Below are 144,179 nucleotides of genomic sequence, written 5' to 3'. Positions count from 1 at the left end.
ATTCTTCCTTTGCTGGGACTTTTGCTTCTTTCCACTTTTGGGCGAGTAGCATTCCTGCTGCTGTAGTCGCATACATGAATAAATTTCTATACAGTTTGGGTAGTTCTTTCCCTACAATTCCCAAAAGAAAAACTTCTGGTGTTGTTTTTTTAACAAAAGTTATTTTGAACATTCTTTTCAATTCATTATAAATCATTTCCCAGTAAGCTTTAACCTTACTGCAAGACCACCCTCTCAAGTACCTGTTGTAGCTAGTAGTCACTGAAAAGCCTTATCAGGGGTCAGCAAACTTTTTCAGCAGGGGGCCGGTCCACTGTCCCTCAGGCCTTGTGGGGGGCCGGACTATATTTTTTTTTGGGGGGGGGATGAACGAATTCCTATGCCCCACAAATAACCCAGAGATGCATTTTAAATAAAAGCACACATTCTGCTCACATAAAAACACCAGGCAGGCCCCACAAATAACCCAGAGATGCATTTTAACTAAAAGCACACATTCAACTCATGTAAAAACATGCTGATTCCTGAACCATCCACGGGCCGGATTTAGAAGGCAATTGGGCCGGATCCGGCCCCCGGGCCTTAGTTTGCCTACCCAAGGTAGGCGCTCTTCTTGCTTAGTGGACGGAGCTGGTCTGGTCCTCCGTCGCTGTCAACGGGCGCTTCCTCCTCCGTGCTGAAGGTACCGGAATAGTTTCCTGGATTTGACTTAAGAACAATGGGGATCCAAGGTTTGCTCCAATTTATCAAAGAGGCTGCCAAATCTGCTCATGTAAAGAAAAGCTAGCCAAAGGAGAACCCACAGATCAATATGTAGCTTATTGCATGAAGCTTGGCGATATGTTTCTGTCATTTGGGGTCAAACCCATTCTAGTATTTGAATTCCCAGGTCAGATCCTCCCTCTATTGTGTGGGCAGGTAGTCCCTCCCCTACCTGGCTTGGTCTCCTTGGCAACCCAATCTCCAGGCGGGATTGGACAACTGACTGAGGTAGGCGGAGACCTCCAGGTATCCCACGCAGAGGGTGCCCCTCGTTTAATGTGGGGAGCGGTCATTCTAGTATTTGATGGCTGTACCTTGTCTTCCAAGAAGAAAGTTGAAAAGTCGCGACGAGAAAAATGGCAAGCAAACCTCCTAAAAGGGAAACAGCGGCTTCATGAAGGGAAATTATCAGAAGCCAGAGAATGTTTTGCATGTAGCATTGATGTTACGCATGCTATGGCCTGTGAAGTGATTAAAGCTGTCCGAGTCCGGGGAATAGATTGCATTGTTGCTCCATAAGAAGCGGGTGCTCAGCTCGCCTACCTTAACAAGACAGGCTTAGTCGAAGCTAGAATTACAGAGGATTCTGATTGTCTTGCTTTTGAATGTAAAAAGGTATTTCTGAAAATTGACAAGTGTGGAAATGGCTTAGAAATGGACCGGACTCGGCTTGGAATGTGCAAACAACTTGGTGATGTGTTTACAGAAGAGAATTTCCGTTACATGCGTATTCTGTCTGGTTGTGACTACCTTCCATCTCTTCATGGTACAGTGGTACCTCAGGTTACATACGCTTCAGGTTATAGACTCCGCTAACCCAGAAATAGTACCTCGGGTTAAGAACTTTGCTTCAGGATAAGAACAGAAATCATGCTCTGGCAGCACGGCGGCAGCAGGAGGCCCCATTAGCTAAAGTGATGCTTCAGGTTAAGAACAGTTTCAGGTTAAGTACGGACCTCTGGAATGAATTAAGTACTTAACCCGAGGTACCACTGTATTGGATTAGGCAAGGCTTGCAGGCTGATAAAAATAGCCAAAAACCCTGATATTATAAAGGTCATTGGGTAAATGGGGCAGTATTTGAAGATGAATATTTTGGTACCAGAAGAATACATGCAAGGATTTACTTGTGCTACCCATGGTATAAGGCATCTTTTTATGCTCCTGGAAGGAGGGCAAAGTCGGAGGGAAGTAAGTGCACATCATTCACAGTGAAACCAGGATTCCCACTTACTTCACTGTAGATTAAAATTAAGTCACAACACTGGCTGCTTTCACATCCACACATCCATATTTTGACACAGATACACATTTTATTGTCAGAAAACAAACATGCAGCTTTTGTGCCACATTATAGCGGGCCGGATTTAGAAGGCGATTGGACCAGATCCGGCCCTCGGGCCTTAGTTTGCCTACCCATGAGCCTTATTATTCATGAGTTTGTCCTGAGTCAGAGTACTGGTCCATTTAACACAGTACCGTATTTTTCGCTCTGTAGGATGCACCCAACCATAGGACGCACCTAGTTTTAGAGGGGGAGAGAACAAGGAAAAAAAATCTCTCCCTCTCTGTGCAGCGCCCCTTCAGCGAAGCAGCAGGAGAAACAGAGCCCCTTCCATTTCTCCTTCCGCTTCACTGAAGGGGCGCTGCGCAAAGAGGGAAAGCTGCACAGCGCCTCTCCAGCAAAGCGAAGCCAGGAGAGCAAGAGGGATCGGTGCGCACCGACCCCTCTCGCTCTCCAGGCTTCAGTGAAAGCAACGTGAAGCCTCCGGAGAGCGGCGGGAGCGCTCCCGCTGCGCTTCAGAGGCTTCGCGTTGCGTTCGCTGAAGCCATGGAGCCTGCATTCGCTTCATAAGACACACACACACATTTCCCCTTAATTTTTGGAGGGGGAAAAGTGTGTCTTATAGAGCGAAAAATATGGTATTTTGTTTGCTCTCTCAGACATTATAGTTCTCTAGATGGGGGGGGGGGATTTCCTGACCTGCTACTTGGAGATACTGTATGCACGTGGAACAGATTCTGTGTCTCTGAGCTACACCCTTCCCCACTGGCACAACTGGAAGGTGTGTTTTTTTAAAACAACAACAACAACATTGCAGCTGCTCATCGTTTTGCCTGCAGAACATCAGCTTCCATGCTTTACAATGTAGCTTGAGCTTAGTAGCTTTTCCCACCCACCAAGGGGAACCAGCTGGGAGCAGCAGCTGTTGCTAGTATGCATCACTGCGCCGGCCTGTTGCTCAGCCCTGTTCCCCATTGCCACTTCTAGCCTGTGTTTGTTTGCAGAGCTTAGATGTTGAAGAGACGATGGATGTGTTTTCCTATTTCATTATTGTGCAATTACGGCTTCCACCAGAAAGTCATTCATCTCATGTTAACCTTCTGTTTTAGGGCCTGCAAGTGCTCTGCAAACATTTGCTTTTGACGGTCTTCAGTAACTCCTGAGCTGTAGCATTGCTGCCCAAACCCAAAGTGAATGGTGTGCAGAAGTAGCGGAAACTAGAGTAATTCGCAGGGCAAGGGAGTCAATGAAGAAGTGCAAGGATTCTTCCTTGTTCTTGCACCGCTGTGGTTGACAGACAACAGACAACAACGTGAGTTGGGACAATGCACGCTGCTGTGATGTCACAGAATGTTCGCCCACAATGATTCTGTGTGGAAGTGAGGGCAGAGAGAGGGAGAGGGAGAAGTGGTTAAGGTTGCCATATTTCAAAAAGTAAAATTCCTGACACATGCAAAATTGTTGAGCTTTTGGGGGGAAACACTGTTAGAATTCCTGCTCCATGATTGCAGTCATGGGATTGTTGTCTATCGCATGACGGTGCATGTTTTGACTCCACAGAGTAGGAAGTGACCCCCAAAATAGTGATTTTTAGCTTTTGGAGCTACTTCTACTGATTTTTCCACTGCATTGCCATACACCTGGGTTTTCCCTGACATTTTGCCAGTTCGGCAAAATTCCCACCGACGCCATTTTTACACCCGAAAACCAGGACATGTCAGGAATTTTCCTGTTGTATGGCAAGCCTAACAGTGGCAACTCTTGTCGCATCTACTGAAGCGCTCAGATAAACAACTGGTCTTCCAATTCATCATGTGTTAGAGAAGAAATTGGTTGTTGTTGGGTTTTTCTATCTTTATTATTATTATTACTTCCATTGTTTCGCAGCGCACTGAATTTTCCGTGCAATCAGTTTCCTCCTTATGCAAGCCTAATCAAGCGGCCGCAGGGAAAGAAGTGCAAAAGAACAGCAAAAGGCCCCAAACAAATCCCGGGTGAATCATCTCAAGCCGTCTTTTGTGTGGAAGAAAACCTGGCAGAACAATGAGTGTGTTCGAGGTTTATAAAGGGCAAAAAAAAACCCTTGACGCATTATTAGGCTTATTATCTCTCACCTATCCTGGCTCTGAGATCTTTCTGGACCTCACACAAACCTTATGCCACTCTGCACATAACTCTTACAATCTGTCCATGCATTTTTTGATTCAATGGCAGCCAAATGGAGCATCGTCTGCCACCGGCGTCATTCCGAAGACCACTTCAAACGTCACACAACAGGCGCGACTGGCAATTGCGTGCTGCACGTCCGTCAATGAAAATCACGCAAGTGCGAAGTCGAGACATGAATTGCTAAACTAGAGCTGCACCTGGATACAATTTGTGACCATTTCAATTGTGTGTTTGGCATTTCAGGAGATGCTCCCCTTTAGAACGAGAAATTTCAAGTTTATTTTCCAATATGTTGCATGACACAAACCCCGCTTTTAAGAATTATATCTGAACTAGAGTCCTACATGACTCCAAAACTTAACTTTTGGCATTCCTTCATATTGTTGCAAGTTTCAGCTGAGATTTGATCCCAAAGCAGCAAATTCAGGTTGCAGAGTTGTAGCTATATACTCATTGTTGCTCCAAAGTTCAAAGAAACAAAACAAAACAAATCGGTGCAGTTTGGTTCAGTTCTCCGTCTTAATTCAAAGTGGCACCCAGCTGTATCTGAACATAGACAAAAACTGCTTCTTGGTATGCAGAACCACCATGCAAAATTTGGTTGCAATAGCTTAAGAGATGCCCCAATGTTTAGCGAACAAACAAACAACTTTCCAAAATATATAGTGGAACAGGAGGTCTTGTGCAACAAACCTGTTTCCCGTGTGTGTGTTAAGGAAACTGATGGGATGCACTGGAAAGTGCGGGATAACACATGACACAACTTCATCTAACCTCCCTGCAAACAAAATCAGAACAAATATTCATTCAATAGCCAACGTCATCTAATCTCCTTGCAAACAAATTAGGATGAAAACTCAACGAGCAGACTGTCTAGAAGCATCGTAAATTGCTCAGACGAAGGGATTGCTACGTAATGGATTAGTAGCACCAATATCAATAAAGAGACTTTATTTGGTAGGGATATCCTGACCTCTGGTGGTGATCATGAGTACTGACGTTATAAAGTTAGCATGCTTTGTTCTGCAAAATAAATTCCTTGCATATTCAGATATACTCTCTCTCTTGTGTGTGTGTGTGTGTATGATGATACTGTCATGTGGTTCTGATATATTAGCAGTGTCTCATCATCGCTTCTGCTGCTACCTATACAGTCATTCCTCGGATTTCAGAGGCTTCAGGTTACGTGCCGAACCTGGAAGTACTGAACGGGTTTCTTCCAAGTTTTGGCATTCGCGCATGCGCATAAGCACTAAATCACGCTTTGCACATGTGCAGAAGCACCAAATCGCAACTTGCGCGTGCGCAGACGCCTCGCTGCGGGTTGCAAACATGCCTCCCGCACGGATCACGTTCACAACCTGAGCATCCACTGTATAGTGGAAAGTCAAAAATAAACAGAGAGAAGAATGGGAGAGTTCTCATTAGACACCATTCCATAAATGATTATCTGAGGCAATCTGTTTTATTGTAACAATATGAACAAGTACAAAAACAAAAAGTGAGGGGTGTATAGAAGAGGGGACATAATAAGAAGAAAAAAGAGAAAAGGTGTCTGGGAGTACGGCCACTAAGTTTATGGTAGACACTCTCCTGAACTCTTTCATTCCATAAACTTATGAAAAGAACCCAGTGTTCTAAGAACTGGTTTTCTTGTTGGTTTCTCTCCTTGAGTATGTCGCTGTGATACACATTAACACTTGCTATGCCTGTGTTGTTGATATTGTTATTGTTATCTACTATATATTTTGGAAAGTTGTTTGTCTGTTCACTATGCATTTTGGACACCTCTTAAGATATTATAACCAAATTTTGCATGATGGTTCCCGATATCAAGAAGCAGTTTTCACCTAGGTTTGGATACCATTGGTTGACATTTTGAATCAAGATGACATAATAATAATAATAATAATAATAATAATAATAATAATAATAATAATTTATTTGTACCCCACCCATCTGACTGGGTTCCCCACTCTGGGTGGCTTCCAACATACAGTGGTACCTCAGGTTACATACGCTTCAGGTTGCAGACTCCGCTAACCCAGAAATAGTGCTTCAAGTTAAGAACTTTGCTTCAAGATAAGAACAGAAATCGTTCTCCGGAGGCGCAGCGGCAGCAGGAGGCCCCATTAGCTAAAGTGGTGCTTCAGGTTAAAAACAGTTTCAGGTTAAGAACGGACCTCTGGAACGAATTAAGTACTTAACCCGAGGTACTACTGTATATAAAAACATAATAAAACCTTAAACCTTAAAATGCTTCCCTATACAGGGCCGCACTGTTTTTATCTGCTGATGTCAAAACTGATTTTGGTTCATTCAGATTCCTGAACAATAGTGGGTACAAGGCTGGTAGTAATTATTCTTTGAGGTCTTTTTAAAGAAAAGGGGGAGGGATGGGCTCTCTCACACGAAGGGGGCCACATCACCCATGACAAAGAACAGCAGAGGAAAAAGTGACATTGTCAGGGGATGGTATGAGAAGGAAATGCCACTTTAAAAGATCATTCAACCTCCTAGCATCTTTCTTGATGATGTTGCTGATGATAAATTACTTTTGCCCCACCCATCTGACTGGGTTGCCCCAGCCACTCTGGGCAGCTTGCATGCAGCATAATGAAAACACAGCAAAACATCAAACATCAAAAACTTCTCAATAGAGAGCTGCCTTTAGATGTCTATGGAAAATTGTGTATTTGTTTATCTGTGCGTTTTTCAGGCTTTGAAATAAACACCTTACTTTTCTGTGTATAAGACGAGGTCTTTATACTGTAAAATAAGGTCAGAAAACTGGGGGTGTCTTATATATGGGTAGTGGGTGGGGGGGTGACAGATGATTGGTTGCAGCCGTGAGCTGCAGGTTGTCATTGGTGCGTGATTGGTGGCTGCAGCAAAGGCTGTCTCGTATTGGCTGATGCTGTGTTAAATAGGTGTGTGCCTGGTTGCTGTGTCAAATGCTGTTTTGTATTTGCTGCCGCTGCCGCAATTTGGGTTGTGATTTCCTTCTGCTGTGGGCAACTGGGCAGACGCGTTTTGCTGACACGAGTGATTGTTAGCAACCGGCGCACACACTTTTAAGCATCAGGTTGGTGATTTACTGCATTTCCCCCCATAAAAACCTCAACAACCTTTGTCATCCCCCCCCAAAAAAGTTGTACAACTCTGTGCAATCCTCTGTAAAAAAGCTCAACATTGTCTTTATTTGGAGCCCCCCAAAATAGGGGGCGTCTTATACAAGGGTGTGTGTTATCCACAGAAAAGTAAAAAGGTAAAGGGACCCCTGACCGTTAGGTCCAGTCGTGGCCGACTCTGGGGTTGTGGCGCTCATCTCGCTTTATTGGCCGAGAGAGCCGGCGTACAGCTTCTGGGTCATGTGGCCAGCATGACTAAGCCGCTTCTGGCGAACCAGAGCAGCGCACGGAAACGCCGTTTACCTTCCCGCCAGAGTGGTACCTGTTTATCTACTTGCACTTTGACGTGCTTTTGAACTGCTAGGTTGGCAGGAGCAGGGACCGAGCAATGGGAACTCACCCCGTTGTGGGGATTCGAACCACCGACCTTCTGATCGGCAAGCCCTAGGCTCTGTGGTTTAACCCACAGCGCCACCCGTGTCCCACACGGAAAAGTACTTATGCTTAAAATGGCCACTTTTTATTCTGAAGAAGGATCTACCTAGCTCTTATCCTTGACATGTTCGCCATCCAGATCGGGGGCCTGTAGCAATTTCCTGTGAACCTCAACAACCACCGTTTTGGATGCAAATAGCACCTGGGTGACAAGTTTTCGCAGAGAGTATCATGATCCCCAGTAGAGAATGTGCTATGCGTAGCTCCTAGGCTCGCCACACGGAGGAGCTGCGCTCAGATCCAGCAGTTCCTAATAACTTGGGGGCAAGGCAGCTCCCTACATATTCCTGCTTGAGCAATCCTCTTTTCGTGATCTATTTTTGTAGAAACCTTGGCACCGCAAGCGGCCTGCCTCGGCGGTATCGCTCCCCTGAGATTAATGGTGCTTTGGATTGGCTCGGCCGGCTTTTCAACCTCATGGAAATGTAATCACACTGTTCAGCCATTCCTGCAAATTGATAAGGTGTCGGGTCAGAAGGCCTCGTCTGCCTGTTATCGGGCTGGGGAGAAACACCAAGTCACACAGAAGACGTCATGGGCACAAAGCCCACTCTCAAATCTCCGCCTGGGAGCATCTTTTAAGAGCGTCAAAGCAGATTTACAGTAAAGAGTTTGTAACTGCCTATGGCTGGAGTGCGGGACGCGGGTGGCGCTGTGGGTAAAAGCCTCAGTGCCTAGGGCTTGCCGATCGAAAGGTCAGTGGTTCGAATCCCCGCGGCGGGGTGCGCTCCCGCTGCTCGGTCCCAGCGCCTGCCAACCTAGCAGTTCGAAAGCACCTCCAGGTGCAAGTAGATAAATAGGGACCACTTACTGGCGGGAAGGTAAACGGCGTTTCCGTGTGCTGCGCTGGCTCGCCAGATGCAGCTTTGTCACGCTGGCCACGTGACCCGGAAGTGTCTCCGGACAGCGCTGGCCCCCGGCCTCTTGAGTGAGATGGGCGCACAACCCTAGAGTCTGTCAAGACTGACCCGTAGGGGCAGGGGTACCTTTACCTTTACCTTTATGGCTGGAGTGCAGGGGGAAGTGGAGGGGAGCATGAACACACACACAAAATTATGTTAGCTGGTGACTGTACAATTTTTCTTTTCTTTTCCGCGTGTGCCCTGAACACTTTGGCAACACGTCTAGCAAAGAACAATGGGGAATCTGCCAGACTTCCATGATACAAAATGAATTGTGTTTTGCGTTTTCATCAGGTGGCTAATGACACGCGAAGAGCTGTTTCAAAAACTCTTGCCAAGGTTGCAAATTTGAGAACTTGGGCTTGATGTAATAGCACATTGGCATTTGTTATCCTGCGTAATTCTGGCATTAAGGAAGGTGAGGTCTGGTCTTCCGGAGAGACGTACCTAGGCTCCTTTGTGTCCTTGGCAAGGGGCTGTATTGGTGACCCCCCCCAAATCACAGATATAACTGGAATACTGCAGTTGGAAGTACAGTCATACCTCGGGTTACAGATGCTTCAGGTTGCGTTTTTTTGGGTTGCGGACCGCCAAAACCCAGAAGTACCGGAATGGGTTACTTCCAGGTTTTGGCGGTCGTGCATGCACAGAAGTGCTAAATCGCGCTTTGCACATGCGCAGAAGTGCCGAATCGCAACCCGCACATGCGCAGACGCGCCACTGTGTGTTGCGGACGCTGCGGGTTGCGAATGTGCATCCCGCACGGATCACATTCACAACCCAAGCGTCCACTGTAATATCCTGGCAGAAAGCACTAAAAATGTCAGGGGAAATCCAGAATGTATACCAACCAATTCATTTTGGGGTACGATTTTGCCCCAAAAAATCTCAACATTTTTGTCTGGATTTTTACTTTTTGAAATATGGCAACCCTACTTTTTTGAAATATGGCAACCCTACGACAAATACCCCTTCCTCTTGGTTCATGTGGGAACCAATGACACTGCAAGCAATAGCCTCCAGAAGATCAAAAGAGATTACGAGGCTCTGGGCAGGAAATTGAAGCAATTAAATGCACAAATTGTCATCTCATCTGTCCTCCCAGTTGAACGACGTGGCCCAGGGAGAGAGGGGAAAATAGTGGAAGTGAACAACTGGCTTCGCAAATGGTGTAAACAGGAACGGTTTGGATTCTTAGATCACGGAATGCAGTTTCTTGAAGATGGACTTCTGGCAAGCGATGGGCTGCACCTCACAACGGTTGGGAGGAATGTTTTTGCAAAAAATCTCAGAAACCTCATCAGGAGGGCTTTAAACTGACTAATGTGGGGGAGGGAGACAGTGCTCCTGAAGGTAGGAGTCTATCAATTGATGAAGATGATCATCCAAATGTCATAGACCAAATGGAGCAAACAGCACGCAGACCTAGTGGTGGGAGGAAAAAATCCTTAAATAAGAGACACGGGGGAATGATTAATGGACTTCAATGTCTGTACACTAATGCGCAAAGCATGGGAAATAAACAAGATGAGCTTGAGCTCTTGGTACAGCAAACTAAATATGACATAATAGGAATCACTGAAACCTGGTGGGATAAGTCCCACGATTGGAATGTAATAATGGAGGGATACAATCTATTTCAGAGAAACAGACCAGACAAGAAAGGAGGAGGAGTGGCGTTATATGTCAGGGATGTGTATACCTGTGAAGAGATCCAAGATTTAGAACCTCAAAGCCAAAGTGAGAGCATTTGGGTCAAAATTAAGGGAGAGAAGAATAACAGTGACCTCATTGTGGGAGTTTACTATAGATCCCCAAGCCAAACGGAGGACATAGATGATGCCTTCCTGGAACAGATGGCCAAGCATGCAAAAGGAAGGGAGATAGTAGTAATGGGGGACTTCAATTACCCAGATATTTGTTGGATGTCAAACTCAGCCAAGAGCATAAGGTCAAACAGATTCCTCATTGGCCTTGCAGACAACTTCATTGTCCAGAAAGTGGGAGAAGCAACAAGAGGAACAGCCATTTTAGATCTGGTCCTAACCAATGTTGATGACCTGGTTAGTGGGGTAGAAGTGGAAGGATCATTAGGCGCGAGTGATCATGCTCTTCTGAAGTTTACTATACAGCGGAAAGGAGCAGCCAAGCATACTAGGACTCAATTTCTCGACTTTAAGAAAGCCGACTTCATAAAACTTAGGGAAGTGCTGGGTGAGATCCCATGGACAGTAATACTAAAAGGAAAGGGAGTTCATGATGGCTGGGAGTTTGTTAAGAGGGAGATAGTAAAAGCACAACTTCAGGCAATACCAATGAGACGGAAACATGGAAGGTGCCTAAAGAAGCCAGGGTGGCTATCTAAAGAACTTATAACTGAGTTAAGATTAAAAAAGGATGTGTACAAAAAATGGAAAGGGGGGGAAACCACCAAAGAGGAATTCAAACAAATAGCCAGCACGTGTAGACACAAAGTCAGAAAAGCTAAAGCACAGAATGAACTCAGGCTTGCTAGAGAGGTTCAAAGCAACAAAAAAGGCTTTTATGGGTATGTTCGTAGCAAAAGGAAGAACAAAGAAACAGTGGGGTCACTCAGAGGAGAAGATGGTGAAATGCAAACAGGGGACACAGAAAGGGCTGAACTCCTCAATGCCTTCTTTGCCTCAGTCTTCTCCGATAAAGAAAACAATGCCCGACCTGAAGAATTTGGAGCAAAGGATTCAGCAGAGGAAACACAGCCCAGAATAACTAAGGAGATAGTACAAGAATACTTGGCTAGTCTAGATGTATTCAAGTCTCCAGGGCCAGATGAACTGCATCCAAGAGTATTAACTGGCAGATGTGATTTCAGAACCACTGGCAGTCATCTTTGAGAATTCCTGGAGAACAGGCGAAGTCCCGGCAGACTGGAGGAGGGCAAATGTTGTCCCTATTTTCAAAAAGGGGGAAAGAGAGGACCCAAATAATTACCGCCCAGTCAGTCTGACATCAATACCAGGGAAGATTCTGGAGCAGATCATTAAGCAAACAGTCTGTGAGCACCTAGAAAGGAATGCTGTGATCACCAATAGTCAGCATGGATTTCTGAAAAATAAGTCATGTCAGACTAACCTGATCTCGTTTTTTGACAGAATTACAAGCCTGGTAGATGAAGGGAACGCAGTGGATGTAGCCTACCTTGATTTCAGCAAGGCATTTGACAAGGTGCCCCATGATATTCTTGTAAAGAAGCTGGTAAAATGCGGTCTTGACTATGCTACCACTCAGTGGATTTGTAACTGGCTGACTGACCGAACCCAAAGGGTGCTCATCAATGGTTCCTCTTCATCCTGGAGAAGAGTGACTAGTGGGGTGCCACAGGGTTCTGTCTTGGGCCCGGTCTTATTCAACATCTTTATCGACTTGGATGATGGACTCAAGGGCATCCTGATCAAATTTGCAGATGACACCAAACTGGGAGGGGTGGCTAACACCCCAGAGGACAGGATCACACTTCAAAATGACCTTGACAGATTAGAGAACTGGGCCAAAACAAACAAGATGAATTTTAACATGGAGAAATGTAAAGTATTGCACTTCGGCAAAAAAAATGAGAGGCGCAAATACAAGATGGGTGACACCTGGCTTGAGAGCACTACATGTGAAAAGGATCTAGGAGGTTTGGTTGACCACAAACTAGACATGAGCCAACAGTGTGACGCGGCAGCTAAAAAAGCCAATGCAATTCTGGGCTGCATCAATAGGAGTATAGCATCTAGATCAAGGGAAGTAATAATGCCACTGTATTCTGCTCTGGTCAGACCTCACCTGGAGTACTGTGTCCAGTTCTGGGCACCACAGTTCAAGAAGGACACTGACAAACTGGAACGTGTCCAGAGGAGGGCAACCAAAATGGTCAAAGGCCTGGAAACGATGCCTTATGAGGAACGGCTAAGGGAGCTGGGCATGTTTAGCCTGGAGAAGAGGAGGTTAAGGGGTGATATGATAGCCATGTTCAAATATATAAAAGGATGTCACATAGAGGAGGGAGAAAGGTTGTTTTCTGCTGCTCCAGAGAAGCGGACACGGAGCAATGGATCCAAACTACAAGAAAGAAGATTCCACCTAAACATTAGGAAGAACTTCCTGACAGTAAGAGCTGTTCGACAGTGGAATTTGCTGCCAAGGAGTGTGGTGGAGTCTCCTTCTTTGGAGGTCTTTAAGCAAAGGCTTGACAACCATATGTCAGGAGTGCTCTGATGGTGTTTCCTGCTTGGCAGGGGGTTGGACTCGATGGCCCTTGTGGTCTCTTCCAACTCTATGATTCTATGATTCTATGATTCTACTTTCACCCTTGGCTAGAACGACCGAGCCAGAATGGAGGGGTGCCCTTGGTGAGGGGCAATGTAACCAACCCCTTGGTACTCCATTTCTGAAACCCCAAAGGAAAACTTTTCATTTCCCTCAACATCTAGTCAGTAGTCTAGCCAGGAGATTACCAATGCATGGACCATGTAGCAAGTCTATCCTTGTCCAGGAACGTCCTAGCAGAAGTGGCGGTGGGAAAGCCCATTTTAAAAACACCCAGAACTATAAATGTCCGATAAACAAAGTCCTTTGGCCTGAGCAATAACTCTGCCACATTCAATCATTTATTCTAGTTCTGCAACATTCCCATATTCCCATCAGGTTTATTATAATGGAAGCATTGTTTGTGTTGTGATGTCACAGCTTATGGGAGCACATCTATAAATGGTCACCGTGATTTGATGCCTCGAGTCCAGTGGTTCTCCTGAGATAAGTGGGAGGTTTTGAAAAGCCCAAGGCAGAACAGTTTATGGAGGCATGGGGTGTGTCAGTCCTTAATGCATTTAAGTCCGCCGTTAGGAGCAAAGGAACACAAACAGCAGAAAATAGATGGCTAACTATTCAAAAATAAGGTGGCCGAGTCAGAACCCGAACCCATCTCCTGCCCTGCTCCTCTGTGGGTTGGTTTGCCCCCCTTTCCCTCCCGCAGAGCTGGCTCTGGGTTTGGGGGAGCCCTATAGCAAAATCCCTCCTGGTACTCCCCTATCCACCCTCCTGAGCAGGGGTGCCAACTTGAATAAAATATTTGGGGGGCAGGAAAGTCCCACCCCACATAATCAATCACAAGACATGGCACACACCATTTGAATTGCAATTCCCATTAACTTTTTTGGGGGGGCCTTCAAATATTTTATTGGGGAGAGATGAACCGGTTCCTAGCAGTTGGCTCCTATGCTCCCCATTGTGGGTGAGCCTAGGAGATCTTACATGGTGTCAGAAGTGGGCTGCTAACCCTATGAACCAATCAGGTCTCCGTCCTGATAAGCACAAGGACACACCTTCACAATGACCAATGAAATACAAGGAACAATAAAAACATTTACTTGGAAGTATTTCTCATAGTTTTTAGAATTTCCTTCCAAGTGAGGCTCATGCATACTGCTGAATAGCTGCCTCTTAGAGCATAACTCAAGGAGATGCTGTTCTCAGATAGCAGACATTCAGAATAATAATTATTATTATTTTTTTATACCCTACCCATCTGGCTGGGTTACCCTAGTCACTCTGGGTGGTTTCCAACACACACAAAAATAATAATAAAACATCAAACATTAATAGTAACCATCTGATCCAATATAAAAAGTCATAGTAACTTTAAAATAAACAACTTCTATCAAATACAGTGGTACATCGGTTTACGAACTTAATCAGTTCCGGAAGTCCGTTCTTAAACCAAAGCTGTTTGGCCCCCTTAATTCTGAGGGATAACTTTAAATCTCCATGGGAAGGGGAGATAGTAGAGGAAGTGCAGAAGTGCGGCTTTTCCTCCCTTTATATAGAGTCCATGACGTATAGCCACGCAAAGGCGGTGATCGCTCAAAGATTAAGGGATATTGCCAGGCAGGAGGACATAGCCCGTGTGAAACCTGGGTTGTTTCTGGGGGAGCAGTTGTATCGGGCTGCTCCAGCTCGCTACCTGGCGGATATCCACTACGTGGAATACCGCAGACTATTTACTGCGGCTAGGCTGAATGTTCTAGACTCGGTAGTTCTGAAGGGAAGATATGGAGGAGTCCCATATGACCAGAGATTATGCCACTGTGCATTGGGTGAGGTAGAATCCACAGAGCACATTTTACTGAGCTGTCCCATTTACAACGATTTAAGACAGTACCTTATAACTCCACACTTACCCCAGCTCAGTTCCCGACAAAGAGGAAAGCAGACAGCATATCTGCTAAATAAGTCTTCTGGGAAAACAACTTTGTCAGTGGCTAAATTCCTTTTCCTGGCACTCAAGTGTCGGAAACGTATAACTGATTGCTTTGATGTGGGTTATCTGTGAGAGGTCTAGTACTGTGGCCCTACCTTATTTATGTACCCCTATGATGTTATAGTTTATAATTATTGTGTAATGTTATTTCTGACTATCGGTCGAATAAAGGAAATTGATTGATTGATTGAAACCAAAACTGTTCTGAAACTAAATGAGGCCTAATGAGGCCTCCCGCCACCGGTGCCCTTCCACTGTTAGGCTTCCGTTCGTAGACCAGGGTAAAGTTCGCGAACCAGGACACTGCTTCCGGTTTTGCAAAGTTCATATACCGAATAGTTCGTAAACAAGGCTGTTCTTAAACCGAGGTACCACTGTAAAGCAATATTCAATAATCCATTGCAATCCAATTGTAAACAGTAAAATTTAACATCAGCACATAATAATTAAACAGTTTACACTTATCAGGGACGCGGGTGGCGCTGTGGGTTAAACCACAGAGCCTAGGGCTTGCCGATCAGAAAGTCGGCAGTTCGAATCCCCGCGACGGGTTGAGCTCCCGTTGCTCGGTCCCTGCTCCTGCCCACCTAGCAGTTCAAAAGCACGTCAAAGTGCAAGTAGATAAATAGGTACCGCTCCGGCGGGAAGGTAAACGGCGTTTCCGTGCGCTGCTCTGGTTCACCAGAAGCGGCTTAGTCATGCTGGCCACATGACCCGGAAGCTGTACACCAGATCCCTTGGTCAATAAAGCGAGATGAGTGCCACAACCCCAGAGTCATCCACGACTGGACCTAATGGTCAGGGGTCCCTTTACCTTTACACTTATCAACTACAATAAAGAATTATTAATCTGCAATCAATAAAAATAACAGCAAATTACAATGCATAAAATACCACAAAACATACAAAGCCATGTAAAAGGATCAAATTGAGATCCTTCACAGCTGCTGCTGCTGCTTCTGTTCTCAAAGTCATGGTCTGGGAAATGGTCCTGGGGCTGGAGGCTGGGGCAAAGCAGGTGGGAAAGCCATTGCCTGCAGAAAGTCTCTCTCCCATGAACCTTTGCCTGGTGAATTTCTGGCTGTTGTGCTATTATTATTATTATTATTATTATTATTATTATTATTATTATTATTATTGCTATTTTCATGAGGACATGAATAAAAATGTATATTGAAATGGAGTGAGCTGATTTTAAGACTGGGGAAATTAGAAACCGAGAGACACCAAAAATGGCAGTTTCATCTGTTCCCTCCTCTCAGGAGGCAAATTTCAGAGGAGGAAAGTTAGTTTCCAGGTTAGGATGGGTGTCTTCCTCACCTTCTTCACAGGATCTGGAGAGAAATAGGCCCTAGTTGAAAGGGAAAGAGACACGGCCAGATTTGGGGGAGGTGGAGGGGAAACCCACCAAGATTAAAATCATTGTCATCATCAGATGGGAATTGGATTCTTTCCCAATATCTCCTGATCCCTTTCCATAGTTTTTCATTTCCCCATTCATCACATGCACGTCCTTTTAATGAACTGCGTGATATTATGACAGATGTCCCAAAGCCCTGAGTAGCATATTAACAATGTGTCTTGGATTCCCAGAAGTCCTTCGTAACTTCATGAAGAATCTGTTTTGTGCTAGCATTGTCCTTCCTGGGAAGCAAGGACCCTGGGAAACTAGAGGAAATGGAATTTGTTCCCAGGCGGAAGATAATAAAAAAGGACACAGTCCTTCTTGGCTCTGTGATAATGAGGCCTGCGGTCATGGTGGAGGTTGAGGCTGTCTCCACAGGGGCTGAAGGATGCTCTTTAGATTACCAGTGTTGGTCTGAGGGGGATAGTGGTTCCTCAGATTGCTTCCGCCTCTGCTTATGAACCGAGTGGATCCCACTTTACAGAGGATACACAGCTGTTTCAAGGAGTCCTCAATTTACAGGGCTGCCAATTCTAAGTCCTGTGTAAAGAAAAAGACCCCTTCGAAAGAAGATTAGAATTACTGCTAGGGATGGAGGAATCTATCAATTTCAGCTTAGTTTCTCATTTTTTCTTAAGTTCATTTCACATTTCCAGGCTGGAAAATGTGCATTTCAAAATTTGGAGATGTGCACATTTCATCAGCTGCTTTCTGGTTCACATATCATTTTTAACACTGTGAGTCTGGTTAGGTTCACCTTTAAATGTGAATGGAATTGAATTCGTGCCCCCATCCATATGACTGGAATATCTTTTGCTCCTGACATGAAATCTGAAATGACACGGCTGAAAAAAGGAAACCATTATTGCATACCCCCCTAACACATAGTATTTATTTTCTGCCTTGAAACCAGAATATAACATCTCCCCCACCCTCTCTTGTTTAATTATTTTTTGTTTTGTAAAAAAACAACCCTATTTGGAATCCTTCAACACAAATGCCCCCAGAGATGTTCACTTATCCCAATCTAATTAATCTCATGATTTTTCATAGCATGTAACCTCTCTCTCCCACACACAGCAGCATGTAGCATCCTACTTTATTTATTTTGAAGCAGAGATTTTGTGGCTGTTGACATCAGTTGTCCAGCTTTTATAATATGAAACATCTGCCACTCCATCTCACATTGTTGCCTATAGGTCATGGGAAAGCTTTCTTTATCTTCCTAAATGAAGGATGTCCCACTGTACAGTCTAGCCCAGATGACCAGGGCCAACCCTTGGTCTTGTCCGGCTGTGAGTGCTTCCCACCACGTCTCTGAGGGGATAAGATTTAGCCTTCAATCCTCAAGACATTTGCTCCACAGCAATCCCGCCAAGCTGTCGTCAAAGGGAGTTGGCGACCTGCCCTCTTCTGTGGTGGGTGAGAACCTTTCTACCGCAGCCGTACGTCGTTTGATTTATACGCAGACAAAATCCCCCAGAGTACTAACTCAGTGACTCTGAGAAGTGAAATGCTTCAGAGCACTTAGGAATAATAATAATAAAGACTAATTGCCTCTCCCCAATTTGCTTCCTTATTTTCTCTTCAACAATACTTCCTACCAGTTTTCCTGAGACAGACATTAAGCTAACCAGCCTGTGCTTAACAGAATCTGCCCCAGATCCTTTTTTGAAAATTGGTGCTATATTGACTATTTTCCAGTGCTCAGGTATGGAGGCTGTGAGACAAGTGACAGATTTTGCCCAGTTATAAAACCACAGTAAAACATCGAACATTAAAAACTTCCCTATACAAGGCTGCCTTCAGACGTCTTCTAAAAGTCAGATAGTTGCTTATCTCCTTAACATCTGACAGAAGGGCGTTCCACAGGACGGGTACCACTACCAAGAAGACCCTCTGCCTGGTTCCCTGTAACCTCACTTCTTGCAGTGAGGGAACCACCAGAAGGTCCTCGGAGCTGGATCTCAACATTATACAATAATCTTATAATTATACAATAAATAATAATTGGGAGTGAATTGCAGAACTCCATGTCTTGCCTTTCTACTGTTTTCTATGCACCTACATGGGCAAATGAGTTGGAGAGCTCCAATATCTCATTTGGGAGGGACTTCAAGTTGTGTTTTCCATGAAGTCACATTGCATGTAACAGAACTTTCGCACCATTCTTATGGAACACCTTGTGTTCTCAGTGTTCTCAAATTCTTAGCTTCATAGCACACTAGGACAGATCCTGAAGCTGAGGCTCCAATACTTTGGCCACCTCATGAGAAGAGAAGACTCCCTGGAAAAGACCCTGATGTTGGGAAAGATGGAGGGCACAAGGAGAAGGGGGCGACAGAGGAGAAGATGGCTGGATAGTGTTCTCGAAGCTACCAGCATGACTTTTACCAAACTGCGGGAGGCAATGGAAGACAGGAGTGCCTGGCCTGCTCTGATCCAGGGGTCATGAAGAGTCGGACACGACTAAACGACTAAACAACAAGGCAGGTCTGGGACAATGGAGGCAGTAACCCTGCAGAGATCCTGCTGCAAATATAGTGCAGTCTTTGACCTGCCTCAACCCCAGACCATTATACCACCGGCTAGATGTATTGATGGATCAGGATTCCTACTGTTCTAAGAACGTTCATGAGCTACAGTGATCGACAACCACAAATGGTCAAGTAACTCCATGCTCATTCCCTGCAGGTGATAGGTATTTTGTTCTCGTATGGTAAAAGGAGGTAAGTACAGTGATGCTTCGTGTTGCCATGTTCTAAAACGTCAGCCTTCGGTTCTCTAAATGCTGAGCCTGGGTAGTAGTATTACACAATTTAACTGTACGTTCTCAGTTTGGATGTCTTGCCTCTGCATCCCCAGTGATGTGAAAAGAAGGTAAGAACATGTTCTCTCTATCTCTCAGGGACCTTCTGAATTATCAGTGACACCCAGCTGAAGTCTACACAGATGGAGTAGGACATCTATTATGCCTCAGAATCATTGCATACCCTTTAGTAACTGTGCTCATTACCAGAAGAGAGAGAGCTTTATAAAACTTGAAGTTTCTATAATTTTTTTTATTCATCTTTGAAATAAAGACCCTGAGGAAGAAAGCCACATTTACATGATTAAAGAAATGTGGCTTTTTGTGTTAATTCTTTGTGAGTAATTTTCTTAATTTCAGAACTACAATGTACTTTACCTCAAAAGAGCATGGAATAGCACCAGCTGGCGTTGTTACTCTGCTGCTCAACTGGCTGCCCAGTCAGTTGGTCAGTTAACTGGTCAGTTACACTGCTGCTCAGTCAGTCCACTGCTCACTTGGTCAGTCGCTCCACCCCTCTCTCACTTGCTTGGCAGTTCACTTGGCCAGTAAGCCACTTGGTGAATCGGACCTCAGTTGGTCGGTCACCCTGCTGCTCATTCGGCCATCCAGTTGGTCACTCTACTGCCTGGCCAGTCTGCTGCTCTCTGGGTCAGTCATTCTGCCATTTGCTACACCACTTGGTTAATACTTGGTCACTTGGTCATTCGGTCTGTCATTCTGCCAGCTGACTGGGTGAGTAGTTTTGTTGCTTGCTCAGGCCACTGTTCAGTCCCTCAGTTGTTCCACTGCTTAGTAGGTCAGTCTCTCAGTTGGACCACCAGTTGGCCATTCCTGGTTGGTCAGCGGCCACTCAGTCACTCCCTGCCACTCAGTTGGTAACTGGGCCACTCTCCCACACTTGCTTACTTCCTCTCACTAAGTATCCGACTCTCCTCAGAAAGCCACTAAAGATGTCTGGCAGTCCTTCAAGAATGGAACGTGCCACAACACAGGCTATGTCACTGTTATTTTAACAACCACACCCCAATAGCTTACTTTTCATGGCCCTTAATCTGTTAAACCTATTGTGTATTACATATGTATTTTACAGGTGTCTAATCGCCTTTTGGGATGCGGGTGGCACTGTGGGTTAAACCACAGAGCCTAGGACTTGCCGATCAGAAGGTCGCGGTTCGAATCCCCGTGACGGGGTGAGCTCCCGTTGCTCGGTCCCTGCTCCTGCCAACCTAGCAGTTCGAAAGCACATAAAAATGCAAGTAGATAAATAAGGTACCGCTCCAGCGGGAAGGTAAACGGCGTTTCCGTGTGCTGCTCTGGTTTGACAGAAGCAGCTTAGTCATGCTGGCCACATGACCCAGAAGCTGTATGCCGGCTCACTCGGCCAATAAAGCGAAATGCGCGCCGCAACCCCAGAGTCGTCCGCGACTGGACCTAACGGTCAGGGGTCCCTTTACCTTTAATCACCTTTTAAAGCCATCTACGTTAGCGGCCACCATTACATCTCATGGGAGCAAATTCTGTAGTTTAATTATGCACGGTGTGAATAAGTACTTTCTTAGATCTCTCCTGAATCTTCTAACATTCAACTTCAACTGGGCAACCATATGTCTGAGGGTTTTTTTTTGGGGGGGGGAGATATTTCCAAAGCTCAACAACTTTGTCCAGATTTTCATTTTTGGGAATATGGCAACCCTAGCTTCAGTGGCTTCTAGTATTATGAGAGAAAACTTCTCTCCACCTGCTTTCCCCATGCCATGTATAATTCTACACACCTCTATAATATCTCCTCTCGCTCATATTTTCTCTAAAGTAAAAATTCCCAAATGTTGCAACTACTCACACACTCCTCTGTCCTCTATCTGTGGCCTCGGAGCCTGATATTTTCCACCCCGGTAAGGCAGAGCAAATCAGCTTATTTTGTTGATTTAAAGATATACACACTGCTTAGTGAATCTGAAGGAATTTACTGCTGAAAATGGAGTAGGAAAGTATTTCCTAACATATACAATCACGATGCGCTGGAAAAATGAGAACTTCAGTGCAGTGCCTGCTGTTACCTTACAAATGAGCGTGACTTGATTAAATGTTCCTTACCCTCCGAGGATGGAAACAGGAGGAGAATGGTTTACCATAACTTACTGAATCGGAGTGGCTGCAATGAGTCTCTCTTTAGACCCTCATTTAGAAACACTTGTCTGCAACTGAGAAGGACCAGTATTTCATACTATTTATTGAATCATCTCTTGGAAAAGAAACTCTAAATCTCAGAAATGACCACCCAAGCGTGCTGCTGAAAACTGAGCGAGCTAAGCAAGTTTCGGATGCCTTTGTAGTTCTGCTGGTTTTGGCAAAGCTCTTTGAAGTGGAAATGCTGTATCTGTTAAGTGGGGTCAAATCCACGGGACCCAATAGGACACACATAGGATCACTCTGTCAACAGCACTAATTTTCTGAAAAGAGGAACAGTTTGCTGATAGCGCATCGCCTGATGTAGATGTGTTGTACAGGGTGCATGGGGAGTGAGGGGTGGGGTAGAACCTCTGGTAGGGGACACATTGTGCTCCTTCTGGGGTGGTTTTCCACCTTTGGTCCCCACCCTGCACTCAGCATCTCACGTGGCTCCTTGGCCACATCCTGGGAATAGCTTTGACTGGCTGGCTAAACCAGGTCTCAAACCCTCAAGGAGTTAGGGACCTCCCTTGAATGTGAAGACAGGCTCCGGCAGATTGAGCGGACAAGACCAATAGTGGGTCCAATGTGTGCTGGGCCCCGGGGTTAACCTGAGCAACGCGGTCCAGGTCCGGTCCCAAAATCCAAGGATTCCATGAGGAGTCAGTCCAAAAGGGCCAAGGCAGGAAACCAGGCTAGGTCAGGCACAGGGTAACAGGCAGGGTCCAGCAAGCAGCAATGTTGCTCCCACAACCTGGGGCAGGGTCTGGCAGCCTTTTATCTCTGATAGGGTAACGGCTGGTCCTGATCCCCCAGTGACTTACCTCCCTGTTTCACTTGAAGGCGAGCATTCCTCCTGCGAGTACTCAGGTCTCTCCTTCTCTCAGACCTGAGTCTCTGCAGCTCGGGAGATGTTGGTGGGTTACTAGACCCAGAAGCCGCCTCAGCCTCTCCTGACCCAACTGGTAGTGGAGCAGCTGCACGTGATTGCCCAGTAGAGGGCAACAAGGTAATCCCCGCATCTGGAGCCAGGGCAGGCTCAGGCCCCTGACTTGGCCCAGCTGGTGCTTGTTGCAGGGGAACTTGTGCAGACTGGGGCTCTTCAGAATCAGGCCCCAGACTCGGTTCAGATACGAGGATCTGGTGGTGCGGGCCGAGACTCCTCTGGTTCCGAATCCAAGCCTGAGTCCCAGGCCATCACACAATAGTCAAGAAGGCAGTTTCTGCAGGTGCTGTAGAGGGAAATGAGGGAGCCCATCTAGGAGAAGGAAAATTCTGATGCTAAACCTCCACTGCCTTACCAGATAACTTCAGGAAAAGAAAAGGCTCAGGAGTAAACCCTACACAAATCTTCATATGGAGTCCCTAAGATGTGGGTGTTGTCTTGTACATCTCCTTCTGGCAACTGCTGTAGCCAAGCTGGTGCCAAACTAATTGCGCTGCTTTCCTCTGGACCACATGAGTGAGGCTGAGAGGGTCACTTCATACACACCTCCATACACACTGTCCCAACTTTTGTCCTGGGGAGGTCACTTCAGTACTGCTAGTGCAGTGGTTTGACTTCACCCCTCGAGGCGTACCCCATTGCCTCTCAACACAGACAGATGCCGACATGTGGCCTAGCCTGTTCTTCAAGGGCTATCTGCAGTTGCTCACTCAAGAGGGGCAAACACTCTACACGTGCTCAGAGGCAGTGCACTTGTAATTCATCCAAGCATTTTTGAGCAGTGTTCTAGCACAGAATATGCATTGCTGGGATGACTTCTGTGGCGTTTGCCCTCCTAGGTGTGTGACATCATACTGGGTTCATAAGGAAAGGGTTAACTAATTGTAAAAGGACTAACCAATGGGAACCCAAGGGGCGGAGTTAACTGTGTATAAGGTTTAAGCACAGAGGTTTTTGAGGGGAGTTAGAGTTAGAGTGGTTGAGAAAACAGTCTGGAGTTAGACGCGAGAGGGAAGATAAGTCTGTGGGTTGGGCTAGTCTGGTGTGAGAGAGGGAGAGAATTTGTTAAGAGGGGTCAGTCAAACAGTTGAGATGATCAGTCAGAAGGTATTAGGAAGGTATAGGCTGGTAAAGAAACTAAAGTTAAGATACTAACAGGAATATTATCTGAGAAACCATAAACTTGTTAACGTTTGTAAAATAAACTTGTTTTTTTGGTTCACTTTTAACAACTGAGTGGACTCAGTGTTTTACCCGAGAGTAACTGGTTGGTGGCAGTGGGGAAGCGAGCACAGTGGTGGCACAGGGGTCAATAGACCGTTAAACGTCCAGGGACCCTGTGTGATCGCCACAACTTCTTCAGGGAGTGACTCAAGAAGTTGTTCTTGTTGCTGCTGCTGCTGTTAATCCAACCCCTTCCTCCAAGAAACTCAGGATCGTGTACCTATTGCTCCCCTGCTCATTTCTTCCTCACAACAACTCTGCGAGGATGGTTAGGACTGGGAGATGGTGGTGTGGCCCCTGTTTCGTTAGCTCAAAAATGGAAAATGAGTGAGGTCCCAACTAAAGAAGAATGGCAATTTAAACTGATGGAATATGCTCAGTTTGTGGACCTGAAGAACATACATTTAAAGAAGATTGGAAAATGTTTATTGAATATATGGGGGGGGCAATTGTGTACACTTGAAAACGTTGGCAGCATTAAGATAAATCCAACAGTGTAAATAAGTTGTGATGGATGTAATAATGGAATACTGAATGGTTTAGTTTACGTAAAATATGCAGGGATTTATGATATGCAAAATGAACCATGGAAAGAGAAGAAGGGAAGTCATTGATTTCTTAAGGTTGTTTAAATGAGTATTCTAAATTGTAAAACAGAAAATTTAATAAAAATTATATACACATAAGGACTGGGAGATGGTGTCTGACGCAAGGAACTTTACAGAGCTCCATCACTGGGAAGGGATTTAAACCTGAATCTCCCCAATTCTAGTTTGATGAGGAGGGCCACAGCCCCTTTTTCTCTGAGTTACATAGACTGTTGGTCCAACACACAGGGATAAAAGAAGCTGCCTTATAGTACCAGATCATTGGTCCACTTAGCTCAGTTTTGTCTAAGGCACAGGTCAGTTCTGTGTCCAGGGCAGCTGTCTACCAGCTCCATCTGGTACACAGGCTGAGACCCTACCTGCCCGCAGACTGTCTCGCCAGAGTGGTGCATGCTCTAGTTATCTCCCGCTTGGACTACTGCAATGCGCTCTATGTGGGGCTACCTTTGAAGGTGATCTGGAAACTACAACTAATCCAGAATGCAGCAGCTAGACTGGTGACTGGGGGCGGCCGCCGAGACCACATAACACCGGTCTTGAAAGACCTACACTGGCTCCCAGTACGTTTCCAAGCACAATTCAAAGTGTTGGTGCTGACCTTTAAAACCCTAAACGGCCTCAGCTCAGTATAACTGAAGGAGCGTCTCCACCCCCATCATTCTGCCCAGACACTGAGGTCTAGTGCCGAGGGCCTTCTGGCGGTTCTCTCACTACGAGATGCCAAGTTACAGGGAACCAAGTAGAGGGCCTTCTTGGTAGTGGCACCCACCCTGTGGAACGCCCTCCCACCAGATGTCAAAGAGAAGAACAACTACCAGACTTTTAGAAAACATCTGAAGGCAGCCCTGTTTAGGGAAGCTTTTAATGTTTAATAGACTATTGTATTTTAATATTGTGTTGGAAGCCGCCCAGAGTGGCTGGGGAAACCCAGCCAGATGGGCGTGGTATAAATAATAATAATAATAATAATAATAATAATAATAATAATAATAATAATTATTATTATTATTATTATTATTATTATTATTATACATCAGGGTAGCTAAACTGTGGCATCCCAGATGTTGCTGGAGACTACAGCTCTTATAATTCCTGACCATTGGCCATGTTTGCCAGGGCTGTTGGGAATTGTATAGTCCAACAGCATCTGAAAGACACCAAGTTGACTTACGCGTCTCCAGGAGTTTCACTCCAGCCATACCTGGAGCTGCTGGGGATTGGGCCCTACATGCAACATCAAGGCAATTCCAATTCTAAATAGAATCACAATGTTCTTATGCAGATGTGATGCCCATTCAGCCTCTGTTCTCCAGCCATTACTAATCTCATTAGCGTTGTCGATTCTGCCATCACAAAGTACCTGAAATTACTCCATTCAACGAGGCGCCCTATTTGTAACTATGCAGGTTCCTAATCACCACAATACATCTTTACGGTTATATTCAGAAGCTGGACTTTACAGGACTGCTTTGAGGCTCAGCTGGAAGTAGAAGAAAATTGTACATCCATTCTGATTGTTAGCGCCCAGATTTTCTATCCAAACTACTTTTCAGCTCTTAAAAATACTGGCTGCTCTCAAGGAGGAACTGCAGGTTTTCTGAAGAAGAATAAAGAAGTATTGTCTCTTGAATCCACTTTTCTGTATGCTGTTTTGTCACCAGCCACGAGCAGTTTTACTCTAAGTTTGCAGCTCTTGAGATGCTTGTTCTAAAGTAGCTCCATAGTTAAAGTTATTTGAGGACTGAATCTTTACAGCTGTTTGCCAGCTATAAAGAAACTGGCCCCTCCAAACTGGGTGGTTTCTACCCCTCCCCCATATGCATTCTGTTTTTATTATTATTATTAAATTTTTATTGAAAATTTTATTTACAACATAACATAAACCCCCCAATACAGAAATACAATAAGCATAACATACAACGTTGTTGTTGTTTAGTTGTTTAGTCGTGTCCGACTCTTCGTGACCCTGTGGACCAGAGCACGCCAGGCACTCCTGTCTTCCACTGCCTCCCGCAGTTTGGTCAAACTCATGCTGGTAGCTTCGAGAACACTGTCCAGCCATCTCGCCCTCTGTCGTTCCCTTCTCCTTGTGCCCTCCATCTTTCCCAACATCAGGGTCTTTTCCAGGGAGTCTTCTCTTCTCATGAGGTGGCCAAAGTATTGGAGCCTCAGCTTCAGGATCTGTCCTTCCAGTGAGCACTCAGGGCTAATTTCCTTCAGAATGGAGAGGTTTGTTCTTCTTGCAGTCCATGGGACTCTCAAGAGTCTCCTCCAACACCATGATTCAAAAGCATCAATTCTTCGGCGATCAGCCTTCTTTATGGTCCAGCTCTCACTTCCATACATCACTACTGGGAAAACCATAGCTTTTACTATATGGACTATACTTTGTTGGTAAGGTGATGTCTCTGCTTTTAAGTCTTTGACCATGGAGTTTTCTTGGCAGGGATACTGGAGTGGCTTGCCAGTTCCTGCTCCAGGTGGATCACGTTTGGTCAAAACTCTCCACTATGACCTGTCCATCTTGGGTGCCCTGCATGGCATAGTTCATAGCTTCTCTGAGTTATTCAAGTCCCTTCACCACGGCAGGCCAGTGATCCATGAAGGGGACATACAACAATACAAACAACCAATTAAAAGACTTCCTTTATCCTGTATCTGGCCTCCTTATTTACTTCTTATAAGCTGTTTCCTTTATGAATAATTATTAAGATTTTTCTAATTATAACTTAAATATCCACAAAATCTCCTGCAGACATTAATCAAAACAAGTCCAGGTATGTATTTTAGGGCACTGTTTTCTGAAGTATTCTCTGCATTTTCCCCATGCTTTTTGAAACTCTTGTCTAGTGTGATCTCTAATTGCTTCTGTTAATCTAGCCAGTTCAATATACTCTAACAGTTTGTCTTACCATTTCTTTTTTGTTGGCACAATTTCTTTTTTCCAGTTTTTAGCAATTAGGATCCTTGCCGCTCCTGTGGCATAGATGAATATTTTCTGATCTTCTCTTGCTATACCCCCATGTGCAATTCTGAATAGGGATGGGAGAATCTGACCATTTCAGTTTCTATCAGTTTCTCATTTTTCCAGTCTTAAATCCAGTTCTTCGTATTTCCACATAAGTTTGATATATCTATATCTATTTATCTATAGAGATATAGAGATATAGTTATAGATACAGATATATATTCTTCATGAAAATTCATCAGCACTTTAGTGTGAATTTCCTGAATTTCACTTTTGTATGCAATGCTGCAAAGCAATTTCCCCTACTACAATTCACTTTTTATTTTCACGGATGCATGCATTTATATACTCTACCTTAGCGTATGCATTTAGCTGGATATTACCTGGCTGGAGAACTGCACTGCAAAACTTGAAGAAATGCGGATTTCTAAGCATGGCTGGGTTTCAGTTCGCATCCTATTTCGGAAAGTGCAGATTTGGTAGGTTTGCCTGTCAGTGTGAACTGAATTTCTCCTCCATTCTGAATTCTGCAACAAATCGTAGACTCTGCAATAGTGCATTAGTGGTGGGTTTATACTGGACTGTCCACACATCATTCTTCTTCGTTGGTTTTGCATTGCTTCCCTAATGTTACCCTGTCTGGAGAAGAAGAAGAAGAGTTTGAAGAGTCTGGATTTGATATCCCGCTTTATCACTACCCTAAGGAGTCTCAAAGCGGCTAACATTCTCCTTTCGCTTCCTCCCACACAACAAACACTCTGTGAGGTGAGTGAGGCTGAGAGACTTCAGAGAAGTGTGACTGGCCCAAGGTCACCCAGCAGCTGCATGTGGAGGAGCGGGGAAGCAAACCCGGTTCACCAGATTACGAGTCCACCGCTATTAACCACTACACCACACTGGCTCTCTTGAACTATATCAGGGCAAAACTGGGATGACAAAACCCTGGATCTCTCATGGTATAAAAAGTCACAGGTTATCAGCAGGAGGTTATGGCACATGCACTGACTGGAAATGAAATAAAAAAATTCCTTCCAGTAGCACCTTAGAGACCAACTAAGTTTGTTATTGGTATGAGCTTTCGTGTGCGTGCATTGGAAATGAATCAGTATTTCCATCCCAAAACTTTTGCAGGTGCAAGCAGTATTGAAAGGGGATTGAGTATCTCTGCGCAGATACCATCATGAACGCAAATCATCATAAATGCACAATAAACACAGCATCTGGAGTGGGACAAAATTTAGCCGCTTTGAAGCTGTTTTTAGGACTCGCATAAAGAAAGAGCAAGCAAAGATGTCCGAAACTACTTGAGATTTATTATATTTGGCCAAGGGACCAGGCATGCAGAGTGTCACAAGTTTTATGGGCCTATTTTAATGCAACTGCCCCATTCACATTATGTTCCATTTTAAGCAATGCTGTCTTTTGTCCTGTGATAAGCCTAACCATGCTACTCATCTCTTCCTTTGATGTATGCCATAGTTCGTAGACAAGCCTCCTGGCTGGGCAAAGATTTACATTGCCCTAGATCAGCGATTCTCAACCTGTGGGTCCCCAGATGTTGTTGGACTACAACTCCCATCATCTCTGTAGTCCAACAACATCTGGGGACCCACAGGTTGAGAAAGGCTGCCCTAGATGAAAACAAAGGACATCATCACCATAGTTTTCAGGACCCCCAGAATGGGGAAGGGTGATAAACTCAGAGTCAATTGCTATGATGAAGAAAAAGCAGAAAAACTGAAGCCAACATAGTAGATTTTAGTTTATTCAAACTTATTCCTCCGTTTCTAGGTGTTATGCAATAGTTACAGGGCTGACCCTATTATTAGGTAGAATGAGGCAGCCGCTTCAGGCAGCGAATGCTGTTGGGTGGCCCATGACCTTTCCTGGGCCTCCTAAGCTGCCCTCATGCACCAGTGTTGAAGTAAGATTCAGCTGCTAATTTGGTAAGCTTTTGTACAAGGGGGGCCACTGTGTTGCCAATTGCCTCAGGTAGCAAAATGTCTCGGGGCAGCCTTGAGTAAGTAGATCATGCAAGTTGAAATCATAGAATCTTGTCCAACCCTCTGCAATGCAGGGATCTCAGCTAAAGCTTCCATGGCATGTGACCATCCAACCTCTGCTTAAAATTCTCTAAGGAAGGGGAGTCCACAACTTCCCAAGGGAGACTGTTCCACTGTCGAACATTTCTTGTGTGGTTTGCTGGTTGCAATCCACATCAGAAGAGGACAGCCTAGGGTTACAATATTTCAAAAAGTGATAATCCAGACACAAAAGTTGGGACACGGGTGGCGCTGTGGGTTAAACCACAGAGCCTAGGACTTGCCGATCAGAAGGTTGGCGGTTCGAATCCCCATTACTGGGTGAGCTCCTGTTGCTCGGTCCCTGCTCCTGCCAACCTACCAGTTCGAAAGAACATCAAAGTGCAAGTAGATAAATAGGTACCACTCCGGCGGGAAGGTAAATGGCATTTCCGTCCACTGCTCTGGTTCGCCAGAAGCGGCTTAGTCATGCTGGCCACATGACCCGGAAGCTGTACGCTGGCTCCCTTGGCCAATAAAGCGAGATGAGCGCCACAACCCTAGAGTCGGCCACGACTGGAACTAATGGTCAGGGGTCCCTTTACCTTTATCCAATCTAGATATGGAGGGCCAGATACGGAAGTCTGGAGAGCCACATTGAGACCCTGTTCCTGTGATTTCTTCCCTCTGCTTTATCCCAATCGTAAGGAAATTCCATCTCCAGGCAACGAGGTTTGTTACTGCATTGTTTTTATATCTCTATGGCTCCAACAGCGTTTGCCATCCAACTGGCAGTGAGAAGGAAAGATAAATAGGGTTGTACTCTGGGACACCAAGATCCCAGGGACACTGGGAGTCTGTGCTGCTGGTATGATTTACAGTCCCCAGAATGTGAGTAAATGAATTCAGCCTCAGGAATCTAGTGTGCACTGTGGAACTGACAGAGAACCACATCTAAAGAGCCTTTGTCACTTGTGTATAACTAATATCTGTAGGAAAACAGGAGCAGCAACAAATATTGCCACTGCATATCCTTCTAATAGGGATGCGGGTGGTGCTGTGGGTTAAACCACAGAGCCTAGGACTTGCCGATCAGAAGGTTGGCGGTTCGAATCCCCACAACAGGGTGAGCTCCTGTTGCTCGGTCCCTGCTCCTGCCCACCTAGCAGTTCAAAAGCACGTCAAAGTGCAAGTAGATAAATAGGTAACACTCCAGCGGGAAGGTAAACGGTGTTTCTGTGCGCTGCTCTGGTTCGCCAGAAGCGGCTTTGTCATGCTGGCCACATGACCCAGAAGCTGTATGCTGGCTCCCTCAGCCAATAAAATGAGATGAGCGCTGCAACCCCAGAGTCGGTCACGACTGGACCTAATGATCAGGGGTCCCTTTACCTTTATCCTTCTAATAAAAGCACTCCTGTTCAGGGTTCCAGCCAGCCAGGCCCGTCTTCAAGATACTCCATTCCATCCTTCCTCATTTCCTTTTAATTTCCCACCTCCCTAACTGACACACATTCTGTGGTTACTGAGTATGCTCAGTCCTCATGGGGTTCTTTTTGCCCCCTTAGATTTAATTTTTAAAAGGTTTCAGATTTGTGCTTCCATATACCTTAGGATTCCCATGAGCTTGTGGATCCGTCTCTCTTTTTCCTAAGAGACCCTCTGCTTGGACTCTGCCATTTCCTTCAGCACGGTGTCACCTGTCTTCACAGTTAGAGGGCGTAGCAAGCTCCTTCAGCAACTGGCTATAAATATAAGCCAGGCAGCCAAAGTATAAATAAGCTAAGGGAGATCCATCAGTTATTCTGTTTCTTTGAAAACTGGCAAGGCTTTCCTTGGCCTGTTTTGGAAAAACAAAGCAAGAACAAAATGCTGATGCAGAGCCACCACCAGCTCGGCTGAGGAATCATAGAGTTGTTAGAGTTGGAAAGGGACCCTTTGGGTCATCTAGTCCAACCCCCTGCAATTCAGGAGTCTCAGCTCACAAACCCCCCATCCAACCTCCCCAACCAATGGGGAAATGAACAGGGATGCAGGGCCTATCCATTGGCAGAGCCAAGAAACAACTACCACATTTTTTGCTCTATAAGACTCACTTTTTCCCTCCTAAAAAGTAAGGGGAAATGTGTGTGCGTCTTATGGAGCGAATGCAGGCTGCGCAGCTATCACAGAAGCCAGAACAGCAAGAGGGATTGCTGCTTTCACTGCGCAGTGATCCCTCTTGCTGTTCTGGCTTCTGAGATTCAGAATATTTTTTTCCTTGTTTTCCTCCTCCAAAAACTAGGTGCGTCTTGAGGTCTGGTGCGTCTTATAGAGTGAAAAATACGGTACTTTATGCTCCTCCACTTCTCAACGTTTTCCTCCCCAGCTGGTCATCAGAGGAGCTTGGAACCAATAACTTATATCTTGCGTACTTCCTCCTCCCTCCCAGCCCATTTTCCTTTTGTGAGGTGTCTTATGTTTGCTTGGTTTTTGTAAGTTTGCCTTGCTTATGGCCTGTAAGCAACACGGAGAGCTTATATTTTTTAGCCATAGGTCAGCAGTTGAGCATCTGCTTTTAAAGCAGAAGGTCTCCAGTTCAATCCTCAGGGAGGACTGTGTAGACAATACTGAGCTAGACTAATGGAATAATGGTCTGATTCAGTAGAAGGCATCTTCCTATGTTCCTATGATAGCTAGATCTATCCATGCGTCCCAAATCTCTGAGTAGTGAGAGACTTCAGTGGTTCCAGATCTTACCTGGGGTTCGGTTTCCTTGGAATGAAGGTCAACGGAGACTGTGGTGCCTTTAGGATATATGGTTTTATTTACACACACACACAGAACCTGAGGCTAGCATGGAAGGGCTCACAGCATTGACATTTCAACAGACCTTTCCCTCCCTGTTAGGTTTCCAGAGGATCTCAAAGACATAGCTTTGGTTCCAGCGCAGAGCGAGACAATCCTCTGTGTATCCAGCTTCCAGAATCAGCCAAAACACACACACAAAAACCCTCCTTGACCTATCATTCCCCATCCTAGGTTAATGTTGCATCTAGCCAGGTGAAGGCAGATGGGGAAAAGGCCTATCCCACTTTCCTGTAGATCACCATCACTTAGCTGTCGCTATGGCAACACAGCATCTTTAAGATGCTGATGAGAGCGCTTAGCTGGCCAGCTAAGGCGATTTCCTGATAAGGAGAAATGTCTGACTGGCTCAACAGCTTCTTGTGCTTGATTCTAAAACTCACTGGATACAGAATCACCTGCATGGAAGGGGACCCCCCTCCCTCAAATATCATTCAAGTTAGCCACCACCCCCATAACAATATATATAGTGGAATTTTGAAAAAATCAGTGTTTGAACCAGGCCTAGAGAAATGATGCTGCGGTCCTGATATTGTTATGATTCAAGGTTGTCTTTTCTTGTCATCAGTTGGCTCAGTCACAGTTCCAGATCTCACTGATCCAAAGTGAGCATCTAGCTAGCCAACTGACATGGCTGGGCGTAGGCAGAGTTTCAGGACATAAAACCTAAACATAATTACACATCACAACAAAGAAAGTGGGGAAAAACTTTATTTAAAAAGGTTGTCTTTATGAAGTGGACAACTAGTAGATCTACATATGCTGAGGTTCTTAATATAGTTTTCTGATGTGCATTATTTTCTTTTAAAAAAAAAGATTTGAATGACAATAACCGTGGTATTTGCTGGTAAACGTACCCTACACAGAATCTTACTACATAGTGAAGTAAATTTTACCTCACCTCTCTTTCCATCCACTTCTGATCGCTGCAGGGGCATGGTAATATTTAAGTTCATTCTACTCAAGTCCTGTTGATTTAAGCATAATTCTAAGGCTGGGTCCAAATCCTTGGTTCAAGAAGTACTCTAGGTCATTTAGGGTTGTTTACAGCAATGCCATAGTGATGTATGGAAGTGAGAGCTGGACCATAAAGAAGGCTGATCGCCGAAGAATTGATGCTTTTGAATTATGGTGCTTGAGAGTCCCATGGACTGCAAGAAGATCAAACCCATCCATTCTTAAGGAAATCAGCCCTGAGTGCTCACTGGAAGGACAGATCCTGAAGCTGAAGCTCCAATACTTTGGCCACCTCATGAGAAGAAAAGACTCCCTGGAAAAGACCCTGATGTTGGGAAAGATGGAGGGCACAAGGAGAAGGGGACGACAGAGGACGAGAAGGTTGGACAGTGTTCTCGAAGCTACCAGCATGAGTTGGACCAAACTGCGGGAGGCAGTGGAAGACAGAAGTTCCTGGCGTGCTCTGGTCCATGGGGTCACGAAGAGTCGGACACGACTAAACGACTAAACAACAACAACAGCAATGCCAGAACTTTGAACTATGCCTGGAGCAAGCTCCCCTCTCTGATGGTCTTCCAGGACCAGGAGGGCATGAAGTGGGAGGAGCAAAGGCAGACATGCTGGCACAGTCTCAGATTGCTTGGGGAAAGCCCTGGAGAGGAAGAGACTTAGGCAGCTGTGGAAGGCGGGGACCTTTAGTCTCTGCAACTACCTCATAGGGGCAAGACTTACTGAAGAGGAGTTGCTGTGCTCATTAGGCCTGGCACTCCTGAACAGATCCTGTTTCTTCTAATAAAGAGTTAACTTCACTTACTCTGTGTGATTTATTGCTGGCTCCCTCCTGACACTGGCCTAGTTTAGTCTCTGAAGTGCTTAAAAAACCCTGAAGGGATTCATTGCATTTTTGTATGGAGCCATCTTGTCCAACCAGGTGCCCTCCAGATGTTGTTGGACTACAACTCCCAACACCCCTGCCCATTGGCCATGCTGACTGAGGCTGATGGGAGTTGAAGTCCTGCAACACCTGAAGGACACTGGGCTGAGGAAGGCTAGTCTAGAGGAAAGTTCTCTGGTCTAAAATGGTACACATGCTGGAAGGTGGGCCTGGCTCTGGTAGACCATGTCAGTGACAACTACACTACAATTACAGCATTTCTCTCTATTTCAGGGGTGAGGGACCTGTGGCCCCCCAGGTGTTGTGGGGCTCTGGGCTCCCACCAGACCCTGCTAGCATGGCCAAAAGTTAGGAATGATGGGAACTGTAGTCCAACATCATCTGGAGGGCAACACGTCCCCTACCCCTGCTCCGTTTGGTTCGACCTGGTGCTTGCACATAATAAATAGCTCCCAGCTCCATTAATTTTTTACATCGAGTTAACACAAATGTCTTAAGAGGTCTTTTTTTTACAGAATAGGGTGTGGGATTGCTTGAGACCTGTCATGTCTCCAGCAAGTTCTGGTTTCCTTCCGGTGTCATGAACTGGACCTTGGGCACCACAAAGGATGAATTATTCCTCCTTATGGAGTTGTTCCTCCTTATGGAGTTATTCCTCCGCATGGAATTACGTTTCCTCAGGGAGTTCTGGTGTGACAGCTCGCTCTTCTGGAGGGTCTGGATGAGGATGGAAGGCTTCTCGTCCAGCTCCTTGGCACTGCAACGCGGCGCTGCGACTTTGCTCGTGTTGCCAAACTTGGAGTAGTCGACAGCGTAGGCCCCTTCTTCTTCCGCTACGATGGGCACGAAGCGGTGGCCCCAGAGGATCTCTTCGGATATGTAGGACGTTCTTGCTTGGGTGGTGATTCCAGTGGTTTCCACCACACCTTCAAGTATGACAATGATCTCTAGGTCTTGGTTGGCCAAGTCATTGGCGGAGATGTCGTAAAGAGGACTCCGCTTGTCAATGATGTGGCAAATAATCAAAGGGGCCACTAGGAAAATATTGTTGCTCTCAATGGGATTGTCTACTGGGACGTCTAGCTGGTGGATGGGGATGACTTCTCCTTCAGGGGTGGTGGTCTTCTTGACCACCTGGATCCGCACTGAGGCACTGATGATCATGCTTTTCCTCAGGTCCCCAACCCGAAACATGAAGCAGAGTTTGCCATTGCGTACGGCGATGACCGCGTTCCGGCTGAATATCAAGGTCTCGGCTCGCCGGTGTGCCTGCGCCGTCTTCATGAAGATGCAACCCAACATGACGGCATTGATGATCAAGCCCACAATGTTCTGGAGCATCAGTACGGTGATCGCTATGGGACATTCTTCGGTCATCATCCTCCCTCCAAAGCCAATGGTCACCTGGACCTCAATAGAGAAGAGGAAAGCGGAGGTGAAAGACCTAAGGGAAAGGAGAGAGGGGAAACAATGCACACCATTATCAAATACTGAAACTTATGTACCGTCAGGAACGAGCCAGCAGTAAATTACACCATGCAAGATGGAGTTAACTCTTTATTAGCAAAATCAGGATCTGCACAGGAGTGTCAGACCTAATGAACACAGTGACTCATCTCTGGCAGGTCTTGCCCCCATGAAGCAGTTGCTGGACTGAAGGTCCCTGCCTCCCCATAGCTAGCTAAGTCCCCTCCTCTACAGGGCTTTCCCCAAGCAATCAGAGACTGTGCCTGCCTGTCACCAATATCTCCTCTTCTGGTTCTGGGAGACCAGTGGGGAAGGGAGTTTATAGAGAAAAGGTGAGTAAGAGGCAACATGATAGAATATTTTTGTAAAATTATCCATTGCATGGAGAAAGTGGATGGATGCAATCATCAACTGGGGCTCTTCTTCAAGTGCGCCCTCCATGGGAAGTCCAGAGGGTAGCAACAAGAGAGCAGGCCTTTTCTGTGGTGGCACCTCAATTGTGGAATGCTCTCCCCAGGGAGACTCACCTGACACCAACACTGGATATGTTTAGGTGCCAGGCAAAAACATTCAGCTAGGACTTTGGATGATAATGATCTATGGTCTTGTAAATCAGTGTGTGTGTGTGTGTGTGTTTGTGTGCTAAAATTTGTATACTGCCCCTCATCCATAGATCTCAGGGCTGTTCACAACATTTTAAATGTACAGTCATACCTTGGAAGTCGAATGCTTAGCAAGATTAATGTTTTGGCTCCTGAACGTCGCAAACCTGGAAGTGATTGTTCCATTTTGCAAACGTTCTTTGGAACCTGAATGTCCATTGCGGCTTCTGATTGGCTGCAGCAACTTCCTGCGGCCAATCAGAAGCTGCGCCTTGGTTCTTGAGCATTTTGGAAGTCGAATGGACTTCTGGAATGGATTCCGTTTAACTTCCAAGGTACAACTGTATTTAATTTTTCTTGTGCATTTCCCCCTTGGTTTTAATCAATGTACGGCTTTCCTTTTGCTTTTCATATAGTTGCTTTGGGTTGCAAGAAATTTAATCAATCGTTGTCGCTATTACCTGACGCAGGTGACACAGGGCTTCCACCTAGTGATGTCCTCGCTGGTTGTGCACGGCTTGTCCATGTCCCCGTGAGCAAAGGCCACCAGCCACCACATCATGGCGAAGAAGAGCCAGCTGCACAGGAAGGACATGGTGAAGATGACCAGCGTGTGGCGCCACTTCAGGTCCACCAGGGTAGTGAAGATGTCCTGCAGGAAGCGCCCTTGCTCGCGGATGTTCTTGTGAGCCAAGTTGCAAGCCCCGTTCTTGGCGATGAAGCGGGCTTTCTGTTGCCGGTCCCTGACGCGCGGCTTGCCCAGGTTCTCGGCCGCGATCCGTGCGAGGACATACTCTTCGGGGATGATACTCTTCCTGGCCAACATCTCCCTGTCACCATAGTCCACCAATCAACCGAAAATGGGCAGAAGTGGAGAGGATGGAAGAATCCTATAGAGACCTCTCGTGTATTCTGTTTTCTCTATCCGATCCTGGAGAAAGAAAGGAGCTTGCATAAGTCACCCCATCCCACTAATTCACACCATTCTTGCCAATGATTATAGGCCTAGCTAGGACCCGGGTGGAGCTGTGGGTTAAACCTCAGAGCCTAGGACTTGCCGATCAGAAGGTTGGCGGTTCGAATCCCCGTGACGGGGTGTGCTCCCGTTGCTCAGTCCCTGCTCCTGCCAACCTAGCAGTTAGAAAGCACGCCAAAAAGTGCAAGTAGATAAATAGGTACCACTCCGGCGGGAAGGTAAATGGCGTTTCCGTGTGCTGCTCTGGTTCGCCAGAAGCTGCTTAGTCATGATGGCCACATGACCCGGGAGCTATACGCCGGCTCCCTCGGCCAATAAAGCGAGATGAGCGCCGCAACCCAAGAGTCGGCCACGACTGGACCTAATGGTCAGGGGTCCCTTTACCTTTACCTTTAGGAAAGAAATTTGGGGCAGATTTGCCAGGAGGGTGGGGATTTTCATCTGAGGATCAGCGGTTTCTGTACAAGCTAGGAGATCTTTTGCACTCTTGTACAAACAAATCCAAGAATTCTGGGCTGCCCCAATCAAAAAATCTATACATAATGGGAATGTATAGGTGAACACATGGAGAAATATGGTGTTAAAGCAGAACTCTTAACAGGCAATTGTTAAGCGTGTAAGGACAAAAGAAGTAATTATAATTTATCAGTTTTCTTGTTATTTTATTTTGTTAAAGCAACTAGAAAAAAATATTATGTTGGGAAGATCTCACACAGGTGAAGGGAAACAGTGCGGTGGAGGGGAGGGTTAGGTTGAATTTAGGAAATAAAATAATATATGGGACAGCAAAAGATATAAGTTCAAAAGGGGGAGTAAATGTACTTTTAGTATTTTCATTATTGTAATAGTTATTATTATTTCTTATCGGTAGAAGGCAATATTAACTTAGACTTCTTTGTTTTGCTCTCTGTATAATTTTCTTAAGTCAATAAAAAATAATAATTCTGGATTGCAACTTCAAAGCATTCATTTTCATGATTCCATTGGACTTCCTTTTTTTTTAGTGTAATACTTTTTATTAGTTTTCAATTGCAACAACCCAGTAAAAGCCTCATTGTCACAATACCAAATTATAATACAATTAATAATGCCAATTGTTCAGATGCCAAATTATATTATTTCGTAGGCCCTCTTCATGCTAGATTTGATGATTTGATAATTTACTTTAACTCTGCGATTCCATTGGACTTGCATTCCTCAATAATGAAATTGTCTTTCCCCTGCCCCCTGCAAAACTATATAGTTTGTCAATCTGAAGGGCTGTCACATGAGAAATGGAACAAGCCGCTTTTCTTCTGCTCCAGAGGGTAGGGCCCAAAACCGATGTATTCAAATGACAAGAAAGGTGATTCTGGCTAAACATTAGAAAGAACTTTCTGCCGGTAAGAGCTGTTCAACAGTGGAACAGATGGCAGGTGGTGGACTCTTCTTCCTTGGAGGTTTTTAAGCAGAGGTTGGATGTCCATCTGCCATGGATGCTTGAGCTGAGATTCCTGCATTGTGGGGGGTTGGACTAGATGACCCTCGGGGTCCTGTCCAACTCTACAATTCTATGATTCTGTGGATGAGTCCCACAAAGGATTTGTGCCCTAGAAAAGCAAAACTCCACACGTTCTCCAACTAAACTCATATAAACATCATCCGAAGACCGTTTGGGTTTAATTCATACTTTCTTGGGCAACATGAAAGGTTAAACACACTGTTTAAACTCTTTCCCCCATTATACCTGAATGTTTTTAGCAAATGGAATACTGTATATGAATGCATTTGGGGGGGGGGTCGGGTCTTCCCAACAAAGGCTGAGAAACACTAGGGGATAAGCCAAGCCTTAGCAGTTGTGTCAGTTTCACGATACAAGAAAGAGAAAGCATCTTTGTTTGGGAATCTGGTATTTATTTACAATGCAGGAAACAAGTTTTTGAGTCACACAGGGCTCTTCCTACATGCATGACACCCTTAAACACAGAAGTTGCTAATCCAGAAATGGCTGGGATACACTATTAAGGGCAAGTATTCAGTAGCCCAGGAAAGTGATATCCCATTACTGTGTGGACCGCAAAACAAACAAACAAACAAACAAACCATAAATATCTAGCCTGGTTGAAGAGCCCTGTTTGATTCAAAAGCTTGCTTCTAGCATTTTAAATGCTAGTCCTTCAAATAAAATGCTAGTTCTCCCAAGCACGTTTGCACATGTGCTTCATGTCAGGAGAAAAGTTGTACAACAAACCAAGGACACAGAAGGAGTGGTGCTGAACTAAGTTTTAAGTCAGAGTAGACCTATTGAAACAAATGGACCTAACTTAGGCATGTTTATGCATTTCATTGGATGTACTCTGAGTAAAGCATAGTTGATTGCTGCTTCTTGACTAGTAAAACGTGAAATACCTATAAGTGTTGACATAATATTCAACGGAAATGTCTGCTACGAATAATCCTATGAAGCCTGGAAAACGGAAAATAAAAACGAAAGACTATGTCATCCTGCAGGCACTTTTTAATCTGAGCAGGGGCAAGCGAGGGCTCTTTTTCCCTCAGTATGATCCCTGTGCCATGTTAATAAGAGTTCCTCTGAGCATGTCTGAAATCCCTTCTTGTAACTTGTACAGTGGTACCTCGGGTTACAGACGCTTCAGGTTACAGACGCTTCAGGTTACAGACTCTGCTAACCCAGAAATAGTACCGCGGGTTAAGAACTTTACCTCAGGATGAGAACAGAAATCGTGCAGCGGCAGCAACAGGAGGCCCCATTAGCTAAAGTGGTACCTCAGGTTAAGAACAGTTTCAGGTTAAGAACGGACCTCCAGAACGAATTAAGTTCTTATCCTGAGGTACCAACCCTGCCTTAGACAAGGGAGAAAATCCCCTCAAGGGCTCTCCAAAAGCACAGAGCATCACTTTCAAAATCTGGCACCAGAACTCTTACATAAAAGTTACTTTGAGAGGAGGGGATAACAGCTTGTTTTAAGTCCCAGGGTGTGGGGATGCCGAATGAAAATGCAAAGCCACAACAGCTGCAGACACCTGAACTGACTTCCTTAGCATTAAGGGGACACTGACTAAGGGAACTCAGACAGACCCAAGAAAGAAAGTGGAAACTTACGGAGATTCTGCAGCGACAGAACAGATGCAGCCTGGGCTCTCAGCCTGGCCAGATCCTTTCAGCTTCCATGGCAGCTGAATCCCCAAGAGGCAAAAGGCAGCCGCGAAGCTGGCAGGATTTAAGATGCAGGTATTGCTGGTCTTCCTCACTGTCTGCTCCCCTCTGGGATTCTTCGGCCGCCTGGCCTGCAGACTGGACGTGGTGGTCAGAGAGTTGGCAGAGCCATTATTTGGTCTGCCTTGGCCCGGGAGATGTTCTTCGGCGGAGAGGAAGAGGGAGGGGCGGAGGAGAGAGAGAGTGGAGGGGATGAAGGAGATTCAAGTTCAGGAAAGGCTGGCTGAGGTTATGTATGGCGCTAGGTAGGAGAGAGGAATCTTGACATCAACAGTAGCAGCGACCAGAGCGACTCTTCTCATCTTCCTCCTCCCTCGACATACAGATCGTTGCAAAGTTTTCAGCATTTCCCCTGAGTTTGGGGATGGGACAGAGAGAGCAGGGGGAGGGATGCTGGCCCCAGGCCAAGCACCACTGACGCAGAGAGCAAGAGAGAGAGAGAGAGAATTAAATTCTCTTTTAACCTCTGGCCTGAATAGGACTCAGTGACATGCTACAGCAAAGAAACTCCATCTTCGGAGTCTCCATCCCGGCCAGTTGATTCGGTGGTTGGCTGTTTTCCATAAGAAACAGGGGGCTGAAATATGTGACCTTTCTGACCTTATAGGGGTCGAACCCCTCTTGGGAGGCCCGGCAGGCAATATAGTGCTCTCCCTAAGCTGTTGTGCCATGTGATTTAAGAGGTGCGATGAAATATACTCAGAGTCAAGAGTGGATTTCATGCTCTTTATTCAGCTCATAGTGGTGAGGAGGGAATGAAAGTCCCCTCAAAGTATCTGTTTTATATACATTATTTACACAATGGGCTGCACGTGATTGGCTAATTCCAGAATTCTCCTGTAGGCCAATCAGGTTGTGGATTCACTTCTATCTGGAGCTGGATTGGGTGGCTCCTGCAGACCAGTCATACTGCTGCATTGTCCTAGGACCAATCAGACTGCTGCATTCTGAATCCTATTGTTCTAGGACCAATCAGACTGCTGCATTTTGGATCCTATTGCTCTAGGGCCAATCAGACTGCTGCATTTTGGATCCTATTCAACTCAGTACATAACATGCAATCTGGGATCCCTTGCAATGTCACAGAAGAGATAGGTAGCCGTGTTGGTCTGCCATAGTCAAAACAAAAAAAAAAATTCTTTCCAGTAGCACCTTAAAGACCAACTAAGTTAGTTCTCATACCAAGAACTAACTTAGTTGGTCTTTAAGGTGCTACTGGAAAGAAAATTTTTTTTTGTTTTGACAATGTCACAGAAGATACTGCAGAAGCCATCCTGGTTTCTGATTTGATCATGGAATGTCCTATTTGCACAGAATAGGGATGTCCAATTCCATAATAATGATGATAACAATTTTATTATGTATACCCCGCCCATCGGACTGGGTTGCCCCAGACACTTTGGACAGCTTCCAACAGAAAACTTAATATGAACCTACCTGGACCCTGAGATCACCTTCTGAGTTCCACCTTCGTGTGCCTCCTCCTCGAGAGGTCTGGAGGGTGGCAACATGAGAACGGGGCCTTCTATGCAGTGGCTCCTTGTCTGTGGAACGCTCTCCCCAGGGAGGTTCACCTAGTGCCTTCATTATAGACCTATAGGCGCCATGCGAAAACGTTCCTTTTAAACCAGGCCTTTGGTCGGTTTGATTGACATCCCATGCCCTTTTAAAATGTGGGGGGTTTGGGGGGTGGGGAGTTATTGAGTTGTTGTTGTTTTGATCATGTATTTTGTGGTTTTATATTTTGATTTTATTCTGCGAGCCACCCTGAGACTTGTGGGTATAGTGCGGTATATAAATTCAATAAATAAAATAAATAATAAAACATTTAACATTATAAAAAACAAAACACTTCCCCATACAGGGCTGCCTTCAGGTGTCTTCTAAAGGCTGCATAGTTATTTATATCCTTGGCTCATTGGGAGGGGGGGTTGCAGAGCTCTACACTCTGATGAAAATAGGGACATCCTAAGGGAAAGCGGGACGTTCTGGGATCAAATCAGAAACCGCTTCTGTAAATCCGGGACTGTCCCTGGAAAATAGGAACACTTGGAGGTCCATCCTAGTACTGGACATAGAATTTGAGAAGACACTCTCGCGCTCCCATTTTCTCCTCCTCTGTAGCCCCACCAATTTTTCCTCCATAGATCACTGGTGGGTTCCCACGAGGCAAGACACAGTGATAACAGCAAGAACATTTCATGACCTACATAACTAGGAAACAGGGGCAAAGCAACTGCTTATATACATTCCTGAAAGCCTGGGTCACTCCCACTCCCAACGTGATTTGCTGTCTCAACTTCTAAGCTGTGAATCATGACTCCAAGGGCCAATGGCAGAGGCCCAAATCCTGAAATGTTCTGTGATTGGACATCATGTATCGAATCAGGACACAGGAGCTCATAAATCCTTAGTCCAGGCTCAAGCTCAGGCAAACACAGACCACTGAATACATAACACCATGCTCCGCGGAGACTGGATCTGCTGCCTGAGGCTACTGCCTCATCAGGCCCCATGGGTGGGACAGCCCTGCAGCCATGGAAGGTTTTGGAAGACATCGGTTGGGCCTGTGTCCTCCTCTGGAAAACTTAGTCACTCCCTTGACTTCAATAGGGCTTCCTTGTAACTGAGTTTCCCTGGATTGCGCCCAGCTAATCTTGTCTTCTAAACCTTGCAGTGGTTGCCCAAAGGTCAAGGCCCAAAATGGTGTGCATTATTTGCATTCGAAGTGCAAGCTATTGCTGTTTGAATGTCAACAAATCGTTTCCTCTAAATCTCTGGTCTTCTCATAAAAAGGTCTCCTTAACGTAAATCTCTCACACACACATACCCTGAGAAATATGCCGCGGAAACTGAAGAAACCATGCAGGCCAAAACCCATTTCAAAACAAAACAAAGCTAATCAGGGCACAGCAGAAGGAGGCCGTGAAGTTTTCCCACTGGTTTGAGCCGGCAGAGTGTATAATTCTGGCACTCAATGTCGTCTGTTTAATGGAAACTTGAATTCTTGGAAATCTGATTCCACTCTCCCCACCCACCCCAGCCAACTATTAGGGTTCATAATCAGAAGGATAAACAATGAGGCTGATGTATAAAACGAAGTTTAGAAAAGTACATGTGACTTTAACTGTCAACCCGAAGCCAATGAGATGCTCAACTGAGACAGTGATCAGATAGGCAGTGTGCTGTGGTTTAGACTTAAGAGTAAGATTGGGGAGACCCAGGTTGCTTCCAGGTGACCAGTTTATTGAGCATTCATCCTAATTTGATTCCTGCATTGCTGGGCGTTGTACTAGATGAACCGTCTCTTCCAACTCTACAATTCTATGATTCTACAACTCATCTGGACAGCAATGTCCCACATGGGGCTGCCAATAGCTTGCAACTAAACTTCGCTTCTCTGACGCACAATTGACTTGGACTGAGATACGAGTCTCATGCTTGCTCTTCGTTTGCAAGAGTCAAAGTCCTCTTATCTCACGAGAAACGATAATCTTAATAGACTCCGCTCTGGAGAACGACATACAGAGTGCTAGAACCTGGTCAAAGCACTCAGTAACTTGCAGAATTAATTGTGGCAGCCTCTTGGACAGATTGTGGAGGACTTGCTTTCAGGGCAAGTTCTGTGCTGATATTAAACTGTTTTCCCCATCCCAAAAGAAACACAAGGATGGTTCTTCATTTCTAGGAGGCAGCTGGTTCCATGAAAGATTATTGCTTTTACTCAGAGCCTTTTTGTAGCTCCTAGGCATTTGGGGAGGGGTTGTAATTTCCATTCAGTATTTAATAATAATAATAATAATAATAATAATAATAATAATAATAATAATAATAATTTATTATTTATACCCCGCCCATCTGGCTGGGCCTCCCCAGCCATTCTGGGCGGCTTCCATAGAAACCAAAAATACAGAAAATATCACACGTTAAAAACTTCCCTGAACAGGGCTGCCTTAAGATGTCTTCTGAATGTCAGGTAGTTGTTTATCGCTTTGACATCTGCTGGAAGGGCGTTCCACAGGGCGGGCGCCACTACCGAGAAGGCCCTCTGCCTGGTTCCCTGTAGCTTTGCTTCTCGCAATGAGGGAACTGCCAGAAACCAGGACGGCTTTTAATTCATACCTACTTAATTCACGCTTCGCCAAATAACATTTGAACTGAAATGCAGCCTTCAGAATTTGCATTCCTCCAATGCCGTTCTTTAGCCAACTGTGAGGGACGTGGGTGGCGCTGTGGGTTAAACCACAGAGCCTAGGACTTGCCGATCTGAAGGTCAGCGGTTCGAATCCCTGCGACGGGGTGAACTCCCGTTGCTCGGTTCCTGCTCCTGCCAACCTAGCAGTTCAAAAGCACGTCAAAGTGCAAGTAGATAAATAAGTACCGCTCCGGTGGGAAGGTAAATGGTGCTTCCGTGCGCTGCTCTGGTTCGCCAGAAGTGGCTTAGTCATGCTGTCCACATGACCCGGAAGCTGTACGCCGGCTCCCTCGGCCAATAAAGCGAGATGAGCACCGCAACCCCAGAGTCGGTCACGACTGGACCTAATGGTCAGGGGTCCCTTTACCTTTAACTATGTTCAAAAACACATATACCATGGTTATGTGTGCATATAAATGCAATTATCCACAATAATGACATACAAAAATGCCTTACTCAACTGCTTCAATTGGTGAATTTGGCACTGCTACAGATGCCACATAATACCACAGATGCCACATTATATTTGTAAAAACTTTGGAACTCCCTGCCTATTGAGATCAAGCAGGCACCTTCACTTTACTCTTTTCGGCACCTGCTAAAACATTCTCATCTAGGCAAGCCTAACCAGAGGCTTAGAAATGCTGGTGTCAGTTTTAATCCTTTTTTGTTATTTTAACCTCTTGTGTTTTAATGCATTGCAAACGTTTCCTTGGTTATATGGTTTTATCTTTTTTGCAAACTCCTTTGAGGTTTTCTTTTGCAATCAGGCGGTGTATAAATTTTACAAAACAAATAAGGTTACGCAGTGGTTCTCAACCTGTGGGTCCCCAGATGTTGTTGGGCTACAACTCCCATCACCCCTGAGCTCTGGTAGCTAGGGGTGATGGGAGTTGTAGTCCAACAACATCTGGGGACCCACAGGTTGAGAAAGGCTGGGTTAGGGGAAATAATGCTTTGCCAAAATTTGCCAAAATATAGGGTGGAAATTGCATACAACCATCAGGACGTGCTGCACAGTGAGCCACCAGATATACATGTTTGCAGGGATAGCCAACACAGTGACTTCCACAGCTGAGCTACATCCCTGACCTTTGGCCATGCTGGCTCAGGCTGATGGGGTTTGGAGTCCAACAGCATGGAGAGACAATGCCCCCCCATCCCTGCTCTAGGTAGTATGGGGTTCATAGGTACTGGAATAATTTTGTCTACACACAGACTAGCTGCTGTAATGACCGCTCCCCACATAAAACAGGGGGGCGCCCTTTGCATGGATGTGCGCAGCCCCTGGATATGGAGCGGCTCCATCAACACAGGCTTGGCTTCGCCTTCCCTCAGGTGGGATACCTGGAGGTCTCCACCTACCTCAGTCAGTTGTCCAATCCCGCCTGGGGGAAGTGTTGCCAAGGAGACCAGGCCAGGTAGGGGAGGGACTACTCGCCCACACAATAGAGGGAGGATCTTACCTGGGAATCCTCACTTGGCTCCAGAGCTTCCCCCACCCTCAGCTAAGTCTTATTTTGCAGGTTAACTTTTCTTCACAGGTATGTGGGCGCTGCTATGTCAAGGGTCTCTGTTAAAGGGCCGGAAAGGAATTCCCCTGCATTGGCAGGTTTGGCCTTTCCCGTAGCAAAACGTCACAACTTTGGCGGTACCAGGCCTTGGGCAGAATCCTTTAGTCTTCCTCTTTGCAGTGGCGATACCAGGGTTCCCTGTTGAAGGGAGGCTTTGACCGTAAGCTGAGAGGTCGTCATTGCTCTCTCCTGCGGCGGCGGCATAACGGGGGTGGCTATCTCTGCTTGAACATATGTTCTCCAGAGCCGGCCCATCCCCCCCCCCACACTGGATAACCCTGATGTTCTCTAGGTCCCCGGCTGGGGACTGGGGACGGATAACGCCCAATGCCTGAGCCAAGGTCTACCCACATCTGAAATATAATAAAGTTGTGGCCAATTTAATCCCATAGCACGTTGTCTTGAGTCGTTATTCCACATGATGGGGGGGCGCCCGGGATCTGGGGGACTCCGCTTGTCCATGCAAAGACTTCCTGTTCAGGTTGGGACTTTGCCTGAAGGAAAACAGACTTCACTGGAAAAGACACAGAGCATTTTTCATTTTTTAAAGAATAGTGGCAATGAAATCCCAGTACACCTGAAGGAACATTTCCACCCCCATCATTCAGCCCAGACACTGAGGTCCGGCTCCGAGGGCCTTCTGGCTGTTCCCTCCCATCAGATGTCAAGGAAATAAACAACTACCTGACTTTTAGAAGACATCTGAAGGCAGCCCTGTTTAGGGAAGTTTTTTATGTTTATCATGTTTTTAATATTCTGTCGGGAGCTGCCCAGAGTGGCTGGGGAAACCCCACAAGATGGGTGGGGTATAAATAATAAATTATTATTATTATCCATTTAAAAGAGTTGGGTTTGTTAGTACAGGTCCTAAGCACATGGCTATACTGAACCTTACTTCTGAGGAAGCATGCATGAAGTCAGATGGCAGATCCTTTTCCTTTGCTTTCAAAAGAAGTTAGCAATAATTGTGTTTATCTGGATTTTACCTATCCCTTCTCTGCTTCCCCAGAGGAAAATGACTGGGACCGTTCTCCATGTGCAAAGTCCACCCAGGAATTCAGCTACCATTCCCAGTGCTGTAAATCCTTTTGCGCACCAAAAAAGGGGAACATTTCAACTCAGAGTACAACAAGAAATTGCCAACTCTCTCCATGCCAAGGGATCAAATTGCTAAGGAAATACAAGGGAGGATTGCCTAGCATTTTGTGAAGAAGAATTTATTGCACTGAAGTCAGCGTACATAACAGGTTTCGGCTTTATAAAAATTAGACAGATGCAAAAATCCTTGGCAAAGTCTGCAGTGATGCTACAGTGTATAGAAAATATACATGTGTGTTTTTTCCTCAATCGTTGAAAAGTCAGGCATTAGAAAAGCCAGTGGCATGCATTTCCCCCCAGCCCTTTCACATGTCGGCCCGAACAAAGGATGCAAAGATGCCGTCTTCCTGAGCCAGCAGATTTTCGGGTGTGTCGTACTCCAAAATGACCCCTCGCTTCATCACAATGACCAGGTCTGCAGTCAGGATGGTGTGGACCCGGTGCTACAATTAAAAGACATATCTAAATTATTTCATTTCCCTACCAGGCATCATCTAGATCCAAGTTCGTACAATTATTGGACCAGCATTATTATTTGCAAGCAGCATGGCGGAGGACCCCACACTCTGTTCCTTATACACAGCTAAAATGCATTGGGGCTGAGCCACATATTAAGGATTTAAGAGTGTGTGTAACCTGTGGACCAGCAGCAGCCACAACAGCAAAAGCTGAGCTGGGGTTTGAAGAGAGGGCTTGCTGCAGACTGAGTCAGAAATTACTGTATTTTTCTGTGTATAAGACAATGCTTTTTGCTAAAAAGGGGGGGGGCAAATATTGGGTGTCATATTATACACCAGGTTTCCTCAACCTCCGTCCTCCAGGTGTTTTTGGCCTACAACTCCCATGATCCCTAGCTAGCAGGACCAGTGGTCAGGGATGATGGGAACTGTAGTCTCAGAACATCTGGAGGGCCGAGGTTGAGGAAGCCTGTTATACACGGATAGTGAATTAATGGCAGCAGCAAGCAGGAGATTGGCAGCGGTGATTGGGCGGGTGATTGGTGGCTGTGGCAAGGCCTGCTGGCAATTGGCTGTGGCTGCGGCAATTGGGCAGGCGATTGGCGGCTGCGGCAAGTGGGTGGGTGGGCTGTTGGTGACGGCGAGAGGGCAGACAATTGGTGGCTGCAGTGAGGTGTGCGATCGGCAGTGGCTGTGAAAAGCGATCAGCAGTGGCAGGCAGGCAGGCGGGGGAGCGATTGGCGGAAGCGACTGCCCCCACCCCCAAAAGCTAAACAACTTAATTTCTTAATTTTGGGTTAAAATAGATAGGGGTCGTCTTATACATGGGCGCATCTTACACACGGAAAAATACAGTACCTTTTTTAAAAAATAAATGTCTACCTAAGGCATCCTGTTTCCCTATATGACCAGTGTCATCATTCCAAGGGAATGAGTAAAGAGCACATTGTGATTCTCTGGGGATATATAGCTGACTGGTGCAGGGAAATTCCCAACACATTGACACTGCCTTGCGGAATGTAGGATCTCATCTCCAAGTCCCAAAGGAGAATGCTGGAATACCCAGTAGTGGGAACTGCTACAAAATCATAGAATTGTAGGGACCACAGGGATCACCTAGTCGAACCTCCTGCAATGCAAGGATCTTCCACTCAACATGGGGCTCAAACCCACGACTGAGATTGAGGGTCTCATGGTCTACCAGCTGAGACATCTCAGTTGCAGAGCAGAGCATTCCTCTTCAGGGTTCAAGCCAGCCAGCCCTGTTTTGGGATACTCCATTCTAATCCACCCTTGCTTCCCACCTCTTCTCTTTGCCATAGATACTTCACAGTCTCTGCTCAGTCCTCTTTGGGCTGTTTTGTTTGGGCTTTGCTTCCTGCCCCCTTAGAGTCTTTCTTGTGAAGTTCCTTTTTTAATTTCTTTAAATCTCGGGGTTCCCCCAAGCTGGTTGATACACCCCTCCCTGCACAACGATGACCGACTTCTTTTGTTACGTAAGAATCCACACTTGGATGATGAGTTATCTGTTTGCACATATAATTAAATTCATAGCCTGCTTTTCTTTAAAACACACACACAAAACACCTACAACTCACCTCAAAGGTATCTAATTTGAATTTGTATGCTACAAATTCAAAACAAAAATAACAAAAAGGCACAAAGCACTGTTAAAATAAACTGTAATAGACCTAGTTGTAGTAGAGCAATCATTCCTCACATGCTCAAAGGAAAAGGACTCTCTTGGCTTGCTTGCTAAAGAATGAAAAAAGTGAGAAGAGCTAATTGTCTTTGGTGTTCCAAAGCTCTGTAGAGCAATTACATAATAAAAAGTTCTTCTGATTTGCATGGGTGTAATTCATAAATGTTGGCACCTGCAGAAGGGCCTCATTATCTGATCTCAAATTTCAGAATAGTGCTGGGTTTAACTTCATATGGGAGAAAGTGGTGTTTCCTAGGTGGGCAGCCCTCACACTATTTAGGGCTTGGTTGTAGCAGCTATTCTAGAAAATATGTCTGCATCTCTCTTTTTGTTTTGGAAGAGTGAAGCAGGCCTCCGTGTTTAATACAGGAATAAATTCTGCCCTACTGTAAAAACCTTTGGATCTCAAGTGTCAGAATGCCCCAGACCCCCCTCCAACACTATCATGATTGTTCAGAGACTGAATGAAGAACGGGACCATACAGGACTGAGTGAATGAATACCGAAAATCTTTCCGGAATCCTGGGTCAAGAGTATCTATTTGTTTGTCTTCACCAAAGTGGTGAAAAGGCCTCCCTCTTTGAGGAGCAGGTTGGCTGCTGCGTCACACTCGACGAGATCGCCTTCGGATAAGACTAAGACGAGGTCTGCATCTAGGATTTGAGAGACCCGGTGCTGGAAGGAAGGAAAGGAAAGGAAAAGAAAGGGAAGGAAGGAAGGAGCAAATAACAGAAAGGGAATGCTATGCAAAGAACAGGAAAGCTTAGAATAAATACAGACAGAGATCTTTATTGAGAGGAGAGGAGCATGTAAAGTAAATATGCCAGGATTGAAATCAGCATGGTGATCTATATAAGAACCCACTAAAGCAGTACTTATTCAATCCCACAATTACCTCCTTCTGTTGACTGGATGGGTATTATTGTCCCAAATACACGCCATAATGCCTCATTTATCAGGTTGTTCCAAATTCAGTGACAAAGAGAAGCCAGAACTCCCCATGAACACCTCCCTCGTTCTCTTATAACGGCAAAGGCGCCCACCCAAGAGGGGCTGGAACTGAGTTCTGGTGCGTTCCAGCTGAAAAAAAGCCCTGTCACAGGTAATTCAAAGTGTTGGTGCTCACCTTTAAAGCCCTAAACGGCCTTGGCCCAGTATACCTGAAGAAGCGTCTCCACCCCTATCGTTCTACCCAGACACTGAGGTCCAGCTCTGAGGGCCTTCTGGTGGTTCCCTCCCTGCGAGAAGCAGTTACAGGAAACCAGGCAGAGGGCCTTCTCGATAGTGGCACCTGCCCTGTGGAACGCCCTCCCATCAGATGTCAAAGAAATAAACAACTTTCTGATGTTTAGAAGACATCTGAAGGCAGCCCTGTTTAGGGAAGTTTTAAATGACAGATGTTTTAATGTATTTTTAATCTCTTGTTGGAAGCTGCCCAGAGTGGCTGGGGAAACCCATTAGATGGACGGGGTATAAGTAATAAATTATCATCATCATCATCACACATGACTGTCTGCACCCAGGATCTGCCGTTTCCTAGATGGGAAAGGCCTCCTTGTGTGGATTTCGATCCCACTCAAAATTCTGGAGTAGTGTCAACTTGGGATTTCATCTAATACTGGCAGTGTTTGAATGTAACACAAAACCATGGTTAAGCACTACACGCATGAACTGGAAAAAGGCCCCAAAAGGACTTGGGCTCATATGCTTCTCCCTTCCCCTCCTCCTACATGGTTGGGTGAAGGATTCTCAATGCTTTCGATTTCACTTTCATAGCATCCTGTCTTGTCTTTATGTATGAAGCAGAAGTCATGGCTTACAACAAACCTTGGTTAGTGAAACAGGCCAGCTTCATAAACCATGGTTTGGAGTCAGCTTGCTTTTTAAAAAAATGACCAGAGTTTGTTTTAAACTACTATCTCTTGTTTGGACATAGACACAAGCCAGGGTTTAGTTGTGCTTTCTGAGAAGCCTGGCTTGGCTTTACATATGAAACAGAGATTGAAGAGGGGCAGGAGAGGTGAATGTAAGCCGATGGTGAGCTTCTTTTGCTTCTGCATATGGTGCTTCAGGACATTGTTCCCAGCAGGCCAAGTTTATTATCCGCTGAGGAAATGCGGAAAGGAGGTCCACTGTGGAACGGCATACTTACAGCTATCGTCACCACTGTGCGATCAGCGAAGGCAGTCATCACAACCTTCTGCAAAATGTTCTCCTAGCAAATGAGAGATGCAACAGTCACTTAATGACCACAGGAATGGAGCTTTTCATATGACCACACCTACAGAAGCTCCTGGGTCTGGGTCTTGCATGGCTTGTGGTTAAATATTGAGTAAAACTGACCTGTAAAATTCACCCAATCACCCATACATATGCATCACAGTTGACCACCCATGTGGGTCACTCACTGCCTGTATAAATGTGGCCTGAATTAGATGTTGGTAGTACTTTTTTCTGGGGGTACACATACCCCTAAACATTTTGTGAATCTTTGTACTTTTGTCCATTTACTGTATTTATTTTTCCCAATTTGAACTATAAAATGGTGATTTTCTTGAGTCAAAATGAGAGTACCCCTAAATATATTTTTTTTAGGGGGGGGGAAGCACTGGATATTGGAATCAAAGGTGTGTTGACAAAGATAAAGTCTCCATAACAGTCCCCCTTAGAGAAAAAATGTTTAGGAACCACCAATCCCATTGAAACAGAGGAGTGTGCTATGTACTGAGCTGAATTCTAGAACAATAGGATCCAGAATGCAGCAGTCTGATTGGTCCGTAGGAGCAACCCAATCCAGCTCCAGGTGGAAGTGAATCAGCAACCTGATTGGCCTACAGGAGCAGCCCAGAATTAGCCAATCACGTGGGGCCCATTGTGTAAATAATGTATATATAGCTAGACGTTTTGGGTAAAGTTTCATTCATTGCTACTACGAGCTGAATAAAGAGCATGAAATTCACACTCGACTCTGAGTATCTTTCAGTAAGGAACCCAGTGAGACAATGAAACAAGATCTTCTCCCTCCCCACATTTCCTAAAGCAACCATGTCCAACATCTCCCATTCAGGGGCTGGACTTTCCCTGACCAAGCTCTTTGGGGGATAGACCCTCTAATTGGGTTATGAGGTCATCAGGGCAAAGCACCACTTCTGACCTGGGAGGCATTCTGTACAAAGCGGTGGTAAGACCTTCGCTGTAATGGTTCAGCACCTGACTCTTGAGCAGATTGGTCTGAGTTTTGCATATTAATGTAATGTTTCATGATCTCCTACTTCATGAACATGGAGGAACAAAAATGTGTCAGTCGTTTGTAGTTTGCGGTAGTGCTGGGGTTGGGAACCTAAGGCATGGGGATCAAATGTAGCCCTGCAAGCTTCTCTGCCTGGACCACAGAATGGTCCCCAGGCATGGTCCTCCTCCTCAGTGACACCCTCTTTCCTCAGGTCACGCTCCTCACCCATGATGCTCGGCACCCAACTTGAGTGTTTTTGCCTGGCTGCAATGTGTCCTTGAACAATGATCATGAATCTTGCTTGCCTGGATGGGAGATAGAGTGTGAATGTGAAGCTAGCCTGGTGTGTGAAGGTACAAGGTACATTTGCTTCTCTGCCCACGTTCCCCTCTGGCCCTGTCCACCTCTGGCATATGGCCCTCAGAAGCTACTTCAGAAAAGAATGTGGTCTTCAAGGTGAAAAGGGTTCCCCACCCCTGATGTAAACCGAAGAAGTAAGTCCTCTGAATGGGTGGAACTAGGTGAATAGGATTGTCTTCAGTCTTGGCTGAAGGTAAAAAAATAATAATTACATTCCTTGCTCTTCCTACTTTTGTCTAGTGCCACCCACAATTGGCATGTTGGCTGCAGATGTCTGTCCACAAAGCAATGCAGCCCGTGGCCTGAAATCGGTTCCCTTTTTCTTAAGAAAAACGCAAACAGGAGGGCAGTGGTTTACTCACTGTGGCCATATCGATGGATGCTGTGGCTTCGTCCATGATGAGGATGCTGCTCTTGCGTACAAAGGCTCTAGCCAAGCAGAAGAGCTGTCGCTGGCCTACGCTGAAGTTCTCGCCTCCTTCAGTTACTATAGCATCTGGGTGGGAGCACGAGGAGGCAATAATTAGAATTTCTACACCTGTCTCCAGCTGCCCTTTATCACCAGGCAAGCCTCAAGGAGTTTTGGAGCAAGGTGCCATTGGTACATCAATGACATGAACTTCTGTCTCTCCATAATATCTGTCCTAAAGCACCAGGAACACAGCCCTGGGGCCATTTTGGACTCACAGCTGTCCATGAAGGCGCAGGTTAATTCTGTACCCAGGGTGGCTGCCTACCAGCTCCATCTGGTACACCAGCTGAGACCCTACCTGCCCACAGACTGTCTTGCCAGAGTGGTGCATGCTCTGGTTATCCCCCATTTGGACTACTGCAATGCGCTCTAGGTGGGGCAGATTTTTGAAAGTGTACACCCAAAAAAGTAACGTATGAATAGGACAACCAAAAGACTGCAGGCACATGGATCATGCAGAGGGCCAAGATTGGGTGCACCTGACCACAAACCAGAGTTGTTGCCAACATAACTTATGGAACGGCTCTCTGAAACATCAAGCAGCCAGATGATTCCATTGCAGGCTGAACTCTTGTTTTTAATTGCATGTGTTGTTAGGGGCAAACTAGTATTGCATCTGCCCCTGATATACACACCTAGACCTCCTGGCAATGACTTGACCATGTTCTTCAACTGGGCAATCTCCAGAGCTTCCCAAAGCATATCATCCGTACATTTGCACTCTGGATCCAAATTAAAGCTAAAGAAAGGGAAATGTAGAAATGCTCAGAGTCTGTTGCTGGATACATTGCCTAGTTAAATCCTGGCTGGACTGCTCATCCGTTCAGTGAGCACATGCTTATTCTGTTACATATCTATCCTGTTATTCTTCCGTCATAGATCTGGATGTGTGATAATGTGGTTCCAGACCCAGATCTGCTTAGCTTCAGCAAAGTGGTGGCCTCATGTGACTTTAGACCGTATACTAGTGCCCCTTTTATTTGAATCTCCTCTTTCACATGGCACATTCTTCCCAGAGCGAGAGAATTAGCAGAGTGGGAGAGAAAGCAGGGAAGGACACAAGCAAACCTGAAGCCCAACATAAACATATCTAAAGCCATCAAACATTTCCACTCTTCCTCCTGCCCTATGCCAGTCTGGGAACGTATATCAATGTGGAGAGTGTGACACAAGATCATTCATATTCTCCAACAAAATAAACATATTTTGTGCCCAAAGAACCAAATTCTAACCCCCTCCCAAATAATTTGTATATGGCACATATTTTGATCATTATAGATTCGTTGCTGCTGTTGCTTTCTTTTTAATAACTTTTATTAAAGATTTTCTTAGTTTACAAAAGTACGTGCATTGCCTCTTTTTTCAGGTAATAATAATAATAATAATAATAATTTATTATTTATACCCCGCCCATCTGGCTGGGTTTCTCCAGCCACTCTGGGCAGCTTCCAACAGAATTTTAAAATACATCTTCCGGGACGCCGCGGTCACAGACAAGGAGCGCGAGGCTGCTCTCCGGAGGGGTCTCGAACAACTTGGAGGTCCAGAGGGGTCACGAAGGCTCCGTGAACCCCGAAACCTCAGGAGGATTATTCTGAGGGGCAAACTCCCAGCGAAGCTGTGTGTGCTCGCCTGTGTTATTGTCGTTTAACAGGGCTGGAGCCGCAGCGTGAAAGGGAAGCAATAGACCCCATGTTGTGAAGCCTCAGGCTCCGTGTGAAAAGCGGCGGATCTCCAACAACAGCCGAAAAGCTGGGAAACTGCTACTAAGGATTGCACAGAAAACATCGAAAAAACAACGAAAAATATTCAAGTTAAAGTCAAAGGAAATTTAACGGAAGAACCCAGCTTAAAAGAAATATGTGGTGAAAGGAGAAGGAATCTACTGCTGGCGGTAAGAATAAAATGGAGTATAGCGACAGGCTGGGAGTGGAAAAGTATGAAGGCAAGAAAGTAGCCGCTAAGTGGGTGTGAAGGAAAGACCTCAGACATTAAGTAGAAAGAGTCGGAGGCAAAGTAACAGCGAAATCTCTTAATGGACTAGAAAGAAGGGAAAGAAATTCCTTTGTTGCATCGAGGTCGGAGATTACTATAGCAACGAACGGTGGGGGGTTTATAGTCGGTTCGTCGTCTTTCTTTGTTTGTTTGCAACTTTCTTTGTCTGCAACTTCCTGGAGCGCAGCACTTAAGAACAGAACGCAATGCTTTATTTTAAGTTCTGGTGTTAAACATATTTGAATTAAGGATAGAGACCGGCACATACTTAACTTAATAAAAGGTTGGGAAAACTTGAGTGACAACAGAAGGACTGGAGAAGTGAAGAAGCCTCTGAGGAGACTGAGGAGAAAAAGTGAACTGTTTGGGAATACTTGCTTCGTCATCCTCCTCCCTCTGCTTCATCTCCATTTTCCCGTCTTAAAGAGACACACTCCAATTAACAAACAGTATACCCCCCCATAAGACTCTAAAGAATTAATCACGTGTCTTCATATATGCACCAGGCAAAATTCTTAGAACCTGGACGTTGAAGCGTTTCCACATCACCCCTTTCAATACCCTACTAAGCTACCTTCTGTAGTACTTGAGAGACGTTGGCATTGTCATTCACATACCTTGGGCTTCTAATTTGATTTTTTCTATTGGTATTTTGCTTTCTCTTATTGGTTACGATATTCCTGTTGGTGGGGGGATGGGCTATACCTTGTTGAAGAAATATAAGGAAAGCTGGCAGTAACGGGAGAAACTGAGAAAGCTAACAATCTGTGTGGGTGAACCAAAGAAGGAAGAATATAAAATATACAAAATATACAAAATGAAAAAGGGGGTGGGAACGCCGGCTGAAAGAAGGCCATCTAGACAAGAAGAGGGGAAGGAGGGGAAAGAAATTAAAGACTATGATAGTTTGATGGCCGAAATAAGGAAAGAATTTAAAAATAATGAACATTATATAGAGAAAAAAACTATTAGAAGTACAAGACACTCTGGACAAGAAATTGGAAAGGGTGGTGGGTGAACTGACAGGAAAAGTTAAAGATATATCAGCAAAAACTAAGGTACTTGAGGATTCAATGAAAAGGGTGCAAAAAGATACGAAAGACAGTAAGAAGGAGGTGGACAGGATTAGAATAGAAATTAAAGAGATAGGAAAGATACAGGAAGAACTGCTGGACAACATGGCTATGACACAGATGAGACAAAGTCAGTCTAATCTGAAATTTAGAGGAATACCGGAGAATCTAAATGAAGACATTAGATCTATAATGGTCAAAGAGTTAGCAATCTGGTTAGATAAGAAGGAAGAAGAGATAAATTACTCTTTAGCAAATATTTTTCGGATAAGATCTAAATCGACTAAAGTTAAAGGGAAAAAATTGCCAGGGGATGTGATAGCCATGTTCAACTCGCTGGACATAAGAAATGAAATATTGAAACAGAACTACAGCAAAAGGTTATATATTGAAGGAAACTCAATTATTATATTTAAACAGATTCCTTTGAGATTTCTTAGAAGGAGAGATGCTTATAAAAAATTAGCTAGTCAGTTGAAGAAAAACGGGGTCCTATATAGATGGGAGTTTCCGGAAGGCATTTCATTCTATTTCAAGGAAAAAAGATTCAAACTGTCAACCACCTCAGAACTGGAAAAATTTGAAAGGAGATACGAGAAGGATTTCGGAAAGATAGTGGGAGGGGGAGGAGACGGAGGAGCGGCAGGGGGAGGGGACGAGGGGGAGGGGTCGGAAGAAGAAGAAAGAGGGGTAAACTTAACAGAAGAAAGAGAAGAAGTAGAGAAAGAAGACAAGGAAAAGTAGTTTGCACACAGATTTTGACAATTTATAAACACTTTATAATAGATGGCTTTAAAAATTCTGACTTGGAACGTGAATGGACTGAACAATAAAAATAAAAGGAATCAGATTGCTCACACGCTATTGAAAAAGAACCTTGACCTAATCTGTCTACAAGAGACTCATGTAATAAATAAACACAGGAGAATCTTGAGTAATAAGAGGTTAGGGATGGATTTTGTGACTGCCGATAAGGTTAAGAAAAGAGGTGTGGTATTATATATAAAAGAAAAATTTGATCCTGAGTTATTGTATAAAGATGATCAAGGGAGAGTGATTGTAGTACAGATGGTGTTTCAAGGAGAAAAAATAATCGTGGTTGGAATATATGCACCTAATGATAAAAAGTCAGCTTTTTTCCTTGAATTAGGTAATAAGTTAATGGAATGGATGGATCACAAAATGATATTAATGGGTGATTTCAATGGTGTGGTTTCACCGAAATTGGACAAGTCAACAAAAAAGGAAGAGACTAAGGAAGGGAAACTACCCCGATCCTTTTTCGAGCTAGTTAACAATATAGGATTAATTGACGCCTGGAGATTCAAAAACCCTACTACAAAACAGTATACGTTCTTCTCAAACTCCAAGCAGAGCTGGGGGAGAATAGATAGTATTTGGATATCGAAGGAATTGATGCAGAATTTAAGCAAATGCGAAATTCTAGCACAAACTATTTCTGATCACAATCCGGTATCTATGGAGATAAAAGGCAAAGATACTAGAATAGGTAGATGGAGAATGAATGAATTTTTATTCAACGACCAAAGAATAGTAACTAAAGCTAAGGAAACAATTGAAGAGTACTTCAAATGGAATTTAAATGGGGAAACAGCTCTAGAGGTAGTGTGGGATGCAGGAAAGGCAGTCATGAGAGGCTTCCTGATCCAGAAAAACAGTCAATTAAGAAAAGAAAAAGAGAAAAAGAAAGAGCAAATTCTAACTGAGATTATGGAAAATGAAAGAAAATTAACTATAAATCCCGGTGATGAGAACGTAAAACAAAACATAAAGATATTACAAGCCAAATTTTCAGTAATAATTAACCAGGAAATTGAATGGAAAATAAAAATGATGAAACAGAAAAATTTTGAATCAGCCAATAGGATAGGGAAATACTTGGCATGGCAAATAAGAGAAAGAAGGAAACAAAACATGATTAGCAAGATAAAGGATGGAGAAAGGATTGTAGAAGAACCAAAAGAAATAAAAAGGACTTTCCAGAAGTACTACAAAGAACTATACAAAAGAGGCAAAGAAACAGATCATGAAATAGACTGCTTTATGCAAGAACATCAGATGCCACAGATCTCAAAAGAAGAAAAAGAGTTACTAGACCAGACTATTACACAAGAAGAGATAAAAAGGGCTATAAAAAGGATGAAAATTGGAAAAGCGCCGGGGCCGGATGGCTTATCGGCTAAGTATTATAAGACATTAAGCGATCAAATATCCCCAATTCTATGCGAAGTGATGAATGGTATCTTAAAAGAGGGGAGGATCCCGAACACCTGGAAGGAAGCATATATTACTTTAATTCCTAAAAAAGAGGTCGATATGTTGGAGCTGAAGAATTATAGACCAATTTCGTTACTAAACAACGATTATAAGTTGTTCGCAGACGTAATGGCAGAAAGATTAAAAAAGGTATTAAATAATAGAATTCATAAAGATCAAACGGGCTTCCTTCCAGGGAGACAATTGAGGGACAATGTAAGAAATGTGATAAATATTATTGAATATCTGGATATGAGAATAGATAAGCAGGCCGCCCTGGTATTTATAGATGCCGAAAAGGCATTTGATAATGTTTCATGGGGGTTCATGAGGAAAAGCTTGGAAATGATGGGGATGGGAGAAAAATTTAGAAAAGGTATCGAAGCAATCTATCATGAACAAAAGGCAAAACTCATAATAAATAATACTATGTCAGAATCTTTTGATATATTTAAAGGGACTAGGCAAGGTTGTCCTCTGTCTCCTTTATTATTTATAATAGTATTGGAAATATTCAATAAGAGATTAAGGGAAACAACAGAGATTAAAGGAGTCAGAGTAGGAAAGAAGGAACACAAAATAAAAGCTTTTGCCGATGATATTGTATTAACACTGGAAGACCCAAAACACAGTGTAAAAGAAGCTTTAAAAAAATTTGAAGAGTTTGGTGCAGTGTCAGGACTTAAGATCAATAAGAATAAAACTAAAATGTTGGTTAAAAATTTGACAAAGGAAGAAATGTTAGATTTAGAGCAAAGGACGGGACTTATGATAGCTAAGAAAGTGAAATACCTTGGAGTGTGGATTACGGTAAAGAACATTAATCTCTATAAAGATAATTATGAGGTCACTTGGAGGAATATTAAGAAAGATCTTGAAATCTGGGGGAGAATGAGGCTATCCTTCTTGGGGAGGATAGCAGTGGTGAAAATGAATGTTCTCCCCAGAATGCTGTTTTTATTCCAAACTATACCCGTACTCAAAGGTTTAAGACAATGTAAAGAATGGCAGAGAGCCCTGGGGAAGTATGTTTGGCAGGGAAAAAGACCACGAATAAAAATGAAAATATTGGTTGATAGAAAGGAAAGAGGGGGCTTTGCTCTACCGGATTTGAGCATATATTATGAAGCGGCATGTCTACTATGGCTAAGAGATTGGATTAGACTGGAAAATAGAGATATATTGGATCTGGAGGGCTTCGATAATAGGTACGGGTGGCACTCGTACCTATGGTACGAAAAGGTGAAGGTGCACAAGGGCTTTCTAAATCACATTTTCAGGGGACCAATATTTCAGGTATGGGAGAGAAATAAAAACTTATTGGAAAGGAAGACCCCCTGGTGGATCTCACCAATAGAGGTGCTAACTATCAAGAAATCTAATATGGAAGAGAAAAATGCCACCTATGAAGATCTCATAAGTAAAACAGAACAAGGTATTAAACTTAGACCGTATGAAGAAATAAAAGACTCACTTACTGGTTAGTTGCAATACCACCAGGTGAATGATTTGCTAAAAGAAGACAAAAAGAAGGCAGGTTTTGAGGATAAAAAATCTAAGTTTAATGTGGAGGTTGTTGAAGGCAAGAGTAAAATACTGTCTAAAATATATGATATACTACTCGAGTGGTATACAAAAGACGAGGAGGTGAAGGAGGCAATGACCAAATGGGCGATAGATTTCGGGTATAATATTGAATTTGAAAGATGGCTGGAATTATGGAATAAAAATATAAAGTTTACAGCGTGTACGGCACTGAGGGAAAACGTATGGAAAATGATATATAGGTGGTACCATACACCGGTGAAATTGGCCAAAATGTATAGATTAAAGAACAAAAGTTGTTGGAAATGTGGTGAGGCGGAGGGCGATCTCTATCATCTATGGTGGTCATGCAATAAAGTGAAAGGTTTTTGGGAACTAATATATAATGAGCTTAAAAAAATTCTTAAATATACATTTCCCAAAAGACCCGAAGCCTTTTTGTTAGGAATTCTGGGTAAAGAAATCAAAAAAGAAGATAAGATAATATTTCTCTATGCCACTACAGCCGCAAGAATTATGTTGGCTCAAAACTGGAAAACGGAAGTTATACCTAATATAAATGAATGGCAGCTTAAAATGGTAAATTATGCAGAGCTTGCCAGGATAACAGCAAGAATACGAGATCAAGATGAACAGGAATTTCATAAAAACTGGAACAAATATTGGAAATATATTGGAAATAATTTGTAGATGATATTAGCGGGGATGGAGTAACGCTAACAGCAGCTAATATATAAGTTTAAAAACAAAGTACATGATTATAGAATTTTTATTTGATACTTACCAAAAGGGTAGAGGGGAGTCCAAAGGTTTTTTGTTTGTTTGTTTAGGGAAGGGATATAATAAACTATGTAAATGAAAGATATGTACATATATTGTAAGATTTATTAGCATGTTTATTTGTGTACCTTACATTTATAAGAATCTGTTTATTTACAAAAATTTGAATAAAAATGTATTGAGGAAAAAAAAAAAAGAATTTTAAAATACAATAACCTATTAAACATTAAAAGCTTCCCTAAACAGGGCGGCCTTCAGATGTCTTCTAAAAATTTGGTAGTTGTTTTTCTCTTTGACATCTGGTGGGAGGGCGTTCCACAGGGCGGGTGCCACTACCGAGAAGGCCCTCTGCCTGGTTCCCTGTAACTTGGCTTCTTGCAGCAAGGGAACCGCCAGAAGGCCCTCGGCACTGGACCTCAGTGTCCGGGCAGAACGATGGGGGTGGAGACGCTCCTTCAGGTGTCCTGGACCTTCAGATATACTGGTTGTGAGAACCTGACTTTGGGACGTCCTCTCCCATCTCCACCAACAGCATTTAGGCAGACGTAAATATCTCCAAGTCCACCCCAACCAATGTTCCATCAGTCTGTCATAGTCTCTGAGAAAAGTGAGTCACAATAGGAGACTCAGAATCGTAGGCGAGTGCGTATGGGGAACACTTCCTGATTTAACGACCCCAGTTCCAGTTAATAGGACTGGCCTGAAAGAGATGGATAGCCTTTGCTTTCTCACTGAGCACCGCCACGTAGGGGAACTTTTGAGTATTAGGTATCCTGATTCAGGGCCTGTGTGGTATGTTCCACGCAATTCTGAACTGGTTTGCAAGTGTGCTTTGCGCATGCCTGTTTGGTGGTCAAATCCACAAGTGAAAAGGTTCAAAGGCAACAGCTGCCCTAGCTGTGCTTGGGGAAGACTCAGTTGAGTCCCACCCAAAGATTGCGCCAACATTCTCTGAAATCCCCACTATGCAAAATTCTGGGCGCACAGCAACACCGCAGCTCACCAGCCAAGGGAACTGCAAGAGGAGGCATTTGTGCTTACCGAATGGAACCACTGAATAATATGGGATCCTGCAGGATTATGGATAGCCTTGAGCGCAACATATCCAGGGGTATCTTTGAAATGTCGATCCCATCGATAACAATCTTGCCTGTTTGGAACAACAGAAAACACAACAAGTGAGGTGCTCAGTGATGTAAATAAAGCCTACAAAAAGGCAGAAAGGAACCTGGAAACTGTTGGGATACTGCCAGGGAGATAAAGTCCATCTGAGCCCCCAAGCTCCTGCCGGACGATCCATCGATCTCCCGTAGACAGGCAATATCAGCAATCAGCGACATGAAGCCTCAAGAAAACATTGCCACATTCTCGGACTGGTGCACACTCTATCAGCAGAATTCACACAGCAAAAGATGCACAGCAGGAGAGCATATTTACAGTTTATTCAGCGTTGGTCAGAACAAAGAAACCATGACCGCCTGCTCCGGCTGCTCAGGCAACAAGAAGAGAAACGAAAGCAACTGACAACACAAACATCCTGTGAGACAGGAAATACGCAGGCTGTGACACAAACAAATTTATTTATACCCCACCCATCTGGCTGAGTTTCCCCAGCCACTCTATGCTTTGGGGACAGAGGTCTAGGGTCCTACTCAGAGGAATGAGCGGGGGGAGTGGGCGATGCAGCAGGCTTGGTGTTATAATGTTTTGGAGCAATATACTTGATGTTAGAATTCCTGCTCCATGATTGCAGTTATGGGATTTTTGTCTATCATATGACGGTATATGTTTTGATTCCACAAAGTGGGAAGTGACGGAGACAGGATGTTTGTGTTACTGTGTTCCGTGAAGTGGGACTATTGTCCTTTGTTCTTTTTCTCTCTGCTGTCTGATGCTAGAGAGAGAGGGAGTCATGTTGCAGTACTCCGTGTGTGTTTATATGTAAATAAAGTAGATTAGCCAAAATGCTGAGGTGCTGGGGTCTGTTACGCTTGATGCGCAAACTCTGCAGATCCCTAAGTATGCCGGTGTCGGTTGGCATTGGTCGCTGTGATGTTCGGGCAGAAGAAAGCTTTTGAAGCTCTCAAACAATTGACCAGGAGGGAGAGAACATGCCAGTTGGGCATGTGTCTCTGCCAGGGTCCTACTCAAGTGCAGGCTGAACTCCTGGCACTTGGCCACTGAAGTTATCTCGGGCTAGTTACTGCACCTGCATGGCCTCATCTTCTGTTCTGTCTCAGACTATACAGTAGCCTTTCCCCAAACCGGTGCTCTCCATACATTTTGGACTACAACTCGCATCACCCCCGACCGTTTGGCATGCTAGCTGGGGCTCATGGGAGTTGGAGTCCAAAGCATTTGGAGAGACAGCAAGCTAGGAAAGAGTCAGCTCTAGAGTGAGGGGGTGTTGGTAGCTGGGTTTTACCAAGGCAGAGTTTAGAACGCAGATCTTTCCTGATGCTGCTGCTTCATAGATTCATCACTCTCCAGTTCAAACACAATGTTTATTCTCATCTGTCACTCCCAGCTGCACATCCTGGGAACTGCATACACTTTCATCTCCATTCCTTTTGTCCTTTCTGATGTAAGTGCAATAGTTTGAACCCCAAGCCCAAATGACAGGTGTATAAGAGTGGTTGAAATATAAAGCAGCAATTGATTAATTAACCAGTAATAGGGGTGGTGCTGTGGGTTAACCACTGAGCCTAGGACTTGCCGATCAGAAGGTCGGCGGTTCGAATCCCCGCAACGAGGTGAGCTCCTGTTGCTCGGTCCCTGCTCCTGTCCACCTAGCAGTTCGAAAGCACGTCAAAGTGCAAGTAGATAAATAGGTACCACTCCGGCGGGAAGGTAAACGGCGTTTCCTTGCTCTGCTCTGGTTCGCCAGAAGCGGCTTAGTCATGCTGGCCACATGACCTGGAAGCTGTACTTCAGCTTCCTCAGCCAATAAAGCGAGATGAGGGCCGCAACCCCAGAGTCGGTCACGACTGGACCTAATGGTCAGGGGTCCCTTTACCTTTACCTTAGGGGCACTTAATAGGAGGAGGCGGCAAACATGTTGGCTGGGAACGTGCTGAGAATCAACAATGCTGAATACCCAATACTGAAGTAGCCCAAATGTATTTCGTTGCTTGGACTTGAAAGAGTGTGCTTTTTAGAGTCATAATATCATGACTCATGAGCCTGCAATACAAGGTCTTTTCTGATCAGCTAGCTTGCTTCTTAAATCTTAAGCTAAGCTCTGCTAGACCAAACACAGCTATCCATCAGCCCTAAATGAACATACCGGTGTCGGGGGTGGCCCTAAGGAAGAGCAGCAAAATGTGTGGGTCACTTCTGGATCCAGATTCTTGGTCAGCCCATAGAGGCACCTACCCTTTACTGATCCGACCCAGGCTGACGGAGAATTATTGACTGACCCTCACTCCTTTGCTCCCTCCCCCCGCTTTCTCCCATTCTCTTTTGTTCTTCCCATAAAGGAAATATTTTGATTCCGTGGTGCATGATTAACGACGCTACTGAAGGGATAATTTACGACGTGCTGGACACGAGGGCAGAGAAAAAGCAGCACCTAATGTAGCTGTCACTACGGGAGGCTGATCTAACTCAGCCATGAAATAGGATATGGCCCTTTTGCGTTTTGGCTCTTCCTTTTAGAAGATTGGCTGCATAAGCCTTCAGCTACAAAGAGAGGAGAGAAGAGCTCGGGACAAATGCTTAGTGGCAGTGTTATGTACTAACCTTGGAACCTAGAACAATAGGCAGGTAAAAGGTAAAGGTAAAGGTACTGCTGCCCGTACGGGCCAGTCTTGACAGACTCTAGGGTTGTGTGCTCATCTCACTCTAGAGGCCGGGAGCCAGCGCTGTCTGCAGACACTTCCGGGTCACGTGGCCAGCGTGACAAAGCTGCTCTGGTGAACCAGCACCAGAGCAGCACACGGAAACGCCATTTACCTTCCCGCTAGTAAGCGGTCCCTATTTATCTACTTGCACCCGGGGGTGCTTTCGAACTGCTAGGTTGGCAGGCGCTGGGACCGAGCAACGGGAGCGCACCCCGCCGTGGGGATTCGAACCAACGACCATGCGATCGGCAAGTCCTAGGCGCTGAGGTTTTACCCACAGCGCCACCCGCATCCGACCAACTGTAATCAATAGAATTAAGACACTTAATGTTAGTGGTCTGTGTTTGCCTGAGCTTGAGTCTGGAATAAGGAGTCTGAGCCCCTGTGCTCTGATTTGATACATGATATCCAGTCACAGAACATTTCAGGATTTGGGCCTCTGCCATTGGCCCTTAAACTCAGAGTCATGATTCGCAGCTTGGAACTTTAGACAGCCAATCACGTTGGGAGTGGGAGTGGCCCAGGCCTTCAGAATTGTATATAAGCAGTTGCTTTGCCCCTGTTGTCCAGTTCTGTTAGTTCAATAAAGGTTCTTATTGTTATCACTGTGTCTTTTGCTTCATGGGAACCCACCTAGATTTCACTTAAGTTCCTTGATTACAATGGATGTACTCTGTGGATGACTAAAACTGACCTCACCTATGTATATTAAAAGAAATGTGCAGACAAATTTTTGCGAGGGCTCTGAGAAGATGTGTCGCAAACTGATGTGGAAATGTGGCAAATTGGAACTGAGGATTGGGGTAAAAAATGAGAACTTGAGAGAAGCTGAGCTATTTGTCCACCCCTAACCACGTCAAAGTGCAAGTAGATAAATAGGTACCGCTCCGGCGGGAAGGTAAACAGCGTTTCCGTGCACTGCTCTGGTTCTCCAGAAGCGGCTTAGTCATGCTGGCCACATGACCCGGAAGCTGTATGCTGGCTCCCTTGGCCAATAAAGTGAAATGAGCGCCGCAACCCCAGAGTCAGCCATGACTGGACCTAATGGTCAGGGATCCCTTTACCTTTAACTATGGTCCACTGCAGGGGACTGGACTAGATGATCCTCAGGATCTCTTCCAACTCTACAGTTCTATGGCTCTATGACTGCTTAGTTGCATTTGGTTTGGTAATTCACAGGTGGCACAAACAATATTAAGAAGTGACCAGGTACTCACCATCAAATATGTCTACCATTCTGAAGAAGGCCAGGGACAATGATGATTTTCCGCTGCCAGTGCGACCGCAAATCCCAACCTGAAAGAGAAGGTTTGTTGTGGCTTTTCTTGAGCATCGGTGGAGGGTTGGGGGAGGAGACCACAGCGAGCAAATCCACACACCCATCCCCCAAAAAGTCCATGATGTTTTTTCTTTAACTTCCAGAGATGGAGAAACACTTCATGCACGTTGAGTTTTAGGGTGAGCTTTGGCAGTGGAGCGGTTGTGGACACTCGGCAAAAGACAGATGCAGGGTAGTGTTAAATTAAATTAATTAAAGTTCCATCAAAGTTTGGAAGATAATCCAGATTTTTCAAGACTTGTTTGAACTGAATGAATTATGAACCACACTTGGCCAGTATGCAGCAATAGTTCAAGTTAAATATATTCGTATTCAAGAAAGGAATTGGTTGGTTGGATTTAGTTCCTTGAGATAGCTACCGGTAGGGTTTGGGCCTATTTAAAATTGGCATACATATATATATATATCTCACATCTGTGACAATGGTCATCCTTCATTAACTTTATGGTAGAGAGAGTATAATTATTTAAGTCTGAATACTGTAAACCGCCCTGAGATCCTTGGATGAAAGGTGGTATAAAATTTTAATAAATATATAAATTTATGAAACCTTCTGGCCTGGTTTGATGTAAGCTTTGACGTGCTTGAGAACAGGCTTCAGGTTGTTTTCATATCGGACGCACAGATTTTCAATCTTGATTTCCCCTTCTTGCGGCCAGTCTTTGGGGACCTGAGAAATATCTGGAAAATGAATGAAGTCGTTGACCGTCAGTGCTTGGAAGCCTTATCTATGCGATCAGTTAGCATGCAAGTGCAATATTGTTTTGCTCTCTGGCTCATATGCATGTACAAGATAAAGACATTCATCTAAGTGAAAGATGAGCAAAATATACAACCAAAGAGCCTCCAACCGGATTAGAGGCTTTTGACTCCGTTATGCTTCATCTTAAAATAGAACGGCAGTGTAAAGACTGTATACATTAGGTGATATCCAAGTCATAGTCAAAGAAAACCAACTAAAATCAATAGACTTCATTTCAGTAGGTCTACCATGATGCTTAGGGATGCGGGTGGCGCTGTGGGTTAAACCACAGAGCTTAGGACTTGCCGATCAGAAGGTTGGTGGTTCGAATCCCCGCAACGGGGTGAGCTCCCGTTGCTCGGTCCCTGCTCCTGCCAATCTAGCAGTTTGAAAGCACCTCAAAGTGCAAGTAGATAAATAGGTACCACTGTGGCGGGAAGGTAAACGGCGTTTCCGTGCGCTGCTCTGGTTCACCTGAAGCTGCTTAGTCATGCTGGCCACATGACCCGGAAGCTGTACACCAGCTCCCTCGGCCAATAAAGCGAGATAAGCACTGCAACCCCAGAGTCGGCCACAACTTAACCTAATGGTCAGGGGTCCCTTTACCTTTACCATGATGCTGATGTAGAATCATAGAATTGTAGAGATGGAAGGGCTCTCCGGGGTCATCTGGTCCAACCCCATGCAATTCAGGAATCTCAACTAAAGAATCCATGACAGATGGCCATCCAACCTCTGCTTAAAGACCTCTATGGAAGGAGAGTCCATAACCTCCCCGGGGAGACCATTCCACTGTCGAACAGCTCTTACTGTCAGAAAGTTCTGATGTTTAGTCAGAATCTCCTTTCTTGTAACTTGAAGCCGTTAGTTTGGGTCCTACCCTCTGGGGCAGGAGAAAGCCACTTCCGCCCTTCGGAGGAGGTGGAGTTGCATGCGTCACATGTGATTGGGGGGGTTCCCGGCTGCATCACCTCCTAGCCAGCCAATCGGCTGGCTCTGGGGGCGTGGCCTGCCCTATTTAAAGCAGAACGCGGCTGGAGATCTCCCTCTTTGCCAGCTGTTCCTGGTATAGTTCTGTAGATGGAAGAGGGGAGGTAGTGCCATCACCTGCCCTGCATATTGAAGGGTAGTCCGATAAAGGATTCCAGGGGGCGTGGCCATGTCCGAAGACTGGGGAGGTGAGGGCCTAAGGCACGCCCCCTATCGGTGACCCTGGGGGAGTTCCTAGTTGATGTGCATCAGCAAGACTCCCCCTACTGGTGGTTAACCCTTCCCGGACTTCAAGCGGACGGGCTGAAGTCGGATATAGTCGGTTAGGACCAATGCCTAAGCCAATACCGCTCATCACCTGTAACCAACAAAGTTGTGGCCTTATTTAGCCCGTTAACCTTAATAATTGTGCCATATGTCATTATTTCCACTGGGGGGGGGGGGACTCGCCACGCAAAACAAGCTTGCTCCATCTTTCATGTGACAGCCCTTGAGATATCTGAAGATGGCTATCATATCTCCTATCAGTCTCCTCTTTTCCAGTCTAAACATACCCAGCTCCCTCAACCGTTCCTCATAAAGCTTGATTTCCAGACCCTGGGTCATGTTGGCTGCCCTCCTCTGCACACGTTCCAGCTTGTCAATATCCTTAGTTGGGTATCACTTACTTATGAGTAAATCAAGGAATGGGACCACACTGACTGCTCCACCTTCTGAGCATAACCTTTGAAAGCGCCTACAAATGTAGGAAAGAACTGGAAAAGTGTTGGCAATCAAGTCAGGTTCCTGATTGCACAAACAGAGCCAGTTCACATGGTTTTTACAGATGTGTGCTCTTTCAGAAGTTATAGTGAATGTATCTATGGGGCAGAAGTGAGGTCAGCAGGCACGAAGAACAGGACCGTAAGCATTTTGACATACCCATGGTGCCTTCGTAGTTCTCTGACTCCATGTTGAGAAAACTGTTCACTTTCTTTACCGCACTCATTTGCACTTCTAAGTCGGCCAGGTTTCTCACCACCCAGTTCAAATAATTGGTGATCTGAAATGATACAATAGGATAATTTCAGGGGATGGAAACGGGCCACTAGTTGTACAGTGTGATGGAGTGAGGCTTCATTCATCCACACATCATTTTCGAAAGCCAGAACAGTGCTGACAGAGTTGCCGTTTTAAAATGGTAGCCGGATAAGCAGAACCAATGATTGCGAGATTTATACCATTGGGTTTACTCTGACTATTGTTACTAGTTTAATTTGTGTACTGCGGTTCCTCCTAAAGGATATATCCAAATGCAATTCAAAACAAAAATTGAAAACCTATTAAAAGCATGTAAAAACAATTAAAAACCGTGTATGTTATTCTGTGAACCGCCCTGAGATCTTGTGGTGAAGGACAGTAGATAAATGTAATAAAAAATAATAGCATAGAAACATTTAAAAGTATAACCTCATAGCACCCTGCGTACAGTGGCTTGATTTAGGTGTCACCAATGGCCATTCACCAGCTGTCTGAGCATCATCTCCAGCATCAAGTTGAACAGAGTCTGCTGCTGCTCCTGGCTCTTGTCACTGCTTGCACACCTGGGCAGGTGTGCAAGGCTATGACAAGAAGCAGGGGCTTGGGGTGGAAGGTTTGCAGGCTGTGAAGGACTTGCTCACAAATTTATTGACAGCTGCACAAAGTATTGTAGCTAGGAGCAAGTGGAAGGGGCAAGCAGGAGATAAAATGGAAGAAGGTATAAAGAGGCGATATAACTACGGTGGACGCTTGGGTTGTGAACGTGATCCGTGTGGAAGGCATGTTCACAACCCACAGCGCCGCATCTGTGCATGCGCAGGTCGTGATTTGACGCATGCGCAAAGTGCGATTTAGTGCTTCTGCACATGTGCGAGCACCGAAACCCGGAAGTAACCCGTTCCAGTACTTCCGGGTTCAGCGCGGTGCACAACCCAAAAACCATAGCTGTCAACTTTTCTCTTTTCTTGCGAGGAATCATAATCGGAATAAGGGGATTTCCCTTTAAAAAAGGGAAACGTTGACAGCTATGCCGAAAACGCGCAACCTGAAGCGTCTGTAAGCCGAGGTGTGACTGTATTAACGTTCAGTTAGCATGTGCCATTAAGGGAATATGCAGAAGAAATGATTTTGAGGAGAAGATGTTTATAGAGTTTGTACTGTTAAAACGGAAAGGGGTCAAACCATCGCAAGAGGCGTTGAAATGTTGGGAGGTTGGATAGTTACAATGGAGAGGTCTCAGTGGTGGGGTGCATATTTTTATTTTTATTTATTTATGATTATTACTTCCATCAAAATAAAAAATAAAATTTAAAGGAGGAAGAGGAGGAGAAGGGGCTACAGGCTTGGGGTGGGAGGGGCTGCTCAGGCAGTTTTCAGAAGAGATAGAAGTTATCCCTTCCTCCTCCAACTTTTCCATTCCCTTCCCTCCTATCCCTTCCCGCTGCTGAAATTTAGACTGCAAATTCCTCAGGCTGTGGAGGGACCTGCTTTTCCTTTGCTGTAAGGCATTGCAGGGGTCCCTTCCAACTCTACAATTCTGTGTACAGCAAGGATGAGTGACTGTGCTACTATGAAAGAGAGGCAGATTTCATCACTTGATTTTTACCTAAATATCCAGCCTGCCTTTCAAGCTGAGCTGTCCTGTAAAAGCTCCTTACAAAGGTTCAGGAAAAAAGTAGAGATTTTTAGAAAGTGAAATGAGGTTTTGCTTTTGCTTTTGTTTTGTTTTTTAAAAGGGCAGTAAAGTGGATCCCCTGTCGAAAGCTGGATTTGGGAAGGCTAAAGTCCTTGCATGCACTTTCTTTGGGAGCACTCAGGGCCTGGGAATCTCAGTGACTTTGTTATGATTATTTCCAATTGGCTCGTAAAGCCAGAAGCTGATCCAAGTCATTCCAAACTCCCTCGGCCCTGGCTTGAATCCATAACTTGCAAGATTGTTTCTGTCAATATTGAGAGTGTTGGGAAGTGAACCATGTACGGGTTTTATTTTTATTCTTTTAACGGTGGCTGTGAACCCAGCGGATTGGTTTTTGAGTGTGCAAGGCACCGGCAGATTCTGCTGTGCAAAGTGCACCAAAACAAGTGGGATCTGTACTGGCTCCTGCAGAGCTTCTCGTTCAGTTTGGTGCAGCTTTCATCAAAATGAACTGCACCCAAGTGCTGTAAACCTCTGTACGTACCGTTAATGCATAGAGGAGACCCAAGCCCACAAGGCCATCCTTTGGACCATCATTTGGAGAAATGGAAGCCACAGCTGCAGTGAGAACAATGAAAGCCCCCAGATAATCCTGCAGAGAGAAAACAAAACACAAAAGGTGAGGGGCAGATTTATGCTACAGTTCAGTTAAATTAAAGTTCACTGAATTAGTTCAAAAATCTCTAACAACACCTGAAGCAGGTCCCATAATTGCTGGGTGAACTGTACGTATATCAAGATCATTTTGGGGTAGAACTTTGAACAACTTGCGATTCATCTTCAAATTAATTCTCTTCTATGTGGGCTAGACTTAGACTTTTCAGTTTCATTGGTAGGGAAAATAAATGCTTCCTTAGACATCTTAAGTATGTTTTATACTTCAGCACAGAGGCTTGTAGCATTTGAAAAGCCGACCCAAAATTTTTTTAGCTGATTTGGATGAACTTGAATTGAACTGTGAACTGAATGCAAACCCAACTAGTTCATTTTGTAAAAGAACAGAACGTGAACTGCAACCAGCTCCTTTTTGGGCACGTTGAACTGGAACAAGAACTAGTTCTTTTTTTAAAAAAAAAGAACTTTTCAAGCTCTAAGTGGATCCAATAATAATAATAATTTATTATTTGTACCCCGCCCATCTGGCTGGGCCTCCCCAGCCACTCTGGGCGGCTTCCATAAAAACCAAAAATACAGTAAAATATCACACGTTAAAAACTTCCCTGAACTGGGCTGCCTTAAGATGTCTTCTGAATGTCAGGTAGTTGTATATCGCTTTGACATCTGCTGGAAGGGCGTTCCACAGGGCGGGCGCCACTACCGAGAAGGCCCTCTGCCTGGTTCCCTGTAGCTTTGCTTCTCGCAATGAGGGAACTGCCAGAAGGCCCTCAGCGCTGGACCTCAGCGTCCGGGCAGAATGATGGGGGTGGAGACGCTCCTTCAGGTATACTGGACCGAGGCCGTTTAGGGCTTTAAAGGTCAGCACCAACACTTTGAATTGTGCTCGGAAACGTACTGGGAGCCAATGTAGGTCTTTCAAGACCGGTGTTATATGGTCTCGGCGGCCGCCCCCAGTCATCAGTCTAGCTGCCGCATTCTGGATTAGTTGTAGTTTCCGAGTCACCTTCAAAGGTAGCCCCACGTAGAGTGCATTGCAGTAGTCCAAGCGGGAGATAACCAGAGCATGCACCACTCTGGCGAGACAGTCCGCAGGCAGATAGGGTCTCAGCCTACGTACCAGATGGAGCTGGTAAACAGCTGCCCTGGACACAGATTTGACCTGTGCCTCCATGGACAGCTGTGAGTCCAAAATGACTCCCAGGCTGCGCACCTGGTCCTTCAGGGGCACAGTTACCCCATTCAGGACCAGGGAATCCTCCACACCTGCCCGCCTCCTGTCCCCCAAAAACAGTACTTCTGTCTTGTCAGGATTCAACCTCAATCTGTTAGCCGCCATCCATCCTCCAACCGCCTCCAGACACTCACACAGGACCTTCACCGCCCTCACTGGTTCTGATTTAAAAGAGAGGTAGAGCTGGGTATCATCCGCATACTGATGAACACCCAGCCCAAATCCCCTGATGATCTCTCCCAGTGGCTTCATGTAGATGTTGAAAAGCATGGGGGAGAGGACAGAACCCTGAGGCACCCCACAAGTGAGAGCCCAGGGGTCTGAACACTCATCCCCCCCCACTTTCTGAACACGGCCCAGGAGGAAGGAACGGAACCACTGTATGACAGTGCCCCCAGCTCCCAGCCCCTGAAGACGGTCCAGAAGGATGTTATGGTCGATGGTATCAAATGCCGCTGAGAGATCCAGCAGAACTAGGAAACAGCTCTCACCTTTGTCTCTAGCCCGCCAGAGATCATCAACCAGTGCGACCAAGGCAGTTTCAGTCCCATGATGAGGCCTGAATCCCGACTGGAAGGGATCCAAATGGTCCGCTTCTTCCAGGCGTGCCTGGAGTTGTTCGGTAACCGCTCGCTCAATCCAATACATCGATTTCACATTTCTTTGCTTAACATTCACCCTGCCTTACAAAGGACCAGTGCACCTTTACTTATTGTACAGCAGAAGGGATTTCAGCAGGGGGAGCAGGAGTGTGACTGAGGTTTTCAGCAACTGCTGTGCCTTTAAGTGCAGAGGTAGCAAATGTGGTGCTGCCAGATATTGCAGGAATACAGTTCCTAGCATTCTGCAGATGCCTGGGCAAAGAATGTGTGTGTGTGTGTGTGTGTGTGTGTGTGTGTGCGTGCGCATGTGCGTGTTACAACCCTCTGATGGAATCTGTGAGGGATGGATACAGAACCGGTGACTCCCAGATTTGTTGGACTATAACTCCCATCACCCCTGATCAGTGGCCATGCTGGCTGGGGTTGATAGGAGCACGAGTCCAGCATCTGCAGGAGATGGGTTTTCTCCCCCCAAATCTCTTCCTCTGTGCTGTGTTGGTGGGCTGATCTAAATCACCCATAGAAGGTGCCACTAGGAGAAATTTATGGACACAAAAAACCTGTCATCGTCCCCCCTCCCATGGGTTAAGTCAGGCACAATGGGGGAAAGCTAGTACAGGCCTTCATCCAAATCCTCAGTCCCTCGTGGCTGCTTTTACAAGACGAAAGTTATGGCTTTGGTGTTCCAATCACAGAACTCCAATTTAACACATAACAGGGGTCACCAGCCTTTCTGAGCTTGTGGGAACTTTTGGGATTCTGAGGGCATCCCATCCAATCTTTACTTGTTATTTTCCACTGGGTAACTCTCCCCACCCCCAGCACATACAGAGAGAAAGCACACATACAGATAATCATTACTACACAATACACACACAAAATCACAAATTCACAAGGGGGTCTGGTTAAAAGTTGAATCCAGCAGAACGAAAAGGGAACCTCTTCAATTTGCATGTTTTACACAGTGTCTAAGGGACACGGGTGGCACTGTGGGTTAAACCACAGAGCCTGGGACTTGCTGATCAGAAGGTAGGTCAGCGGTTCAAATCCCCACGACGGGGTGAGCTCCCGTTGCTCGCTCCCTGCTCCTCCCAACCTAGCAATTTGAAAGCACGTCCAAGTGCAAGTAGATAAATAGTTATCGCTCCGGTGGGAAGGTAAACGGTGTTTTTGTGTGCTGTTCTGGTTCGCCAGAAGTGGCTTAGTCATGCTGGCCACATGACCCGGAAGCTGTACGCCAGCTCCCTCGACCTATAGAGCGAGATGAGCACCGCAACCCCAGAGTCGGTCACGACTGGACCTAATGGTCAGGGGTCCCTTTACCTTTTAGGGGTGGGGAGGAGGTAGCAACCCTCAACACAGGCGCCACATTGGCAAGCAGGGGTGTATAGTTTGGCCCTCAGCAGTCCTGTGCCATTCAATGGCTCTAACACCGGCATAGGCCAACTCGGCCCTCCAGATGTTTTGGGACTACAACTCCCATCATCCCTAGCTAACAGGACCAGTGGTCAGGGAGGATGGGAACTGTAGTCCCAAAACATCTGGAGGGCCGAGTTTGCCTATGCCTGCTCTAACATAATACTCCAACCTGCAGCAGGTCTTGAACTGGTGACTGAAAGAACTCAGGAGGGTTTTCAGCCTGTGTGCAACCACCCATCTCTGGTCAGATTTGGGAAACCAGCAAAGAAGCCTCTTAAAACCAATAGTTCAGGTGATATTCCTCAACTCAAAGCTTCTGGCTTCCTTTATGCCCTTGTGTGTACATCCAGGGGCAGCATAGTTGGGGGGACACCTCCCCAGGTGAGCTGGGAGGACACACTCTCATTCTCCTCTGTATAGCTGGATGAGGGTGGGGAGTATAATCCAGCCCAGCCTAGCCCAACTCAGATTCTCTTCTGAATGACAATCACCCCCAGCAGCAGCAAATGAAGAAGTTTCTTGGCTTCATCGAGGAGAAAACTCAACAGAAATAACAATGAGCTATTTTAAGGATTGGCGCATATGAAAGTGTGGATGTTTCGTAGCCAGATGTGTTCCAGTTATAATTCTTTGCCCAGCATTTCACATCAAACAACAGTTAACTGCCAGGTTCTAAGGTTTCAAAACCGTGGCAGGGATGCAGGCGTACGTACCGTCCTGACCTCCAACCATCTGTTGGCAGCCGACAGAAACAAGTATGCAATGTTGTTTGTGTCCGTCAGTTCCAGCATTCGCTGTTTAAATCTGGGTTCGTGCCTGCGAAAGACAAAGGGAATCTTACGTTAGCAACTCGCAATCCTGATGATACAACGCACAGAGCACAGGTTGCAGAATCTCAGGAAGTTGGCCCTCAACATTCAGATCAGCTAAATCTGAGTAAGACTGGGCCAAGTTGCCGGGTGCCTTTTGAGGATCAGGAACCAGAATAAAAGTGTCCCACTCTTTTGCTCACATCCATCCCTTTTCCTTAGGTTGCCATATTTCTAGAAGTAAAATTCAGGACACAAAACAAAAAAATTTTTTCCTTCCAGTAGCACCTTAAAGACCAACTAAGTGCTACTGGAAGGAAAAAAAAATTTTGTTTTGACTATGGCAGACCAACACGGCTACCTATCTGTATCAGGACACAAAGTTATTGAGCTTTTTGGGGAAATGAAACTCAAAGTTGTTCCCCACCCCTCAGACACTATTTTTACTGGTTTAATCTCAGCAACCTTTTCCCTTCTGAGTTTTCCTCTACCCTTACCTCCTATTTTCTTCCCCCAACTTCATCAAAATGTTCAACCTGATCCAAATCATAAAGCTAAAAGGAAAAGTGGGATAGTGTCGCTTTTCTAACTTCCTCCTTTAGCTCTATGTGTCGACATGCAGAGGGCCAGGAAGCCAGCTGGCAAGCCCCAGCTGGGCCGTTTCCTTCCAGCCGTCCCGCTGCGAGGACTATCAGCCTCTGCTCCGACGTAAATCAGCAACCCGGGCTTCAGAGCCAGGGCACACTATCAGCAGAGTGACCTGTGCACACAGAATAGGCGTGAGGCTTGTGGAAGCATACTACAACTACAGATTTATTAATCATAAATCAGGACAAAGAAACATGTCGTCTCTCTCTCTCTCAGAGAGAACAGGGGGAAAGCAAAAGCTATACACACAACGGAAGTTCCCAGCAAGCGGTGCTGGAATGTAAACAGGCATGTGGCATGCAACAGTTCCACACGTCTGCTCCTTAAGGTGGAATGGAAATCTCAACACTATGCACATATTAGACTGCTTCCTATGTGTCATGCATTAACTCAGTAGTTCACAAACTTTTTTCTCTGGGCCACACATTTGGAATAAAAATTTGCTTATGCCACCCCAGTTTTTTTCTCTCGATAAGAAATACAATGGAAAACAAAAAGAAACAACTCTCAGCAGTGTTTGATTTGTAATATAGAACACAACTACTTTATAATACAGTGGACACTTGGCTTGCGAACATGATCCGTGCAGGAGGCACGTCCACAACCCACAGCGTTCACAACCCGCAGCGCCGCGTGTGCACATGCACGGGTTGCAATTCGGCGCTTCTGCGCATGCACAAAGTGCGATTTAGTGCTTCTGTGCATGAGCAAGCGACAAAACCCAGAAGTAACCCGTTCTGGTACTTCTGGGTTTGGCGCGGTGTGCAACCGAAAAACACGCAACCTGAAGCATCTGTAACTCGAGGTATGACTGTATGACCATGGGACATCCAGGAAGTATAAAACAAAGCAGCTACATACGAACATGAATCATTCCCAAAATATGATTGTCCTTGTATCTTCCCACCACACTTGCCATTCTCTCCTGCCACATCACTGTGGCACATCACACCCTTTGAGAACCACTGAACTAACTGGAATCAGTCAAGTAAAAGTGTGGGGAGAATCTTTGCCTGATGCCTAATGCACAGGCATCACTGATCTCTTTGGGGAGGGTTTTTCAGAGGCAAGGAGCCACCACACAATTGGCCCAAAGCCCAACTTATTCCCAGTGTCACCCAAAGCAGGTCTCCAGTTAAAGATCAAAGTCAGGGATGGGGAAGCTGTGAACTTTCAGGTGTTATTGGTACATCTAGAATGCAGGGAAGATGGGATTCACAGACCAGCCATGTATGGAGGCCAGTCATTCTGTCCCTGCTTTAAGGGAACAGACTGCTCAGTCGCTATAGCATGAGACTCTTAATCTCAGGGTCGTGGGTTCGAACCCCATGTTGGACAAAAGATTCCTGCATTGCAGGGGGTTGGAATAGATGGTCCTCCTGGTTGCGTCCAACTCTACAATTCTACGATTCTACGACAGGTTCATAAAGGAGAACCCTTCAGAAACCAGTGCATCAACTTGTCCTCTCTGACCTACCTGGCAGGTACAGTGGAACCTTGGGTTAAGAACTTACCGTATATACTCGAGTATAAGCCGACCCGAATATAAGCCAAGGCACCTAATTTTACCACAAAAAACTGGGAAAACTTATTGACTTGAGTATAAGCCGGTTCACCACACCACAAACCTCCTGGTGGGCCAGAGTGCGTGTGTGCACACATGGCAGAGGGGGCTTCTCTCTCCCCCCCAGCCCCTCCCGTCCCCCTGCCTACCTAGGGTGCTGCCGAGAGGCAGAGGCTGGTGGCGGCAGCGGCGGAGGAAGCCCGAAAGGGCTGCTTTTGGGCTGCTCGTTCCTCCGCCGCCGCCACCAACAGCAACAAAGATGGTGGAGGAGGAAGCAGCAGCCTGAAAGGACCCTCCCTCGAGTATAAGTCGAGGGGGGGATTTTCAGCATGAAAAATGTGCTGAAAAAGTAGGCTTATACTCGAGTATATACAGTAATTTGTTCTGGAGGTCCGTACTTAACCTGAAACTGTTCTTAACCTGAAGCACCACTTGAGCTAATGGGGCCTCCTGCTGCTGCCGTGCCGCTGGAGCACGATTTCTGTTCTCATCCTGAAGCAAAGTTCTTAACCCGAGGTACTATTTATGGGTTAGTGGAGTCTGTAACCTGAAGCACCTGTAACCTGAAGCGTCTGTAACCCGAGGTACCACTGTACTGATAATATGAAATCCCATGAGTGGGAGGAGAAGAACCCAGAAAACATCCCTCCATTTACACATCCTCCCTTGTCCTTATCCCGTCCAACGTACTGGCTATCTGATGAAGACCAATCACAAAATGCCATTATCCCAGATGATGGGAGGAGATTGGGTTTTATGCTTTGGTCAACATTTAGTAAGTGATGCTGTAAAGCCAATAGCATGCTTTTGATGCTCTTCTTGGGCTCTGTGTGCTGGCTTGCCATCTTTTAACTCGAGCCAGGTGTTTACATAACTATCAAGTCTCCCTCCCTCCCTCCCTCCCTCCCTCCCTCCCTCCCAAAAACTAGCTCAGAGACATTTCATCATGATGCATACATTTCTCCAGTGGGGGAAGGAAAGAAACCCAGTATTGCTTCAGCTTGGAGTGCAGCAACGCTGCTACAGTGATGTTTAGAAGAAATTGTAAATATTGGCAGGAGGCTGACTGTATTGTATAAACGTTACTGTTGTACTTCTGCTCTGGTCAAAAGAGATGAATTGCTCATTGCTGGTTTATTATAAATTGCAAGAATGCAGCGCTTGTGGTGCATTTTTGTTTAACTTCGTTTTGCTTTTTGCAAACTTGGGAGCCAAGAACAGTTTTTACCAAAAGAATAGCCTGATTAACAATAGCAACTGATCCAGTTTAGGATACAGCGGAACTCAGAAAGGGGAAGCTGTGCTCTGTTTGAGTAAGCCTTGATTGGTGCCAAGGTGGGTTACAAAAAATCCACTATGAAAATAAGCACAATTTACATTTGCACAATGCAACAAAAAAACAAAGCACAGAAAAGCCATGCAGAATGTAGGAACACTCAACAAAAGGCCTGGTAATGAGATGCATTTTGAGTAATTGATGAATGGCATACATATTGACATGAAGCCTATCCAATGCATCGTAAAATCCCCGGATGCACAGCACTGAAATGATTTGAATGATTGCCAGTACAGTGGTACCTCGGGTTACATATGCTTCAGGTTACATGCACTTTTAGAAGACATCTGAAGGCAGCCCTGCTTAGGGAAGCTTTTAATGTTTGATGTATTACTGTATTTTAATATTTGGTTAAAGCCGCCCAGAGTGGCTGGGGAAGCAGCGGCGCAGTGGCAGCAGGAGGCCCCATTAGATAAGTGGTGCTTCAGGTTAAGAACAGTTTCAGGTTAAGAATGGACCTCCTGAACGAATTAAGTACTTAACCCGAGGTACCACTGTAGATACTGGCTTAAGGTGGCAAAGCTGTACTCGGTCTTAGAAAGCCTTGGTCTGCATATTCCTGCAGGTTTATCCCTGGGGTATCTGGATAAGGGATTGGCCATTTGGCCATTGCAGAAACAGAGCTTCAGATCTCAAGAGGTTGTAAGAGACAGCAACATATGTACCTGAAAGCACTTATTTTGCTTTTCCTGCCAGGGTAATTATTGAATTGGCAAACCTGCCCTGGTCTTCTTTATCAATAAGAGTGTAATTCCTAGATGCTGTCGGACTACAACTACCATCATTCCTAGCCAGCTTGGCCAGTGGTCAGAGATTATGGGAGTTGTGGTCCAAGAACAGCTGGGCACCCAAGCTTGAGAAAGGCTGGTGTAAGGCGTCTCAGTTGTTGTGTTGGATAGGGGGGAAATGTAGAGGGACTTATGTGACTAACAATCAGTGCTTTTTTTTCTGGGGGGAAGCAGGCAGATGCATACCCCTAAACATTTTGGGAATCTAACTTTGGCTTCATTGAGGGGCAGTATTTCAATATGAGGGGCAGTATTCCAATATTTCATAATATTTCAATATTTCATTGAGGGGCAGTATTTCAATATTTCATAAAGAAGGCTGATCGCCGAAGAATTGATGCTTTTGTACTCTGGTGCTGGAGGAGACTCTTGAGAGTCCCATGGACTGCAAGAAGATCAAACCTATCCATTCTGAAGGAAATCAGCCCTGAGTGCTCACTGGAAGGACAGATCCTGAAGCTGAGGCTCCAATACTTTGGCCACCTCATGAGAAGAGAAGACTCCCTGGAAAAGACTCTGATGTTGGAAAAGATGGAGGGCACAAGGAGAAGGGGATGACAGAGGACGAGATGGTTGGACAGTGTTCTCGAAGCTACCAGCATGAGTTTGATCAAACTGCGGGAGGCAGTGGAAGACAGGAGTGCCTGGTGTGCAATGGTCCATGGGGTCACGAAGATTTGGACACGACTAAACGACTAAAAAACAACAACAACAGCCTCACCTGTCCCGGGGACAGTCTGCGGGATATCTAACAATCCAGGATAGCAGTGGGAAGCAGCGGGAAATGGTTCTGGAATAAGGGAATTTCCCGCAAAAAAAAGGGAAGGTTGACAGCTATGTACTGTGCATGCCCAACATCGTTGTGGCGATGTAATGATGTTGTGATGTGGCATGATATACAGAAGGAAATGTGGACCACAGGCTGCAAAACATTCCCCAGCCCTGTACAGAATGAATCCTGTGATGTGTGAACAAATGTTGGCAAGTCTGCAAAACTTTGTAGTGCTGGAAAGTGGGTAAGAAAGTAATTGCCCAGTTATTAAATTTATGTGCCCCGCTTCTTCTGAGGATCACAGAACATCTCGCAAAAACGAAGGTTCAAAAATACAAAGAGTAAGAAAGAAAGATCTTGCCGAATCTGTTTCGGCAGTGGGATAAAAGAGCTGTATGCCTACAATGAAAGCAGCAATGTCACTATGAGCGAACTACTTTTTCTCTCTCTGAAAAGCTATTGTCTGTCTCCCGCTTTGGAGAGCTTCTCTTTGGCAGCTACAATCCCCTTCCCTCCCCCCCCCAACCACACACACAATGGAAACTCTGACACACTCAATCTGCATCTTTTCATCTGCCTCCAGCTCCTTCTTCTGCACATTCTTCAACTTTTTATCCTGTTCAGATGACGAACAAAAAGGTCACCCAAATCCCAGTCTAGCTGGCCTGTACAACATTGCGGTTAAGTAGTCCAGGGAGCTCATGACTGCTTGAGGGGTACATAATGAACTCAGAACAAAGGGAGGCAACTATCAGGCTTATCTGGGGGGGGGGTGGACTTTGGTTCTGGGATGGAAGAAAATTGGTTAGCTCATGGAAGAAAGCATGGGTGGAATGGAATGATCTGAGGAAATTAAGGTGAGACAGACCCAAGACAGAGGAATTTTTTTAAAGTTTGCAGTTTAAAATCTAGCTTGCCACACACCATCTAAAAATATTGGTCAGGATGAGAGGAATTCCATAGATAAGGATGGAGCAGAAATTTGGTTTGATCTGCGTTTTAATGCAAGTCTCCTTAATTCACATTTCCCAAAACCAAAATGTAGCTTATCCATCAAAACACATGCATTCAATTTTTTTTGCAACTGGGTTCTCCACCCAGACATAAGTATAAAAATGCACATATTGTTGAGAGCAAAGCAACAATGCCTGCACTGTTACCGGAACCAATGCAGGTGCGGATAAAGGCAACCTGTTCTTCCTCCTCACTGATTCCTTCTTTTAGTAACTGCTTGTTGGTAGAGTAGATCACTTCCTCTCAGGCTTAACTTGCAAGGCAGCAGAGGTTTAGGATCTCCTAGATAGCCTACCTTCCCAGGTTGACGAGCTTCATCTGCCCCTCACTTCCCTCTACACCAGCCTTTCTCAACCTGTGGGTCCCCAGATGTTGTTGAACTACAACTCCCATCACCCCTAGCTAGCAAGGCCAGAGCTCGGGGATGATGAGAGTTGTAGTCCAACAACATCTGGGGACCCACAGGTTGAGAACCGCTGCTCTACACTATATGCAAAAACTGCCTTCTTGACCATTGGACCCACTGTTGGCCTTGTCTGCTCACCTGGCTTAGCCAGCCAATCAAAGCCGTTTTTCCCGGGGTGTGGCCGGTGCCACATGCTGACAACTTCTAGGAGCCCCAGGTGAGAGCTGAGTGCAGGGTGGGGACCAAAGGTGGACAAACAACCCCAGAAGGAGCATGATGTGCCCCCTACCAGAGCTAATAGCCCTCCCCTAACACCCCATGCATTCCAAATTGTTTATATATAATGTTTCAGGAGCTCGTCCTACACTAGAGTAGGACCCTGGCAGAGACACATGCCCGAATGGCATGTTCCTCCCTCCTGGTTGATCGGGAGCTTCAAAAGCTTTCTTCTGCCTGAACAGCACAGCGACCGATGCCAACCGACACCGGCACACTTAGGGATCCGCAGAGTTTGTCCATCAAGCATAACAGAGCTCAGCAGCTCAGCATTTTGGCTAATCTACTTTATTTACATATAAACACACACAGAGTACTGCAACATGGCTTCCTCTCTCTCTCTAGCAGACAGCAGAGAGAAAAAGAACAAAGGACAATAGTTCCACTTCACGGAACACAGTAACACAAACATCCTGTCTCCGTCACTTCCCACTCTGTGGAGTCAAAACATACACTGTCATGTGATAGACAAAAATCCCATGACTGCAATCATGGAGCAGGAATTCTAACATAATGTGTGTATAAGGAGAAATGTGCCGTAAAAAAAGAAATCTGTTGGATGCAGACATTGAAAATAGGAGAGACCAAAATGGACAGATTCATCTATCCCTATCCATAACTACTTATGATAGCCAATGAAACTTTGCACTGGCATTGCAGGAACACCTGACCACCATGCCACATGGCAAACCACTTTGCTAGATTTTTAGGTCTACTGTTGGGGGGGAGTAAAAAAATTGCATTCTGCAAAAAAAGGGGGTACACAGTTTGCACACCCCCCAAAATTTTTTGGCAGTTTATAAGTTTGACCCAGCCTTCGTCTGACCCAGGGGCAGTGGCAGAGCTTAATGCTCCAGCACCGGGGGGTGGAGAGCAGGCGGGGGCAAGGCTGCCGTGCATCCCGGGGGCGTGGCTTGCAGCCCTCAGGGGTGTGGCGCGTGTCCTGGGGGTGTGGCATGCTGCCTTCGGGGGCGGGGTGCCCAGTGCGGGCGGGGTGGCAGCCACGATGGCACCCCACCGGGATTGCACTGCTGGGGGCGATGCGCTCCCCCCCCACTCCTCTTCCTCTGCCAATGACCAGGGGAAGCCAACATGCTGCCCTCCAGAAATGATAGGGCTATGAGTCCCATCGTTCCTGCCCACTGAGCATCCTGGCTGAGGCTGATGGGAGTTGTAGTCCAGTGGCACCTGCAGGCTGCCATGTTGGCTACATTAAGCAGACAGGGGGTTCTGCTCTGGCTTCTGTCTGTGCTGCCTATGGATTGCCTTCGCCTCTCACTTGGCAGGAGACTGGCCTGCAAACAGCCAGTTGGCAGCTGAACGGATCGAGCTTCCCAGGGTCCCTTTAACCAGCACCTACTATAAAGGGAAGTCCTTGTTTACAAACCTGAATGCTCTGATGGTAGTGAGGCCTTCCGCCGTCTCTGAAAAGTGGCAGAGGAGAGGCAGCTGCGTGCTGTCATCAAGTTCCTGAAGGTCTCTGTCACCAGTTGAAAGAAGGTGCGTAAATAGCGAAGAACAGATTGTGGAAATTGAAACGGGAAACACAAAACGAAAGAGCGTCAGCAAATGGCAAACAACCTCACTCTTTTAAAGCAGGAATCCTGTTTCAACCTGAGGGCCACAATTTGTCCTGGGAACCCTCCCAGGGGGCACAAACCAAGGGTGCATATGCCCAAAAATAGGTGTGGCCATTCTCCATTCAAGGACACCTACCAGCCGGGTGAAGTCACTAGAGCAGCGGTTCTCAACCTGTGGGTCCCCAGATGTTGTTGGACTACAACTCCCATCATCCCTAGCTAGCAAGGTCAGAGCTCAGGGATGATGGGAGTTGTAGTCCAACAACATCTGGGGACCCACAGGTTGAGAACCGCTGCACTAGAGGGTCACATAGAGCAGGGTCAGTGAATTATGTGGCCGGAAAGGGGGTGTGGTGGGCTGGGCAGGATCCTGAGGGCTGGGTAGAGAGGGCCAGAGGGCCACATTCAGTCCTTGGCCCTGTGGTTTTCCACCCTTGATTTAAAACTTGCTTTTGCTTAATTGGCGGCAGCTACAAGCATCGGAATTATAATGGAAAACATCAATAGCTATGGACTTAAGACTATCTTTGGGGTGGTTGTTTGTTTTTGTTTTAAACTTACTTGGATGCAACTCTGAAGTATTTCTGGATGAAATAGAAAGCTATCCCCAGGGGCACGAGAGCGACCACGAACCACGGCGTGGCATACGAAATTATTCCGATGGCAGACAGGCAGAGCAACGTGGACCGCGAGAGGGACTCCAGAGTCGGGGGGATGTGCTGCACCAAAGATAATTTCCAAGCATTAGATTAGGCCAACATCCACTAAAGGTTCATTTATTCACTATTTCATTTATAGCATTCTTCCTTCATAGAACTTGAGGTGGCCTGCTTCTTCGTCTCTTTTGACCGTATCGATGCTGCCTTTAGGTAAAAACTCCCAAGACGGCATAAAATACAACTACAAGATTCCTCTACGCTCTTCTAACCAGACACTGGCCAGACACAGACCTCATTAGCTAACATCTGGCGTCTTCAGATTTGGGGACATGGGACCTCGAAAGACTGGATAGCACACCTGGTTAGAGTGTGGTACTGACAAACGCCAAGGTTGTAGGCTTAGATCTCCATAAAAGACAGATGCATATTCTTGCATTGCAGGGAGTTGAACTAGGTCAGCCTTTCTCAACCTGTGGGTCCCCAGATGTTATTGAACTACAACTCCCATCACCCCTAGCTAGCAAGGCCAGAACTCAGGGATTATGGGAGTTGTAGTCCAACAACATCTGGGGACCCACAGGTTGAGAACCACTGAACTGGGTGGTCCTCAGGGTCCCTTCCAACTCTATGATTCTATGAGAAAACTATCTTACTGTCTATGCATGCATTTCCATTTTCACTATCCTCCTGTTTTCACCCCCTATTTCTGTGGCAGCAAGTCCCACAGGTAATAGCTGCAGTGAGGAGTTCCCTCATCAGGAACTACCTAGCACAACTGTGGGTGCTTGCTGTCACTGCCCATCAGCTGAGCCCCACTTTGATAGCTTGCAGATGAGGTCTGAACCCAGACCTGTGAATGGACTTGGAAGGGGTTTGCTGCAACGGTCCCCTTTGAACTTTTGACAAATGCCAGTTGTCTCTTGTCCACATATTTTGGCCTGTGGGGGTGGGGGAATAAAGGCTCTGGACCACCTGACGAGATCAATGAGCTTACCTGATCAATGATATTTGTGTCGGCAGAAAAGCGGTTGAGAATCAGCCCCAAGGGTGTTGTGTCAAAGAATCTATCAGATGGCAAAAATATATAAACGAAGAAGAAGAAGAAGAAGAAGAAGAAGAAGAAGAAGAAGAAGAAGAAGAAGAAGAGATCAGTTCTCATATTCTTCTGCTTCCTGAATTATTCCCATATAAAGTACTAGGCGATCCAAGCTGGACTCTGGCAACAGAACTCAAGGCACCTTGACCCAAATACCATCATGGCAGCTTTGAGGCTGAGGGTGCCACTGAGCCGCAGCGCCACCTATGTAATGGCGAGAGTGGGTACTGCAGCGCATCAGCCCAGCCAGGCCAGGTGACTTGAGGAGCCAATAGGAGCCTGCCTGGCTCTATAAAATTACTGCTCCAGGCGCAGCTCTTCAATCTGAGCAAACTCCTTTTTGTGAGGAGTTGCTGAAAAGCCTCACCTCTTTAGCAACTTGATCACAAGCCTCACACAAGCCCTATGTTATCTGCCTATGGGTCCTAAAGGTGACTCGTTTCATTTTCACTGCACCTGATTGGTCCAAGGATGATCTTGTTGAGGAGATCGTGGTGAAGGTTCTTAGCTGCTGTCAGGCCCATCCATTCAACAGTCAAAGACGTGACCAGGCAAAGGACAATCCCTGCGCCACTAAGGATGCTGAACACAGCCACGTAGCAAGTCTATTGAAACAAGGGCAGGAAGAAGAAGAAGAGTTTGGATTTGATATCCCGCTTTATCACTACCCGAAGGAGTCTCAAAGCGGCTAACATGCTCCTTTCCCTTCCTCCCCCACAACAAACACTCTGTGAGGTGAGTGAGGCTGAGAGACTTCAGAGAAGTGTGACTAGCTCAAGGTCACCCAGCAGCAGCACGTGGAGGAGCGGAGACGCGAACCCAGTTCACCAGATTACGAGTCTACCGCTCCTAACCACTACACCACACTGGAAGAAGACAGGTTTCTCATCCTGGGAAGTAGGGTATGCATTGAAGCAGAGCATGCAATTTGGTATGCATTAAAGGCGGAATCTATCAAATGAACACTTTCCAAAACAATATGTCAACTGAAATTTTGAAATTCACAATGGTCTGAATTTTTCGATGTAGTACACCAACCAAACACAGTTTGCAAAAAAGCATAAATTAGGGGGAAATTGCTTGCAAAAATGTGTACATTATTCAAAACTGCATATAAACATGTTTTATAATTAAAATAATACAATAACATTATAATTATAAATTTGCACTAAAATCCTCATGAATTTTCAGGAAAGTTTGTTTAAAAATAATAATGTGCAAAATGCAGAGACATGAAGTTAAGACTGGAAAAATGAGAAACAAAGAGAATCAACACTGACAGAGCCTTCAGCCCCTACTGGGAAACAACTTAATTTTCCTTTGATTATGAAGCACCCTCAAAGACATGCTTAGTTTTGCGGTGCAGTACAGCTGGTGGGTCATAGTTCCAAAGACTTCTGTTTTAGAACTCTGTGCACTTCCTATTCAAATTAACTGAATGTTTTTATAGCACTTTGGGGGAAAGAACGAAGTTTTCTGGTCTCCTGTGTGCGCCTGTGGGAATACGGCTGAGATACAAAACTAGATCACAATATTACTGCTGAAATTACCTTAGAAGGAATGTCTCTAAGCAGTGGGGTAATACAAGGGCACAAAACAGGACTGACATACCAGTCAAGCAGTGAGCCCCAAGTGTCTCATTTTGCTCCAGGGATGGGGAGCCTTAGTCCTAGGGACTGAACGTAGCACTGTGTTTTTCTACCTCGCCTTCAGGACTCTCCATAGACTGTAACCTCTCATCAGACATACTCCTTCTCCACAAACTGCTTTGTGCATCCATGTCTAACCTTGCCCCCTTTCTAAAATGTATTTATTGGTGTGTGTTTATCTTTTTGTAAATCTACCAAAGGACAAAAATAAAATAAAATTGGGATTATGGGGTTTTCTCAAGACGGTGGAGGGTGTGCCCATTCGTGGAGAAAATGCTCTACGGGTGGGGAGAGGGACAAAAATTGGGGGCCGAGGAGGGTCAATTGGGGGGAGTGAGAAATGTCCCTATTTTCATCTCAGGAATTTTGGAGGGTATGCCTCCTTCCCAAATCTCGGAAAGCACTAACTAGGCTGGTTGAAGAAGGGTGGAGGACTCTTGGACCCTGTCAGGGCCCTCCTTCCCAAAACCCAGTGCCTCCTTCCCCAGCCCTCAGGCCATGCGTTGGACCACCCTGTAGGTTGTTTATTTGTTTATCAAACCATAAACCTGTTCAACAACCCTAAACCGCTTTAAGCTCTGCATGTCGGCCTACCTTTCTGGCCGGCTCCTCTGTGGAACACAATGCCTTGCCGTTGTTAGTCATCGATGTCCACTGTGCCAGCCAGTAATCAATTGCAACGATGACCGAATGCTTCAGCAATTTTGAGAAGATCATCAGGGAGAGTAAGAGAAACCCTCCTGAGGTGAGGTACTGCCAGCAGGTTTTCCAGGGCAAATTTGTCCTAAGTCTCATGACGGTTGACATGTTGTCATCGTCTTCCTCCTCCTCCTCTTCCTCTGCTAGGTCACAAATTTAACTTAGTTAGTTCATCTGGCGTGTGTGTCTCAGCTGCCAGCAGGGGCGGTCCACATTATATGTGAACAGACCTGATTCACACCTCCTGGACTAAATACATGGATGAGATTGTGACTGCTCTTCAGATTTTGCACTTCCCTGAATTTTATGACTGGGAAAAGTACCCAAAATGTGTAATAAATAAATAAATTACACATTTTAGGGTAGAATAAATTTAGAAACAAAGACACCGAGATGAAATAAGTATTTAAATATGTATTTTGTGAACAACTGCATAATTAAAAATGTATTTTCATGAAGTTATATGTGTGTGTGTAAAAAAACATTTATATTAATCATATTCTTTATTGCTGTTGTTTCAACCATCCCAGCATCAACCAAAATATATCTTTACATTAAAATATACCAGAAATAGTAATGTACAAAAGGTTAAAAGAAGAAGAGAATATTTGAATACATAAGGTTAACGGAACTAATACATTTCAATCATCCAACTAAAATTTTGCAATTCACTCAATTTTAAATTTCTCAGCTTTTGGGCAGCCAAAAATCTCACATATCTGTCAAAAATGTGCCAAAACCGGACAACGAATATGTTGTTTTCACTTGATCACGACCATCAGGTGTCTTACTTAACAAATTCAGAATGAACTTTGCCCTTGGTTCGGAATGCAAAGAGCAGTATAAAAATATTTTACTGCTCAAGCACCATATATACAGAGAAGCTGTTCTACTGATATATTGCTATAATGTCCCTCTAAATATAGTTACAGGTAGGTAGCCGTGTTGGTCTGCTGTAGGCGAAACAAAATAAAAAAATTCTTTCCAGTAGCACCTTAGAGACCAACTAAGTTTGTTATTGGTATGAGCTTTCGTGTGCATGCACACTTCTTCAGATACACTGAAACATCTAAATATGGTGAAGGCATAGTCTGGAATTGCAAAGCCAGAAATGCTTTTCTAAACAAACTAACTGATAAATTATGTGGATAATGCTCAACTCCATGTGTTAATTTAAGGAAACGCAAACATGGAGAGAAAAATTATTCATTGAATTAATTCATTGAATTCTTCTCTCTCTCTCCCTCTTTAAGCAAAGGAATAATAAATAAATACAGGGTATATCATTACCTTCATCTTCATCTTCCAGCTGAGCTTTTGATTCTCTTGGGTACATAGCTCTTCGGAGAGTCTTCCTTTCCAGGGTGGTCTGGTCAGCTTCCATGTCCTACATACAATCAAGGTTTCAAAAATGAAACTTTGGCAAGGACTACTTAGGTGAGGCGTGAAACTTCAGGTTTGGGAGTCAAATACAACTTTCCAGGCCTTTCTAACCTCACCGGACTAGGCTCACTGCCCCGGTTGCTGCATGTTTGCTTTTAAGTGCTTTTGGCTGGTTGGAATGTGCCCTTGAAATGGGATAACGCTTCTTGTTTGCCTGCATGGAGGGTGGAGAGAACCACAGAACTGAAGGGTTGGAAGGGACTCCAAGGATCATCTAGTCAAACCCCCTTACTTGGAGGCTGGATCTGCTGCCCCTGTGGATCTGCCACCTGAGGTGGACGTCTCACCTTGCCTTTTGGGTGGCAGAACCCTGGCCAGAACTATAGAGAGCAGAATGGACAGCGGTGAGGGGTAGTTGTTCCCCAACAAATGGTGCGAATAAATAACAATTCCATGAAGGAATGACTAGCTGAATATTCTGACTAGCTTGTGTGCAGCTAGCACCTAACTCTGGTGCTAAGTGCACTTTAGACTGGATATCTGTAGACTCCAATCTGCCTGGATCCTTTGTGAAATGTGGTAGCCAAGAATGGACAAAACACATCAACCACTCATCTGTTGATGAATTTTTGAAGTGGCATTCTGGGTAGAAATTCTTTCATGTGTGAAGCAAGCACAAAAGCCACGTTTGGATGGCAAAAGAGGAAAGGAGTCCTGCTCCCCCTTAAGGAAACACCACCTGATAGGTCAATAAAAAGGTAGAGGACCCCTGGCAGTTAAATCCAGTCATGAACGACTCTGGGGTTGCGGCGCTCATCTTGCTTTACTAGCCAAGGGAGCCGGCTTATGTCCGCAGACAGTTTTTCCGGGTCATGTGGCCAGCATGACCAAGCCGCTTCTAGTGAAACCAGAGCAGCACACGGATACACCATTTACCTTCCCGCCGGAGTGGTACCTATTTATCTACTTACATTTTTGGTGTGTTTCTGAACTGCTAGGTTGGCAGGAGCTGGAACCGAGCAACGGGAGCTCACCCCGTCATGGGGATTCGAACCGCCGACCTTCTGATAGGCAAGCCCTAGGCTTTGTGGTTCAGACCACAGCGCCACCCGCGTCAATATGGTGTGCCAAATATGGATCCACAGCTTGTCTTGAATGGAGCTTTGTTGTTTGCGTTACCTTTTCCAGTTCCTGGTCTTGGCGATTCATCAGCGTTTTCCAGTGTTCGTAGAGTTCAACATCTTTAGTTTGGATGTCTTTCAGGGTCCCTTCTCTAAGCACGGTGCCATCCTTCATGGCAATGATCTGAGGAGAAAGAGAAGGAAGGGGCAAGGGCCATAGCTCAGTTGGCAAAGCAAATCCTTTACATGCAGATGGTCGTGGGTTCAAATTCTGGCTTCTCCAGGTAGGTCTGGGAGAGACTCCTGCCTGAAACCCTGGAGAGCTACTGCCGGCCAGTGTAGACACTATTGAACTGGAAGGACCAATGGTCTGACTCATTATAAGGCAGCTTTCTAGGTTCCTAGGTAAAGGGGCCCCTGACCATTAGGTCCAGTCGTGACCGACTCTGGGGTTGCAGCACTGATCTTGCTCTATAGGCCAAGGGAGCCGGCATACAGCTTCCGGGTCATGTGGCCAGCATGACTAAGCCGCTTCTGGTGAACCAGAGCAGTGCACGGAAACGCCGTTTACCTTCCCGCCAGAGCAGTACCTATTTATCTACTTGCACTTTGACATGCTTTCGAACTGCTAGGTTGGCAGGAGCAGGGACCGAACAACGGGAGCTCACCCCATCGCGGGGATTCAAACCACCGACCTTCTGATCGGCAAATCCTAGGCTCTGTGGTTTAACCCACAGCACCACCCGCGTCCCTTCTAGGTTCCTAATGGTGTGCTAATTTGGAAATTCAACAACCCAAGGGATGGGTGAGTGTGCAAATTTTACTTTCTCTCAATTTCCCATTTCCCTGATCTTAGGATAACCACATTTCTGCATTAGTTTAAGTTTTGCTTTAAAAAAAAATCCTTATGAAAAACTGTCTGCACATTGGTGTGCATTTCTCCTAATATACACATGTTATATGCAAATTTATCTAATATGCATATTTTGCAAGTCATGTCCCCTAATGTAATGCTTTTTTTTTTGCATGGATACATGCATTTTTATCCATTCTTTCCTATCAGTTCCCTATTTTGGGTGGGGGTGGAGAACTGCCCTGCAAAATTTGGAGATGCATGAATTTCAAGGGATGCCTGCCTTTCAGTTTGTACATTGTTTCAGGAAAGGTGAATTAGGCAAGGGCATATTTTCACTGCACTTCTTCCCCACCTCTCAACAACATATATAATTTGGTCCTTCAGCAAGTTTCCAATTAGACCCATTCAGAGCCTTAGCACAAAATCAGATATACAGAAAACAGCGTCTGGAAAACAAATTGCGTGCTTCCTGCCCCATCTGGACTATGCTATCACTGCTGACCTTGATGACCCAGCAATTGCTCTATGATTCCAGACTACCAGGAGATTAGCATGGTCTGCTCATGGGTTACGTGCAGGGACTGGATGTGCTAAGTCAGCACACTAGAGCCCTGAGATGATCCGGCCTGAAACCAGCATCGTTTCTCTTCAACGGATGGTCTTCTTAAACAGTTATCTGAGCAGGAGGATCTCTCCAACCCTAAAAACTTTGTAAGTGAAGGCAGTGTGGTTCATTGGTTACGAGCATCAGACTAGGACCTAAGTGACCAGAGTTCGAACTGACACTCAGTCATGAAGCTTTACTGGGCGACCTTGGACCAGCCATTGCCTCTCAGCCAAAGCTACCTCACAGGGGCATTGTGGGGATTATATGAGATGGGGGAGGACCACACATGCTACCTTGAGCTCCTTGAAGGAAAAAGTGGGGTATAACTGCAGTAAACAAATAAGGATGAATTCCAAGCGTCAGACATGCATTCATAAGATTGGTTCATCAAGGTGGTTAGACTGGTCTCAACTAGGGCCAGGGCCTTTTCAGTACTGGCCCCGACTTGGTGGAAGGCTCTGTCACAAGAGACTAGGGCCCTGCGGGAATTGACATCTTTCCGCAGGGCCTGCAAGACAGAGCTGTTCTGCCTGGTCTTTGGTTTGGACTCGGTCTGACCCTTATGTTTCCCTCCCTTTATGGTCTTGATTTATTGACTATTTTAAAATGAGGCTGCATTTAAAATTGCATTTTAACCTGTATTTTAAATTGGTTCCCCCCCCCCCCTATTTTGTTTTTACTGTGATTTTATTGGTGTTAGCCGCCCTGAGTCCGGCTCTGGCCGGGGAGGGCGGGGTATAAATAAAATTTATTATTATTTGTCAGGGAACTGCCATCGGAACGAGAGGAGGAGGGGCTCCACGACGATGCTGGAGAGGGGCCAAGTAGGGAGAGAGGCAGGTCTCCTGTTGGGGAAGAAATTCAGCGCGACACCAGGGATGGAGGGGGGCCAATGGGGGAAGCGGAGAGCAGGCTCAGAGACTCTTCACTGGACACCAGCGGAGAGAGCACAGGTCCTCCGCTACCCACGCCCACCCTGCGCAGAAGGCTTCCGCGCAGGGAGGCTAGGAGGAGACTGGGCGTCAAACTACTTTTATGTTGGAAAAGGTTGAAGAAACGCCCACTGTCGGATTCTGCCAGCAACTGAGCAGCCACGAAGTGAGGGGGCTGTCCAGCCAGGAAAGGTTTAACCAGGCCATCTACCCAGGAGTGGCGGCAACTTACGCACGAGCAACCCCATAACCATTAGATGATGATGATGATTATTATTATTATTATTATTATTATTATTATTATTATGCTCAAACTATGGAACTCACTCCCCTGGGAGGCAGTGATGACCAACTCATGGGTGGCTTTAAAAGAGGATTAGACAAATTCACGGAGGAGAGAGCTATCAATGGTTACTAGCGATGATGGCTATTTTCTACCTCCACAGTTGGAGGCAGCAATACTTCTGAATACCACTCGCTGGAAACCATGTTCTGCTCCCTGGTTTCCCCCAAGTTGGCCACTGGGAGAACAGGTGACCAGATGGGCCATTGGCCTGATTCAGCAGAGCTATTCTTATATTCTTAGTTTGATACGTAAGAAAATTCGGCAATGTTTGGACTATGCAGAATTGGACAAAATGACAGGAAGGATTCGAAACCTGCGGGACCAGAGATTTACAGAAGATTGGAAGAAGTATATGAATTATTTGAAGAGCAACTGTAATCAACAAATTACGCTAGTGGGACTACAAGAAGTTTTGTAAGGAGAAATATACGAAGTGTTACCAAGTAGGAAAAGATAGAGATATTGGTTATGAGTTTGAAATGCAATCGGGAAAATAAGAAATGCATACTGAGGGACTAGATTGGAAAATTTTCAGACAGGATTGATGGAAGTCAAAAAAATTGAATAAGATGTAAAAGTATGTTTAATTACTGTTGAAAATGATATGTTAAAAAAGCTAATAAAAATTTATATATGTAAAAAAGAAAATTTGGCAATGTTTTTTTTTAGAAAGTCCACTATGCATACCCAATCCGCATGTGGCAGGTACTGCAATTTATGAGTCACCAATACAAGGGTCCTTTTGTCATCCTTAAGAAACTTCAGGATGCCTTCTTGCATCAGGTGATCACTCAGGTGAATGTCCAAGGCAGAAAATGGGTCATCCTGGAATTAAATATATGAAAAGAGGGCATTTTGAAACCAGGCTAAAGCATAATACCTGCAGGTTTTGCTATCCCAACACAATGTGCTCTTGGGGAAATCATTTGTTAGGCAAATGTTCACATACCGAGTCAACGATTTCCATTGATTCCTATGGGGAAATTTCTACAATGTTCCCAACCGCAGAATTTTGAAGACCAAATGATGGGGAAACATGGGGAAACGATCTGAAATCTTTCAAAAGGCAAACAAGGAAGGGGGGGAGCTCTCTTATTTGTCTAATCCCTCCCCCCTCCCTCCCTGGTTTCTGGCAAAATGGCTGCCGTGGACCAGCAAAACACAAAAAATAAGGCTTGTCAAAGGTTGATTTAAAACAAACAAACAAACAAAACAGTACTGCATGAAGGTCCAGCCGTTTGGATATCCGAATCTGTGATGTGTATAGCATGCTTATACAGTGGTACCTCTGGTTAAGTACTTAATTCGTTCCGGAGGTACGTTCTTAACCTGAAACTGTTCTTAACCTGAAGCACCACTGTACACTCCTTGTGAATTTTCATATAAAAGGCATTTGGATAGCACAAACAATTTTTTAAAAAAAATTCTAAAAAATAAAAACCAAACAGAATTAAAACTGAATAAGTATGAAAAAAGCCTTACCAGGAACACAATGTTGGTGTTTTGGTAGAGAGCCCGAGCGACACAGATTCGTTGGCGTTGACCTCCGCTCAAGTTAATTCCCTAATGGGTAGGACAGGCCATACAAAATTATTTCTCTTGAGTAAGTGCCACTGACATCTGATTTGCCAAAGCCTTGAAATAACCAGTTTCTAAAATTAACCCCTCACCCTCAAAAACACCTTCAAATTTATGTAATGGTGTGTTATATTAAATATTAGGGCTGTTGACTGCCAAACCTAGACGACAACTAAGATAGAAAGTTCATTTCAGAAATCAAATAGGGAAGAAAGTGTCCCAAAATTATTTGTAAGCTGCAAATGCCCTCTTTTATGAAGACAGATGACAGAATGCTTTTATTATGTGGACCTGAACAAAATAAAGCCAACATCCATACAGGTAAAATCTCATAACAGAAAAATAAATTAAAGTGGATTGTAATACATAAAAGATATAAAATATCAGGAATGTTTAAAACAAGTCTAAAATAAGATATAAAACTTGATACCTTAAATATGAAAGTTAAAGTGAGTTAAAATAATTGACAACAACAATGCCAGATTATGCTATTATTATTAAAATTATAGATTAATAATGGTAATGTATGAGAACAGCAACCAGATAGGTTCAACATGGGGAGATTTCCTTTCTGTGTTTTTGCAGCCAGAATGATAAACCTAGCCACAGTCACTGTTAATAATTTGTTCGAATCTGCCCAGAGGTAGTACAGATAGCATTCAGAAGTCCTACCTGGAAATTTTGAGACAAAAGAAGTCACCAATCTGATTTGGTTCACTGAATAGAAATTACAGGCAAAAAGCACATGGGCCAAAGATTGTATATGTAAACTGTTAAGGGGTACCCTCAAACTGTCCAATTCAGGGGAGGGCAAGCAATTAAATCTAGCTTTAGTGAAAACCCAAAACAGTATTTGAGAATAGTTAAATTCTCCAAATATCTAGCATGGCATCCTGTAGCGTTCCCAAAACAAGGAAGAATGGGACTCTGATTAATAAAATACACACGAGGCGTGACCAGCAAGACTCTGGGAGGAGGTGCCAATAATAATCCTGTCCACCCCTTGGCCCAGGTTGTTTTATTCACAAAAGAACTTTTTACACAGTGTTCATAAGAACCAATCAGATTTCCTCTGAGCATTTCAAAACACCCCATGTGGGACAAAGTTGAAGTTAAAACTACAAAGAAACTATTTCCTACTTGAGCATGCATAGTAGTCCAGAGTAAATAAAATAGGAATAAAGGAGGAATGTTTTTAGGAAAACCCCAGAAGTCATAAACAGGAATAAATAAGAAAGGAAGGATGGCAGTCTTTCCCATCTCCTTGTGAACTCTCTTCCTGGCCCTTAATATCTATCTAAAGATTAGGTAAAGGTAAAGATACCCCTGCCCGTACGGGCCAGTCGTGTCCGACTCTAGGGTTGCATGCTCATCTCGCTCTAGAGGCCGTGAGCCGGCGCCGTCCGAAGACACTTCCGGGTCATGTGGCCAGCATGACGAAGCTGCAGCTGGCAAGCCAGCACCAGAGCAGCACACGGAAATGCCGTTTACCTTCCCGCTATAAAGCGGTCCCTATTTATCTACTTGCACTTAAGAGTGCTTTCGAACTGCTAGGTGGGCAGGAGCTGGGACCGAATGACGGGAGCTCACCCCGCCGCGGGGATTCGAACCGCCGACCATACGATCAGCAAGTCCTAGGCACTGAGGTTTTACCCACAGCGCCACCCGCGTCCCTTTTATCTAAAGATTAAACTACATCAAAGCTACCTTCTATCTTTATGACCCAGGATGCCTGGTGAAGCGACTGGCCTGTGCATTTAGAATGCTTATACGTGCCTTTCAGGTAGAGAAATAGGACATAGATGCAGAGGCATGGATTGATCAGAAATCATATCAAAATGGCTCAAACCCAGTCAGCGCAATGCTGACACAAATGGCTTGCTCCATATATATTTTTAATTCCTCCTAGCGATCCCACCTGATCACTACAGCTTCCTGACATCAGGGCAAAGAAAAAACCCAGATAGATTTGGAGGCAGGAAACCATTCAGGCAAAGGACACAGAATACCAAATACCAATGCCCTTAATTCAGAAAGCAATAGCAGATTTCACCTGACAATTGCCCAGGGTAGGCCAAGGGGTTTATGGAAAAACTTAGAAATTGTGATATGTTGATCAGGCTTTTAAGATTTTGAATGTTGTTGCGGGCACCTGCCGGTGAACGTTTCCTCAGGTAAAGACCTCAGACAGGGCCGGCCCTATCATTTGGCAAAGTGAGGCAGCAAAATATGGGTGTCCTGAAAAGGCAGCACATTGCTGGTTACTTAATACATTATTGTAATTGTTTTTACTGCCAAGGATTAAGAAAGGCACGTGTTGGACTTCCTCCTGCCTCAGGTGCCAAAATAACTTGGCTGGCCTTGGATAATAATGCACTTGGGCTTGAGCCCAGGGGAGAGGGGCACCATTTGCTGCTCTGCCTCAGGCAGCAACATTTATTGGGCCAGCCTTTGCCCTGGTAAGACAAAGAAATCATGCCCCAATAACTAACAGGGGGATGCTTCTGGATTGCTGAGTGTTGCGGGCACTGAGGCTGCTTCTGCTGAAAACCAGCTTGTGCTGATGTCATTACTAACAACAGCTGCGATCATTGATCCACTTAGACCGAGAGCATAAGCGCAAGTTCCTCAAGCTTTGTTTACCCTTTCTCCAATTTCGGTCTGGTCTCCAAATGGCAAAAGATCGATGTCAGGCTGCAGAGAACACGCATCTGTGACGGCTTTGTACCTGTTGAAGGAATAGAAGAAACTTGATGCACACAAAGGGATCTCTGGGCAGGGCCAGTGCAAAGACAGGAAGCTGATTTGAACTAAGTGACATCATTGCGTCCATCGAGCTTGATACTGTCTGTGCTGAATGACTGCAGTTCTTCAGGATTTCAGGCAAGATCTCTCCCAGCTGTATCTGAAACTGTTGGCGACTGAACCTGGGGCATAGCTGTCAACATATCCCTTTTTTAAAGGGAAATTCCCTTATTCTGAATAGGATTCCTCGCAAGAAAAGGGAAAAGTTGACAGCTATGACCTGGGGTCTTCTGTATGCAGAGCCTTTCCTCTTCCACTGAGTCATGAGGCAATGGGGAAAGTTTATGGTCACAGCCTGACAGACACTAGCAGAGCTAATAGCAATTTTTTTCATCTTGTTTTCATGGCTTGTGCTTGACTGCAGGCTGGACTTAGGTCTGGATTTTACTCCTAGGCAAAGAAGCTTCCAGACTGTCATCAGGTGATTGACACAGGTGAGTGACTCTGGGGTTTGTGTGCAAATCAGGAGCTGGTCCACTGCCTGGATCAGGTTCCCCACTCTTTGCAATATAAGTGCAGAGGTTCGAATTATGGGTTCTCTCTGTAGATGCATGATCTCAACATCACAATTTGTGAGACAACAGGGAAGACTGGGCTGGAGGTGGGAGGGGGATACATTTTTTGCTCATGTTAGTCATTTCACGCACAGCTTTATTGTGGTCCATAGACCCAAAGTACACAGTACAACAATAGTATATAGTCATTTCAGTGGCACCGGGATGGGAAGATTTTCTGATGCATTGCACCCATCCTCCGAATTAGCAGTTGCCATTCTCCAACTAAAAATCGCCATTGGGAATCTTTATGGCTTTGCTCTTCCATCTTCCTTACCTGAGCAAAGAGCAGAAAGAAGTGTGGCTGTTAGAAGCATTATTCCCTTACCTCTGTTTATTAAATGGGCTGCCAAAGGTGATGTTTTCCTCCACTGTAGCATTGAGGAGCCAGGGCTTCTGGGCCGCATAAGCCACAGAGTATCGGTTCCTGGTGGGAGAGGTGAGTACGTTAGGAGCAGTGGGCAGGCAGAGCTTCTCCCGCACATAGTTTATAGCAAATTGGTAAGAGACAAAGAAGCACGCAAGAGAAAAGCAGCTGTTATAACAAGAGTGAAAGGAGGGGAAGTTTTTTTTCAGGAGAAGGTTACGTTAAAGGAGCACCCATTCCCTGCCACTGCTTTTTCTTCCCATGATGAACTCCAAGTAAAAATGTGTACAACATGTGCTCTATTTATACTAATCACCCACTCTGACGCTGGGCTCTCCAATGAACATGCACCCATTCAATGTGTTCTTTACAAGCAGGGTCCAGTATGATTTCAAATTGGGAGACCACGTGTTGAGATTCCTGCATTGCAGGAGGTTGGAGGAGATGATTCTTGGGATCTCTTCCAACTCTGCATGTGATGGCCTGGGATTCAGACTCAGAGGCTGAACCTGAGGAATCCCAGCCTGCACAGGAGTCCCCGCCTCCAGAACCAGCTGAGCCAGGGCTGGGGCCTGGGCCTGAAGGGTCCTCACCTGTGCTGGATCCTCAGGTGCAGGCACCAGCTGAGTCTGCTCTGGCCCCTGAGGTGATGGAGGACCCATTGCCTGCAGGTGCTCCACTCTCAGCCCCGTCAGGGGAAGCTGAGGTTGCCTCTGGGTCCGGTAACCCTCCAGCCTCTCCTGAGCTGCAGAGGCTCAAGGCAGAGAGGCGGAGGGAACTAAGTTCCTGCAGGAGGAGTGCTCACCTCCAGGCCAGGAGAGACGAGTCACCTGTGGACCGGGGCTGCCCTATGCCTCGGGGCAGATAAAAGCCAGTCAGCCCCAGTCCCAGGTTGCGGGAGCAACGTTGCTAGCTTGTTCCTGCCTGCATCCTGTCCTGCTCTTCTGCCAGAGTTCCTGACTCCTCCCGACTCCCCGCCTTGGACCCAGCTACAGCTTTGACGGCCAGCCTCCACACCGCACCATCGACCTCAGACTGGATTCGGACCTTGCCTCTCGGTTAGCCCCCAGGATCCGCACACTGCAGTTCTATGATTCTATCAAGTTGAACTCCAGCTGCATAGATTCCACCATCTAAGCATAGACATCAGGTAGAATTGCACATATGTTGGAGCACGCACAGGAGGCTAGTCGAAGACAGAAGCTCTCGATGGCGCCTTTGCGAACTCCAGCCATCGGTGGCCACTTCTGCATTGGCCTTAGCAGATACCTAAGCGAGATAACTGCCAAAATAAAGCTGAGCATGCTGGGCTGCAGAAGAGAAATGCAAAACAGCGGGCGGGATGCCTTGCTCGAATGGCTGGTTGGAACCGGGAACAGGAACACTCTTGTTAGGAGGGAGAATATACTGCAACATTTTGTTGCAGGTCCCACCTGTAACATTAATGTTCCATCCTTCTTCGATGATAGATCTCAAGGCTCTGTATACAGGATTCCCAGGTGGTAAATAAGGTAAAGGTAAATGAACCCTGGGTGGTTAAGTCCAGTCAAAGGTGACTATGGGGTGCGGCACTCATCTCACTTTGCAGGCCGAGGGAACCGGCATTTATCCACAGACAGCTTTCCAGGTCATGTGGCCACCATGACTAAACCGCTTCTGGTGCAACAGAACACCGCGACGGAAGCCAGAGTGCATGAAAACACTGTTTACCTTCCCGCCGCAGCAGTATCTATTTGATCCACTGTGATCCACGCGACGGTCACCTCCAGACTGGATTATTGTAACTCGCTCTACGTGGGGCTGCCCTTAAGACTGACCCAGAAACTCCAGCGGGTGCAGAATGCTGCAGCGAGACTCCTTACGGGGTCTTCGCTGCGAGATCACATTCATCCGGTGCTATATCAACTGCACTGGCTCCCGGTGGAGTACAGGATCAGGTTTAAGGTGCTGGTTTTAACCTTTAAAGCCCTATACGGCCTAGGACCCTCGTACCTACGGGACCGCCTCTCCTGGTATGCCCCACAGAGAAACTTACGGTCTTCAAATAAAAACATCTTGAAGGTCCCAGGCCACAGAGAAGTTAGGCTGGCCTCAACTAGAGCCAGGGCTTTTTCGGCTGTGGCTCCGACCTGGTGGAACACTCTGTCACAAGAGACTAGGGCCCTGCGGGACTTGACATCTTTCCGCAGGGCCTGCAAGACAGAGCTGTTCTGCCAGGCCTTTGGCCAGGGCACAGCCTGACTCCCTCCCTCGGCAATCTTCGCGGAGCTCTGGCCCAATAGTGGCCAGTGGCTTGAATTTAATTAATTTTATAATGAATGATTTTAGAGTGTTGTTTGTGTTGTACTTTTGTATTGTTTTATTGTTGTTAGCCGCCCTGAGCCCAACTTCGGCTGGGGAGGGCGGGATATAAATAAAATTTATTATTATTATTATTATTATTATTATTATTATTATTATTATTATTATTATCTACTTGCACTGGTGTGCTTTTGAACTGCTAGGTTGGCAGGAGCTGGGACAGAGCAACGGGAGCTCACCCCATTGCGGGGATCAGCAAGCCCAAGAAGCTCAGTGGTTTAGACCCACGTCCCTATTCCCAGGTGACCTCCTACTGAGATATGGATCAGTCCCAGACCTCCTTTGCTTCAACAAAACTGCAGCATCAAGTGCTTTCAAACCATGCTCTGCAGCCTACATACAACCTTTCCTTCCATGTACGTACTGAAGAGGAAGATCAGCATGTTTTGCAAGCTGCCTTTTGGATTAGCTTAGCTACCATTAATGACCTCATGGAGCAGGGACAGTCAATGTTGTGCCCTCCATATGTTGTTGGACTACACTGTAGTCGCTGACCAATAGCCTTAGGCAGCACAGCCAAAAGTCAGATGATGGGATTTGTAGTCCACCAACATCTGGAGGGCATCACGTGGACTACCCCTGTAATAGAGGAACCCCTGAGAAACTTCAAAGGAACCCAAGATGGTGCAAATGGCAGTTTGGAAAACTCCTGGTGCATCATAGCATTTAATGATGAGCATATAATAGTCTTTAATATTTGACAGTATTTAACAGCTGGCATGCATTAAAAAAAATCTGTCAGGATTTGATAGATAACATGCATTGGCATTAGTATCTGCCAGCGTTCTAATAAGTTGCATGCAATAGAGATTAGTATTTGACATTTGACAACTTAGATGATTTCCTCTCCGGTCAAAATCAATACTATCAAATTAAGTCACTGTGTCTACAGCATTTGAATGTCGCAGTTAAAAAGCCACATTCAAAACGCAACTACAAATTCAAATCTTAAATTCAAAATTTCTCATTTAAAATATGTATAACAACTATGGGAAATGCACAGCATTTTTAAAATAAATTGCTGGCGTTTGTTTCTTTTAAAAAGTGTTGCTATGTTCCATCACAATAGGTTGTCCACAAGTTTCACCTGCAGTTTGATAAAAGAGATATGGGTGCTGTGAAATACTGAGTGTTAGTTAGAAGCATTTAATGTAAACTTAGCAAGTTTCCACATTACAGGAAGGCACAAAAATGTGTTGGGCACTGTTAATTTCCCTTAAGTTATCAGGTATCTGATAACACAGTGGTTCCCAATTGCTGCCACAAGAACTACCAGCAGAAGCTGACATGAAAATTCATCTTAGTTCATAGTGAATGTCTGTGCAATCCTATACAGGTCTGCTCAGAAGCAAGTCCAATTGAGTTCAATGGAACTTACTTTCTGGTCAGCTGATAATAGGGTTGCTGCCTGATTCACTGAAACTTGGGAATGAAACTAGAAGAATCATGAAAGGTTGTTTATGTGAAGGATAAGGAAGAGAGGGATGGTTTGTTCCTCTATCACATGGAGCCACTGGTTCTTGGAGGGTCTTAACTGTCCAAACTGGGTCTTAAAATTTCTTGCAGCTCATATTCGGATATTTACTTGACCAGGACATTAAACCCACCCCACCACCCAAAAAGATTGGGAACCACTGCATTGGAGAAGTTTACTAGTTAATATTCTCTAGCAAAGTGTTGTAATTGGGGTAAGGAAACAAGGCATTGGTTGTAGAAAAGGGAGGGATTCAAAAAGAAGAAGATTCAAGAATAATACCTCCGGCTTGCTTCAAAAGAAGACTCACTTTCATATACACTGCAAGTTATGGTAAACAGTATTTTAGTGGTAGTTGGTGAAAAGATAACAGCAACGAGGTGAGCAAATTTCACATACTTGGGAGGAATATTTGAAAGCAATAAACTCCTGATGCTGAAGAATAGGGGGGAAGACATTTGCAACTGCTACAGATATCAGAACACCACTCAGCTGCAACTGTAACAAGATACTGATAGAAATTCTGACCAGTTTTGCACAGTTTCCATTCTGGAGCCCCACCAGCAACTAGTACAGTGGTACCTCGGGTTAAGAACTTAACTCATTGTGGAGGTCCGTTCTTAACCTGAAACTGTTCTTAACCTGAGGTACCACTTTAGCTAATGGGGCCTCCCACTGCCACTGCGCGATTTCTGTTCTCATCCTGAAGCAAGTTCTTAACCTGGGGTACTATTTCTGGGTTAGCGGAGACTGTAACCTGAAGCGTCTGTAACCTGAAGCATCTGTAACCTGAGGTACAATTAAATCCAACATGCTACACACTGGGCAAGCATTTACATCCATGTGTGTGTGTTTGTATAAGCTCCAAGAGTGGCTATAATTGTTGCTGTTGTTTTTGCATCTCATGGGATTTGAGATTTTTGACCCTCCATGGGATGTCATAAAAAGTCCTTCAGGATCCCATGCACTCAATTCATCTTTACTGAGATATCAAAAAGAGATCTCACTCACATGAGATCCTAAGGACTAACTTTTTATGGGATCTCCAGATCTGGGTCAATATCCCTCATGATAGGCAAACCTCTCGCACTCTTTGAAGATTGCTGACAAAGAGGAGAGGGCGCTCCTTGCAAGGGTTTCAGGAGACAAACACAGGACACTTCCAGACTACTTTTTTTGGGTGGGATTCAATCACATGCTGGCAAATTCAGGTCATGCAATTACAGTTGCTTGAGAAGGTCTTGCACAACAAACCCGCTTCCCTAAAAGCTCAGGCATTTTGCAGTAAGGAAAGTGATGGGGGAAATGCAATGGAAAGTGTGGGATGGCATTTGCTTTGTGCAACACCATATATCCTCCCCACAAACAAAGCAGAATGAACACTCATTAAATCGCCAGCATTGTCGAATCTCCCTGCAAGCAAATCGGGTTGGGTGCTCAATAAACAAGTCATATGGAAGCAGCCTAAATTTCTCTGCAATTCTTTATTTTTGTGGTCCTGTGGAAACCAAATGTTCTTTGGTTTCTTTATGAATACAGCAAACTTTTGTTACACCCACTGTGAATTTAGTTTTCTGGCATGCTTATTTCAAAGTCCCACATCATAGTTTTGAACACCTGTTGGGAGGGAAAAAACCTTTTCATGTAAGATGTAGTCTCCCTCCCCAGTTTCTTATCCTTCCCCACCCCAGACCCCAAATTCCTTAAAAGACATGTAAACAGCATATTCATGCAAATGACAATGGTGCTAAGTATGGCTTCACAGCTTAATATTAATGAAGGTCAATGCTTCACTGCAACAAGCAATGGGTTGGGCAGGCTAAAATCACACCTGGTAGATGGAAACACATATAAGAAGGAGAAAGCGTCATTGTTAATTAATTCACGACTCCATGGATATGGACTTTAAAAAAACACATCCCAAGAGCATGAGGCAAAGGTTTAGAACAACGGAAGAAGGAGCAACAGCTGAAGCAAGACATATACAGTCGTACCTCGGAAGTCGAATGGAATCCATTCTGGAAGTCCGTTCAACTTCCAAAACATTTGAAAACCAAAGCGCGGCTTCTGATTGGTTACAGGAAGCTCCTGCAGCCAATCGGAAGCCAAGGAAGCCCCACTGGATATTTGGCTTCCAAAAATAGTTCACAAACTGGAACACTCACTTCTGGGTTTGCAGCGTTCGGGAGCCAAAACGTTTGAGAACTAAGCTGTTCGAAAACCAAGGTACGACTGTATATACACACATTAACTGAATCCTGCTAACCTCAGGGTCATGTTTCTAGAGTTTTAGCTGGTTGAGTAACCTGGCATCCCATGCTCAAATGAAAGAGTGAGTTTTCATCGGAAGGTTGTACAAAGTGGGGAGTTTTCTCTCAGAAAGGCAGAGATTCATTCTTGCTCTGTTAGCCATTTCCCCATTCAGCAGAACAGGTTCATAAATTTTGGGGGTTTCGTGGATGCCACAAGTTCCTGCAGACAGAGGGGCACACACAAAGCTGCTCACTCTGTTGAGGTGAAGGGAAAAGTCCTCTGTGCAAGAACACAGGCCGTAAGTCAGAAAGCCACTGGGTGACAGAGTGATATCGGCCACACCAACCCTTCCTGATGTGGTGTGGAAGATGCAGCAGGATACGACCTTCTTGCGTTGCTCAGAAGATGGAGATCATGGAGAAGAACATCTATGGTGCAACTTCTATTCATAACAGGGCTGCTCCCTCTACAGTGGTTCTCAACCTGTGGGTCCCCAGATGTTGTTGGACTACAACTCCCATCATTCCTAGCCAGCATAACCAGTGGTCAGGGATGATGGGAGCTGTAGTCCAGCAACATCTGGGGACCCACAGGTTGAGAACCACTGCTCTAGAAACTAGGGCAGGGGTATATCTTTCTATTTTGAGGGCCACATTTTCTCACATTAACCTATCAGGAGCAGGCATGGTTGTGGTGAGCGGCACCAGAAACCAAAGTGGCCCTGCGCCACCTTACTTTCTCTCTCTACCACCACTTTGTCCTCTTTCCCCCACTCTCAAAATCCCTTCTCTTCCTTCCTGCTGGGGGAGCGGGGGCAGACTGCTTTTGCCAGAGACTTGCACTGATCACTTGCAGTTTCCATCAGCCTCGGACAACATGGCCGATGCTCAGGGACGGTGGGGAAATTGTAGTCTCGAGGCCCACATGTTTGCAACCCCTGACCCACCTAGTCTGTGTTTGTCTGTTCTGAATGGCAGAGGGTCTCAAAGGTCTCAGGCAGAGTCCTAGCCCCTGTTAGGATATTCCGTTCCACCTTAAGTTCAGGCATGACTGTTGTGTGTCACATGCCTGTTTACACTCCAGCACAGATTGCTGGGAACTTCCGTTTTGTGTATAGCTATTGCTTATGATGCTTGCTTGGATGTGAAGGGGAGAAGACATGTTTTTCCTTTTGTCCTGATGTACGCTGAATAAATATGCTCCTCACAGCCTCTCCCTGCCGCTTCTGATGTGTAGCGTTTACTCTGCTGATTAGAGCATGCTCCAGCTTCTAAAGCTGGGGTCGCTGACACTGAACCAAGGACTTGAGATCGCCCCGCACATCGGCCGGTGGGCTGGTGCCAGCTGTGGGCTTGCAAATTGCCCCCGTTGCCTTGGCTGCATCCCAACAGCCCTGCTATCTGTGATCTCGATCGAAGATGCCAAGGATCAAATCTTCCTCAAGCAGGGTGTTCACTGCACAACATTCACCGGCAAGCTTATTCCCTTTCCCGCTCCAAATTCCTGAAGCAACAGGCCCCTGGAAAATCTGCTGGCAATATACAGAAGGATGCTTGGAGATACTGGGCATACACATATTCTGTCCTCTGGAAATGCTTGACTCTATGAATTTAGCTCTTGTTGTTGTTTGGTCGTGTCTGACTCTTCATGACCCCATGGACGAGAGCACGCCAGGCACTTCTGTCTCCCACTGCCTCCCGCAGTTTGGTCAGACTCATGTTTGTAGCTTCAAGAACACTGTCCAACCATCTCGTCCTCTGTCGTCCCCTTCTCCTTGTGCCCTCCATCTTTCCGAACATCAGGGTCTTTTCCAGGGAGTCTTCTCTTCTCATGAGGTGGCCAAAGTATTGGAGCCTCAGCTTCACGATCTGTCCTTCCAGTGAGCACTCAGGGCTGATTTCCTTCAGAATGGAGAGGTTTGTTCTTCTTGCAGTCCATGGGACTCTCAAGAGTCTCCTCCAGCACCATAATTCAAAAGCATCAATTCTTTGGCGATCAGCCTTCTTTATGGTCCAGCTCTCACTTCCATACATCACTACTGGGAAAACCATGGCTTTAACTATACGAATTTAGCTCTAGCTTAGAGGTATTTGTGGGTAAGCATAGGAGTTACTTTTCCAGAGAGTAACAGGGGGTAAAATGCAACTTGTGTCTAAAGGGTGCTGAATGGATAGTATGCTGCTAGCCTCAGGACTACTAAATCTTCATTAACTTCTCCAGATGTTTTTGGTGCTCTTTTCTAAGATCAGTGGGAAAACTCAAGCATGCAGAATTATAGTAGGGATATATTGTTATGTCACGGAACTGAAACCATTAGGGTTGGATCTGGCAATACCTGTAGGATTTTTCTGAAAACTCCTCTCTGTCAGGCTGTCTGAAATTACCAGCAAAACATATCCACATTTGTTTGTGCCAGGATTGGGAAAACATTAAGCTCCACAATATAACTGCATGCCGTCTTCATAGAAAAGCTTCTAGACCTCACAATCCCCAAATTAAATATGTAATAAGGAAAGATATTAAATAACTGGAATCAAGGGTATAGGTAAAAAACAAAAAAGAACAAAGGAACAAAGCAGTTACGTTTTTTAACAGTTGTGCCCCTCTAAATCCATCTGTCAACTCCCCCCCCCCCCCCGGGGGGCTAACTCATAGATCAGTTCATTCATTAACCTTATAAAAGCACCAAAGTGAAGGAAATGATAAACATACCGGTTCCAATGAACTTTGCCTTCCAGAGCTTGCATCTCACCAAGAACAGCAAGAAGGAGAGAAGATTTGCCACAGCCAACCTGACCCACAATCATTGTCATTTGGCCTGCAAAGCAACAACGGACTAACATTAGACCCTTTGATCCACCAATAACTGAATGGTCTTGGTTGCTTTGATCATAACACGCATGAATAGTGAACGCTTGCATATATGAATTAGATGTTGATACTGTTGATTGGCTGCTGTTTAATAGCTATTACCTTTTTAAGAATCTGCTGACTCTTTTCTTATTTGTCAGTTATAGAAGAAAGGAAAAGAGAGGAGGAGGAGGAAGAGGAGAAATCACTGAGTCAAATAGAGACATGATTCTGCAGAATTTTGTCTCATTCATTTCAATATAACAGATTCCTGTTTCAGGAAGCTTTTCATGTTTGATTCCCCCCCCCCCTTTTCTAAATGTATTTTTGCTGGCAACCCAGATGGGTGCAGTATAAGAAATAATAATAATAATAATAATAATAATAATAGTAATAATAATAATAATAATAATAATAATAATAATAATAATAATAATAATATAAATATTAGTATTAGTATTATAAGTAGGCTACCTAGAAGTAAGCCCCATGGAGTTCAATTTAGTATGATTGCTGCTTTATAGTGCAATCAAAATGTATGTCTGTTCTGAAGTCACATGGAGTGTGACTTAATCCAAAGTAAGTGTGCATAGGATTGCAGCTGTTTTCATATCTCCCATTAGCACTGGTGGTTTAAACACGCTTGACTTTTTATTAACAGACATTTGTGTTCATCTATAATCTCTGTGTGCTTGCATGTTTGTACGCATACTCAATAAACTAGGAGTGAGGAACCCGTTGTTGAACTACAGTTCCCATCATCTCTGTCCTTTGCCTGGGGCTGATGGGAGTTGGGGTCCAACAACGTCTGGAGGGCCACAACTTCCACACCCATCCTCTAAACCATCCTGGGGCTATGAGAGAAGGTAAGATAAATGAAACGATGTTGAAAATGTGTATTAATTAATCATACCTGTGGGAATTCTGATATCAATATTGGATAATGTGGCTAAGCCACTTCCCCAAGAGAAGTACCCGTTGGTTACCTGCAATAAATACCACATATTAGAACCACAAGAACATGCAACAATTACACTGAGTATGTGCATGTAGGAATCTATATAAAATAATCAACTCTTACAAACCGTATTTTAATATTTTATTGGAAGCCGCCCAGAGTGGCTGGGGAAGCCCAGCCAGATGGGTGGGGTATAAATAATAAATTATAATTATTAAAAAGGTAAAGGGACCCCTGACCATTAGGTCCAGTCGTTGCCGACTCTGGGGTTGCGGCGCTCATCTCACTTTATTGGCCAAGGGAGCCGGCGTACAGCTTCCGGGTCATGTGGCCAGCAAGACTAAGCAGCTTCTTGCGAACCAGAGCAGTGCATGGAAACGCCGTTTATCTTCCTGCCAGAGTGGTACCTATTTATCTACTTGCGCTTTGACGTGCTTTCGAACAACTAGGTTGGCAGGAGCAGGGACCGAGCAGTGGGAGCTCACCCCGTCGCGGGGATTCGAACCGCTGACCTTCTGATCGGCAAGCCCTAGGCTCTGTGGTTTAACCCACAGCGCCACCTGTGTCCATTATTATTATTATTATTATTATTATTATTATTATTATTATTAACTAAACTGACACTCATGGCTTTGTTTCTCCTTAATACTACCCCATGGTTTGTTAAACCATGATTAGCATGGTGTGGGAAGATGGCCCAGCAACTTAACTGTAGTTTATTTATTACCAACAAGCCACAGTTTCTTTATTGATGCACAAACCTTAGTTTCCGTCAATTACGCCTTGGTGTTATGTGTGAACTCAGCACCCTGCCTTAACCATGGTTTGACTTTCAAACCCCAGTCATTTACCTTGCGAAAAAGGCATGGGGCAAGTTGGGAGCACTTGTTTGACTGAACTTTGGTGAAACAAGCCATGGGTTGCTTGATCATCTGTGGCAGAACTTGTGGTTTGTTAACCAAACCATGGCTTGGCATTATGTGAAAACCAGGCTGGCCAAATATTTTAAAAACCCAGGAAAATGCCACAAGAGTAAGAATTACAAAGGAAGGAGGGGTTTTTGGGGGGGGTCTGTGTATTTCACATTAAACACTGGTTTCAAACTTTTTCAGCCTAACATTTCATAAAGCACATAATAGCAAGGGTACTAAAACAAAAACAACAAGCCCAGTAACAGCTGGTAAAATACATTTTATGCCATGCATGTCACCGGGGCATCAAAGGACACAATAATAACCCTGAGATGAAAAGTTGTTCTTTAAGAGAAAATGCAATCCCACCCAGAACAAAATATTCGCCATCACTTTCCTGGTTAGATGACCCACGCAACAACACAGCATCTGTCTTATCTGGCTTGAGCTTACACGCAATTCATTAATTGATTAATTAATTGGCAGCGGATGCACTTAAAAAATAATTTGTTGGCTGCTACTGAAAATGCAAGTCACCTTGATAGCGCAGTCATCAATGTCTAAATGACGGGTTGGAATCCTTAGAGGAGACTCATAGCTGTCCAGCTGGTGCCTCAGCGGCTGCTTTCGATTTATAGCTTTGGAGGGCTAGGCAGGTCGACAGCAGGGAAGAAAGAAGGAGAGACGTTTTGCAGAAGGTTAACACAGTAAGATAATGCATGAAAGGTATAGAAGCTATGCATGGCAGTAAAAGAGGCATTTCCTCCTGTGTACAAAAGGAACAACCCTTCTAAGACAACGCCGGCTGCAACAAATATCCTCAAAACAAGGAAAGGGGCTTCTAAAAAACACTTTCAAGCTATTTTGTATCACTGTATACATGGAGATTCAAATCAGCTAATCCCTCTGCTTATTCATGTGTTAAAATGCCTTTCTGTGAATCAATAATGTCAATAACTATATGCAATAACCAAGAGGTTATTCGAAGTGTTATCTCAAGTTTTCAAAGATGCATTCCATTGATGCAAAAACATTCAGAGTGTGAGGCAGGGCCAGTGAGATGTGTGGCTTGGGGTTCCTTGCCCCTGCTTTAAATGTATACCATTTCACTGTGATCAAAATGTACTTTTTATAGCATTTCATTGTGTTGTTTTTAAGCAAAGGCGATGAACTGGGGCACCTCCGCAAGGCAGTTTGTTGCAGGTTCTGTGCCGTTGGTGTGCGCAAATATTTTTTTGCAACGTCTGCACCATGGCATCCTCTTCAAAATGCCACCCTGTTCCCACCCCTCCCCCATTTAATTTGAATTTGCAGTTTCTTTGGAAACTCTGACAAGTGAAGAATAACCACAGAAGTGGTCCCAATTAAAAAGATGTGAAAATATGGGATGGGCTTTCAATGAGGATGAAGTTGTGTGCAAAAAAAAGGTGAATGCACGCATAAACAGCATCAAGTACAAAATATCCTTCCATGTGCAAGAGTCCCGGGGTGACCTCTAGGAATGGGAGATGGGGGATTCAATTCAGTTCACATTTTAAAGTGAATCTGCCTAATTCACACTTTCTAAAACAATATGTGACCGAAACACAGCCATCTGCCAAAATTTGCACATCTCTGAATTTTGCAAAGCCACTTCCGAGCTGGCAAAGGAGGTGGGGTTGCGGGCTTCACGCCCCTTCCCCACACGCGCGGCGGCTGGCTACAGCCCCCGCGAGAACAGGGAATCCCTGTCCACATCACACACCGGGACAGCCAATCGGCTGGCTCCGGGGGCGGGGCCTCGGCTATTTAACCCAGCTGCAGCCGAGGCCCCTCCTCTTTCCACCGCTACAGCTGGAATGTTCAATTCTGCTCAATTCCTGTAATCAATAGAGTTGTGGTCTAATTTGACCCATTAACCTGAATTCTTGTGTCCTGTGTCTTCATTTCTTCGGGGGGAGGCGGGAAATCGCCATGCAATGCAGTTTTCCAGCAATGTGTACAAAAATGCATAAAAATGTGCATAAAAATGCATATACTGGTGAAAATGACGTGCAAAAATGCATTATACTGTGGGCAATTTATCTGCAAAAATTTGTATTGTGGGCAAAATTGCATACAAAGATGTGCACATTCAGGGGAAAATATTGCACCGGATGCTAATGAATTTTCATGAGGATTTTTTTTTTACTATTGCAGACTGATGTGGAAAATGAGAAACTGTAATTAACAGATTCCCTTATCCCCAGTCACTAGTGTGCTTAGTTCAATTTTATAAAGAGAGAGGTACTTACAAGTCCCGTGTGCTTCTTGCAAGACTCGCATGTTAAGGCAGTATCTCCGTTTCTCCAGCTGTCATCTCCAATCTCATCACTTATGAGAAATTCATTCAGTTTTTGCACACTGGGACAAGACATGGAAAAAGACAAATTGTTACAAGTCATAACAACACACTGAGAAACTACTGAATAACGATTGCAACATCTTCATGGCATATGGTGTAAACCACTTGTTCCAACCGCATGTTTCTTGGCACTGTGACAGATACTCTCTGGACAAACAGTTCGTCACAGGGCCAGAAGCACTCGCAAACTGTGCCATTTCCAACTGAGAGTGGCGGTGCTGCAAAGATCCCATGATTATTTTCTCTCCAGTGGGAAAAGAACATGTCTACACTTTAAAAGGAGGGATATTCTCGTCCAGTCATCATCCTAACCTTCTAAGTTGGGAATTTTGGTTCATATGGGGAAGAGCTCAAATGCAACCCCTCGTCACCTGAATTTGCACTCGGGTCCTGCTTGTGAGCTTCTCATAATAGGTATCTGATTGGCCAGAGTGCTGGGCTTGATGGGCATTCTTCTTATCTTAGTTTAAGCTGGTATATGACAAGGAAGAATTTTACCTAGCAGTGGACAAACTTTCTTCAGCTCGATTTAGAAATGGGTCACCCATTACGAATATGTTTGAAGAAGTCGGGGGCCAGGGGGAGGACTTACAGAGATGATTCTTCAACATCAACTTCGTTGGACTGGTCATGTTGTGCGGATGCCTGATTATCGTCTTCCAAAGCAACTACTCTATTCTGAACTTAAAAATGGAAAGTGTAATGCCGGTGGTCAACAAAAGAGGTTTAAAGACTCTCTCAAGGCAAATCTTTAAAAATGTATCATAAACACCAGCAACTGGGAAACACTGGCCCGCAAGTGCTCCAATTGGAGAACAGCCTTTACCAAAGGTGTCACGGGCTTTGAAGACACTCAAACTCAGAACACAAGGGAGAAACGTGCTAAGAGGAAGGCACGCTTAGCAAACCCTCACCATGATCAACTCCTGCCCAGAAACCAATGTCCCCACTGTGGAAGGACGTGTGGATCCAGAATTGGCCTCCACAGTCACTTACAGACTCACTGTTAAAACCGTGTTTACGGAAGACAATCTTACTTGGCTACGAGTGATTGCCAAAGAAGAAGAAGAAGATTAGTAAAGGTAAAGGGACCCCTGACCATTAGGTCCAATTGTGGCCGACTCTGGGGTTGCGGTGCTCATCTCGCTTTACTGGCCGAGGGAGCCGGCGTACAGCTTCCTGGTCATATAGCCAGCATGACTAAGCCGCTTCTGGTGAACCAGAGCAGCGCACGGAAATGCTGTTTACCTTCCCGCTGGAGCGGTACTTATTTATCTACTTGCACTTTGACGTGCTTTTGAACTGCTAGGTTGGCAGGAGCAGGGACCGAGCAACGGAAGCTCACCCCATCGCGGGGATTCGAATTGTCAGCCTTCTGATTGGCAAGTCCTAGGTTCTGTGGTTTAACCCACAGCACCACCCGCGTCCCTTGGGGGTGATAAAGCACACCTTATATTGTGTATTTTTTGAGCCACGAATTGCAAAACATGGTGACATCATTGGATTTACTTTGCACTACCCTGCTTATCTAGGGGGCTTCCAGACAGTTGCTGTTTTGTTGGCAGGATTCAATTGCATACCAGCAAATCCAGGTTGTAAAATTAAGTGTATATGGCATTGTTGCACAACAAACCCACTTCCAAAAGAATCTGGATTTTCTGCAGGAAGGAAAGTGATGAGAAGATGCACAGGAAAGTTTGGGATAGAAATTGATTAATGCAAAGTTGCACAACCTGCCTTCAAAATAAATCAGAATTAATGTTCAATAAGCAGCCAACACTGTATAACCTACCCCTTGCAAACTTGGTGCAAAGAAATCAGGATGAATGCTCAGTAACCAGGTTGATGGAAATGACCCTGGTCTTTCAAATGACCACACTCCTAAGGGAGTTTACATTGACATAAGCTAAGATTCCTTCTTTAGTAGACTGCAATGGTGCATTTAAAATTCAAATGGGATTCATTCACAGAAACCCATAAAAGGTTGTCTACCAGTGCAACATGCCTATTCCCTAAATGAAGGGGATTGGCAGACCCAAGTAACCACTTAGTTATCCTGGGAACGGGGTACTTAATTCTATATGCTAATTGGATGGGTGATAATGAGGATAGAGTGGCCCAGTCTATATTCACTGGGGTATTGCCTTGGCTGTAAGAGAAAAAATAAGAGGAGGAGAAAGCTTCTTAAAGGTTGAGATTTGTCTTGGCAAAAAATGGGATCTTTGGAGAGCTCAAATGTGCAAAGCAAGACAGACATTCTCTACTGGTGTTACAGCTGTGCTAAATATAGCACAGAGAGAGAGAGAACATTTAAACAAATAGAAGGCGGGTTTGGAGACTGGAAGGAAAGATGGAAGATACCATGTTTAGGGTTAGAAAGCAACTTTCTTCCAGACTTCTCATTGGACTGATCCCTCTGCTCCCCACCACTTCAGCTCGATTTCCATTCAGTTTAGGAAAAACAAAGATAATTCAGAATCCGCGCAAAGAAAAGGTCAGATCTGTAACTTACATAAATTCTACACATGTATTTACCCTTTATTTTGCTTGCACTAACCACCGCCTCATTGGCTGGGGCAAAGAATTACGCAGGACAAAAGTGGTTAAAATCGTTAACCAAAGAAAGAGAGGACAGTAGGTTAGGAGCAGAGCAGGTGCTTTGCTCAATTAGCCACACCCATTAATTTCAGTGGGTCTAACATTGGATACAACATTAACCTAGGTTCACTAATTTTAATGACTCTGCTCTGAGTAAAAGTTAGTTGTCTACAACCCACGACTGCCTCAGACTTAATCTTCAATTTGTGACCAGATTGGGAAAGACCTGTCTGAGGCAATGGAGGGCTAGCTGTAGATTAGCATGACTAGGGTTGCCATATTCCCCAAAAGTGAAAATCCGGACAAAGTTCTTGAGCTTTTTTGGGGAACATTTCTCCACCAAAATTAAGTTTTTGGGATTTTAAAAAATCCGTCTGGACGCCAATTTCAGAGCCCGATTCTGGGACGTATGGCAACCATAAGGAAGACACAATGTCAGACTAGACTGTCCAACAATCTTACATAATAATTTATTATTTGCTTATTACATTCGCGTACCACCTTTTCCTTCATGGAGCTCAAGGTGGCATACATGGGCTTTTTTTCTCACAGTGAAGTGACCCGGACCTTGAGATCATCATCGGAGGTCTTTCTTCACGTGCATCCTCCATGAGAGATCCAGAGTGCGGAAACAGGAGAAGGGGCCTTTGTGGAATGCTCTTCCCATGAAGGCTCGCCTGGTGCCATCATTACCTATCTTTAGACTATACTTATCTATTACCAGGCCTGTTGGAAGTGGGGCGGTGGTGATGTTTTTAAAGTATTTCTTGTTTTCCTCTTGGCTTTCATGTATCTATGTGGGGAGGTTGTCTGTCTGCCTGTTTGGTTCAAGTACATAGCTGTGTTGGTCTGACACAGTCAATATAGATAGATGATAGATAGATGATAGATGATGATAGATATAGATAGATGATAGATAGATAGATAGATAGATAGATAGATAGATAGATAGAAAGAAAGATAATTGTCCAGTAGCACCTTAGAGACCAACTAAGTTTGTTCTTGGTCTAAGCTTTTGTGTGCATGTACACTTTGGTATCTGAAGAAGTGTGCATGCACACAAAAGCTTAGACCAAGAACAAACTTAGTTGGTCTGTAAGGTATATATTTTGCCTGTTTGGTTGTAAGTCACTTTGGGTTGCCCTGGGCAAGATAAAGCAAGTAACAAATTGAATAAATAATAATAACAACATCCCTGTGAGATATGTTAGGCTGAGAGGCAGTGACTGGCCCAAGCTTTGCGGCTGAGTGGGGATTTGAATCATGGACTCCCAGGTCCTAGTCCAACACTCTAGCTGTTTCTCCACACAGGCTCTCAGCATGTTCCTATGCATTAAAGCACATACAGTGGTACCTCTGGTTACGTACTTAATTCGTTCCGGAGGTCCGTTCTTAACCTGAAACTGTTCTTAACTAAAGCACCACTTTAGCTAATGGGGCCTCCTGCTGCTGCCATGCCGCCGGAGCACGATTTCTGTTCTCATCCTGAAGCAAAGTTCTTAACCTGAGGTACTATTTCTGGGTTAGCGGAGTCTGTAACCTGAAGCGTCTGTAACCTGAAGCGTATGTAACCCGAGGTACCACTGTACCTGATGATGGCCTTGACAGCAAATCGAACAACTGTGGAAAGCAGGAACAGCGGTGTGACCAGGATGTGGAAGAGCGACAAGGATGCAAAGGCCTGGGCTGTAGTTGGTGGTTCCTCTTTGATATACGTGTACGTCACAAAGGTCTGTCATGTCAGGAAAAAGAGGGTGTTGGTTATGTTGCTTTGTGCAGAACAAGCGAGGCAAAGAATGTGTGAGACGGGAGGAGGGGGTTGGAATGCAATGCTCTTTGCATTTTAATGACAAACTATCTACCGTATTTTTCGCACCATAGGACGCACTTTTTCCCCTCCAAAAATGAAGGGGAAATGTGTGTGCGTCCTATGGTGCGAATGCAGGCTTTCGCTGAAGCCTGGATAGCGAGAGGCATCGGTGCGCACCGACCCCTCTCGCTCTCCAGGCTTCAGGAAGCTATCCGCAAGCCTTGCAAGCCCGGCGGGAGTTCCTGCGGGCTCACAAGGCTTGCGGGAGCAGCCTGCAGCCCCGGCGAGTGTCCGCAAGCCTTGCACGCCCGGCGGGAGCGCGCGAGGCTTGGCGCGGCAACCTGTCGCCCGAACCTGGCTCCCCGTGCTTTGGGCGAGTGTCCGCAAGCCTTGCGCGCCCGGCGGGAGGTCCCGCCGAGCGCGTGAGGCTTGGGGCGGCAGCCTGTCGCCCGAAGCACGGGGAGCCCTCCGGAGGGTGCCCCGTGCTTCGGGCAGGTGTGCGCAAGGCTTGGGGCGGCAGCCGCGGCTGGGGGGGAGGAATATATTTTTTTTATTCATTTCCCCCCCCCAAAAAACGAGGTGCGTCCTATGGGCCGGTGCGCCCTATAGAACGAAAAATACGGTAATTTGGATAGATGGTTTTGGAATCAATTTTGGAACCATTTTGGAGCCAATACGCAAAGTGAAACCAAATTTTATTCCTCAGGGATTCGCACTTCTCTGAATTTTGCACCCCATTTATGCAACCAAAAGTGTATAAAAATGAGGGTCCTCTGAATCCAGTTTGTAAATCTGGATTGGACCTGATCCTGTCTTGACTGATCTGGACCCCTTCCGATCCATCCCAGATATTATTCTTATTGTGAGAGTTTATTTATTTATTTATTTATTTATTTATTTATTTCATGAAATTTATAGACTGTAGAGAAAAACATCTCAGAAGAGGGTTTACAAAAAAGATAAAATAATATTGTCACTGTAAAAACTGCAACAATAATTTAAGACCTACAGGATGTCAGAACCACAGTAGAGTAGACTGAAACAAACTAAAACTCATGCAAGTTTTCTAAACATCTGGGTAGGCTTGCCAAATAAGAATATCTTCAGCAGGCTCTGTAAAGAATGAAGAGAAGGCAGCTGCCTGATATCAACAGGCAAGGAGTTCTCAGGGCTATTAAGTGAGATGCAAGTGCCATGGTTTCCAACATGGGGCACACGCCCCACAGTAGGGCAATTTGATTTTTAATGGGGGCAATTTGAGAATGAGTTATTTACAGTTAATGGCCTTTTAGGCTTCCTCCACATGAATAGGAGTTCACTTTTTGAATAATAAGAATTATATGTCACGGATGGGGGGTGGATCAGAATTTTAGAGATGCTTAGGTGGGGCATGGCCCAAAAAAAGGTTGGGTACCACTGTGTAAGTATCCTAAACAGGTAAATAGGTGTCCTGTTGCCACTGCTGCTGCTCCTGGACCACTGATACAAATACAGTGGTACCTTGGTTCTCAAACGCCTTGGTCCCCAAATGCCGAAAACCCAGAAGTAAGTGTTCCAGTTTTCGAACGTTTTTCGGAAGCCGAACATCTGATGCAACTGTCAGCTAATGTTTCCGGGGCACTTGCACCAATCAGAAGCCATGTCTTGGTTTTCAAACATTTCAGACTTCAAACAGACTTCCGGAATGGATAAAGTTTGGCGCTTTTTTTTGCAATTTATTTTGCGTTTTTGTTTTTGAGGCATTATCGGTTACTTTGTTATTGTGACTGTGTGGAACCCAGTTCAGCTACTGGTTGATTGATTGTGTGGCTGCAAAAATGGATAAAAGCTCTCCATCCAAACAATGACTATCATCAGTGCAGGTATGAAAAGTATTGAATTTTAATTATTATCATCTACAATACTGTCATTTATTTTATAGTACAGTACATTGATTATTATCAGGGACGCGGGTGGCGCTGTGGGTAAAACCACAGTGCCTAGGACTTGCCGATCGTATGGTCGGCGGTTCGAATCCCCACGGCGGGGTGAGCTCCCATCTTCGGTCCCAGCTCCTGCCCACCTAGCAGTTCAAAAGCACCCTTAAAGTGCAAGTAGATAAATAGGTACCACTTTATAGCGGGAAGGTAAACAGCGTTCCGTGTGCTGCGCTGGTGCTGGCTTGCCAGAGCAGCGATGTCACACTGGCCACGTGACCCGGAAGTGTCTGCGGACGGCGCCGGCTCCCGGCCTCTAGAGTGAGATGAGCGCACAACCCTAGAGTCTGACAAGTACCTTTACCTTTACCTTTTTACATTGATTATTGCTTTCATTTTATGGATCAATGGTCTTGTTAGATAGTAAAATTCATGTTAAATTGCTGTTTTAGGGGTTGTTTTTAAAAGTCTGGAATGGATTAATCAATTTTGCATTACTTTCTATGGGAAAGCACCTTGTTTTTGGAACGCTTTGGTTTTGGAACAGATTAAATTTGAGAACCAAGGTACCACTGTAGAAATACAGGTAGGAGACGTGCTTGGCAACACTTATCCCAGCCCTCACATGGCTTGGGAATATCTTTTGGAGGTTTTCCATTTTCTTCCAAGCAATTTCAGAAAAATCCTGAGCTAATCTCAGGACAATATTGTGTGGTAAGTGATTTGTCATCTCTAGTTAGAATCTTTCTCTGTAAGTTGTTGTCGATGACGATGATGTTTTACATCTGGGAACATTCAAGGGGACATCCGCCCTGCTGTCTGAAATAATACAATCTACCACCTAAAAAATCTAGCACTTCATTCTTCTGTGTGTCTACAGCTAATTTAAAAGTTTGCTTAATAAACCACCCAACATTCACACACACTCCAAAAAAATTATTCTTACCGCAAGAACAGCTGCAATTGGTATAGCTGCATTCATAAAAACTGTGGAAACAAGCACAACCATAAATTATACACAGCAACATTTGTCAATGTCTGAACTATACTATAGATGTTTGCTTTAAGATTATTTCCTGCCCGGACAACTCCTTAACTGGAGGTTGGGGGGGGGGCTTTTCCTGTCAAATGAAAACATACTTGGAAATATTATGGTTTGTGTATTTTACTGAGCTGGGGAACATATTCCCGAAAGAATTGTCGGGTTGTATGCCACAGTTAAAAACGTTGGCTTGGTGGGGAAAAGGGAATTATTTAAATTGCTGAGGTTATGTTAACCTAAATCAAAGGCCATTAAAAATATAAACAAACTCTGCTATATCAGCTGCCCATAGATGCTGCGTGTGATTGTTAATGTAAACTAAGGGATGTCAACAAGCTTAATAAGGAAGGTTAGATGATTATTTGGAGAGATCTTGTCGTGTTTGTCCCAGGGTATGAGAAAGGCAGCAGGAGGTCAGGAAATCATTTCCCCTCAGCCAAGTTTCATAAACTTGCAAGCTTCACAAGGCTTTTTTTTTCCATCTTGGAAGACAAAGAAAACGTAGAGATGCTGGAAGCTCATCTTGTGGGAAACGGGACCTGCTCTGCCGCATGTGATCTCTCTTCCGTCTTTCTGCTAAGGTTGGGAATGGAGAGGTGACTGAATCCTGGGAACTGGCAGAGGGAGAAAGAGAATTGCCCCTGCAGGCCCTGGGGATAGCCTTCCCAGTCTTGTAAAATCAGGGTCAGAAGCCACATGCAGGAAGTATGATAATTCAATCATCTGCCTTGGAGCTCCCTAATCAGCTAAAAAAATAATAATGTTTAACTGGTGGACCTAAAACTAGGAATGACCACCAATTATGATGAACGTCAGTCAAAGGGCGCTACTGAAATCATGGTCTGCCTGTTGGCTTCCCACAAACATCTGGGTGGTCGCTGTGGAAAGCAGGATACTGGACGAGAAGGGTCTTTTTTTTATCTCAGCCAGCTGGGCTCTTGTTACTTTGCAACATTTCACAGATGACAACAGAGACTCTGGAGGCTTGCAACCTCCAGAGCAGTTTGGTGCAGGTCTGTGTTGAAGGTGCCCATGGGCGTGGGCAGTTTTTGTGGCAGGTGCTGCCTCTAATGGCTCTATAAGACCATGAGAAGAGCCCAGTTTTTGAAGCCAAAGATCTATCTATTCCAGCATCCTATTCTCACAGAGGCCAACCAGGTGCCTCTGGGTAGCTTGCAAGAAGGTTCGGGGTGTTTACAACACTCTTCTCACCTGTGATTTTCAGCAACTGGTATTCACAGACATGCGGCCTCCAACACTGGAGGTAAAATATAGCCCTTGTGGCTAGTAAGCACTCTTTAAAAGCCAGCTCCATCTGGTACGCTGGCTGAGACCCTACCTGCCTGCTCACTGTCTTGGCAGAGTGGTACACCCTCTGGTTATCTCCTACTTGGACTACTGCAATGTGCTCTACGTGGAACTACCTTTGAAGGTGACCCGGAAACTACAACTAATCCAGAATACTGCAGCTAGACTGGTGACTGGGAGCTACCACTGAGACTATATAACACCGGTCTTGAAAGACCTACATCGGCTCCCAGTATGTTTGCAAGCACAATTCAAAGTGTTGGTGCTGACCTTTAAAGCCCTAAATGGCCTCGGCCCAGTATACTGAAGGAGCGTCCCCACCTCTATCGCTAGCCCGGACACTGAGGTCCAGCTCTGAGGGCCTTCTGGCAGTTCCCTCAGGGCAAGAAGTGAGGTTACAGGGAACAAGGCAGAGGGCCTTCTCAATATATATATGAATGAAATGCCCTCCCACCAGTTGTCAAAGAAATAAACAATTATACAACCTGAAAATAGCCCTGTATAGGGAAGTTTTTAAAGTTAAATGTTTTATTATGTTTTTGTATATGCCAGAAGCAGCCCAGAGTGGCTGGGGCAAACCAGTTAGATGAGTGGGGTACAAATAATAGAACGTTGTTGTTGTTGTTGTTGTTGATGATGATGATAGCCATCACTACTGCTTGTGGGAACAAATTCCATAATTTAACAAATAACATAACTGGCAACCTGTTCTATCCTTCTATCCACCCAAACAATAAGATAGGGCAACATTTAAGTATGGCATGCTTTTATCTCTCTCTCTCTCTCTGTCTGTCTCTCTCTTTCTTTCTTTCTTTCTTTCTTTCTGTCTCTCTCTCTCTCTCTATACACACACGCGCACACACGCGCGCACACACACACACACACACATATAGTATGCCTATACCTGTATTTATTGCTGTGACTTTTGTATTTTATAGTATATGAGGCACGTGTGTGCTTTTAAAAAAGCATTTATTCTAATTTGTGCACTGCTGTTTTGCGTTTGTCTTTGGACAAAAAGGGAGGAGCATCAAACAACGAGATGGCGGCCTTCCAGCCAGCCTGCCACACTCAAGGATATATACTTACTGGAGAGAGATGTGTACAGAGCAAAGGTTTTGAGGCTCGTCAGCTCCTTCACCCTCGTTTCTTCTACGCTTCTGCAGAATATGTGCTCCCAGGCGTACAGCTTTAAAAGCTTGATCCCTTTCAGTATTTCATTGGTTTTCTTCAGCCTCTCTGTGGAGTAATCCTTTCCATCGATTAAGGATGGAATGGAGGGGGGAAAGGGGGAAAAGAACATTAAACCACCCATTAAAGAAATATGCAAATAAATAATAAAAAATATTTTAGCAAACTATGGATCTTGCCAAACTGCAAAGTGTGGCCACAGGATGGAGAGGGGAGAGACTGAGAGCCCGTAATGTGTTGCTGATCCTCGAAACCATGGTTTGAAGATCAGATGAAACATCAGGAGCTGCCACATTTTCAAATCAGTTCAATAATTTTTGAGGCAAGAATTATGGTACAGTCAAACCTTGGTTGTCGAACGTAATCCATTCCAGAAGCCTGTTCAGCTTCCGAAAATGTTTGCCAACTGAGGCACGGCTTCTGATTGGTTGCAGGAGCTTCCTGCACTCAAGTGAAAGCAGCGTCAGACGTTCAGCTTCCGAAAAACATTCAAAAACCAGAGCAGTTACTTCTGGGATTTTTGGCATTCGGGAGCCAAAATGTTCCAAAATGGAGGCGTTCGGGAGACAAGGTTTGACTGTAGTCAGTTATATCGCTGTTCCTTTGGTTGATCTGAAACCACTATGTGCCCATCTAAACAAAGATAATAATAATAATGCTATTATTTATACTCAGGTTTCCCCAGCCACTCTGTTAAGCAACATAGAGCCATAGAGTTGGAAGGTCCCCATGGTCATCTAGCCCAACCTCCTGCAATGTAGGAAGCTTTTGCCCAACCTGGGGCTCGAACTCACGACCTTGAGGTTAAGAGTCTCATGCTCTGCCGACTGAGCTGCGTCCAACAGCGTACAGTAGCCAGGCACAGAACTCCAGTGTGTTACCACTCCAGTCGCGTGCTTTAAATAGCTGCCAAGTCTCATGTGTGGAAAAACAACTTACAAGCGTGCTCTTCTGAGCCTCGGCCAACTTTGTCGCTATGAAATATTGTATTGGAGCCAGCAATACAATGACAGCAGCGCCGACCAAGGCACTCTGGCCAAGTAAGTTGTAGAGCAGGATCACCCCCATGATAATCTACAAAAAAAGGGGGGGTGAAGGGAGAGAAGACTTTGAAAACATTGCCAGTTCTGTAGTTCAGTGTATGAGATGATCTAAAGGTGAAGCTGCCAAATGCAAAATATGCCGCATAATGCTTAACTGTAAAGGGTGTGTAACAAGGGCTACTAAGTTATACTAAGTCAGACGTGGGTGGCGCTGTGGTCTAAACCACTGAGTCTCTTGGGCTTGCCGATCAGAAGGTTGGCAGTTCGAATCCCCACGACGGGGTGGGTTCCTGTTGCTCTGTCCCAGCTCCTGCCAACCTAGCAGTTCGAAAGCACGTCAAAGTGCAAGTAGATAAATAGGTACTGCTGTGGCAGGAAGGTAAACGGTGTTTCCATGAGCTCTGGTTTCCATCACGGTGTTCTGTTGTGCCAGAAGTGGTTTAGTCCTGCTGGCCACATGACCCGGAAAGCTGTCTGTGGACAAACGCTGGCTCCCTCAGTCTGAAAGCAAGATGAGCGCCACAATCCCACAATTGACTGGACTTAATCGTCCAGGGGTCCTCTACCTTTACCTTACCTTACTAATGTATGTTCACTCCATACATTTAAAGCACTATGATACCTCTTTAAACAGTCATGGCTTCCCCCAGAGGATTCTGGGAGCTGAAGTTTGTTTAAGGGTGCTGAGAGCTATTAGGTCCTTGTCCCCTCCGCCCAGAGCTACGATTCCCCAAATTCCCTGTAAAGAGGGATTTCTTGTTAGGCCACTCTAGCAATTGCAGTTCTACGTGGGGGATTGGGGCCTCAAAACAGCTCTCAGCACCCTTCACATAAGACAGCTCCCAGAATACTTTGGGAGAAGCCATGACAGTTTTAAGTGGTATCGTAGTGTTTTGAATGTATGGGGTAAACGTGGCTGTAGTATTGATTGCTCTGCCTTGTGGTGGCTATCCGAGATCTCTGGCAGAAGAGGCTTCCCCCCCCCCCACCCTGCTACCTGAAATTAGGGTAGCGAGGGGGGGGGGGAATTCAGGGCAGAGGGGAAACCTGTGGCCCTCCAGCTGTTTTGGGGTTCCTACTCCATCTACCCCCAAGCCGGCATGGCCAAAGGATAACTGCAATGCACTTTGTGTGGGGCTTCCCTTGCACTTGATCTGGAAACCTCAGCTAATGCAGAATGCTGCAGCACGGTTGCTGACAGGAGCAACGCCCTCTCAGCATGTAACATCTCTGCTCAGAGATCTACACTGGTTACCAATTTCTCACTGGGATAACTGCAAAGTTTTCTCGCACCCGCTAGCATGTTTAACAGCTGCATAGTAAAACTGCAGGAAGTCCTCAACAGCTTGGGACTAGTTTACTTGCAAGATTACCTTACACCATTTGCAGTAAATCATTCATTTAGTGTGGCGGCAGCTACACTTTGGAACTCCCTGCCAATTGACACCAGGCAGGTGCCTTTGCAGCATCTGCTTAAGACGTTTTTGCCTAGGCAGCCTATCCAGACACATAGATGCTGATGTCTCTTTAATCCCTTTTCAGTTTTCTGTTGGTTTTAATCGTGTTTTTTAAAAAATGTTTTCAATTACTTGGTTTTAACTAAATAAAAAAAAATGTCCAGTAGCACCTTAGAGCCCAACTAAGTTTGTTCTTGGTATAAGCTTTTGGGTGCATGCATACTTCTTCAGATTTTTTGGTTTAAACTATTCTTATTTATCATTTTAATGACCCAGATTCAACCTTCCCTGGCCGCCAGTACAATGACTGTTGTGCTAGCCTAAGGGGCGATAATGGGATGCGGGTGGCACTGTGGGTTAAACCACAGAGCCTAGGACTTGCCGATCAGAAGGTCGGCGGTTCGAATCCCCGCGATGGGGTGAGCTCCCGTTGTTCGGTCCCTGCTCCTGCCAACCTAGCAGTTCGAAAGCACGTCAAAGTGCAAGTAGATAAATAGGTACCGCACTGGTGGGAAGGTAAATGCCGTTTCGGTGCGCTGCTCTGGTTTGCCAGAAGCGGCTTAGTCATGCTAGCCACATGACCTGGAAGCTGTACACCGGCTCCCTCGGCCAATAAAGCGAGATGAGCGCCGCAACCCCAGAGTCGGCCACGATTGGACCTAGTGGTCAGGGGTCCCTTTACCTTTAAGGGGCAATAATAACAGTTGTGCAATATGAAACCAAGTGCAATGGTTGCGTTAGCAGAAACGGGATGTGCAACCTGTTGCGAGTACCATGCTAGCTCCTGGCACGTTCTCTTGTGCAAACCATTCCACTAGCACAAGTACACTGCTAAAGGACTTTAACATAGTGCTGCATTTAATTCCTCCCAGTATTTCTTGTAAGCAGCACAGATGTTTCGTTACAATCAAGCAGTATACGAATTTTGCCAAATCCAGCAAAATAAAGAGTCGTGCATGATGAGACTTGTAGACAAGCAACATCTGGAGGGGCATGGCAGTCTCATCCTCTGCTTTAACTGGTGATGCCAAGAATTGAACCCAGAAGCACCTCCATCCATCCCTGTGCTCTAACCCTGAGCTTTGGTCCCTCCCTTAAGGCTCTGTCATTCTTTAAGATTCAGTAAAGTTGTATGGGTGGTGTTTTTTTTTGCAATGAATGAAATGAAATCTGTTGCGTCTTCCAAAAATCAGTCCCTTACTTCGATGCTCTACCTGAACGGGCATAGCCCATAGGTTGGGACACAGGAAAAGGAACCACATCAGTTGATTAGTTTCGATGGCGACCAAGTTATTGATCTGCCCCAGAGTCATCTCTCCCATGGACAGGTTGGATGTGGAAAGTCTGAGCATCTTATTATAGATCATTGCCTGTGGAAGAAGCAGGGCAAAATGTTGGTGGGTAGTATACATTCCTTTTCTTTAAATTATTATTATTTGTTTGCATATTTAATGAAGGGAAAAAGGAGGAGAAAAACATTTAAGACCATAAAGTGAAAAAATAGTATATAAATGATACTGAGATGATAATAATAATAATAATAATAATAATAATAATAATAATAATAATTTATTATTTATACCCCGCCCATCTGGCTGAGTTTCCCCAGCCACTCTGGGCGGCTCCCAATCAGTGTTAAAAACAGTACAGCGTTACATATTAAAAACTTCCCTGAACAGGGCTGCCTTAAGATGTCTTCTGAATGACAGGTAATTATTTATCTCTTTGACATCTGATGGGAGGGCGTACTGAGGAGGGCTGCACTGAGGAAGAATGGTGGGAGCCACCCTCTCTCCCTGATCCTGATCCTGAATCATCCCAGGAGCAGGAGGACAGTATAGATTTAGAACAGTGGTTTGCCGAGGGGCATAGTTCAGAAGGCAGAAGCTGGGAAATACTGGATGGGGAATAGCCAGCAGAAGAAGCACCGGAAGAGAGAGAGTTAACAGATTCACAGTCTCTGGATAGCATCCACCCCCCTTCTCCGAAGTCTCGAAGAGCTCAGGAAGTATCAGAACAGTAAAATGCAGAGGGTACAAGCTCAGACGTAGGAGTGACATGGATTAATAGGCACAGAGGGGGGAGTATCCCTTAATTGGGAGCACCGCCATTTCTAGGAGACGGGTTCTTTGTCCTGTCGCTGTGATTATTAAAGATTCTAACTGGTAAGGCGTTCCTTTCATTTGATCTCTTATCTACTGCCACGGGGGGGAGGAAGCCAATTCCCCGAAGCCTGACATGAGACTAACAACAACAACAAAAAGACCATCATCAATTCACAATCTAAACACAATAACTATCAGTATTGTATTTAGTTAAATGTGTAAGTAGAAAGAAGCCGGCCAAATGTCCAGAGAAATATCCACACAAAATTGAAATATGTTCAAATGTAGCAAGGGCTGCCTGCAATAGATAGTGGGTATTGTTGTATAAATCTCTAAGCAACCATAAGGGCTCATAAAATCCGCTTTTGACGTCTTGCCATTAATCCCCATATTACAGGAATAAAAGTACATGATCCCTAGGGATGTGCTCCACAAGGAGCTGGCTCAAGGCCCGAGGCCCATTGGCATACCAACACTACGCTACAAAGATGTCTGCAAACAAGACATGAAGGTTAGCAACATCAACTTCGCTGTTTGGGTATCTCTTGCAGATGACCACAGCACCTAGAGGCAGTCAGATGGTGTATCCAAATCAGTGACCAGAGGAGGAATCATAGGCAGATTTGGAGAGTGCTGCTGATTTGGTCATACTAGGCGTGGAACCTTGGGGGCGCTGAAGGGAGCGCCGTAACTCTGCTTTAGGATGGAGCATGAGAGACAGGGGGTACCAAATTTCGACATCATTTGCGGGTGAGGAGAAACTTTCCCTCAGCATCAATGTGTAGGGGGCAAATGTCACAAGAGTCTGGGAGGGGGTTCATTACAGTCTGATGAATTGTGGGTAGTTTTTTGTACACCTCTTTCTTTCTTTCTTTTCTATCCAGAAAAATAAAAAAAAAGACTTGCCACTGCTTCAGGCCGAGGTTCCTCTCCTCAGAACAGCCTTGCAGCATTTCTGGGCCAAACTGGGCATGGGAAAGATGTTTCATTTTGATGCAGTGGCATTCCTAGGGCCCAGGAATGTGACAGGGCTCCTCTGAGGAGGAAGTGCGCCAAAGCTTATAAAAAGAAAAAGAAAAAAATACAACTACTCGCAGCCACCTCATAAAACTGTAAGTGAATCTGAAAGTAGTGCAAGTTACATTCTCTCATTGCCCCTGAAAGTCAACAATTCCCCCACACACACAACCTTTGTGGGGGACAAAATGTTGTTTGAAGGTGGGGTGGCGGCTAAGGGTTGGGGAGACTTCTGCCCAGTTCAATTTTAAAAGCCTGATACCACTTGGTGGGGCAGACCTATATAGCTGGCTCCAGCCTTGTGATTCAAATCAGGCACCCCCAGCTGGTTTTGGACTACAACTCCCATCATCCCTAGCTAACAGGACCAGTGGTCAAGGATGATGGGAATTGTAGTCCCCAAACATCTGGAGGGCCGGACTTGGGGATGCCTGGTTCAAATATTATTTCTTTAAAATTTCTATCCTGTCATTCCTCCCATAGGAGCCCAAGGTATAAAATACCCAAACACGAAAACAGTAAACATAATTTTTAAACCCTACAAACTTATGAAAACATATTTTAAAGCAGTTAATATTGTCAAGATTGCCAGACAATTTCTTTAAGTCCTCAAGTGCCTGAGTGAACAGTAATGTTTTACAATTTCTCTGGAATGTTATTAATGAGGGAGCAGGTGCATCTTACAGGGGAGGGCATCCTATAAACAAGGAGCCGCCACCAAGAAGGCCCTGTCGTGGGTCAACGCCAGCCAGGCAGCAGCCAGCAATGGAACTATGATGGAAGAAGGATGGGATGAAGCAAGATGTAAACAGGTCTTTTGCCTCTGCTATCAGGTACAAAGGACACTGGAGAGACTCCTTAATGCCATCCAAACAGCCAAACACTTTTTATCAAATCTGCCCCAATCCTCCTGGTCCAATTAGGCCAAAGTATGGATAATTTGAAGCCTTGACCAAGCCGCTTCACAGCCTGTGGAGTAATGCCTTTATTTACCAGCAAAGCTCCTCGTAGATTGATGCCTGTTTCTATGGTAACGTAGTAGGAGGCCTGGAGAAAGGTCCTTTGCAGGATGAGGGCCAGGAAGAGGAGAACTGCCAGGACATAGGCGGTTTTGAGGAAATTGGTCGAAGTGAGGAACGGATCTGTAGAATTCTACGGAGCAAAACGAAAGAGATTGTTTAAACTAAGAGAAAATATTGGAGGTCTAACCAAACAGCAAGGAAATGAAAATAATAATAATTAGCTGTCACCCAATTAAAGAAGGCCTAAGGCAATTCACCTGGAAAAAATGCATAAACGTGAATGTGAATAAACAATAATTGCTAAGAAAAAACTACAATTTTTCTCTAAAGTATCAAAAAGAAAAAGTACAGTTAAAAATAAGAAAACTAAAATAATTCTGGAGTCTCTGATAAACAATAGTTTGTTGGTTGAAGAAACACACACACACCCTACCTCCCCCTGTTTCATTCATGATTTGTTAAACCATAGTTTCCTGTGACATATGGATTGGGAAGCTTTTGGTATAAGTGCTTCTTACAAACCAGGGTATCAAATGTCTCGACTTGGTCTGTTTAAAAAGGAAAAGCCTATTCAAATGATACTTCCACACACAAATAAATGATACTTCCTTCCCCTATCACCTAAATGTTAGGTCCCATAAATAATAACCAACTGAGGACCAACAAGCCATCTCCCTAAAAAAGATACTCTAATTTTACTTACTCTAACTGGGTAAATAGCTCCAGAGGTTAAGGCAGTGTAGTTTGCAGATGTTGCATTGGTCTTGAGAATGTCGTCTTCAGTCTCGTTAGAAAAACTCATAACGATGCCGGAAATACAGAGCGGTCCAGCAAACCCCAGCAGGTCGGCTAAGTAACGGAAGGTACTGCTCAGAAGGATTGGCCGCCCGAAGGCGCGATACATGGCAAGCCAGATGGAAGGCTTGCGGTTTGGCTTGTCCTCCACTTTTTTCTGAGAAAGAAATAATAATAATAATAATAATTTTTTATTTATACCCCGCCCATCTGGCTGAGTTTCCCCAGCCACTCTGGGCGGCTTCCAATCGAGTGTTAAAAACAATAGAGCATTAAATAGGGTGGATGCAAATTTTCAAAATAAATAAAACTTTTTTTTCCTTGTGAGGATGCTGCTCTCTTCTAAAAATAAATCAACTTACATGAAACGACCGGAACAGAAGCATGTTTGTCCTACAATCAATCTCTAAAACTGATTCGATACAGGGTACGTTGAGGTAAAGGGGCTTTTCTACGTAAACGAAGAACCAGCATGACCATTTCCCCAAATATGGATATTCACGTTCTGTCCGATTTGCACCATTGCTTTAGGAAAAGTGGAGTGGCAACTATCCTTTGGAAACAGGACTCGCAGAAATTGGAGCTGACGCTCCATTCAATTAACTACCCAAAATCATCCCACATGGAGATTGTGTTGAAGGCACTCTCTATTCATTATTCTTGGTTTGACTTCGGATCCTTTTAGTTTGGTTTATTGTTCATTTGATCCCCTCCCCCATCCTACCCCCACACCCTGTAATCTGCCTTGAAACTCTTCTTGGATTAAATGTGACATATAACTTTAGAAAATAGCCAACTAAATAAAAATAGAATTATTACCGCTGCTATTATAGTAACAGATCTTTGGTAGATTGCTTTGACATAGGACCATGAACCTGAGGCTGACAAGAGTTATTCTCACCACAAAATTGTGTCTGAGATAATTTAACAGCCTCATGTTCAGCATCTTTCGCTGAAGCATGATAAAAGGCTTTGGGGAAGAAAAGACTCCTACATTCTCCGAAGGGATGGAATGCACTCAAGGCCAGCTCTGTCCCATTTTATACAGGAACAGTTTGGCTTAATCCTTCTCTCCTCAGAAACCTTACAAACCAGCTATGCATGAGTAACAGCTAGCAAGATCGCTGCAATTTAAATCTATGGTACCAGCGTAAACAATGGCAAAAGGTAGCAGCTGCCTCAGGCCTCCAGATGTAGAATAACTTTCGGAACTTTCCTAAATTTGCCTGCAGTTCCTTTTTCAAAGCAGGTGTGGCAAGGATTGGATATGAAAAGCATGCAATCTACCCCCAAGCTTAGGCATTTTGGGACCCCAAAGCAGGATGTCCCGATTTTATCAGGACAGTTGAGGGGTATGCAATGGCCATCTGACCTCTGTTCAAAAATCTCTGGTGAAGGATCTGATGAAGATGAATTCGGCTGGATCAATGGGAGAAATTATGGAAATGTGATATTAAATTTACCGCATGTTTTAATTTGATGGAAATGGTGTACCAATGGTACTTAACTCTGGTAAAATTGGCTAAAATTTGCAAACTAAAATCAAATGTCAATATGTGTATACGTACGTAACGATCAGAATGATAATATGGATTTATTTGTAGATGTGTTTTTGTTTTGTGTTTGTTTTTTCTGGTGTTTTGTGTTTTGTTTTGTTTTTGCTTGTTTGTAGTGCTTTATTTTGGATTCAATGTTTGTAATTTTTGTTGTAATTTTGCATTGAAAATAAAAAATTAAAATTTAAAAAAAGGAAGATGAATGAACTTGGATGGCTTTCAAAGTGGGTTAAACAAATTACTGGAAGGTAAGATTGCATCAAGGGACGCGGGTGGCGCTGTGGGTTAAACCACAGAGCCTAGGACTTGCCGATCAGAAGGCCGGCGGTTTGAATCCCCGCGACGAGGTGAGCTCCCGTTGCTCAGTCCCAGCTCCTGCCAACCTAGCAGTTCGAAAGCATGTCAAAGTGCAAGTAGATAAATAGGTACCACTCCGGCGGGAAGGTAAACGGCGTTTCCGTGTGCTGCTCTGGTTCGCCAGAAGCGGCTTAGTCATGCTGGCCACATGACCCGGAAGCTGTACACCGGCTCCCTCGGCCAATAAAGCGAGATGAGCGCTGCAACCCCAGAGTCGGTCACGACTGGACCTAATGGTCAGGGTACCTTTACCTTTTAAGATTGCATCAGTTGGCTAACAGCCACAATGGCTGTGTTCGACCTCAGCTATTGGAGGCGTTATAGGAATCAAAAGCAGAGCGAGTGGCTGTCACAATCAGGTTCTCTTCCCGCTCAGGAAGTTACCTTTTGCTCCTCATATGCATCTTTCAAGCGGACGTAGTTTGTAAGGGCTCGCATGGCGATCGGCAGTTTCCCAATTGCCTTCAGGTCAATAGGCTTCTTGTGAGCTGATATGATAAGCGTGTTCATCCACCAGTAGGTTGCTTTGGAGAGCAAGTTGACAAAGGGCTGCAGGAACCTCACACCCAGATCCTGTAGATCTTCGGGAGGCTTCACTTTCTGAGGGTCTGTGAAAAACACATATTTCTGGAGATAAAAACAACAAAGAACAAGTTGAGTGGCAGGTGATTTTTTAAATGCCCCCCCATTTCTTTTATTTATTTATTTTATTTATATACAGTGGTACTTCGGGTTACATACACTTCAGGTTACAGACTCCACTAACCCAGAAATAGTACCTCAGGTTAAGAACTTTGCTTCAGGATGAGAACAGAAATTGGGCTCCGGCGGCGCGGCAGCAGCAGGAGGCCCCATTAGCTAAAGTGGTGCTTCAGGTTAAGAACAGTTTCAGGTTAAGAACGGACCTCCAGAACGAATTAAGTACTTAACCCGAGGTACCACCCGAGAAGCACAGGGATTATTCCCCCATATGGGGTAGATCCACATGTACATATTTGTAACTATGTCTGCCTTCAGGAATCCAACTGTGAACTGATGTGAGTAAACTTCTTTTATTGACTTTGAATAAGATTGTGGCATCTTTATTATTTTAAGAGGGATTTAAGGGAACGGACCAGGAACGTACAATTCAATCTGAGACAGACTGAATTGTATAATAGTGAGAAGCTCACATGATCTTGCAACCAGCTATCTGCTGTGCATGTAAAAAGGGGAATGTAACTCTGCTAAGTAAATGAACTTGCTAGCGTAAATTAGGAAGGATATCAATTAACAATATATCCTCTCCTGCCACTCTGAACATTCCCACAGCAGAGACCTGCAGAGGGGCTACACAAGAAGAAGTTCCTATAGGGCAGGGTTTCCCAAACTTGGGTCTCCAGGTGGTTTTGGACTACAAGTCCCATCAACCCTAGCTAGCAATCAGCTGGAAACCCAAGTTTGGGAAACATTGCTATAGCGCATGGGAAGTGGGGAGGTTGATATACACCCTAATTCAAAGCCACTCCACGATGCACCTTTTTTGTGTGCTTTTTACACAGGGTCCTAAATCTGTAAGCCAGCATTGCAAAACAAACATTCCAAGAGCTGGGAGATGATGGTAGTGATTGACTTCAGCAAGGGCTAAACTCCTCCACTCCACTGGCCAGTGGCTGGTGGATAACACAGCAAAGTTACCGTATTTTTCGCTCTATAGGACGCACCGGACAATAGGACGCACCTTGTTTTAGAGGGGGGAAAACAAGAAGAAAAAATTCTCCCCCTCTCTGCCCAGCGCCCCTTCAGCAAAGCGGCAGGAGGCGCTGCACAGAGAGGGGGAGAATTTCCCCCCTCGTTTTCCCCCTCTAAAACAAGGTGCCGTTTAAGGTGCGTTCAGTTGCCTTCAGGCGGCTACCTTGGAAGCCTGGAGAGCGAGAGGGGTCGGTGCCCACCGACCCCTCTCGCTCTCCAGGCTTCAGGTTCCTTTCGACCTGTTCTTTGGGGCTGGCAGGGGGAAGTCCACCACCAGCCCCAAAGAGCAGGTCAGGGAGCGGGGAAAGGCGCGCAGCGGAGAGGCTCCTGCCATAGTCGCGCGTCACCTCTCCAGCTGGGAGAGGGTCGCGGGGGGCTGCTTTAGCCGCGCGCGCGCTCTCCTGGCTGGAGAGGTGGTACACGGCTAAAGAGGCTCCTACCGTAGTCGTGCCTCACCTCTCCAGCTGGGAGAGGGTCGCAGGGGCTTGTTTAGCTAAAGAAGCCCCCCCCCCATGACCCTCTCCCGGCTGGAGAGGTGGTGTGCGGCTAAAGAGGCTCCTGCCATAGCCGCGCGCCACCTCTCCAGCCGGGAGAGGGTCGCGGGGCTATGGCTTCTTCGCTCCATAGGACGCACACACATTTCCCCTTCATTTTTGAAGGGGAAAAGGTGCGTCCTATAGAGCGAAAAATACGGTATATAAAGTCTGGAATCTATGCCAAGCGGAACACACCCTGACACGGATGACGTTGATCTCCACTGCCATCAATAACCCATAGAGCACAACCATCAGTCCGGTGATGCAGAAACGCAGCTGCTGAAAGCTGAACCCATCTTGGCAATATCTGACCAGCTTGATAGTTTTGGTGACAAAGGCCATGACCCAGTACAGAAACAGAGCTGCGAAATAAAGGAAGAAATAACACTTAGTTATACATAGGTATCATTAATCTCTAATCTATTAATCAATCTGTCCAGAGTCTGCTGAGGATATAACCACTTTAAAAACAGAGGTTATGGAAACAGTGTGTTGTTTCCAATGTTTTTCTTCTTCTTTGGCGATTGTCTTCCATAAACACGGTTTTAACAATGAGTCTGTAAGTGACTGTGGAGGCCAATTCTGGATCCACACGTCCTTCCACAGTGGGGACATTGGTTTCTGGGCAGGAGTTGATCACGTTGTGGATTTGCCAAGCGTGTCTTCCTCTTAGCACATTTCTCCCTTGCGTCCTGAGTTTGGGTGTCTTCAAAGCCCATGACACCTTTGCTAAAAGCTGCTCTCCAACTGGAGTGCTTGCAGGCCAGTGTTTCCCAGTTGTCAGTGTTTATACTACTTTTTTTTTTTAGATTTGCCTTGAGACAGTCTTTAAACCTCTTTGGTTGACCACCAGCATTACGCTTTCCATTTTAGCCATACTCAAAGTAGGCCCAGCAATCTTAATGGACGTGGCTAACGTAAGTGCATTAATTTTGATGGGTCTACTCTGAGTCGGATACAATCCACTAGAGACAACTGAACAAGGCTGACATATAATAGGCATCTAAAGATTGCTATCCTAAATCTACAAGCCCTTTTCTCAATGCACTGGTGTCTTCTGCTCTGTGGAATGTACACAGCCTCTCTAGCTGTTGTGTCTCTGCCATGCATTCCCACGGAGGGAAAACACACGTGTGTCTCATTTTATTCCTCACAGCACAAATATTTATTTATCAGCAGGGAATCCAGCATGGCTTAGGTTGCACCAGTTTGCTCAAAAAGCCCACTGAAAAGAGAGTGTGTGCTTTTTAAAACAAAAACAAAAAACCAACCGCTTACCCAGAAGTAGTTTTGGAAAATTTGAGGTCTCAATATTGTGGTAATAAACGATAGATGTTGTCGCCGCTACAAATCCCATTATAGCAGGGAGGAAGAGATGTAGGTGGCGGGACTTCAACTGTCTGCAGGGGAACAAGGGTGATGTCAAAAATGTGACTGGATTGCCAGGTATCAAGTTCAAGCAGATAAGCTATAAAGCTCAGAAGCCCCTGTTCAAATCTCACCCCTGTGAAAGATTCACTAGCCAGCCTTGGGCACTAAGCCTACACCACAGGACCGGCTCTAGATGTTGTTTTGTAAAGTGCTTTGAGGTGGGTTTTGTTTTGTTTTGATCACATGGTTATATAAATTTAATGGCATAAATAAAACAAATCCCAACAGACTCAGGCAGCATGGTCAATGGTCAGGGGACATAAGAGTTGTGGTTCAACAACTTTTGGAAGCCACAAGGTTGGGGAAGCTTGGAGTAGGGTATTGCTAAAAAGCACACGGGAAGATGGTAGAAAGCGAGGATATTAGGATAATATGAGCTTTAGCCCAACGGCCCACCTAGACCAGCATCCTGTGGCCAGCCAGATGTCTGTAGGAAACCTGCAAGCAGGATGTGAGCTCAAGAGCATTCCCCCTGTGATATGGTCTCCAACAACTGGAATTCAGAAACACTTAATGCCTTTGACTGTATAGGCCAGGGCTCGGCAACCTAAGGCCCATGGGCCAAAAGCAGCCCATGGGGGTCGTTTAACTGGCCCATGGACCCCCACTGCCCACTCAGGGACCCCCGCCACCCGCTCGGTTGGCTCCCATGAACCACGCTAAACCAACATGGAGCAGAGTGGGGACCGCCTTCCACGACGCTGGCCGGCTTCCCATTGACTGCAGGAAGCTCCTGCAGTCAATGGGAAGCTGTGCACACCTCTTCCACGCCAGAAGGAGCGCCGGAAATAGCATTTGTGCATGCATGCACACACATACACACACCGGCATCTTAAGACCGTGAACCAGCCCAAGCCACAAAAACTTTGCCAACCCCTGGTGCAGGCAGAGCTAGCAGCCATGGCTAGCAGCCACTGACAGGATAAAGCTCTAAGTGTTCCATTTCTTGGCTGTAGTCTACTAGGCAGTCCAAGGACAATTGTGGGGGACCTCCAGACCGTCCCTGTTTCAGACTGGGATTCAATCACACACTGTACCAGCAACTTCAAGTTGAGCAATAAATGCTGATATGGAGCTGTTGCGCAACAAACCGCCTTTCCCAGAAGATCAGACTTTTTGCAATAAGGAAAGAGGCGGGAAACACATCGGAAAACATGAGACAGCACTTGCTTTGATGCAGCATTGCCCAGAAAACAGACCAGTGTGAACAAATAGTTGATGTTGTCTCATCTCCCTGCAAACAAAAGCGGGATGGATGCTGGCCTAGAAACTCCTGCTGTTTCAAGAGGGAGACGAACAACAGCAAGGAAAGTGAAATGTTCCACCTGCTGCTGGCATTTTTGTCTCAGTGTCTGTTGCAGCTGGGGAAAGTTAAATAGAACGGCAATGCCTTTTCCCTTTAGGAAGCAAAGAAGAAAGAGGTTTGCTATCCTTTGGGAAATGCTATGAGCTTGGTGTTACACAAGTAGCAAGGGATTTTTTCCCTCCCACTCCGTAAGAATGTAAGAGCCTGCAAGATGAGGCCAGTGGCCCACCTTAGATCAGTATCCTGTTCTGACAGTGGCCAACTTGATGCCAGTGGGAAACCCGCAAGCGGAGTGGAGGAATGGGGGTGCGGTGGGGGTGGGTGGAACCGGGTGTCACCACTGAGGGGGGTGACAAAATGCCAGGCGGCACTCACCACAGGGCCTGCAGCGTGCCTGAGCCACACGTCTCTCCTGGGAATGACATGGTAGCTTGGGTGCCCGCAGGCTCCACACTGCCCCAAATGGTCTGCCCATTGCCTCCCCATCAGCTGTAGGGCGGCTGAGTGGGAGGAGGCAGGCAGACTCCTCAGAGGCCCTGCAGAGCGTCCTGCCCCAGCTGGCCCTGCCCCGCGGGCAGCCGGCCCTGCCCCTGGGTGCAGGGCACGTGCACTGGCCCAGGCGCCCAGTCAGCTTGCTCTGCCGCTGCTCTCAAGCAGGAGTCAAGCACAATAGCTCTTCCCCTTCCTGTGGCATCCAACACAACTGTGGAGGTGGAACATAGACATGAAACCTCGTAGCCATCAATAGCTCTCTCCTCCATGAATCTGCCTAAACCTCTTTTAAAGCCATCAAGGTTGGTGGCCATCACTGTGGGAGCGAGTTCCAAAGTTGAACTATGTGCAGCCAAGCACTTACGCATCTGAAACGATGCCCTCTCCTATTTCACACACGTGCACAAACAGGAGGGTGAACGTCAGGATCCATCGCAGGTTGTGTCCGGGGAAGTGAAGCCAAGTGTTGTGATGGATCTGAACTTTTGAGCTTTGACTTCCCCATCCTGAAACATACAAACATAAGCGTCAAAAGATATTCCTGGGGACTCCTAAAACCCTTGGGCCCTTTTGGAAGCAAATGACAATAAAAGCATCATGAAGGAACTTCAGACAGATTGGCTTAGTTTTATTGATTACTTCGCACTGGCATAGTGGTCTTGGGAGGCAGGGTTTTTTAACAGTAATTCTACTATAACTCTTTACAGAAGCTTCTCTGTCTTTTCTTGAATTTCATACAACCATAGAATGGTAGAGTTCAAAGGTGCCCCAAGAGTCATCAAGACTGTTTTTCAGTACCCACCCCATGTACATATGCAGTGGTACCTCAGGTTACATACGCTTCAGGTTACATACGCTTCAGGTTACAGACTCTGCTAACCCAGAAATATTACCTTGGGTTAAGAACTTTGCTTCAGGATGAGAACAGAAATCGTGCAGTGGCGGCACAGAGGCAGCAGGAGGCACCATTAGCTAAAGTGGTGCTTCAGGTTAAGAACAGTTTCAGGTTAAGAACGGACCTCCAGAGCGAATTAAGTACTTAACCCGAGGTACCACTGTATAGGTATAGAGCAGGCTTCCTCAACCTCAGCCCTCCAGATGTTCTGAGACTACAATTCCCATCATCCCTGACCACTGGTCCTGCTAGCTAGGGATCATGGGAGTTGTAGGCCAAAAACATCTGGAGGGCCAAGTTTGAGGAAGCCGGGTATATAGCAACACAAAAACATTTCAGACAGGAATGTTCCAAACAAAAATGCACATAACTAGCAGGTCATAAGCTCTCAGCCGTATTACTTACCAATGAACAATATAGGAAAGGTGATAAATAAGAGGAAAACATGAGGTACCAAATTGAGGGCATCCAGAAAGCAGACGTTCTTTAAGAAGCCGGCGCTGATGTTATAGGCAGAAGGGTTGTCGTTGCCACAAAATGCGACTTTCATTGCTTCCACTCAGTTGCGCTGACGAGAGGGAAACGAACCAAATGTTTGTGATAACATCAGGGAAAACTTTTTGGGGTGTTTATTTATTTGCTTGTTAGCCCAAACACAAACCTGTCCTTAGCAAACACATCAGATCTTTGAAGAATTACAGGACTAGAGGAACCTCTACGAAGAACAGCACGAGGCCTACAGGGCAAAGGACCAAAAATTGAGCCATATCTGCACCGAACATTTAAAGCACCATTATGCCACTTTAATGGCCATGGTTTCCCCCAAAGAATCCTGGATGCTGTAGTTTGCTATGGGTGCTGAGAGGAGTTTGGACACCCTTATTTCCCTCACAAGACGACAATGCTCCAAGGGGCTCAGACTGGCAAACACAGTCCAGGTATCTTCATAACAAGGCTGTAAGATAGGATAGACTGAGAAAAAGAAGTTTCGTTGTTGTTGTTAGAATTTATATACCACCCTATACTCGAAGGTCTCAGGGCGGTTCACAGAATTATTTAGCAAGCTCTGAGGCTGGTACATCATCCTCTGATACCAAACCCAAGACGCTCCCTGCCGCCAGCAAAGATGGATTGGTAGGTAGCAAATCCTGAGCAGTAAATTATATGCTAACGTGCACAAAATAAAGGCGTATATTGTGTACATAACGTATATATAAAAGAGTTGAGCCCTGTGCTGTACTATATTTCTACAGCATAATGTTAATACAGTGGTGCCCCGCAAGACGAATGCCTCGCAAGACAGAAAACCCGCTAGACGAAAGGGTTTTCCGTTTTTGAGCTGCTTCGCAAGACGATTTTCCCTATGGGCTTGCTTCGCAAGACGAAAACGTCTTGCAAGTCTTGCGATTTTTTTTCGCTCCCCCCCCCCTTTTTTCTAAGCCGCTAAGCCGCTAATAGCCTTTTAGCCGCTAAGCTGCTAAGCCTTTAATAGCCGCTAAGCCGCTAAACCGCTAATAGCGCTAATCCGCTAAGACGAAAAAAACGCTAGACAAAGAGACTTGCGGAACGGATTATTTTCGTCTTGCGAGGCACCACTGTACATATATTTTTTAACCATTATATGCATTCTTGAATGTATCTGCTTATGTGCTGGTGACTTTAGGAAACCTGGATTAATAATATATGTGCAGTGTTGTCTATCATATGAACAGGGATGGGAGCCTATGGCAATTTCGGTTTCTCTCGGTTTCTCACTTTTCCAATCTTAAATTCAGTTCTCCACATCCATTTGCTATTGCTTGCTTGTTTGCTTGCTTGCTTGCTTGTCTGTTTGTTTTAAAGAGTTGTCATGAAAATTCGCCAGCATTTTGGTGAGAAATGCTCCTAATAAACACATTTTTTGTATAAACATTCATCTAAGAAGACATTTTTGAATGCTTTCCCCTCAAATGCCTGCATTGTTATGCACCCCTCATCCTTGTATTCATGCTTCATGACTGGAGAAATGCAGTGCAAAATTTGGGAAAGTGCGAATTTTGAAATATGGCTGTGTTCCAGAGTTCAAATATTGTTCCAGAAAATGCAGATTTAGATAGGTTCACTTTTAAACGCAAACTGAATCAAATTTCACCCGGATCTCTAGCTCCAACTCACATCTACCACAGACTCTGTGGCCAGAATTCTTTATCTGGGAAACGCAAATTGCTAACGGTGAGATGTTATTTAATCAGAACTCCCAACAAATCATCATGATTTGCTTGGTTCTGTGTTGAAGAAAGCCAGAGAGTATTAATAAAATATCTTCAACATATCCCATACAACCCATGCTGACTTATGGGGAGTTATGATTAAATAACATTTCACCGTTACCAATTTGCATTTCCCAGATAAAGAATTATGTATGTGTTAACTGCTGGTGGCTACTTAAAAAAAAAAAATCTTACAAGGATTGTTTAGATTTTGATAATATCTCAGATACTAATAACACAAACTATTCTTAACTGCTTCCCTCTCAACCCTGAACAGTATTAACCATTTATATTTAATGTGCATGTCCAAACTTGTATGGAACCTATAACACTGGGTAGTATGCCATGCTAGTCTTACTCAGAGTAGACCCATTGAAGTTACTGGATATGAATAACTGAGGTTCATTACTTTCAGTGGTTTTACTGTGAGTCAGATTGAGTTGAAATTGTTTTTCCCCTCTTTCTCCAGAGTTTGGATTATGTGCCACGGACCTAAATCACCCCGGACACGAACCTGCCAAAATTAAGCCCTCTTCTCTCTAGCTGATTTTGGTTAAACATGTGCTAAATTCATTCTGATTGACATCAAGAAAAAATCCAAAAGGCTGCAATCCTACACACACACCCTGAAGAGAAAGCAATCGTATACCCACTCACAGGCAAAGTAAACTCCATTAAACTCGATAGGACGTAAAGTGGATCTTATTTCGAGGTGAAAATACTATGGAATATGCTGCAAATACGCTGAACATCTTTAGCTGGATTGTGAGGTAAGTGTGCTAAGAAAACATACAGACTTATTGTCATAGTTGTGTATAAAGGCGTTAAAACGACACTACAAAGTAACATGTGCAACTATATATTACCAACTATACAAATACTCTCCCCCCCCCTTCGTTTTTACAAAAAGCTTAATGCACGCACTTGTACAGTCTCTGGTTTCATTATTCCATGATTCTATGCCTGCCATCAGGTTTTGTGCGTTGTAACCAGTTTCAGAAAAAGAAGTCTCCCACCCAGCCACTCTAAGCGATACAAGAGAGCAAAAGTGATCTCTAGGTAGGAACCGGTAAATAAAATGTTAAAACAGCTCCCAGTGTCAAACTTTACAGAAGTAGAGAAGGAGTTTGGGGCTGGGGAGGGGAGAGAGGATCTTGTTCCAAGGAAGAGAAGGGAAAAGTTTAGGAGCGGACAGCATTTTCAATTGCAGATCAAACCCGGTTGTAGAATTACTTACCTTCCCAACAAACACACACGCACACACTTCGCCCAGAATGCCAAGGCACGCTTCTCCAGGTGGGACCAGGATCACGGGGGCGGAGGAGATCTGCTCCTCTGGAGGAAGCAGACACAAGCAAGACCCAGAGCGGCTTATTTTTAGGCTGGTGATGGGGAGGTCAGCTGCTGCCTCCTATCGGGTTTCCAAAGTGAAGAGATTCTTCTTGCGTCTTTCTCACACAGGCACTGTGGCGGGAAGGAAGCTAGGAAAAGAGACAAGCAAGCTTAAAAGAACCACACTTTATATGGGTTTTTATCATACAAATTCCTCCTTCCTCTGTACTGAAGGGTACTCAAGGGAGAGGGATGGGAGAACCTGCCAATTTTGGTTTCTCATTTCAAGTTCAGTTCCCCACATTTCTTCCATCGTTTTGTGATCGTTTTATATATTAAAAAGTCCTCGTGAAAATTCGTCAGCATTTTCTTGCACATCTCTCCTTACAGACATATCTTTGCATGCAATTTTGCCCAATATACACATTTTTGCAAAGCAATTTCCTCTTCTACCATGCATTTTATACATCCTATTTTCCCCAGTGTTATGCACACTTTACCCTAGTGTGTGCATTCTTGTACGCATTACTTGGCCAGAGAAATGCTTTACAAAATTCAGGAAAGTGTGGGTTTTTAATGGATGGCTGCTTTTCAGTTCACATGCTGTTTCAGAATGCACAGATTATGTAGGTTCACCTACAGATGCAAACTGAATCGCATTTCTCCCCCAGCTGTACCAAAAGCGGCTAAATGATAATAATGCACTGGCTCCCGGTGGAGTACAGGGTCAGGTTTAAGGTGCTGGTTTTGACCTTTAAAGCTCTATGCGGCCTAGGACCCATGTACCTATAGGACCGCCTCTCCTGGTATGCCCCACGGAGGACCTTAAGGTCTACAAATGGCAACATTTTGGAGGTCACAAGAAGGTTAGATTGGTTTCAACTAGGGCCAGGGCCTTTTCAGCTCTGGCCCCAACTTGGTGGAAGGCTCTGTCACAAGAGACTAGGGCCCTGCGGGACTTGACATCTTTCCGCAGGGCCTGCAAGACAGAGCTGTTCCACCTGGCCTTTGGTTTGGACTCAGTCTGACCCTTATGTTTCCCTCCCCTTATGGTTTTGACTTTTAAAATGAGGCTGCATTTTAAATTGCATTTTAACCTGTATTTTAATTTCCCCCCTTTTTTTCTTATTATGTTTTTACTGAAATTTTATTGGTGTTAGCCGCCCAGAGGCCGGCTTTGGCCGGGGAGGGCGGGGTATAAATAAAAATTATTATTATTATTATTACTCTTTCAGAACTTCATTTCCAAGTATGATGTGCCAGCTCCCCCCTTTGGTAAGGCACCTTGTAAGGCACCAAAATGCTGCTGTTGCTGTTATTAAACAACATTTAAATAACAAATCATTTAAACAGAGGAGGGAAGCAGGGAAACAGGAAGGCAAACGAGCAAAAATAAAAAATAAAAAACCCAAGTCAGAACCTGGTGATAGCAGTTTTCACCAATGGCACAACTGTGGCATGTAATTTTGCAGAATAGACAAGCCCCACCCCTTATAGCAGGCATAGGCAAACTCGCCCCTCCAAATGTTTTGGGACTACAATTCCCATCATCCCTGATCACTGGTCTTGTTAGCTAGGGATCATGGGAGTTGTAGTTCCAAAACATCTAGAGGGCCAAGGTTGCCTATGCCTGCCTTATAGTGATGAGCACTTTCTTTAAGCTCATTGGCCGCATTCCCTTCCGGGCCGCCTTTCAAGGGCCACTTGTCAGTGGTAGGCGGAGCCAGAGGCAAAAGTGGGCGGGGCAACTCATGTAAATTTTGTTAGGATATTTCCGTTCCACCTTAAAAGGGAGCAGGCTTTGTGAGTCACAGAGTCTGCGTATTTCCTGTTCACAGGATGTTTATGTTGTCAGTTGCTTTCGTTTTATCCTTCTTGCCTGAACGCCGATGCAGGTGGTCATGTTTTTCTTTGTTCTGATCAATGCTGAATAAACTTGGAAAAATGCTCTCCTGCTGTGCATCTTTCGCTGTGTGAATTCTGCTGATAGAGTGTGCACCAGCCTAAGAATGTGGAATACTGATTTCTAAGGCTTCGTGTCACTGATTGCTGATACTGCGTGTCTACGGGAGATCAATGGATCGTCCGGCAGCCGGCTTGGGGGCTATGATGGACTGTGTCTCCCTGGCAGTATCCCAACAAATTTTACCTTTGTACAGTAGGCTAGTTTCTGTGCCTATTCACATGCCCCCTCTTTGTCCACCGTCCAGGCAAGCGAGAGGCATGATCGGAATTCAAGGACACATTCCAGCCAGGGAAAACACTCAAGGAGGGTGCAAGGCAGGGCCAGTGTCATGTGAGCTGGCTGGATCCACAGGTGGGAGGCATCAGTTGGGGAACCCCCAAGGGAAAGTTTTCAGTTGTGGTTTTTTAAAAAAAGATGGCCTTGACACAGACTGAACCCAATTAATTTTTGTTTGCATATTAAGCCGTCTGCCATGATTACTTCATAGTTGAACCTGTGTAGTACGCATGTTTGAACCATTCCCATTTCATGTTATGAAATATACACATGACACCTCACATTTTAATCATTTCTGACATCCTCTTCTATTTTCAACAATAACCATTATTACAACTGCATACAGTGGTACCTTGGGTTAAGTACTTAATTCATTCCGGAGGTCCGTTCTTAACCTGAAACTGTTCTTAACCTGAAGCACCACTTTAGCTAATGGGGCCTCCTGCTGCTGCTGCACGATTTCTGTTCTCATCCTGAAGCAAAGTTCTTAACCCAAGGTAATATTTCTGGGTTAGCGGAGTCTGTAACCTGAAGCGTATGTAACCCGAGGTACCACTGTATTTTCACACTGAACTGGTGTCATTGTTTCGGGAATATAATTAAATCTATATATTAAAAAAAAATAGTCAATTTTGGCCAAAAGGAACTGGTTTTCCCCCCCTGCACCTATATCTACTTATGTATGCTGCTAAGTAGCTGTAAGTCAGTGCTACACTGGAGAAACCCCATGATTTTTAGCACCTTGTGAAAACAGTGCTGCATTTGCCTAGCTGTTTTCTGCATGCTCCCTAACTTTATTCTTCGCACAACAGAACTTGAAGAAACTAGGAGACCCCTTTTCTCAGAGCGCCTCTAGCACATGGGAAATGCGGTCGGTATCAGTGTGCCTGGTGCCTGTGCAATTGTCATGAGCTCTCCGCAAATGCGCGCTGCATTGCCTGAAACATTTTGTGTGACGTTCATTCTACAGCAAACCTTCCAAGTTGGCAATTGCAATCCCATCTCTCTCTACCCCCCCACCTCCGCCTTGTGCTTTCCTCCCTGCCATCCCCATTCGCCTATTGAAAAGGGCTTACCGGGATCTATTGCGGCAATCCGAGGAATCCGGGTGGACACAGAGATGGCTCTCCAGGGATGCCATCTCACAAGACTGCAGCATGAGGTTTATGGAGCAAGACACGCTGCCTACTGCCGCCGGCTCAGAGCATGCAGACGGGGAAGCAGAGAACAACCAAAGCCATCATTTAAGCGCTTGCGAAGACAATGCCATTCCCATTAATGTGCAAGCTTTATGCTTCAGCCATCTGACCTCCTCCAG

General features: G+C 45.2%; 2 protein-coding genes and 1 long non-coding RNA gene across 8 annotated transcripts; all 3 read right to left on the bottom strand.

Moving 5' to 3' along the window:
* Positions 1-17,514: 17,514 nt before the first annotated feature.
* Positions 17,515-18,566, bottom strand: LOC128422504 (uncharacterized). The gene is made up of 2 exons (XR_008332513.1): positions 18,498-18,566; positions 17,515-17,746 (listed from the first exon to the last, which is right to left on the bottom strand). It is a non-coding gene; the product is annotated as an uncharacterized LOC128422504 (long non-coding RNA).
* A 14,148-nt stretch (positions 18,567-32,714) lies between these two features.
* KCNJ8 (potassium inwardly rectifying channel subfamily J member 8) lies at positions 32,715-40,835 on the bottom strand. The gene is made up of 3 exons (XM_053406198.1): positions 40,022-40,835; positions 36,404-36,873; positions 32,715-35,317 (listed from the first exon to the last, which is right to left on the bottom strand). Exons 2-3 carry the CDS (start codon positions 36,766-36,768, stop codon positions 34,417-34,419), a joined length of 1,266 nt encoding a protein of 421 aa, XP_053262173.1. The 5' UTR covers positions 36,769-36,873; positions 40,022-40,835; the 3' UTR covers positions 32,715-34,416.
* Positions 40,836-47,100: 6,265 nt separating this feature from the next.
* Positions 47,101-139,824, bottom strand: ABCC9 (ATP binding cassette subfamily C member 9). 6 transcript variants are annotated; one of them, XM_053405585.1, is made up of 40 exons: positions 139,802-139,824; positions 137,444-137,606; positions 136,508-136,649; positions 134,193-134,314; positions 133,110-133,276; positions 131,032-131,274; positions 128,643-128,891; positions 127,911-128,069; positions 125,010-125,165; positions 122,235-122,369; positions 121,194-121,356; positions 118,701-118,741; positions 115,618-115,760; positions 111,321-111,429; positions 109,585-109,695; positions 108,092-108,164; positions 107,041-107,146; positions 102,358-102,396; positions 98,202-98,300; positions 97,158-97,242; positions 94,419-94,499; positions 93,624-93,761; positions 90,254-90,379; positions 88,982-89,078; positions 87,587-87,834; positions 85,800-85,948; positions 85,242-85,311; positions 84,150-84,307; positions 83,396-83,488; positions 75,109-75,211; positions 71,010-71,117; positions 68,731-68,851; positions 66,628-66,758; positions 65,956-66,034; positions 61,938-62,046; positions 53,862-53,965; positions 53,117-53,250; positions 51,315-51,377; positions 49,666-49,837; positions 47,338-47,445 (listed from the first exon to the last, which is right to left on the bottom strand). In XM_053405585.1, the coding sequence occupies exons 2-39, from the start codon at positions 137,586-137,588 to the stop codon at positions 49,700-49,702; spliced, it is 4,737 nt and encodes a 1,578-aa protein (XP_053261560.1). In that variant the 5' UTR covers positions 137,589-137,606; positions 139,802-139,824; the 3' UTR covers positions 47,338-47,445; positions 49,666-49,699. The 6 variants fall into 6 exon arrangements, with proteins under 6 accessions (XP_053261561.1, XP_053261563.1, XP_053261560.1 ...); XM_053405587.1 differs by having other exon boundaries at positions 87,587-87,831; XM_053405586.1 differs by lacking the exon at positions 49,666-49,837 and having other exon boundaries at positions 47,101-47,445.
* Between the last annotated feature and the right edge of the window lie 4,355 nt (positions 139,825-144,179).

This window comes from Podarcis raffonei, chromosome 10 (genome assembly GCF_027172205.1).
Source record: "Podarcis raffonei isolate rPodRaf1 chromosome 10, rPodRaf1.pri, whole genome shotgun sequence".
NCBI lineage: Eukaryota > Metazoa > Chordata > Lepidosauria > Squamata > Lacertidae > Podarcis > Podarcis raffonei.
This window is presented reverse-complemented; position numbering and strand designations above follow the sequence as displayed.

Excerpts from the sequence above, each read along its gene's own strand:
- KCNJ8 (XM_053406198.1), bottom strand. The coding sequence starts at position 36,768 with ATGTTGGCCAGGAAGAGTATCATCCCCGAAGAGTATGTCCTCGCACGG. Across the intron at positions 35,318-36,403 it reads CCCTGTGTCACCTGCGTCAG|GTCTTTCACCTCCGCTTTCC; the intron begins GTAATAGCGACA and ends CCTTTCCCTTAG.
- ABCC9 (XM_053405586.1), bottom strand. The coding sequence starts at position 137,588 with ATGAAAGTCGCATTTTGTGGCAACGACAACCCTTCTGCCTATAACATC. Across the intron at positions 102,397-107,040 it reads GGCAAAGTTCATTGGAACCG|TGTATATGAAAGTGAGTCTT; the intron begins GTATGTTTATCA and ends CATAACTTGCAG. Across the intron at positions 62,047-65,955 it reads AATGGTAGACATATTTGATG|GCAAGATTGTTATCGATGGG; the intron begins GTGAGTACCTGG and ends TGTTCCAAACAG.